The sequence below is a fragment of the Megascapheus bottae genome, chromosome 4 (genome assembly GCF_031878675.1).
Source record: "Megascapheus bottae isolate mThoBot1 chromosome 4, mThoBot2.hap1, whole genome shotgun sequence".
Taxonomy (NCBI): domain Eukaryota; kingdom Metazoa; phylum Chordata; class Mammalia; order Rodentia; family Geomyidae; genus Megascapheus; species Megascapheus bottae.
Window position 1 is genome coordinate 26,655,761 of NC_143512.1, and position 131,871 is coordinate 26,787,631.

The 131,871-nt window shown below is 38.4% G+C and overlaps 2 protein-coding genes and 1 long non-coding RNA gene across 7 annotated transcripts in view; 1 reads left to right on the forward strand and 2 right to left on the reverse strand.

Moving 5' to 3' along the window:
- Positions 1-2,375: 2,375 nt before the first annotated feature.
- Positions 2,376-91,092, reverse strand: Cast (calpastatin). Of its 5 annotated transcripts, none has more exons than XM_090331596.1 (33): positions 90,988-91,092; positions 80,851-80,913; positions 72,545-72,616; positions 54,076-54,135; positions 49,405-49,461; positions 48,730-48,786; positions 47,534-47,590; positions 46,556-46,669; positions 43,318-43,401; positions 39,766-39,834; positions 38,088-38,186; positions 34,350-34,430; positions 33,748-33,786; positions 33,214-33,306; positions 33,005-33,094; positions 31,877-31,978; positions 28,116-28,199; positions 27,024-27,071; positions 25,931-26,026; positions 23,950-24,042; positions 23,159-23,260; positions 20,521-20,622; positions 19,852-19,935; positions 17,474-17,524; positions 17,267-17,338; positions 13,308-13,406; positions 11,255-11,359; positions 9,552-9,644; positions 7,884-7,928; positions 7,380-7,469; positions 4,689-4,760; positions 3,681-3,744; positions 2,376-2,555 (listed from the first exon to the last, which is right to left on the reverse strand). In XM_090331596.1, exons 1-32 carry the CDS (start codon positions 91,060-91,062, stop codon positions 3,694-3,696), a joined length of 2,499 nt encoding a protein of 832 aa, XP_090187722.1. In that variant the 5' UTR covers positions 91,063-91,092; the 3' UTR covers positions 2,376-2,555; positions 3,681-3,693. The 5 variants fall into 5 exon arrangements, with proteins under 5 accessions (XP_090187722.1, XP_090187723.1, XP_090187724.1 ...); XM_090331597.1 differs by lacking the exon at positions 90,988-91,092 and adding an exon at positions 90,355-90,441; XM_090331598.1 differs by lacking the exon at positions 49,405-49,461.
- Positions 43,547-71,002, forward strand: LOC150064186 (uncharacterized). Its single transcript, XM_090331894.1, has 6 exons — positions 43,547-43,595; positions 67,961-67,987; positions 68,077-68,244; positions 68,446-69,057; positions 69,521-69,719; positions 70,937-71,002. The coding sequence occupies exons 3-6, from the start codon at positions 68,138-68,140 to the stop codon at positions 71,000-71,002; spliced, it is 984 nt and encodes a 327-aa protein (XP_090188020.1). The 5' UTR covers positions 43,547-43,595; positions 67,961-67,987; positions 68,077-68,137.
- A 30,377-nt stretch (positions 91,093-121,469) lies between the features above and the next one.
- The window catches only part of LOC150064187 (uncharacterized), a 14,170-nt gene continuing 3,768 nt past the window's right edge, over positions 121,470-131,871 (reverse strand). The window contains exons 2-4 of the long non-coding RNA XR_016535129.1: positions 131,064-131,274; positions 122,852-122,934; positions 121,470-121,545 (exon numbers count right to left, since the gene is read on the reverse strand). This is a non-coding gene — a long non-coding RNA (uncharacterized LOC150064187). The remainder of the gene's footprint in view (positions 121,546-122,851; positions 122,935-131,063; positions 131,275-131,871) is intronic.

Below are 131,871 nucleotides of genomic sequence, written 5' to 3' on the forward strand. Positions count from 1 at the left end.
AGGTCTTCGTGCATGCTAGGCAAGCACTCTACCACTAGGCCAAACTCCCAGACCCCAGAGTGACATTTTGAGTGTCAGTTTTTCTTTGCTGTGACAAAACAATTGGGAAAAAGTGTCACTGTTGTTGGCTAGTATGACGCTGCAGGAACAGGTGACGCAGGAGGCTGCTCTTCTCATGAGAGCTGGGAAAGAAAGAGCCAGAGCAGAAGAATCCTGGGACAAGATGTACCCTTTAAAATCCCACTTCCCCCTGTTCAGTTATGAAGTCATCAATTGGCTCCTTCACAGATAAAATTAGTGCCTCATGTTGCAGCCTCAAATCTGCCACCAACTAGGGATTGAACTTCAACGTATGTGCTTTTTTGTGGGGGAAGGGCAGGGAAGTATCTTATTGTTCAACTACAAAATTCTATTTTTATACCTATTGTATGGTTTGAGAATTAAATACAGAAACCAATTACCTAGAAATTCTTTCCCAGGCTACTTCACTTCCAATGGGGGGAAAAAACAACCAAGGCTTCAATGTAAAATATTTTGTTTTAATTGTACTTATATCTGTGAAACAAAGAGCAATTTTCAATTTTAGTCACCTATCTTCATTATTTCTTGAAAAGCCAATTTGTTAGACAATATAACCAGGTACAGAATAAACATTGTAATAAATGTGTGTTCTTTACTTCTAAGTGGATACTTGCAATTATTTTCTCCTGACCAGATTAAAAAATAAAAGGACTGATTTAAATCCTGCAACTTACTCAACTCATTGTGAGTTACTTGCAAACATCCAACCTTAAGAGATGGTTCTTATATAAAAAAGAAGCATATTCTAAGTATCTTAAATGATCTTTAATTTATTAAATCTCTGCATTTTTGTGTGTAGTTCACAAATACTTTGATTATCTGCATGAAAACTAATATTGCAGCCATACCTTTGCAAAAAGCTTGTCAATGTCAAAGGCTTCATTCCTTTAAAAAAAAAACATACAAAAAGGAGCCAACTACCTGTACTGTCTAAATGAGAAGATTAAATACATACTTAAAATCCTTCCAGAAAGATGAGTGTTTTGTTAGTGCCTTCAAAATAGAATGCCTGCCACTTCAATGCGATAGATTTAGCATTACAAGTCCGTATAATTTGAAATCCCATGTGCCTAATTTGCAATTTGTAGTATTTTAGAAATACTAACAAAACTTGATGCTCATTATAAGTAATACCATTTTTCTTATCTTTTCTCCCACTAGGCAGTATTGCTGATGTTACTATGTCTAGTGAAATTAAGTTCTAAGAAAAGCTTAAATTGATGCTAAGTAAGGCTGTACTTTCTGGAAAATTCCAAACCTGTCTGTATGTACCTAGCATCTTTTTTCCACATTCACACCCTGGAAATAAATGAAATTGTTTCTCCCAATTCCATCCATTATATCAGTGCAATGCTCATAACTATTTATACAGAATGATCTGAGAAACTATTCAAAGTTGTCAGATATCAGAGCCCAGTTCTCAAACTGTGAGAGGAAAAAGCACTTTAAATTTCAGGATACATATACATACACACACACACACACACACACACACACACACACACACACACACACACACACATTATCTCAAAGGCAGAAGTTGGTTTTTATATTTGGTAAACAACTTCCATAAAGCTGGATGAATACAGTTCAAAGACAAATGTGACAAATGGCTCTACACGAAAACTGTCTAGGATTTTATATAGAGAGAACAGAAACCACAGTTCAAAAAACATGGCAAACCAACAGAGTTCAAGCCATAAGAATACTCCAACAATTAAAGTTTCTTCTTCTTGAGGCTATCCAGTGCTTTTCTAGCCTGTAATTTGCTCTTCTAATTTAAATGGAGTCTATTTTGTCTGATTATACCATGCAAAAGTCTTACCCCTGGCAAAGAAGAACTCAAACAGAAAAGGGTGACTGGTGTTTTCTGTTTTTCTATTTTTTCTACATTATTATTATTATTATTATTAGAAGCCCAGAGAAGATATATGTCCAATGTACAATACTCTAGGTTTGACTTATGAACATGAACCCAAAGAAACATCAACTACAGTTCAAAAACTCAAGAAAAAAGGGATTCATAAGAAATCAGAATACTGACAAATATTTTAAGCCTTATTTTCCAAATGCTAAAAAATGCTAAGTGTAAACTGAAAATACTAATGAGATTTAATAGGCACTGTGTGTAATATGTGCAAAAGTTTGCAAAGTTTTCTTTCTGGCTTAAATTTTTTCTTTTGGAGGTGCTTTAAGAAACTATCAAATATACTTCTCTTACAAATATAAAGCTTCCATTCTCCCCTGATTAAAGGCAATTTGTAAAAAATTCAAAGTTTACCAACAATCAATAACACAGGTGAAACCGACAAATTCATTTTCTTTCTGGAAAAGAATAGCAAATCAACGTGTAAGATGTCAAAAGGCTTAAGAAAGACCACTGTCTAGAAGCCACCCAGAAAATTTGTCTATTGCTGAAATCTTTTGTTCTTCAAAGTCGTCATCCACCAGGTGAAGGTTTCATATCCGGACACCTTAAAAATTTCACATAAATCAGTCAATCAGATTTTCGTGCCACAGTACATAAAATTGGGTACCTAGCAAATGATAAGGATTTTCTGGAAGTATAGGAGTGATGTATTAATACAACTTTTACAATAAATTCTAGAAATTTTGAGCAATTCTAATCAGAATACCTCCTTTATAGGAAGTAGTAATAAGCGATGGGAATATGGAATCTGACTTAGCCTACATTCTGGTTTGTTTCAGGCTTTGGTCAGTACGTATTTTCATGCTTTTATGGCTAAAGGTAAAACCTCTCCTATGAAGAGTTATATAAGAACCATTTCTCAGTGTAGGTTCTCAGAGATTCATTCATTTTCTGGATTTTTTTTTTCAGTCAATATAAGTTGGAACTAAGTATAGTACTTTACTTTCCAGAACTGAGATATATAAGTGTGATCAATCTTTGTCTTGCAAAGGTTTTAAAAGTTGTCACCTTTCTAAGACTCTAGAGGATCTTTTCTCTCCCTCATCTACCACACATTGGTATTTTGGGTAGTATCAATTAAGGGAATATGTTAATCTTGCTTTGCCATAACAATCTGTAGTCAAACCCATCTGAATTTCAAAGATTCAACTAGCTTCAGATGATCATTTTCTTTTTTTCTTTGCTTGTTTGTTTTGCAAGTTCCAGGGCTAGAATTCAGGGCTTTTTGATTTTGCTTTGTTTGCATACTCATGGCTGACATTCTACAACTTCAGCCACACTTCTAATACAGCTTTATAGCTGTTTATTTTGGAAATGGAGTCTAATAGCCTTTTCTGCCTGGCTAACTTCTTATTGCAATCCTCCTATCTCGCTATGAATACAGGTATGTACCAAAGTACCCAGTTCAGTTGATGATTTTCTTCAAAGAGTCTGGCCTAAAATTTTAAAGGGCTTTTAATCAAATTAATATTTTTAAATATGCTAGGAACACAATCATCCTATTTAGTGCATTTCTGTTAATGACCTAAATATTGACTTTCCAATGTACACTTCATAGTAATAGCACGAAGAACGCATGAAATACTCAAGACATTCCTTTCATTTTTTTCCATAACAAGTTTGGTAGAAGGTACAGATGTCTTTGTTTAGAATTTAACAGTCACCTTACCTAATTGTAAACTTTAGCTTGTTTTTCCTTCATCATCTTCTGGCTTGGAAACTTCCTCTGTTTTCTACAAAGGGAACACACACACACATACACACACACAAAGCCATCAGTGAGCTCTTGGTTTTCTGGGCAGAATGTTCAAGTATTGATCTACCAGGGAAGGTTTATGAGGAAATGAGAGCCTTAGAATTTCTACTCTTGATCACACCTTGAGTAATTTTAACCGAAGCTCCAAATTAATGGCCAGTGCTGAGACAAATTGAATCCCATACCTTCCATTCCTCAGCATCTGCTCTGTAGAGGAAACATGAGAACTATGTACGGCTATAATGTGGACATTGAATGAGTCACAGGAAACATGTAAAAAAGGCATGGTCCCAGGATGGCACTGTTGGAGGGCACTGTGTGCCTCCAGGAGCTAGAGCATTATGGGAATGTCATTAGACCATTGGGACTGTACTCTCAAAGCAAATAGGAAACTGCTCTCTCTTATACTTCATTTTATGGTCCACAAGGTGAGCATTTTGCTCTGCCAGGCACTACTACTACAGCACTAATGTGCTGCCCAAGGCAATATAGCCATTCAGTTATAGGCTGGATCATCCAAATCTTTATAAATTAGATGCCCTGAGTATTTTATAGTAGTGGCAAAAACCTGACTAATACATGAGTCCCATTATTTATAAATCTGCCTCCCAGGTGCTGCCAAATGAACATACTGGACTACAGAATCTCTAACATCTTTCCTGATTTTTATATATTCCCTTCCATGCTTAAATACTGCACTCAGGGTAGGAACCATAGGCAACTGTCTATGTTAAAAACATGCAACATTTATTAAGATCTTTTAAATCCACAGTTACTTAGAAAATACATACACACATTACAATTTCAGTTTAGCAAGGTATGCTTAAAATCTTTCATGCTAAATAGCTGACAATCCATAGTAAATAAGCTACTTCCATAGAATTGCCAAGTTAATTTTAATATTGACTGCCCCATGGTTACCTGTGTGGAATCCTTTGCATTACCTCCATTCTTGGGAGTTTGGGAACTGGAGGTAGTCTTCTTGGTATTATCCTAAAGCAAAAAAAGTCATAAGGCTACTGCATCACAGTCCCGTCCCCAACAATTAAATACTGGCTGCAATCAAATTAATCTAGCCTATTCTTTGCAGTAGTTTGAAGATCACTAAAACCAGTGAATGTTATCATGATTTTTTTCATATATTTTTTATTGTAAATATCAGAAGGGTTACATTCACCAGATAGACGGCGCATTACTTCACAAACATTGATACCCTTTCTCATGTCTTGGCCCACATTTCCCTTCCCCCACCCCTCATCTGTTTTCCCCCCTTCCCTATCCTAGTTCAAATAACCAAATAAGCATATATACAATGTATCAGATAACAAGGTAAAATCCTGTAACAATATGAGATAACCAAAGGACAGAAAAAGAGATGAGAGATAACAGAGTACATTAAGGATAACAATCACTCATTTTCTGGCTTTTTGTTTCTATATCCTGGAGGTCCTTTCATTTAGTGTCATACTATGTGGCCTTATGTATCTAGGTTTTGCTCTATTGTAAGTCTCTGCTAGGAGAGTCCAAGGTTCCTTTGAGCCTATGTTCCTTTGAGTCTGGCTTTGTTGTCATGATTTCTTAAGCAACAGTACCCAAAAGTGCTTAAAACAGGTGGTAAAAGGATAAAAGAATGGAACTGATTTCACACAAACGTTATTGTCACCAAAATAGAGCTTTTCTGTTATCAAAAAGACAAGAGATACACCAAGTGCTGGAAAATATGTGAAAAAATTGAATCATAGTCCATTGCTGGTGAGAATGTCCACTGACACAGCTAATATGGCTCACCAGAGCTAAGGTGTGGAAAATAAATTAAACATCCGTAGATGGATAAATAGATAAAGGGTAATACTGAGATACCTGCTATTTGCCATAAGACAGGTATACTGGAGGATGTCATGCTAAGTGACATGTTCTAGACACAGAAAAATACTAAATGATCTTTGTTCAATACACAGAGACAAAGAATAAAACAGTCATTTCCACAGACAGGACAGGGGCCACAGGGAGGAAATGTAAATTAAAGGACACAATAGCTAATGAGTAGTTGAACAAGTCCAAAGATCGATTGTTCTGTATTATGAAGATTAAAGGTAGTAAAATTATATTCCACTAGACTTTTGTTAAATAAGTATTTTTAGCTACTATCTACAGGTATCCCATAGCTTTACATCACGAACCTTAACTATACGCACAAAAAATTAAAATTAAAAATCAACTTATAAAATGAGTTCAGACTTAGAAAAAAATCATATTAAGTGAAGTAAGCCAGACTCAAAGGAACATAGGCTCAATGGTTTCCCTCATCTTTCATAATCAGTAGAAACCTGGTCTCTACTAGCAGAGATTTACAATAGAACAAAACCTAGATACATAGGCCATATAGAATGATGCTAAATGAAAGGACCTCCAGGATATAGAAACAAAGCCATATAACGAGTGATTGTTGTCTTTAATGTACTATGCTATCTCTCATCTCTTTTGCTGTCCCTTGGTTATCTCATATTGTTACAGTATTTCACCTGGTTATCTGATATATTGTATATATGCTTTTGTTTATTTGAAGTCAGATAAGGAAGGGAGGAAAACAAGATGAGGGGTGGGGATAGGGGAAGGGAAATGGGGACCAAGACATGAGAAAGGGTATCAATGTTTGTGAAATAATGCACCTTCTATCTGGTGAATATAATGTAACCCTTCTATTAATTACAATAAAAATAAATGAAAAAAATGTGTTCAGAGAGCAGGAATGGGTCACATGGGAAAATTAAGTCCATTAGCTAAAGAAGGTTTTAATTAGCTGTATTCAGAAGTCAGTAATAGAAGGCTGAAATAGTCTAGAAAGTTCAGTCACCTAATATAGGTAACTCAATAACTGGGGCTATGCTTAACGCTGGACATAGTAGTAAAGTGGATCTGCCCAGTCCAGTCTGAAAAACCGTTGAATTCTGGTCCCACATTTCCTTCTATTTGATTTATGAGAGGGCATGTCTTGTTGAATTATGCGTCATTTATTCATTCTGAACGGTGTTTTGAGCACATTCTAAGATTCAGGTGTCTGTTATGGCTAAACTCAGAAGTCAAGACTTGCATGTAGCAGCTGCACAGATTAATGCACATAACACATGTAACAGACATGTAACCAGAGTTCAGGGAAGGTCTGGGAAGAGGCTAGGTGGCCTGGGGTGAAAGGAGGATAAGCAAGTCTTGATGCTAAGCTTAGATATGCTGGAATAATGAGGAGTTAACCAGTTAGGCAAGAGGAAAATAGGAAACTTCAGAAGTGACAGGAAAGGGTCTGGGGAATTAGGAACTCTCTCATTTAAATGAATAGAATCTGACAATCAATAACCATGGCTTTACAAAATTTGAAGCGACATAGAAACTAGTGATAAAACTATATCAAACATTATCTTATAGGCTAAGTGTAACTATATAGAACATACAGACAGAAAAAGACAAAGTAAGCATAAAATAATGTTTGTAGAGTCTTAGAATTATGATTTTTTCCTTTTCTTACGTTCTCTGTAGTATCATTGATTCTACAGTTAAAAATAACATATACGTATACACAGATACATGTACATACACATTACAAGGAAAGGTCAATACCTTTTCTGTGTTCTGTGCGGTTTTTGGAGCTGAACAGCTGTCCAGGTCTCCTGAGAGGGCATCGATGGGGTCTTGGTCAAGTTCAGGTTTCTGGGATATTGACAGATATAACCAACAGTGAGAAACACAAGGCAAAATACAAATAAGGCATTTCCTCACATCCCTGAAAAATAAAAGATATTAATAAGAAAAAAATTACCGACTTCCCCCACAACATAACATATTGTAGAGAAAAGAAAGCCATGGAAATTTGATATGTCATGATCTATCACAAATTTACTCTCATAGAAAACGTATCTATCTATCTATCTATCTATCTATCTATCTATCTATCTATCTCACAAAAGGCTTTTGTGAGGAATAGGTAAGGGGTATGTAAGAGAAAAATAGCACATATAAATTCTTACTGTATATTTTAGAATACAGTAAAACACAAGGCAGGCATTTGATAAATTTTACTTTCTTAATTAAACATTAATTGAAACACACTACTCTGGTATTTACCTTTACTTCCTTTGATTTCTTTGTAGATGGCTTGGCTGGTTTGTCCTTAAAAACATAAGTGAGATTATTTTGTTAAATACAGATCTTCAAAAAGATTTACTTAGGTATAATCAGTACTTAAAGAATCTATCATTCAATGATTTGATTTTGACATGATGGAGTACAGGTTGGCATATCTCATAAACCTGCATCCCAACCATTTCTCTAAGATTTCTTTGCCCTTCTACAACACTTCAGTAGCTTTGAGGAAATACAAAGAGACTAATCCTGGAAGGGACACATATTCTACTTAAGAACTTGAATTCATCAGATGGTTTAAAAATGACAGAATTTTTTTTGACACTTGACAGAATCAAGTTCTTAAACAGAATATGCTCCCAATGGTACAAAAACTCTTACGTTTACATATCATGTCTTGCTAAAGCTTATGATACTTCATTCTGATTTGAAGACAAGTTTCAAACAAGACTGTACACAGGGTTGACTCAATGGGAATTTTCCCATCTTCAAAAGCAAGGACATTAAATAATACATCTCCCACTGAGATGACATTATCAAAGCAGGGAGGAGTCTTGGGGGACGCAGAACTGCCTTCTCCAGGCATATTCAGCATAAGCAAGGAGAATCAATTCCTCTAACAGAAATCTGTGTGCACTGAAAGCAGACAGCTTTATTTCAGGTAGGAGGTATCTTCTCACCAGATGAAAAAGTATAGGAAAAGAGTAACTTGGTCTTCCTTGTTTTATCTGCTGAATGGAGAGAGGGGGGAAAACAGACCAGGTCCACCTATGAAAAGCTGCATATACAACAGTGTTAGAGATGAAAAGCCAGGGACTTCACGGAAGCTGAACAGAGCTTGAGATTGTGAAGATTTTGTCTGTCCGCATGCACAATAGTGCTGAGATGGTGCAGAAAAAAAGAATGGGAGCAGGCCATGGAGTTGGTCTGTTTATCTGTTCATCTGTTCTATATTCCAATGCTGCTCCTTAATAAAGACTGCTTCCTTCAGAATTCTATTAGAAATTGGCCATTTGGGGGAAGGGAGGATGCAAGACTTGGATTTGAACTCAGAACCTTCTGCCACTTGAGCTACACCTCTCACTCTTTTTGCTTATTTATTTTTACATGAGGTCTCATTTCCTTCCCCTAGGGCCAGCTTGGACTGAGCACTCCCAGCCGCCCATGTAGCTAGGATCATAGATACACATCAATATATTTAGTTTATTGACTGAGATGGAGTATTGCTAACTTATTTGTCTGGGCAGGCCTCAAAGAACAACTCTCTTAATCTCTGACCCTCAAGTTAGCTGGGATCATAGGCATGAAACCAATATACCCAATCTGCTTTGGTCAGTTTTACAGTACTTTCTTGAAAGAGACTTTAAAAAATTTCCATCTCTTGGAATCCTAGTAAGCATCAGAGAGTGACTGAATATTATTCAACTTGTTTATACCCCAGGGCCTTCACACATGAATCTCTAAAGATACTCACTTAAATATGAACACACTTCTAGTTTTCTTCTTACTTCTGGGGCTTCATTAAAAGCACCCAGTCATGACCAATTTTTTATGTTACATTAAGAGAGCAGCTTCTATTCATGTAAGATAGGATTTTAATTTAGAAAGCTTTGGAGAATAAACCAAATTTAGGCATGTTTCCCAGTTTACCTGTCCATCATTGTCCAGGAGATGTCTGTAGTCAGGTGGAATAGTGTCATCTCGTTCTCCGAGCTTGTCTCTGTGTTCCGCTTTAGCTTTCTCCTACAAACATTGAGCAGATATAATGACTCTTTGTTTCCTTTTTCATTTAGAAAATGAAGCATTCAGCATTTATTATAGGCAAAACATATGGTCTTTTTGTTTTTTTTTTAAGTGACAACAAAAAAACAGATAACAACAGTTGGTGAAAAAAAACGTAAACCCACAGGTTTCTGCACATCAGCTGGTAAGTTGGTATTTTAAGTTGAAATATAGGTCTAATTATCATCAGAAACCAAACTAATGGAAAAAAAATTCCCAGGGGTATGTAAAGGGTCTTTTGTTGGTGTTGTTTGTTTTAATTTCACTTTTCAAATTAAAAATAACAAGTTTACAACTTGGACTATTAGAGAGTGTGAGCGTGTTATGTGTGTGTGCCGATCCTGGGGCTTGAATTTAGGGAATGGGGCATTGTGCATGAGCTTGTTTAATGAAGGCTAGCACTGTACCTCTTGAGCCACAGCCCCACTTCTGCCTTTTTGGTAGTTAATTGGAGATTAGAGTTTCAGGGTCTTTCCTACTCTGCTGGATTTGAACCATGTTTCTCAGAATAGTCTCTTGAATAGCTAGGATGACAGGCACAAACCACCAGTGCCCAACTAAAGAGGACTATTTTTGAGTGGCCCTGGTAGAGCAGGACTGGAACAAATCCATATAGAAGTATCAACATTTGGGCAGAAGACAGAGAGGTGAGTAAAGTGCCGTCCCTCAGCACCCCACCTGGGAGGCTCTGCTAGGCTCTGTCACTGAAGCCACACTCCTCCCTGGCAGAGCACAGCTGAATTTTGATGCATGATTATGATTTTGCTTCAAATATAGACGAAGTTCACATCTATATTCATACACTAGCATCATTGTTGTTGGGATATTGTTATGGTGGATAAAACTGTCACTTCTTGGTTCCAAGCTATAATCAGAGGAACTGAATTAGATTATCGAATACTGTATATTATGCATGTGCAAGCATATACATATTGTACAGAATACACAGTGGCCTTCTAGACAACCCTCTGCATGGCATTGCTCTCCTAGTTTAAGTTTGAACTCGGATTCAACTACACCTGGGAAAGCAACTGCTAGTGAAACTTCTGCCACTTCATGGAGACAAGGGGCTCATGTTAAAAATGCACATGTGGGGGAAAGAGGCGGGGCAAAAAATGCACATGTGGGCCGGGAGTTTGGCCTAGTGGTTAAAGTGCTTCCTTAATGTGCATGAAGACCCGGGTTCGATTCCTCGGTACCACATACATAGAAAAAAGCTGGAAGTGGTGCTCAGGCCCTGAGCTCAAGCCCAGGACTGGCCAAAAAAAAAAAAAAATGCACAGGAGAAGTTCTTGTGGGAAGAAAGGTTGATAAAATACAGCTGTGGTTTTGCATCCAAGCAGTCTGTTCTCACAACTCGTATATTTGCTGTCATCAGCTCTGTGCCACAAACATAACCCTCAGTGAAGGAAAAAAAAAGAAATGGAACAGATCGTAGAGCAGAGCAAAGGATATGACTTATCCCTGAAGTCACTAACTCCAGCTGATATCAGAAGCATCTTTTCCTTTCCTATGGAGAATATTACATGCTATCAAAACATTAAATATTCACACATTCAAAACTCTTTTACCTTTACTTTATCTTCCATTGGTTTGTTATCATCAGGGTCAGGCAGTCTTTGCCCAAGACTGTCAGAAAGTTTATCCAAGGCATCATCAAGTTCTTTGTCACTCTGCTACAAATGCAAAATTTCTGAATTAGTCATTGGCAGATCAAAGTATCATAGAAGCCAGCCCAAGAACTCCTACCTTTCTAGAAATGGACCTGATGTTTAGAAGCAGACCTGGTGTAGACCAAGGGGGCTGACAAAATCAGAGAACTGAAGTGCTGGGAAGAAAGGGAGTGAGAACAAGCAGCTTTTCAGGACTGCTCTGTCCCCGACTGCGCTTGTCTCCCTTGTGAAAATTCTACCAGCTTAAGCAAACCTTAGGGACAGATCAGCGGCCACACCCCAGCAAGGGACCTTGAAGTCACCTAATGTGGTTTGAAAATCCAATTTTACCCATCACTTTCCTTCCACGTAGAAATTAAACATGGTTCACTTTGAAAACTGCAGAAGAATACTCAATGATGACAAATAGTTCCCACAAAGGACTCCACAACAGAGGATGGCCTTTAAATGCTTTGCTACACTAGCTTTGATATACTTCAGAAAGAAGAGCAGGAACAAATGCAGGTGGAAGGAGGCTGTAAAAACCACCACTGCCATGGCCATGACTGCCTGGAGCATAAAAGCCCGGGGACCATCTGGTATCTGTCACAAGGCTAAGAGGGCTCCTTGGCCACATTGGGGGATAAGGGTCCTCAAAGCACACCAGCTGCTAGATATCTCTATCTTTACTTTCAGAAAGCCTTTTAGGAAAGTATGTTACTCGAAAAGGTAAATTTACTCGAATTTTGACTGTGTAGTTAACTCGTTATATTGAATACTTGATATAAATTTTTTTCCCTTAGTTTTGGTAACTACCATAAGGAAACATTAGTCATAGATTCTTGCAAGGGAAACATGAAGGGAGAAAAGGCATGATGAAATCTCCTTGAGATTTGTGATGGGTATTGCTCCCTAGCACAGAGCCTCAGTCAGGGTAGGTGTGTAATTAAGGACTAAAACCCAAGTCAGAAGCCTGGATTGCTACTCTACTATTCTTTCTGTTGCATGGGGACTTTCATCATTGTGAATGTAAACACACACACATGCACAAGCATGCATGCACACACACACACACACACACACACACACGTGCACACACAGCACATATGTTGCCGGTTTTAAGTGTTTCACTAGAGTCGAGGGTGACAGTTGCTAATGCTCAAGTTCCCTATAGCCCTGTCACTGGATATTTTCAAATAATCTTGGCTGGCCCACCCGGATGAAAATCCATCAGAATCTGAGACTGCAGCATTATGTGAGCTGTTAAGCTACATCTAAAGGAGAGGAGGCAGGACTGACTTTGCTGAAGCAACCTCATTTAGCAAATGAGGCTCTGTTCTTAACCAGAGGAGATGGCATCTGAATTGTGGCAGCCCCTTTGGCTTCTGATGCACCACAGATAATGTACAGCCTTGCTCTGCAGAGATAATTCATCAAGGAAGTCTGGAAAAGTTTTGGCTATGCAACATTGTCTCAGAACAGGAAAATAGTTAAAACAGCATTGGTGCTGAGGTTTTCTTATTGCCAGTATGAAAATGACAAGTTCTTACTGGTACAACAGGAGGAAAATGTCATTCTATGATATATTTGTAAAAAATAATATTTATGAAACTCAACCACTGACAATTCCATAAAATAAATTCAAGGTTAAACAATGTAAATTATAGAATGTATGAGGGAAAGACATAGAGAAGAAAACCAATTAGGAGAAACTAAAGAGTTTTTCAAATGGAGTTATTAAAACATTTATTTAATCTACATTACCACCCTTGCAATTTTGGTGGTAAATTAATAAGCTCCTTGACTGTGACTAAAATATTTTCATTTATCATTTCACAGATACTTTCTGCCATCTCCTTTATCACCAATATAAGCACTTCCAAAACAGAAGGTGTCTGGTCTTTCTAATAATTTTCTCATGTCCTTTTTGTCATTATTGCTAGAAGAAATATTAATAAGACAAGTTGCTTACCGTGGTATTTGGGGGCGGAGCTGTAGCTTGGGTGGTAGAAGCTTGGCTTTGGGAAACCATTTCAGACATCACAGCAGAAAGTTTAGCTTCGTCCAATTTCTTTGGATGAAAATAATTTTCTCATTAATATGCTATATGTATGTAACACTATGCATACAATTTCACAACTTCACAGCTTTCAAGACAGCTCATGACATTTCATTTCCTTGATTCAAATCCACAGATAGTAAACACACTTTGTCCTGTTTATGTCTACAGTATCTTTTTATGTGACTGTGAGGTGTTCTTTAATATTTATTTCTCTAAATGTTGTTTCATAATCCAGTGACTTGCAGTTCTGTGGTTTGTTCATATATTTCCTATTGCAAATTCAGGCTGCCGAAGGTTATCAATTAGTTTGTAGTTAACTGCTCAAAATAAAGTCTACAGGGACAGCGTCTCATAATGTTGGTTATATTCCTCCAAACTGCTCTCTCAGAAATTGCTAAGCTCAACACTGCTGAAATCAGTGGACCGAGGATGTGTTTCTTGCTTTGGCTCTGCTGCCTAGATTATACTTTTATTATGTATTTTTAAGGAGGACTTCATTTATTGACAAACTTTAATATTATTTTATACCAGAAATTTTACTTGTACAGTAAGAACATACAGGTTTACCAAAAAAATGGCAGAGATCATCTTCAAATGTCATGCCTTCACTCACTTTTAGCAGACAATGAAGGAAGGTTTTCTTTTTATTTGTTTCTTGGTTCTGTTTTTAAATTTTTTTGCAAGTGTATTATCACTGCCTGTTTTGAAAATTTACATTTTCAATTTGAAAGCGGAAAGGGGTACACTGTAAATTATCTTCCTTGTAAATTTAAGAGGCTATCTTGAGAGTTACCTGGTCCATCATCATCACATATTTTTTTCAGTCATTCAATAGGCACACAATAATGTACTAATGTTGCATAAGTGTTGTAGTAGATGGAATGAGGTTTCAGCTGTATTATTTTTCTCAAAATTGTAATATATTATTCCAGAAATTTCCCGAACCAATGTTTTCTTCCCTAATTCTCTTCTAAATATTACAATTTGTCATTGACATTTATTTCCCACTTTTTGTAGTAAACTATGCTATCAGTTTCTTTTATGCTCAGTATTATAGCTCTTATTTATCATTATTTTGTACATATCCTAGTATTTAGTTAGGCTATCACTATGTAACATTTTTGCAACACTTTTGTTTTTCATATTGTTATATTTTAGATTTATTTTATTGAGTTATGGAAGGTATCTTATTGCTATTTCAATAAAACCAGTAAGCTCATGACATGAAGGAATCATCCTTATTTATATGGCATTGAACTTAAGATATAAAATGGTCTGTTACTGTGTACCTTCATTCTTTTTCACAGTGTTTATTATATAAGTCTAATATTTCATTTTAATTATAATCTGATGCCAGTAACATATGTATCAAAGAAAATGACATCTACAAACATACTACTAGAGTCATATATCTATAAATGCCTGCAAGTATTGTTTTGTTGTATCTGTCATTTCCTTTTGGATATAATGTTAATCATTCTGCTCATCACTGAGTAGAAATGGCCATATCAACTTTTTAGTTTTTGCTTATAAGTGGAAAGCTTCTAGGGGGCCGGAAGTTTGGCCTAGTGGTAGAGTGCTTGCCTAGCATGCATGAAGACTGGGGTTTGATTCCTCAGTACTACATACATAGAAAAAGCTAGAAATGGTGGTGTTGTAGGTTAAGCCTTGAGAAAGCCATAGGACAGTGCTCAGGCACTGAGTTCAAGCCCCAGGACTTGAGAGAAAAGCTTCTAGGTTGTTATCAGTTATGCTCTGAAGATGCCTGTCTTTAGGTAATTACTTTACCTAAAGACAGATAATTAATTTTAAAACTCACACTTGGTTTATTAAGTTTTACTTTCTATTACCATTAAAAAACCATGACAATAAATACATTCCATGAATACCACTATTGTTGCTTTTTAGAAATTTCAATTTCTAATGTTTTCATGAGTTTTCAAAGCAGTCTATTCTAAGTTTCTTTTTGCACTCAGCAGCATGAGGGTTATACCTTAAATCTTTTTAGTAGAATTTTTACTCAATTTTGTTATTATAGAACAAAACGCATCAAACATGGCATATAAAGTTGTCACTTTTATATATCTGAATATTATTTTTTCCAATTTATTTTTATTATAATTAATAGAAGGGTTACAGTTATATTAGTATATCTGAATATTATAAGCCAGTATATGATAACCTCCTCCCAAAGTTCTTGTGACTAACTCTCAAACTATTTTCTAATATGATCATTTGACTTTTATTACACAAATTACTCCTTTAAATAACTATACTTTGACATTAATGATTTTTTTTCTTTGCTAGACTGCCTATTTTTTGTTTTTTTGGTATAATTGCTTTATCTCAAACCTGCTTAGACATATTTGGGGTGTTTATGGGGGTACTCAATGTAATTATTTCCATATCTTTGAGTTACTAAGAGAAAGAACCTAGGTACAGAATAATAATTAAAAGGAGAAAGGGAAATAAGGACTGTTCTCCCATAATTGGCTTGCATGCACTGTGTTATTATAATCAGATTTTTTTCATATTCCTGAAATACTACCTTCTCTGCTTCTTCCAGTTTCTTTCATTTTTTTTTGCCAGTCCTGGGACTTGAATTCAGGACCTGGGCACTATCCTTGGGCTTTCTCAAGGCTAGCACTGTACCACTTGAGCCACAGCACCACTTCTGGCGTTTTCTGTGAATGTAGTACTGAGGTATGGAACTTAGTGCATGCTAGGTAAGAACTTTACCACTAGGATATCCTCCCGGCCCTGACTTCTTCCAGTTTCTAAGTAAGGTGTGGGTGCCTTTCTGTGAGATGTTCTGCTTATTAGAGGAGAATAAGAAGGTAATCGGATGGAGTTAAGGTGTGATATAATGTTTGGTTAGAAATATATATCTTAGACCGTTAGTAACACCTTTTTAAAGGGCTTAATGCTTCAGTATGAGCAAACACTTAAGGAAACATGGAGGAATCACTATTTCTTCTTATTCTATTTTCCATACGAGGTGTGCTGACTGACAACAATTCATTTAGTGGCTTAGGAACTGGATTTGCCAACCTAATTCTCATGTCTATAAGTTTGGAATGCTACAAGGCATATATTTACATGTAAAAAAAAGCCAGGAAAATTCTACAGTAGAGAAATCCACTGGTCATTACCCAACATTGTCTAGCTTTCTGACAACAGAATTCCTTTTGAAAAACGATGTTCTACCAGCCTTGAGCAAAGAAGCTAAGGGATGTTACAGTATTTTACCTTGTATACCTGATATATTATATAGATGTTTATTTGGTTATTTGAAATAGGATACGGAAGGGGGAAAAACAAGATGAGGGGCAGGGGTGGAGGGAGGGAAATGGGGACCAAAACATGAGAAAGGGTATCAATGTTTGTGAAGTAATGCACCTTCCATCTGGCAAATATAACGTAATCCTTCTATTAATTACAATAAAAAATATAAGAAAAAAGAAGCTAAGGGATAGTGCCTTGTACTGGCAATAAATAAATAAATTGACTTTAAAAAAGAAAAACGATATTCTTAATGAGTTTAAAGTTTCTTAGAGAGAAATTTAGAAAATGATTAAGTTATAGAAAAAATAGGTAGTTTGAGAAGTAATCTCCTCTTTTCATAATGGTACTTAATATTGCATGCTTAGCACGTTGGAAATACCCACAGGAATGATATTTGAGGGTGAAACACATTTTTGGTGGTTATACTGGAGCTGAGGTCAATATTTTTTATCTATCTGCCTATCTGTCTGTCTGTCTGTCTGTCTATCTGTCTATCTATGTTTTATTTTAGCTTCTTAGTTCAATTCTAAGTTACAAACTTCCATCTATTTCTGTCAAAAGTAAAGCAGCAGTTTTGGACTTACAAGAGAGGAAACGTCTGGAGAACCGTAGAAATCCTCGGACAATGCATTAACAAGGAAATCATCACTCATGGGCTGTAAGGAATGGGCAATATATCAAACAAACACCATCATGTATGTCATTGGTACATGCTTTCCTAAACAGAAGGCTAGCCCCTCCCAAAATTAACCATCAAGGATAAAGGAAACAGATACATTTGGTTTGCTTACTGGAGGCTCTTTCTTGGGATCATTTGGCAGGAGTGGTTTTCCGTCTTCATCCTATTTTTGGGTGAAAAACATGGCATTGAGTCATTTCATCCTTTATTCCCAATATGAAACCTGCACACATTACAAAGGACACAATAAAAAATAGTATGGCCTGGAGTGTGGCATAGAATGCTTGCCTGGGTTCAATTTCTTGGTACCACACACAGAGAAAAAGTCAGAAGTGGTGCTGTGGCTCAAGTGGTAGAACACTAGCCTTGAGAAAGGCTCACAGGCAGTGCTCAGGCCCTGAATTCAAACCCCAGGACTAGCAAAAAAAATAGCACTGATCCCGGAAAGCTGTTGTGGAGTGCTATATTATGAAACTCAGGGCTCAGATTCTATCAACTTTTAAATAGCTCTTAAGTGTCACTTTTCGAGGAGTAGGGGGGAAAAAAACCCATGAAAACATTTGAGCTCTTTAGTAAAAGAAGATCTAAAAAATAATTCTACTTATCCACACACATAAAATAATTACAATGGTTTGCCCTGGTGAGATTTCATTGCTTTTGTGTTTTTAAATTGTGAGATATGGTCAGGTGCTGATGGTTCAAACCTATAATTCTAGCTACAAGGAAGCTGAATTCTAAGGATCAAAGTTGAAATTCGAAGCCAGCCAAAGCAAGAAAGTCTGTGAGATTCTTATCTCTGATTAACCAGCAGAAAAACAGCAAGTGGTGGTGAGGCTCAAAGTGGTAGAGCACTAGCCTGGAGCACAGAAGGCTCAGGGACAGCACCCAGGCCCTGAGTTCAAGTCCTACTACAGCCAAAATTTAAAAAGTGAGATATATTGTTTTGTAGAGTATATGCTTTGTTCAAAAATAGTGCCAACTCTGGGTTGGGAATGCATGAAGCCCTGGGTTTGATTCTTTAGTGTCACATACACAGAAAAAGCCAGATGTGGCGCTGTGGTTCAGGTGACAGAGTGCTAGCCTTGAGCAAAAGAAGCTCAGATCAGTGCCTAGGCCTTCAGTTCAAGCCCCAGGACTGGCAAACAAAACAAAATAAAACTAAACTAAAAGACTACCAACTCTTAAACCTTTCCCATCTCTACTGAGTTCACATGCACTTTATGACACTCTCTTCAACTAGGAGCTTGCAAGAGCAGCCCAGGGCCTTTTCCTCACAGGTCTGTTAGTCATTCCTTAGCTATAAAGCCAGTAAATACCACCCCCCCCCAAGTGATACATGGGACCCTGGAGGGGTTTACCTTCAAGTTGAAATTCATCTATCATCACACCATACAGTGTAGCTTAAGGTCTGCTCTCAGAGAGCTGACCCTCACTGACCTCCCATGCCTGTTATGAGCTCAGTGATGAATAACTACAGAGTTTAAACAAGAGATCAAGCCATCACCTAGGAATGTTATACAACAAATGCTGTAGGTAACGAATAGTGTGTGAGGCAACTGGGAAGGAAGATGAAACTACTGAATACAGGGGTCAGGCAAAGCTAATCTCCGAAATGCTGCTACTGAAAGGAACCAACCTCCTGTGAGGAAGCGAGTTCACTGCAGCTGCCCAGCTTCCCCACAGGGATCACTGGAGACAGGCATGTGGCTCTAAGAATTTACAAAGCAATATACCAAAATAAGGCCAATAAGGCTACATAATAGAAATGCTGTAAATTTTTTTTTTTAGTTGCAATGTGAAGTGCAGAAAGGAAGTGAAATAAAAGTTCCAGATGCCCCAGTCAGGGCTAAGTGAAGAAGCTTCCCAGTTAAGTTGACTAAGGTATACAAATGAGGGAGGACTGTGAGTTTGATTGTTAAATGAAAGTTAGATGAATAGTCTTTTCAGGACTGGTCTGTTATGAAGATGGCTGACATTTGTTCATTTGTCCATGTAACTGTCCCTCACATGGGACTTGAATGTGACTGTACTTAAAAATAGATTTGTCACTGAGCTTTAACTCTGCCACGTGTGCTGTACAACGGTATTTTTGACACAATGGAAACAAGTCAATCTCTCACCTTACACAATGGTAAACTGGCTCTCACTTTTTCAAGTCATCCATAAGAGTTGCCAGGCTTTCCACATTGGAAAAGATTGTTTTGGTTTCAGTTTTCCTGTCTGTATTTCTGGCATTGTAACAAACTATGTGTTTGAAGGGAAAGTATTGGGTAGTACCCAGTTGATCTTTTCCTCTCAAGGAAAGGATGGAAAGGCCAATGATTGATAATATTTTAGCTTCCTGTTTAAGGTTTTTTTTTTTTAACATAGTATCTGTGGACTATGCTTCTGTGTTTGAGATACTACCACAGAATTTATATTCTGGCTTTTCTCCCACATTCAGTGGGAATTCAGTACCAACTAAAAAGGAAACTAGTCCAGTCTGATTACCATAATCTCTTCTAGTCTATAATCAGGAGGAATTGTTTCTTCTTTTTCACCAAGCTTTTCCTGGTCTTCTTCTTTGGCGCTCTCCTGAATAAAAGTCAATACCAAGACATGAGAAAGGGTATCAATGTTTGTGAAGTAATGCACCTTCTATCATGTGAATATAATGTAACCCTTCTATTAATTACATTAAAAATATATGAAAAAAGTCGTACCATTTACACTGTTAGTATGTCTTTTTCCTATAAAATGGAAACTGGAGTGGCTAAGCTGGAGGTAAATTACTCTATTATTGGGCTCGAACACACAGATGACCACAGGCTAACACTCCAGCACCTTTAGCACTGTTTTCAATTCTAGAAGCCTCAGGCACCATGTGAGAGCCTGGCCCATTAGCCTGTTAAGCTGTCAGGTTGGAAAGAGCACAGCAGGCATCTGCCACTTCTCTCTCACGTCCTCAGCAATGGGAATGCAGACAGATTAAGCAATGATTTAGAGAACCAGGGCATGTCCATGCTATCTACCTACACACTTTTGGCTTACTGAACAGGACATTCACAGAAAGTCAACTGATCATATTGTATAGAAAATATTTTAAGTGAATTTTGGGGGGGAGGGGACATGTCAATGGTAGTCATTTCTGAAGGCAGCGCCTGGACTACCACGCATTACCTTGACTTTATCCACTGTAGGTTTTCCATCTTCGGTATCTGCTTCTCTTTCCCCCAGGCTGTCAGCCAAAGCTTCCACCGCATCATTGGGTGCCATGTTCTTCTACAAGGACACATGTGAGCATATGAGGAGAATGTTTAGTCACTCCTTTGAAGACAGACCCTTATCAATTCAGATATGCACAATTCATTTCAGGTCTACATAAGAGTCACGTCTTATTACTTATATGTTAGCAATCAGAATTAGAATTAAAATTCATGCTTAGAAAACTTCAGAAGTTAAAAATAGCAAGTTTCTGATATAAAATGTTAAAGTGTATGCAACTTATGGATTTACTGAAGGGGGACAAAAAGAAGATGTAGCCAGAGTTTGGGTCAGAAAAAAGAAAGAAAGAACGAAAGAAAGAAAGAAAGAAAGAAAGAAAGAAAGAAAGAAAGAGAGAAAGAGAGAAAGAAAAGGAAAAACACCAGAAAGGTAAGCAAAGTTAGGGGAAAAGACAGGTCTCTGTGGAGATCAGTCTAAGTGGGCAGCGGAACAAAGATGCTTTCAGAGTCCAGGGGAGACACTTCCATCAGGGAACCCTGACAGTCTTAGGGGTGAGGCATGGCAATGTGTTTTTGCCTAGGCTTCCGAGAGAATCATAGGTCCAGTATATCATGCCCATGACCAACTTTCCTCAGGGCATAACAGAGACCTTCTACTTGGGGTCCAGTTGTTCCATGTCATGATCTCTGGTCACGCTGGTATATACAATGAACTGGGTAACAAAGAGAATGAATGATATGAGGGGGATTTTTTTTAATTTGGGGGCTAAAAAATAGGTCTACAGGGCCTGGAGTTTGGTCTAATGGTAAAGAGGGCCTTCCTACATTATATGAAGACCTGGGTTCAATTCCTAGGTACCAAAAACATAGAAAAAGCTGGAAATAGTGCTGTGGCTCAAATGGTAGAGTTCTGGCCTTGAGAAAGCTTAAGGACAGTGCTCAGGCCTTGAGTTCAAGCCCTAGGACTGGCAAAAATAGGTCTACTTTTGACTTTTCCAAGTCATGAGTCACAATTCACACATTAGTGACTCATATAAAAGAAAAAGAAATTGAATGACTCATGAACAGAACCAACTTTTGCTTTTAAATGACGAAGACAGAAAATAAAATGCATTACACATAATAGCGATAGGCATTTATTAAACTGTTTTCCACGGAGTTGGCACTGGATTGCAATAGCTAGGCTTTTCTATTATTTGTTGGTCAAACAAAAACTTGAAAACTATTAAATAGTCTCATCATGAAAATCTAATCATGGAACTTTCTAACCTCACATTGAAGAATTTTACTAAACAAAAATGGATTTGTTTTATAATCTTAGCATCATTGTAAATAATAAAACTGTTTTGTTAAACTGCTACAAAAAAGCAAGAATTATTCCTCCCAGAGGAAAGGGAGACCAAGTAAAAAGAGATTTGCTGCCACATAGTGGCCGAAGACTGCACAGATTTTCAGTCTCAGTGACAGCAACAAAATCCTTGCTATCTAATTTGTATGAGGTGACACTCATATATGAGTTGGTACCCAAATCTCACCCAAGAAATCTGCCACTTGATCTACTTCAGTACTCTACTCACATTTTACCTCTGTTTTCTCACAGAACCTTTGGAAATCACTGTTTCCCCAGCGTGGGGCCTTTGCCAACCTCTGGTTTAAGAAATGACTGAAAGAATTAAAGACCTATGAGAAGCAACGTTGAGAACTAAGGCATCCTGAAAGAGACTAAAGACTCCACATTCCATTTATATGATGCTTCCTGTTGTCTAATTTAAGAGTTATAGGTCCTTGAATTTCCTACATTTTCTTTTCATGTACACAGAACCACCCTACGCACACACTTCTCTGCCTCCTGCCAGATTCCCTTTACTCACTCATACTCATGCTTTCTCACATTCCACTACTATTCTTCCTGGCTCTAAGGATGTCACAAGGATGAGCTAACTACCTCAGTGACAGTAACCTTGGAAACTGTGGCCTGAGTTGGCAGAATACAGGCCCAAGAAAAGATGGCCAGGGAAAAGGAAAATTAGAGTATTTTTTCTGTCCACTGAAAATCTAGTGGTGAGCTCCACGGTCAGGGCAAAGGTGAAAAAGAACCAAATGAGTTCACTAAGGTCTTTCCTGACACGTACACTTGGCTTAGGAGGCCAGTGACTCAAGTTCTGATCACAAGCATTCCACCCTGAAAGGCTGGCTGTTTTCATTTTGACTACAGACACTAGGGTTGTTTCCAGTTCTGGTCATTGAATTCTTCCTAGATTCCCTTCTCCTCTCGTGTTCTTTAACATGGTGGTTTGTGACCTGGTGTTCAGGGTAAAGGTTGTTAAAGAGTACACTAAAGAAGGGGAAAAAAGTCCTAAACCAGCGGGATAGGGCACATCTGCAATCCCAGGACTCAAGAAGCCTGTTCAAGAGAATAAGTTTGAAACCATTCTTCATGGTGAGACCCTGCTGCCTCACAAAAAAGGGTATCTCGGAATATAGAGGGATCCTGGATTTACAAATGGCACAAAGCATTTTCTTGGCAGGAAGCAACTCTTCACAACACAATGGTAGTCATTTCTGAAGGCAGCGCCTGGACTACCACGCATTACCTTGACTTTATCCACTGTAGGTTTTCCATCTTCGGTATCTGCTTCTCTTTCCCCCAGGCTGTCAGCCAAAGCTTCCACCGCATCATTGGGTGCCATGTCCTTCTACAAGGACACATGTGAGCATATGAAGGGAGTGTTTAGTCACTCCTTTGAAGACAGACCCTTATCAATTCAGATATGCACAACTCGTTTCAGGTCTTATAAGAATCACGTCTTATTACTTATATGTTAGCAATTAGAATTAGAATTAAAATTCATGCTTAGAAAACTTCAGAAGTTAAAAATAGTAAGTTTCTGATATAAAATATTAAAGCGTATACAAGGTTTTGTTCAACTTCTTCAGAACCTCCTTTTGCTAACAATTAACTACAGACTCCAAATTCCAAGTCCTTTCCATTGCTGTGTAGGTCTATCTCACTTTGCTGGTCTCCCTGGACAATGGGACTAGTATTTCCATTTCTCAAGGTGACTCTGCCCGCTATCCTTAGAAAGCACAGAATCCATCCTTCCATACACGAGTTTTCTACATAGATAGTTCAGATTGCACACAAAGCTTAAGAGCTGGCCCGTATCTACAGTCAGCTTAATGAGTGATCAGGAAGCCATTTCCCTCATCTTTGCTATGGCACTCCAATGTTAGGTGGATGGTTCTTAGTTAACAAGAAGCCTCATTGTCACATTACTATACGATGATAATATACAGCAGAAAGTAATTGCCAGATAACAACAACAACAACAAGAACAGAACTTTCTCAGGCTACTGCTCAATGCAATGGAATAGAATTACTCACCAAGGATGTGGGCTTGGGTGGTGTTGACTGTATACTACACATAGAGGTCCGTGACACAGGCTCTACCACAGGAGCCGGGGTGGTAACAGATTTCTGAGAAAAGAAACAGGTGTTATGAATAACTTTGGAAATATATAATTAACAAAGCTGAAACACACAATGGATCAAGCAAAACACTGAGATGTAAGCTGTATGCATAATTCACTTGAATACGTAAGGAATGTTGGATAAAATATCCATTCTGTCATTTTAAAAGGCTTTGGCTGCCACCACCACAAAATATATATGCATATATATGTATATTTATGTAAATGTATACATATACACACACATGTACCAGCAGCCATGTAGCCATGTATACATCTGTATTACTCTTAATAAAGGATGGTGATTAAGAGAAAGAAAAGCAGAAAATCAAAACCACAATATTTTTAGGAGAGCCTTAAGAAGATGAGTAAGACTTTAAATTCTAGAGAACTGATTATTGCAGATAGAAGAGTCTGCATGTGAGCCATCATGGAAATAGAGGGGTGTTTGCTATTGAGTAATAAGGGACATGTAGGTGGGAAAGGAAACTGGAGCTAGAAAACTTTAGGAGAAACTTTTATTTCCTAGTCAGTGGGGTGCACTGGGCTGGAGCAGGGGAATGATGTGATTAGTAGCCCTCCTAGAAAGAACAGCTCCAGTGGACAGGAGGGATGAGTGGACAGGAAGGATGGGTAGACAGGAAGGATGGGTGGACAGGAGGGATGGGTGGACAGGAGGGATGGGTGGACAGGAGGGATGGGTGGACAGGAAGGATAGGTGGGAAGGGCTCTACAGAAAGGGCAATGAAATCCTGAGGTGAAAGCTGGCAGTGAATTAAAGAGGCAAATTACATAAACAGGAAAAGAAAAAGCATAGAAAAGAGTTTCTTGAAGGAATAATTAGGGGATTTACGTTGCAAGAACATCAGAGTTAGCTTTGGAAAAGAAAATACATCTAGGAAAATGCAAAACAGAACTTCCATGTTATATTATGGAGACAGAATGAGTTAAAAAAATCAGCTACTAAGGAAATGCAAATAAAAACAACCCTAAGATATCACTTTACCGCAAACAGAATGGCCAATATTCTGAACTCAGATACTGACAAATGCTGGTGGGGATGTGGAGAAAGAGGAACCCTACTGCACTGCTGGTGGGAATGTAAACTAGTTCAGCCACTCTAGAAGGCAGTTTGGAGGTTTCTCAAAAAAATAAAAATAGACCTTCCCTACAATGCAGCCATACCATTCCTGGGCATCTCCCCGAACATCATAACCTAGGATATGATAAGGACACCTGCTCAGCCATGTTCTTGGCTGCACTATTCACAATAACTAAGTGATGGAAACTACCCAAATGCCCTACTACAGATGAATGGATACAAAAAATGTGGTACATATGTACAAAGGAAATCTACATAGCCAATAGACAAGATAAAATAATGGTATTTGCTGGGAAGTGGATGAAACTAGAGCAAACCATGTTGAGTGAGATAAGTCAAGACCAAAGGAACTAAAGGCAAATGGTCTCCTTGATATGTGGCTATTAGATCCAAAGAGTACAAGAGTGATGACTCAATATTCGGGTACCCAAGGTTAATGACAAGGTCTTGGACATATAAACATAACTACATAGACATAAAAATCTATGATGGGATATATATTCTATAGACATGTTATATAGATTGATATGTATCTATGATATACAAACCCTCAGCTTAATTTTAATTATGTTCTAAAATCTATGTGCCAATGATTGCAGGTAGAGAAACATGACATTTGAAATATGATGTAAAAATCAGTGTTAATAAAATCTTTCAATAAAAATTTAAAATATAAGTAAGAACCTAAAAAATGAGCTATTCATGTTAAAATGGTTTTGATTTCACATACTTTAAGATTAAAAAATATATAAAAATCCCACAAGAGTAGAGATTTATAGTTTCAGAAACATACTTCTGTTTTTTCAGTTGGCTTAGATTGTTTTTCTTTGCTTTTAGACTGGTCAAAGTCTTCTGAAAGTTCATCAATGAGTTCTGATTCACTCCGGGGCTGTAACATAAGAAACACTGGATGTTATGAAGTGAATTTTTACTCTATAAAAATAATGATTTCACTGGGCAATATGTTTTTTCCAACAAATAGTAGAACATATATTGGGATCTAAAGCCAACATTAACTTCCATAGAGGATATTTTCACTTGTCAGTGGAAGATAAACATGTCAGGAAACAAAGAACTAAACATCTCAGCGCTACAAAGTGTTAATGGTTTGTTTCTATATTCTATATGTTATTCTGACACTCCCATTTCAGAAGATATTTTGTTCAAATAAAATTTCTTGTTCTCCACAGTGAAGCCCTTCTTTTCTGAATAAGTCAAGAAAACACATAAATCATGCACTGCCTCCTTCCACTTACAACAAAAAAGATTCTGGCAGTGACATTTCATTTAGAGCATATGGATATTTTGACTAATAAAAATGGCCTATGATAGACGTAATTCAGAATCTTCGTACCAGCAAGGACAACCTGAGATCTGAGTTGCAAACTTGCAATTTTCTAGCTATGTGACCTTGTGATACTTACATTAATTCTCTGTGTGTCTCACTGGAAAATAAGGAAAATGCTGTTGTCCTCATTCAGTGAAAACTCAGCATGAAAAGCATTTATGCATGTTGAGCATACAGAAAATGATTAATTCATGCTGTAATTGGCATTATGACAGGAAACCAGTTTCCTCAACTTGAGGCAATACAGTGTCATTAAAAGCATTTCTAGTATGAGGTGAGTGGGTCCAATATTAACATTATCTAATTTAGTACCACTGGTTCTTTATGTTCACTGAAAGTATCTTAGAAACTCAGAGCCTGGTAATAATTCCTAATGAAAATATCTCTAAAATGTAGGAATAGGCATTGGCCTATTCAGAAGTTCCATCCTCTATACTAAGTTGGCACATAAATCTCCACAGTGAGATCTGGCCTGTTTAGACTATTCAAATTTATGCTTTCCATTTCTTCTAAAGTACTAGAAGAATTATTTTCCAACCTTGGGTTTTTCTTCAGGCTCTGGCAATAGTGGTTTTCCATCTTCATCCTATAAATGAAATTGAAAATGCATTAAATAGGAAATTCTGCTTTTACATACCATTGAATTTGTTTCACAAAATTCCAGATGAGGTTTCCGTCTGTCCCTTATATTTGACTTAATTTATGTTTTAGATGTATTTTTTATTTTATATTAAATCAGAGCAAAGAACAGGTCAACTGATTAAATGGTCCCAAGTATGATGTCTATTTTTCACTAAAAGTAAATTAAAAGTATATTTACCACCTGTTAGGAATAAAAGAAGGGAAAAATAAAGTCGTTGTCAAGAAAAACATAATTAACAGAAGGATTTTTTTAAAGTCTCAACTCTCCATTATAAATAGGTGGATTACCATTTGCTAACTAATTGTGTATTTCCATCTACCTTCTAGAAACCCACGGGAGCTCTAATCCATATAGAAAGCAAAGCAAAAATGATCTTCAAATTACTCCGTCCCCTTTAAGATTACATATCTATTTTAAGCATTGCTATTAACTGAAACTTTTGGATCAGTAAGGTTTTGTTAGCAAAAAGGAATTGAATAAATTCAATAAGATTCATTATAATCTTTTCATACGTGTGAATAAGAAACTCTGACCATATTCCATGTCCTATAACCTCTGTTATTTACTCTTCCCTTTCTTCTTAGTTCACTTTCCTCTCTCTAAATAGTCAAATCTGTAGAATTTTTCTTTTTGTACTGGGGGCAGAACTCAGAACAGAGCCACTTTTCCCAGTCTCTTTGATCTTAACTTGCTTTTTGGATATGAGTCTCAAGGTGATTTTTTTCCCAGGGTGGCCTTGAACTGCAATTCTTGCCTTTTGGGATTATAGGCATGTACTGCCTACCATCCATAGTCTTTAATCAACAGGAATTTTAATATTATGATCACTTCACTTTGGAAGCAAGACAAACCATCCATAAAGGGGTTTAACTGCAGAAATCAGAGAAGAAAGGATTCAGGATTTTCACTGGGACAGGTGTTCTGAGTGGAAAGTATGATGCAAGGACAAGCGTGCTTGATACTGTGCAGTGCAGCAAAAAGTTTTACCGTGACTGCTTTTAATCTGAACTCAGGTGGGATCGTCTCATCATCCTCACCACACTTCTCTTGTTTCTCTTCTTTAGCTTTCGCCTGGTGGGAAGAGAAGAAGAGAAAAGAGCAGTTGAACAATGCCTATTAAAATGGATGGCACCACTTCCCCTGTGTGCTTTACAAGAATACCAAAGCATGGAGTCAAATGAGTCTTGAAGAGCTTTATAACCAACAAAGCACATGGCCATGACAGGCGGCCACAACCCAGACAGCATCGGGCAATTGGAGAACAGGAGTTCCAGGGGTGTGCTGTTCTGCTTTCAGGCTCTAAGAGCTTGGGGACACCATCCAGTCTCTGTTTTGCTTTCTTGAGCTGTATAATGTGGCTACTGATGTTCTTCCATGGCTCACTGATTTGCAAAGGTCACCAAAAAAAAGTAAGCAAAAGACCCTGAGAGGATGGTAAACTGAGTTTGGAAGTTAGTCATTATTTTTTTTGCCAGTCCTGGGGCTTGAGCTCAGGGCCTGAGCACTGTCCTTGGACTTTCTCAAGGCTAGAGCTCTACCACTTGAACCTCAGCACCACTTCCAGCTTTTTTCTATGTATGTGGTACCAAGGAATTGAACCCGGGTCTTCGTGCATGCTAGGCAAGCATTCTACCACTAGGCCAAACTCCCAGCCCCAGAAGTTAGTCATTTTAATAGTTTCCATCTGCCTTTCAGTAAGACAATTATCAGGAGGGGGAATACAAATAGTTCTACCCAACTCAGAAACAGAGAAGCAATTATCACAGGCACTGATTTATACATGCATAACTGCAGCGTCTGAAAAAGGACTCCCTGCCATAATACCAGAACATCCCTGGACTACTGAACCATAAACGACTAATGTATTTGAAATAAAAGTGTAGTTCTATAGTGGACCACTGGCTTCCAGGATATAGCATCAGTAATTTAGTCTACAAGTACTCCAGATTCCATAACATGTAATATGTAAATCTATACCGAGACACAATTCATAAAATAAGAGGATGGAGATTCATTGAAGCAAATTCCAATTCAACTCACCACTCCTATCTATACCTCAGTCTACGATTATAGTTCCTTAATGGTTAAGTCTTTGATTCATTTAAAAATATATTAAGCAATTTCAATGAATTAGATACTATATTCAGTGTTGAGTAACAATTTTATTTTCCTATAGACTAATTTTTACTAAAGGATGGAATGAATTATGCTTCTTTCAACATTTCTAGTTTCCTACAAAGGCACACTTATGGAGAAAGTTCTATGATTAGGTCTCTGGCTATCAAAGGGTACCTGTATGTTCAGACTGTTGTATTTAGGCTGCAGACAGTAGCAGGTGCACACTCTGCTAGGTCTTTTCCTTTTTGATCTTTATATATATATATACATATATAAATATATGTATATGTATATAAATGTTCACACTCTGGTTTATGCATAAGGCATTGGGAATAAAAAGGCTACACATTTGTAAAAAAGTCCTGCGTAAGGCAAAATGAAAGAGATTCGAAATGAGTAGTCACTATAGTTTAAGTAAAGATTTACTTTTGTGGTATTATGCATCCCATCCTAAGAACACTGAGTAGGTAGGGGATTTTTCTCTGGAGCATTCCCCGGTTTGCACGAAGCAATCTCTAGCAGAAGCATGCTGGAGTGGCAGGAGCCCTCCAGGATCACACAGACTTTCAGGAGCCTCAATCTTACCATTAGACTATTTGGGTAGTAAAAAATTAAAAAAAGTCACCCTCATGTACTATGACTTCAACTCATGGATTGAGTAAAAGATCTTCTACAAAAGTGGGAAAAACAATTATTTTGCCAGAATTGTAACCTACTTCTGCTCTAGGGTTTTCTAGAGAAAATCCCTATTTTCATATGTATGCCTAAACTACTTAGCCACACTTTATTTGACATTTTATATCTACTTAGCTGGTTTCAGTCAATCTAAGCTATATGTGATAGGATTTATATCCTAGTCAACTTTTCCCTCTGCACAGTTAGTTTTACTAATCAGTGAAATGCCTGAGGCAAAGTGACATTCACTGCTGGCTACCTAAGGGGCTCAGAGGATAGAATCATAACCTGTCCCCAGGCCTCTGCCAAGAACACCTTCTTGAGAAAAACAAGGTTCCTATCTGACTACTCTAAGTAATTCTTCAATCCTTAACCACAGCATCATTATCTGCTAATTTCCATGGTCTATCTCACAACAGTTGAGTCCAAGTTCCCTTTCTCCCCAGCACATTACTTGATCCTGGAGGATAGGGCGTCCTTCTCCTGCTCCTTTGTGTTCGTCATCCAAAAGCTTATTATGCCGCACTCTGCCCGGTGAACCCTCAAAGAAAGTTGAAGATAGAAATTGGCCCATCTTGGACCGGGGCCAACTCAGACTCTGAGAGGTCCAGGAAGTGAGAGAGATCCTTCAGAACTGGAAGTGACATCAGACAGAGGCATTGTGACAGAACACTTGCCAGCTCTCCTTCCCTAAGGTGCTAGGGTAGGCATGTCAAGGATTGCAGACTGCGTGTACATCTCCCCTTAGGATGACTCTCTCCCTTTTTCTTTTTTCCAGAGAAACATGTTGACAATTTCTACAAATTTATAACTTAATACAGTGATGCTCACTACCATGTAAAATGAATAACAAAGAAGTAGAAGTAAAAAGGAGAACACAATGATTTCTTTGTTGGCTGATCATCTAACACTGTTTTGATGCTCCATCACTGACATTTTGCTATACTAAAGAACAAAGTGAGAATGTTACTGAAAGGTTTTATTCCTGGTTGTTGACACACCAAAACTTCTCTCTTTTTTAAATGTGAAAGTAGCATAAAAATAGATGCTTATTCTAGTACTATTTATTATTGTATGTTTGAATTGTATGTTATCTAAAAGGTCTGCATTGTGATATGTCCATACATACACCCAGTGCACTTGAGTTACTACATGCACCCCTTTCCCGTGTTCCCAGTCTCCTCGTGAAGGGCTTGGCGGCTGGTGAGCTCTATCTCCTTTAGCTTCATCTCTAAATGTTCCAGAGCTCCAGTTTCTGAGCAATTGTGGCTTGGTTTTTTTTTTTGCCAGTCCTGGGCTTGGGCTCAGGGCTTGAGCACTGTCCTTGGACTTTCTCAAGGCTAGAGCTCTTCCACTTGAGCCTCACCACCACTTCCGGCTTTTTTCTATGTACGTGGTACCGAGGAATCGAACCTGAGTCCTCAGGCATGCTAGGCAAGCACTTTAACCACTAGGCCAAACTCCCGGCCCAAGTGTGGCTTGGTTTTTATTCTGACTTGAAACAAATTTTCAGCCTCTTTCCCCAGAGTTCTGTAAGAACTATCATGCTTCTATCTCCATCTACTTCCTAATAAAGGGAGGTACCCAGCACTCTTCTGAAAATAAGAATTAACGATTTCATAAAAGGAAACCTCATTCTTTCCCACTGCCTCTTGTTATCTTGTTTAGTCAGGTGCCATGTAATTTTTAACAAAGAAGATTAGTATCTTTGTAGAAATTAAAATCGTAGGCTTTTGTTTCTTAAAACACTCACATATTCCTCTTGGTTGCTAACTATCTAGTAATAAAATCAGAAATTAACTAGACTCTGAAAATAAGGTAGAATGAAGAGTAGTTCATTGCTGATCCCCAATAAAAATAAAAAATTCTATGCAAGAATTCTAAACATATGGTAGACATTCAGCTTTTCAAGCTGCAGATTAATACATTTTAAATATCAACCCCAAGGTCAATACCTCATCAACTTCCTTAAGAGAGCTGAGGTCGATCTCAGGGTCTGATTTCCGGGTACCCAGTGAAGCAGACAGAGCCTCAAGTGCTTGATCACTCATGGCATCCTGTTAAAAAAGAAAACCATGCATGAAAAAAGCGCTCAACTTAATCATCTGTTTGATTTTTGGTAAAATCCACATTTTTAAATACATAAGATAAATTGTGAATTAGGGAAGTACTTTAGGTAAACAATTTTATGTGAAAGTTAAGCAAAGGAGAAAAAGGAAAAAGAACTTACCAGTGAATAAAAACTGGGGCTAACACCTGTTCCTATAGTAACAATATCCTCTGGGAGGACATTTTGCCTTTCATTGAAAGTATAACTACAATAATAGTATTCTTATAAAGGAGTCTTATCAAAATCATAGCTACAAGAAAGTAAATATTCACTACCTTGTTTTTCTGAAACAGGGTCTCCAAAAACTGCAGAGTGACAGCCCTCTCCTTCAGCAAAACAGCTAAGCTCACGAAGCAGAGAACCTTGTGGCCCTTTTGCCTGCTCTGGAGGCAATGGCTCCTGGTTGTAGGAGTTTTCACTCTCGGGGTGTGGTGCTCATCACTGTTCCCACAGCCAGACAGATAAAAGTAAACTGCCATTCCAGCAGGGGAGGAGACAGAAGCAGGTCTGATAGCATTATCTAGACTATATATGCATGACACGTGCTCCCAGCTAGCCCAGGGCTGAAAGATCACTTTTCAGCATTTGTGAGAATTAGGTCATACCTGGTTGTGGTTTAAAAAAGGTGAATGGAAACAATTAGGACAATGACCCTTAAGAAACAAACGCCTTCTGGAAATCAAGCTTATGACGGCATGTTTCAAAAATGTAAGTCCTCTCTGCTTTCTGTTCTTCTGTGTGTTGTAATGGCGAGATGGTCTTGGATAACCATCAAGAACATTATGCTGAAAGCATTCTCAGGGGTATGCAGAAACATGAGACTTGCCTGATGATGATCAATGTAATGGCTTCTCTATTCCACACAGATCTAAGCTTTTTACCCTGGGTAATGTAATATTCCAGTTATCCTGAATATAACTAGCATGACTATCAGATGGTTCATGATTATTTTCAAAGAAGTCATTATCAATACCTCTTCCACCTTTCTTTTCTTTTCCTGGGGTGGAGCAGTACTTCTGATGACCCCAGCTGACTGAGCTTTTAAAACTTCTCCTGTAGATTTCTGAAAAAGAAAATATCACGATTAACATGTATAGATAAGGGAAGTTTATTTAGAATAACTCAAATTCAGAGGCAAGATAGTTTCTAGCAAGTTCTCTCCAGCAGTAATAATAGCAATACCTCTTTCTCGGTTTTCTTTCCTTCAGTAGTAGGAGAACTACAGGTGAAGTCAGATGACAAGGCATCTATAGCATCATCTGGCCCCAGAGATTTCTAAAAAAATAGAATAGGAAGAAGGTAACACTAGAAAGATGAGTAGTAAAAGAAAGAATTACAAATCAAAGGAAGAATTTACTTTTGCATTCCCTTGTTACCCAGGGAAATACTTGAGTGCAATAAATATCTATATTTGGAAGGGAATGGGCGCTCTGTAAAAATTATTTTTCTCTTTTCCTTTTCTAAAGGAAGTACATATAGGAAGTGCTCATTCTCTTGTCAGTAGCATTTATTCTTATCCTTCCAGTTTCCTTCCTTTCAAAACAATCTGAGACCATGAGCAAAAAGACAAACCCACCCACTTTCTATAAAAGGACAAAACATGTGATATAGAGATGAATTGAGTTGTGATCCCCACATATGGATTTGTTAGTCTTATTCCCCCAAAGATAGAAATAATATTGATTTACATCTTGGAAGATATCTAGGTAAACTCACCGGAGAGTCTGGAGGAGGCCCAGTGATCCCTTCCTTTTTCTAGAATGAAAATAATTTGATAAAGTTGAGAAGGCAAAAATCTATAATAGGCTAATGTATTCTCAGTATTATAAAGTGAATTGAGGGCCACTCCCTGTCCAAATTCCTATGTGATCCTCACTCTACTGCCTCAGGATGAGAATTTATTTGAAGATATGGTCTTCATTCTGGGAATAATGAAGTAAACACCCACCAGGATGGGTGCAAATCCAATATGACTAGGTTTCCTTATAAAAGGGGAAATATAGAACCAGAGAAACACATGAGGGGGATAATGTGAAGAGACTCAGGAGGAAGACAGCTATGAGAGGGCCTTCTCTCAGCAGCTCTCAGAAAGAACTAACCCTTATTGAGACCTCTATAGTGAACTTGCTGCTGTCTGCAGAACTATGAAATAAAATACCTTTCTACTAGTTAAGTCATCTAGTCTATATACTTTGTGAAGCAGCTCTACTAAACTAATATAAAACAGTGAGATTTTTAATGATAAAGTTTAAATTATGAAGACACTGATAAGAACAGATAATTCAAGATGAAAACAATAAAATAATTATTTCACTTACAGCTAAAAGTTCCCTATATTTTGGAGGAATTGTGATTTCTCTTTTACCCAGTTCTTCTATGTAGGTAGAAATCATTGGATCCTAAAAGAAAACCATAGAGACATATTATGTAATTAATCAGTTGGGAATACATGAAAACAAAGTACTATTCTATTATTTTGTAATTAATAGAAGGGTTATATTACATTTGCCAGAGGCATTACTTCACATACATTGATACCCTTTCTCATGACTTGGTCCTCATTTCCCTCCCCCCCACCCCCACTCTCATCTTGTTTTTCCCCCTTTCCTATCCAATTTCAAATAACCAAATATGCATATTCTATTATTAAGTATTAGAACTGCTGAGATACAATGTAAATCAGTAAAAGTTAAAACTGTACGCAACTCTGAGTTCTAAATTCACACAAACACCCATATTTGGTTGATTTAACTCAGGAAATGCTATAAAATTTTACAAATATTACGTTAAAGTTGAATTTTATATTAAAATGCATTTTGTGCTCAATACGTTATATTTGCATTCAAAACCAGTTAGTAACATAATAGATATCTGTATAAACCAATATAACTTTATTGGATTTATATTTTCTCTAATATAAAACTTAAAGAAAGTAAAAATCACTATTAGAGTATATGTCTCCTGTTTGGTTCTCTCTAAGCCCTGTACTTTAGGTTTACCATCTTTATCACATCAAGTTGAACATAATTTTATAAATAGGTATTCATAAGTAATATATAGAATTACTTTCAAATGTTATATAATGGCATGTGTTCCATTTTTATTCAAAATTATGATTTTTGTAATCTTTACCACTATAAAGCATTGTATAATATTCTCCCTTTTCTGGCTTTTAAAAATAATTTTACTGTTCTTGTTAAGGTATTATACAGAGGGGTTACCATTTCATAAATCAAGTAATGAACACATTTCTGTTTTTGGACAGTGTCACTACTTCCTTACTTTCCCCAAGTCCTCACCCCCCAGAGCTGCCAAAAGCTGCATAGGTTATTTTCCACACAGTGGGTGTATGCTTAAGAGCATGAAGTCATTTGTTTACCCTTCCTTCCTCCTTTTCTGTGCCCCTCGATACCCTCTCTGAAAGAAAAATAAAACCCAAAGCAAACACTACCACCTCCTCCACTATCACCACCACCACCACCACCACCATCACCAAACCTATGTTTCCATTTTCTGGAGTTAGTTTCAATAAATAGTATTTTTATTTATTTATTTTTTCCATATTTTTTTTACTGTAATTAGTAAAAGGGTTACATGATATTTGCCAGATAGAAGGTGCATTAATTCACATACATTGATACCCTTTCACATGTCTTGGTACCCATTTCCCTCCCCCCCCACCCCCCACCCGTCTTGGTTTTCCCCCCTTCCCTATAAAATTTCAAATATCCAAATACAAATAAATTCAATATATCAGATAACAAAGTGAGATAATAAATAGTATTTTTAATGTTTAGAGAAGTTACACCTTAGTGTTTCTTCCCTAAGGGTATCCTCCTTTAATATGACTGTGTGTGAATGCCTAGAGTCCTGTATAGGTTATCACGTCCAGTTAGATTTTAGATCTAGCTTCCACAGATGAGAGAAAACATGTGTCATTTGTCTCTGTGAGCATGACTTACTTCACTTACCATCATCTGTTACAGGCCCATGCATTTCCCTACATGTGACATAACCTTAGTCTTGATTTTTATTTGTCTTTTTATTGTAATTAATATAAGGGTTACATTATATTTGCCAGATAGAAAGTGTATTACTTCACAAACATTGCTACCCTTTTTCATGTTTTTGGGAAATGGGGACAAAAACATAACCTTATTCTTCTTAAGAGATGAGTAAAATTCCCGATTTTAATAATGCACTCATCTACTGTAGGCTATCTGTGCTGTTTTCATAAATGGGCTATTGTGAATAGTGCAGCAAGGAATATAGATATACTGTATCCTGACTTGTAGTGATCTGGGTAAGTGCCCACGAGTAGTTTGGCTGGGTCAGAGGGAAGTTTTATGTTTAGTTTTCTGAGGAATCTCCAAACTTCCTTCCAGAGTAGTTACAGTAGTTTACATTCTCACCAACAGCATCCACATACCCACCAGCATGTGCTACTGTTTACTGAAATCATGTCTTCCTAACCCTTTTGTTCCTTTCTCTCTTTTCTTCCTCCTCTTCTCTCTCTTTGCTTCCTCCTTGCCCTCTTTCTCCTTTTCTTCCTCCTTTCCTTCTTCCTCTTTGTACTAGGAATTCAAATCTGCCTAGTTTGCTTGCTCAACTGACATTATACTACTTAAGTCATACCTCTAGCCCTGTATTTTGGCTAGTTATTTTGGAGATGGAATCTTATGGGCTTATTTGCATGGGCTGGCTTCACATTACAACCCTATCCCAACCTCACAAGTAATTACAGGCTTACCAGTACCCATCTCATTTTGCCAGATTTTATCAATATTTGTACACATGGGCAAAATTCCCTCCCCCAAGAATCTCTCTGGCTCCCTCCAGGTATAGGTGAGCTGTCAAACTTTTACAATTTTGTAGCTCAAAAGCCATATAGGATGAGACTAAATGAAATGAACTCTAGGATATGGAACCAAGAGGTTTATCTTTATGATTGTTGTCCTTAATGTACTATGTGAAGTTATTTCTTTTCTCTTTTTTGTCCCTTTATGGTTTATGTCATGTTGCTTACTGTATCTGACTTTGTTACCTGGTATATTGTGTATACGTTTATTTGTTTATTTGAAATAGGGAAGGAGAAAAAACAAGATGATTGGGAGGGGATGGGGAGAGGGGAACAAAAACATGAGAAAGGGTATCAGAGTTCAAGATGTAAGGTTCCTGCTACCTCATAAAGGTAACTGTAACCCCTCTATGTGTTACCCTGACAATAAAATACAATTAAAAAAAACTTTTACAATTGTGCTGGTGCATGTGGTATGGCCCCATGTTGTAGTGCTACTTGCCCAATTATTTGGGAGATTTTCATTCTGTTTATTCATTAGCTAAACAAATTTTACCTAATTTTCTATAGAGTTATTCTTCTCTCTTTGTTTTTAATTTTTTAAGCTTACACATAATCCTTGGTTAAATCTCCTGAACTACTGTGACATATTTTCCTTTTTTGCCAGTCATGGGGCTTGAACTCAGGGCCTGAGCACTGCCCTTGGACTTTTCTCAAGGATAGAGTTCTACCACTTGAGCCATAGCACCACTTCCAGCTTTACTCTATGTATGTGGTACCGAGGAAACTGAACCGGGGCCTTTGTACATGCTAGGTAGGCACTTTACCACTAGACCAAACTCTCAACCTACTGACACCAAGAAACATTCTAATTGCTTTTTTATGAATTAGGAATAGGGATGAAGACAGAACATATCAAGAAATCAGACAAGTTCAAGAAAAAGGATGAGAAATAGCTAAAAATGAAAATAAGTTCAAGTGCACTGGGTTTATATCTCAAGGACAGAATACAACTCTTCTGACCAAATAGGCTGTATTTCAGTGGCAGGCTTAACAAAGACAGACACTAAATCAGTGTAATTTTATAGGTAGTATATAACAAACCTCTTCTTTTCCCAACACTGATTTTTAGTAGTTACTCATTATCAATACTGATACACATGTCACTTCTATGACATTCTCTTCCACTTCATGGTCATGGCCTTTTTTACTCTCCCACTGACTGCATAGGAATCTTTACAGATATCACATCACATACCGAAACAACTGGCCCAGTGTATGCTGTATTGTCTTCATTAGCTTCTTCTGGTTTCCCTAAAGTGTCTATCAAGTCATCCAAAGCAGCATCCATGCTTGACTAGAAATGAAAGAGAGCAGACACAAATTGTCAAACGTATTTCACTTTTGCCTTTTTGACCTACAAAAAAATCAAACACCATAAGCTTTCCAAATTCAAAAATGGTAAAAGTCAGAACTAACTCTATGACTGAGATTTTCAGAGTACAGATACTGGGTTGGAAATATAAAACACTACTATTAAGGTCATTTCAAACAAGTCCAATATCATTAAGTACCTGAACAAATAGATGAGCTGATTAAAACTGCCAATCCAGTAGACTCACAGTTAAAAAGAAAAAGAAATACATAAAATGGTGCCCATAACTCCTTAGCAATGTGGTATTTGGTATTTACTGTTTAACAATGGTCTTCTAGATTTTTACACTAACAATGTTTCCCCATCTCCAAATCTTTAAACAGCAACACTTCCAAATAGAATTTATATCAAAAATAATCTCAATATATTCTTTCATGGGAGGATGTGTCTACTTCCTTGTTTTCTATAAGACAGAAATTCATAAAAATGAATGCTAGTTATACGAACAGGCTGTTTTTCCTCTAGCAATATAGCTTAAAGTAATTGGTGAGAAGATGTCTTTACCTGATTGATGAGGTAAAGAATGACTCACTGTGAATAATAACCTTATTTTAAGGAGAATAAAAAAGAATCTAGGGGAAACCTCTTTACTAGTTAACTCAGACCAAAATTGAGTGCTTAACATCTTTCTTTGTCTTCTTAGGGCTGGGAGCATGTTCTGGTGGTAGAGTGCTCACCTAGCACGCACAAAGCCCTGGGTTCAATTCCCTGGAACCACATACACGGAAAAAGCCGGAAGTGGCATTGTTGCTCAAGTGGCAGAGCACTAGCCTTGAGCAAAAAGTGTCTAACGACAGTGCCCAGGCCCTGAGTTCAAGTCCCAGGACTAACAAAACAATAAAACAACTTTGCCTTCTTAAAGTACAACATCCCCACAATAACTTCAGAACTCATTTGATTATTAATATGATCAACAGGATTTACAGACTGTTAGCTTTACAGAATTTTGTTTTTAAGAATTCTTTAGTGATACATCAAGCTAAAGAAGGTATATTTTTTTTGTAGAAAAATTAGAATGTGGCTGGGCACTGATGGCTCATGTCTGTAATCCTAGCTACTCAGGAGACTGAGATCTGAGGATCTCAGTTCAAAGCCAGCCGAGGCAGGAAAGTTGTGAGACCCTTATCTCCAACTAACCATTAGAAAACTCCAAGTAGAGCAGTGGCTCAAAGTCATAGAGTGCTAGTCCTGAGCAAAAGAGCTCAGGGACAGCACCCAGGCCCTGAGTTCAAGCCCCACCACCAACCAAAATAAAATAAAGTAAAATTAGAATGTAAACTCCATGAGATGAAGCCAGAGTTTCAAAGCAGAGGGTTCTAATATAAAATGTTATAAACATAGCTATTAATATAACACCTTCAACCAGTCAGATCCCTTAAAGCAAAAAATAATTAAAATAACACTTTGAAATTATCCATCTCATATTGTTTCCGTGAAAACAAAAATCAGACTGAGATAAACACAGAGCATCCTTCCGGGATGCTTACTGCAATTTTCATACCTTTCCTGGCGGTTGATCTGGTTTGGAGCCAACAGGCACAGCTGCAGTTAATGACTTCTTTTCTTTTTTCTGATGAGAGAGTTTAGAAAGACATGAGAAAAACTGTTTTCATTTCCCTCAGTACTATGACATTTTAACGTGAATTCACTGTGATGTTATTGATCAAATACCGCACAACTGTTATACACTAGATAGTCTGATCTATCCGTTAGATCCTTCTATTCAAAACTGCTTAAATAATATTAATCCCATGAAGTGATAGGGAAAATAATTCTCAGAGGGATTAACTGTCTTTAGGAATAGAACTAAGCTAGCTTATGATTCAAACTCAAGACTTCCTGACTCTTGATTCTCCATGCTTTTCTGGAGCTCACTGTCAGTCTTTGCAATCCATAGGAATCCTTTCTGTAGGCTGCCACACTTGCTGCCATGGTTTAGAGCTTTGACTTGACACATCAGATCTACCATAGCCCTTGTTATCTTGCCTCTCTTAATTTCCCTGAAATGAGTTTCTCTCTCCATCACCATTGCTGCAGTTCATCTAGCAAAGGATGCCAGTAATTTTCCAATTTACAACCTCCATGATTTATCAGGACACTGAGTCTGAATTAGTTCTTGGGAGCATTCTTCTTTTGATTCTCACCTTTCACAGCTACCTTAACTCAACACCTCTCTCACCGTACTTCAGTATTTTATGCTTTATTCTCTGTCACCCCTGGCATCTCTTCACAAATTCTGCATGTCCCTGCCAAGTCCTGACAGTCCTGTCCAAAACCACTGTCTAGGGCCAGAGGCCAAACAATTCCAGGACTTGGCAGGAACTAAATAAGATGACATTGATGAGCTTAAGACAATGGGGATTGGGTCTCTTCTGAATGTATTCTTATTTTGTCAGCAGAGCACACATTTCCTGGGTTTAGATAGTGGTGGTTAACATGGCTGCCTGCAACCTCTCCTTCTGTCTCTTGGTTTCAGAGTTTGTAAAGTGAGGATAAAGAAAGTCTCTACTTAGCGGTTTTGAGAATCATGTAAATTAATGTGCATAACAATATGAAATCCAGTGTCTGTTACTTGGTAAGCACTACATAAGTACTTGCTATATAATTAATTGGTAAATAAATGATGGCTGTGGTGGCGATGTTAACTACTATACCAAGGTATGAGCCTGTAATCAAGCAAAGAAAATCTTTTCTAAGATTCAACTATTACCTTATACAGATACTCCTTTCTTGTTTGTCTTCTCTCCTTCCCTCCCTCCCCCTTTCTTCCCTTTCCTCATTTCTCCCTCTTTCCTTTTATCCCTCTCTCCCTCTTTATCTCTCCATCTCTCCTTCTGTCCTTGCCTTCCTTCCTTCCCTTCCCTCTTTTCTCCTACCTCCTCCACTCTTTCATCTGGAACAATATTTTAATGGCCTTGCTGCACATCTTTCCTTGGATCTGACTGACAGGTCAAAAGAAAACCTGTCCAAAATCAGACACATTTATTTTTCTCCCCAGTCAATTCCTCTCTGACTTCTATGTTTTAAAGGTAAAATCAGAGGCTCAGAAACAAGACTGATCCCAGGCATTCACTCTCAAGTGCTGATTCCACACTGATATGAACCTGACAGTGAGAGTCTCTTAAAATTTTGTGCCCTGGGCACTTCTTTTGCTTTACTTTTAGGTTACCAACCTAGTTCAAGATGACCCCAAAGCTCCAAATTAGCTTATAATTTGCTTTATCTTTGCCCATTTTTAGTTAGATTTTTCCATCCTACAGTGCCTCTTGTATAATTTTGCATTCTCTTATTCTGTTACAGTTCAAATTTAAGCTACCTAGAGCTTACCAGGTTGATTAAAAGAGCCCAACCCAACATGCTATTTTCCTATCTCTACAACATTCTTCACAGCAGCCTTAACCTGTCTTTCTGGTCTTAACAGCCCTACTACTCACCTCTCTGTGTTCCTCCACACTGGAACACACTCTGTCCAGAATGCAGGTTGCAATCTCACTTGTCCTTCCTAACTGAAGTGCCTAACCTAAATTCAAACCACTCTGTCAAAATAAGGCAAATAGTCCACCCATTCTGTAAAATCTTCCCATGTTGGGCAGAGTCTGGCCTAGTGATAGAGTGCTTGCCTAGCATGCATGAAGACGGGGCTTTGATTCCTTGGTATCACATACATAGAAAAAAGCAGAAGTGGTGCTGTGGCTCAAGTGACAAAGTGCTAGCCTTGAGAAAGCCCAAGGACAGTGCTAAGGCCATGAGCTGAAGACCAGGATCGGCAAAAAATTTAAAATCCTCTCCTCATATGGAGCCTCTTAATCTGCCTTGAACTATATAATCCTAAGCATTTATCTTCTCAACCCTAGAGGAGCCAGCCTATAGCTAACATGTCCTTCAGAGTGAAATACAGTGCTTTAAACTTGCAACATATCAAAATAAGAAGGTGGACTTGACCTTCAATTTAACAGGAAAAGAATCAGGGGCAAAATAAAACAAAATGGCTTGCTACAAGTTCTAACACAAGCCTCTCCTAAATACATCATCTTGCTTTCACCAATAAAACTGGGTAATCTAAATTTAACAAAAAACTTCCAATTTTGAATACATATTAAAGTGTATTCTAACATATCTAGTCCTTCCCCTTAAGCTTATTGGTTTTCAAATCATTCCTGGCACAAAAAACAAAACAGAAGTGTGTAACTATAGGGTCAGTGTGGGGGTCTCAAGGGAGTAAGCAAGTGACCTCTTGCAAGAAATGCTGTTTAAGCCGAGTAATTTTATTTACGTTGTTGGGATTTTTTGACAAATATTTTTCTTTCCTCTATAAGAGATCGACATGAGTTAAGACAAAAAAACATTGGGCCTTGCCTCCTAATACCTGGAAAAGGAGTGTTTTTAGGGTGATAGGCCCTAACTTTCTCTCCTACACTTTTCCTATTTTAAGAAGCAAGAACATAACACATGAACACTGCTTTGTTTGTCTTTCCATTTCCCTCTTATTGCTGTTTATACTGTGGACTTGTGGTTTTAAATTGCCCATGTGTCCTTCAAATGGATGGCTGGGCAGAAAGGCAGAGCACTTCTCATCTTACATCTGAAGTTCTTCAAAGGCTCCAAGGAAGCTGTACTCATTCCTGAGAGGGTTTGGCAGGTTCCCCTCTGGACATCTACCATATCAGCCCCTGTTGATGCTGTGAATGGGATTTACTAGCATCCACCTTGCTGCTGGGAATATACAAAGCTAGGAGTAACGCTTACTCAGATGCATATGGACATTTTATAGGCTTTACTTCATACCTGTGATGTGTCAATCAATACTAATTTCCTTGGTACTGATGCCAGACCTTTATATATTGTCAAGTGCTCAGTATATATTGATTATGTATATTTTCATATCAATTTTAGTATCTTCTTCATTTTACATCATTCAGATGTATTGTCTTTATTATAAAAAATTCACATGTAAACAGCATTTAATTGATACCACAGGTTATCTAAGCATATTTTTAAAAATAGAAACCTGGTAGGCACAGGGGTTCATGTTCTGCCTGCTCTGGGCACCTACCTTGTCATCTGCTTTGCCTCGTGCGGCAGACATACCAGCAACAATAGTTTCTCCCCCAGCAGAAACATGGTCTTGTGATTTCACCTGTGAGTGGGGATACAAGACGGACAGGATTAAGTATTTTTGGTCATTATGAAGATGATGAGTTTAAATGTCACTGGTAACCTACCAGTGACCTACAAATACATCATGGATGAAGAATGTTTCTTGTTCCAGGTACAGAGGGAGTGCCATGTGAAACTGGACTCAAAGCCTACAGAGTTCTGTAGGACATTCAGGTAAGTGGACAATACATTCCTGGTCTGTGTTTTGCTCTTTGGTAAAGCAGGACACAGAAGTCTTAGCTCCAGAAAACTGTTGCCTTGTGAGTTTTTTGGTTTTGGTTTTGGGGTTTTTTTTGCCAGTCCTGGGGCTTGTACTCAGGGCCTGAGCACTGTTGTTGGGCTTTCTCAAGTTGTGAGTTCATTTTGCCAGATATTATGATAAAAGAAATTTAGAAACCACAATTTGATACAAAAATATCCCAATTTTACTCGCTGGAAACTAATTTAAAATAATTTTAAACAGTACTTCAAGCCAAATATGTATGCATGTGACTTCATTTAACTGTTCAGATTAAACTTGTAACTTCTGAAATACAATATGCTATATGAAGCAGGCCTTGTTATTATCTTCCAAGTGCTTCAATGAAAGAGTCTTCTCATAGTTGTTTGTTCTTATATGCGATGATGGTCATTACCTATAAAATTACAGAGTCATTTTTTGATTTATTGGCACTATAAGTTCATCTCTTTTGTAACCAGATTCTAAAACTCCTTCAAGGTACATAGCACCTGATCTAGAAGAAATAATTTTATTGATAATGTTCAAAGAGTAAAACTTTTTTTCCTATGTAAAACTTGAATTCTTTGTATTTTACATTATTCATAAGCTTTGTAAATCAGTAAATCAGAATGACCATCCTTATTAGTGTGAATGTTAAAATGATTATGCATGCAATTGCCCAATGAAAACTGTTTTGTCTTTTTTAAACTTCAAGTCTTCCATTTAGAGAGGCATATAAAGCTGGCATGCTTGTAGTTCAAAATGACTAGAAGGTTCATTTGAGCCCAACAGTTCCAGATAAGCTTCTTCTGGGATACAGCTAGACTCCATTTCAAAAAACAAAGAGGGAAGAAAACCAATGGCACAGAGTGGAAGACACAGAAATAAACACACAGACCCCCAGCCATTTAATATATTCTATAAAAGTGCCCCAAGCACAGACTGGAAGAAAGCCTCTTCAACAAATGGTTCTAGCAAAACTGGATATCCCAATGGAGAAAACTGAAATTAAATCTTTATACCAGCAACAATTTAAAATGGATGAAATACCTCAATGTAAGACCTGTAATCATGAAACTATTACATTAAGTCTCCTGGGCAAAGGTAGGAATTTTTCTGAGTAAAGATCCAGAAGCATAGCAAATCAAAGAAAGACTTGACAAATGGAAATGCAGCAAACTAAAAAGTTTCTGCACAGCAAAGGACATAGCCAACATGCTAAAAAGACAGAAAGAGAAGTTTTTGCAAGGTACACATCAATGGCCAAATATCCAGAATACACAGATGACTAAAAAGTTACAACTTCAAACAATGAATAACCTAACTAGTAAATGGGTTAATGAGCTAAAGAGAGTCCTCTCAGAAGAAGTAAAAATGCTCCATAGACATATGAAGATAGGCTCAGCTTCTCTGGTCATAAAGAAAATGTAAATCAAAATACTGAGATTCTACCTCAACCCAGTAAGAATGGCCATTAATATCACAAATGGTAACAGATAAGAGATGATAAGAGATGCTGGCAAGGATGCAGCCAAACAGGAACAGTAATACACAATCAGTGGGAATGTAAACTTGTTCAACCATTCTGCAAAGCAGTGTGGAGATGCATCAAAAAATTAAACAAAGAACTAACTTATGAGCCAGCAATTACATTCCTGGGCATTTACCCAAAGATGACAAATCAGAATATAGAAAAGCCACTAGCACAAACATTTTTTATTAAAACACTATTCAACATAGCCAATGCATGAAATTAGCTTAGATACCCTATAATAGATAAATGGATAAAAATGTTGTATATACACAGCCATCTCATACATTTATAAAAGAAATGGAAAGACCTGGAAAAAATGATGTCAAATGAAGTAAGTCAGGCCCTGAGAGACAAAGGATGCATGTTTTCCCTTATGTGTAGAAGCTAGATTTAGTTTAAAAACTCTAAATAAATACATTGGGTGGTATACAAGTATACACAAATCTATTAACTGAAATATGGTAGATTCAAAAGAGAATTCAAAAAGTGTAATTCCTTAGAAAGGCAAAGTCAAAGTTCAGCAAAGCAAAACATCAGGAAGCAAGGACTCGAAAGGGGTGATATGGATCAAAGGGAAAGGGGTAGATAAATGAAGACGAGAAGAAGGGGAGAATGCAATCAAGAATTCAATGCATATACTACAAAATTAAAAAGAGTGAGAAAAGGGGTGGATAGGGAAGGTGTGGGTAGGGGAGGGGTCAATGAGAATGCTAAAAGAAGTTGCATTGATTGAGATACAGTGTATTTAACAACTGCATCATTAAACACCAACTCCTTTATGCAAAAATAAAGGAGGGAAGGAGAAAAAGAAGGAAGAAGGGCAGGGCTCTCATAATCCCCTATCCCAAATTTACACAGCTCAATTCAAAGGAGACATCAGAGTCTTGCCTTACAATTACAGTCATGGCTGGTCATTTCTGGATGGTGGGAGAAGGTGTACTGAACTCCTCTGGTGGACTTCTCAGACTTTACATAAGCTCAAACTCCTATGATACTATTTGTAAACCAAAATGAAGTAATAGCAACAAAATCTTGCAAAGAGCTGGGCACGGTGGCTCACGCCTGTAATCCTAGCTACTCAGAAGGCTGAGAGCTGAGGATCACAGCTTAGTCAGCCAGGATGCTAAAGTCCGTGAAACTCTTACCTCCAATTAACCACTGGAAAACCAGGAGTAGATTTGTGGCTCAAAGGGAAGGGAGGTAGCCTTGAGCTGAAGTGCTCAGGAACAGTGCCCAGGCTGAGAGCTCAAGCCTCACAACTAACGAAAAATCTTGCAGAGAAAATCATACACAGCATAATCCCATAGTTCAACTTGAATACAGAAATCATTTTTATAAGCTAATTAATGTCAACATTTTATGTCTGTCAGTCAGGTTTACCTTTGGTTCTTTTGATTTCTCTGATGTAAGTTTCTCATTTGATTTGGAAACCGCTTTTTCTTTATGAGCTTGATTTCTTCCTGCATCTGGTACATGCTTAGGGAGGCTTTTTGACTGAAAATACATAGACATGTATACACACATACACACACACACACACACACACACACACACACACACACACACATTGTTAATATAATGGGATGGTTTTGTTTGTTTGTAAGTTGTGGGGCTAGAACTCAGAGCCTGAGCTTTTCTGCTCAAGGCTAGAGCTCTATCACTGTGAGCCACAGCCCTACTTCTGTTTTTCTGGGGTTAACTGGAGAAGAGTCTAACAGATACTTTTACTTGCACTAACTTTGAACTGTAATTCTCAGATCTCAACCTCTGGAGTAGATAGGGGTACAGGCTTAAATCTGCTTGTTTTTGTTTTAGGGTAGTATTTAGAACCTTGAACTTGGTAGGTAAATACTACCACTTGTAACACTTGAGTCACATCCTTGTTCTCTGATGATTTTTTTTGTATTTTATTGTTGGGGTCATATGTAGAGGGGCTACAGTTACATTTGTCTGGTAGTGGGTATCAAAAATTGATACCACTTTTCATGTTTTTGTCCCACTTTCCCTCCCACCATGATGATATTTTTTAAACCTGATAATAATGTTTCGTTATAAAATACAAGCTATTCACAGCAACTGTGGTATTTATGACTGAGTTATGTTAATTGTATGATAAAAATATGATAAAATTTCACTCTAGAAAAAAGTATGAACTAATGTACATCTTTCCTCTACTCCCAAACCAACAAGAATCACTTAAGTTGCAAACACTATTACTACCACAGGATGGCACCATTTTAGCTTAAAAAATCATATTTAGCCATGCAGTTTGGAAATTAGTCTCAAATGTTGATTTTAACTTGCATGTTACCAAAAGATACAACTTTGAAATACCAATTCCTGGAGATAAATAGTTACCTCTGTGTGTTCTTTTGGCTTTCCCTCTTGGGACTTTTTCTCATGGACCACAGATGTCTGTGAATTTCAAAGTTTAAATCTCAATTACACTGGGATCTACTGTTTTTACATCGGCAAACTGATGATTAAAATTCCAATTAAACTACTATGTCTCAGGGAAAGTTTACTGAGACTGGGACCAGAGTAGACATGTGCTGTTTGGTCAACAACAGTCACCCTACCCCAATTCCAGTAGAGGAAATTACCAGAAGAGCAATGAAAAACTGAAAATTTCATCTAGAAAGTTGTTTCAAATACACATTTTTCTAAGTTACTATCTGCTTTCCACAACCCGAAGTTAAATTAGCAACTACAAGTCTGTCTACAGAAACAGCAAATGACCACTGTGATTAGAAAATTTGTTAAAAAAAATATTTCTGGAAGCATAAATTTTTAGTCTTTTTTCATAAGTACTTAAGAATAGTGTGCTTTCTTCAACTGATTTCCAAAGTTTTCCTTTTTGTTTGTTGTAAGTAGAGGGATCCTATCACCAGAGAATCAATTCTTTTGAAATGTGGTAGATAACCAAAAACACTTAGATATGGATAAAAGAGAACTCTCACCTAGGTGAGAGTCTCTTCACTAGTTTCACTCTGAAACCTACAACTTCGATCTCTAGGGACTACCAGGGTGCTTCCCATAAAATGAAAAAGTCCTACTTCTCCCTAAGCTCAACCTCACCACTACTTACAGTACTTTGCCTAAGTCATCACTACTTTCCAGGGAGAAATTGTGTGGTTTTATCTAAGTATTCACCTCAGTGCTTGAAAAAATAAAGTACAGGTCTTTATTAAAGACACAAATTTGTTGCAGTCCAGATACCCTGGGTTTTGGCTCCAACTGGAGGCTGAATGGCTTCTAGCCTGGAAAAGCCATGCCTCTACTTCTAGCTTTTTTTTTTTTTCTGATTAGTTGGAGTGTCTTGTATTTGTCTGCCCAAGCTTTGAATTGTATCCTCAGATTTCAGCCTCCCAATTACAGACAGGAGCTACCATTGCCTGGATTTAAAAGCTTTATATATACAAAGTTAACAAAAGTAGTTGATGCATCCCTTAACTACAGTATTAAGGTAGGAAATTGGTTATTCATTATCATGAAAATGTATCTGAATGAATGAATGAAAATGAACAACTCACATGGAAATTTAAATCATTTACCTTATTTGATTGTGACTTCTCAGGTAATTCTGACTTCTCAGGTTCTGTTTTTGCAACCTTAAAACAAAAGGAAGGGAAGGAGGGAGGGAGAGAGGGAAGGGAAATAAATTTTAAAATGGACATCAATTATCAAAATTATATTTTCTTTAAGTAAGCTCAAAATTACATATATTATACATGATTTATGTTTATGACACTTATCTTGGAATTATCTTTCAACTAACACTTAAACACACTAATATTCTTCTCTTAGTAATTATATGGCAGTTTATGTTTTGTTTCCTACAAGGTCTGTCAAAAATATGTAAGGATTCATTAATATTAACATCATAGCAAATACATAAGCAAATAAAGGTCTTCATCCTTCAAAGCCAAGTATTCCAGATTTCAAAGTCACTAACTTCACTTTTTTTTTAATCAAAGAAATACTCAGTATAAGTTTTCCCTTTTTAAAAGTGTGAAACAAATGGGGATGGTGACAGAATGGAAGGCACAGAAAGCAGTGCAGTTTTTAGTGGCAGAATGTGATTGATAAGTGGGTAGCTAAGCTTAGAGAAAGTCCATGGTGGAGTCAGGATCTTACAGAAGATTGTGACCTGCCATAATTAGCATATGCTGAGTGGCTTCAGTGACAGTTAGTAACAAGAGATGCCCTCGTGCAATGAACCACATCACCTGTTTTTTGTGTCTTTTCTTGTTAGGATGTAGTCCTTCCATCTGTTTGCTGCTTGCCTAATATAAGAGCACAGCCCCAAGTATAATGGTCAAGTAAGTACATTTATGCAAAGGGGTAACATGTTTATTATATCAAGAGCCATTCTATTTCTCTAATGCATCTTCTCCATGTATTGTATGTAATTCCAAGAAGACACAGGCATATAAATTGTAAGGAAGGTCATTAGCAAATATTTCAGTTGGGGTTTACATTATTTTCCGTGAAGGTTTCTATTAACAAATAAAAACAGGCTATCTGGGGGGGCACTTTGGGAGGGCTTGGGCTAACATGGGTTGGGGGATGATGATGGATTTGATGGAAGTAGTTTGTTTACCTGTCTGAAGACAGCATTGAAACTGCTAAAATTGGTTTAAGGAGGAAGGTTGGAGACTAAGGAGTGTGAGAAGGATGAGACTGATTGAGATGTATTTGTATATGAGTGGAAATGTCACAATAAATCTCCCCTTGTACAACTAATATATGAGAAGATACATCCACTTATAAAATTAACTTCTAATTATTTTCATTACTTTTCCTTCTCTGTGTAAAGGCGGCCTGAGAAATACTTTTTTTTTCTACATATATTTCTCCTAAGTGGTGACACTCAAACAAATAGTTGTAGGGATTGCCACAAGTGTTCTGAAATTCTGCCAACATAACCTTAAACATATTTGCAAACACTTGGTCTACCTGTCATAGTCCTACATGTAGAAATCTATATTTCTAAGAATGCTTTTCTTAAAAGAACTGGTTGTAATTTAGTATTGCTAAGTTAATTATGGAGTTTCAAACTACAGGCCCCTTGTGCAGAAATGTATAAAATCCCATTAAGAAATGTATTCACTATTGATATAGGAAGAATATGAAAATCAGGAATAAATATTGACTCATGCTTTATAAGCTTTTTTCAAAGTAAGAGATATAAACTAGGTCTAATATTTATTAGGAAATATTTATTTCCTCTTGGCTGCCTCATGGCACCAACACACATGTCTGTCTCTTAATATTATCTGATAAGTCTATAGTGAAATAATCCATTAATTTATCATATACTGGAGTCCTGAAGTTATACACTTCTTTACATAATAACCACTTGTTATACTAATAAGTATGCTATTTTAGGAACAAATCCAAGTTGATGATCAAAGAAATATTTTAGAGACTGAAAATCAGGGCCTGAGCATTGTCTTGTCCTTGGACTTTCTCAAGGCTAGAGCTCAACCACTTGAGCCACAGTACCACGTCTGGCTTTTTTTTTCTATGTATGTGGTACCAACGAGTTGAACCCGGGTCTTCGTGCATGCTAGGCAAGCACTCTACCCCTGGCCACTCAAAGGAATATTTTTCAGGAAATTTTCAGGGCTGGTGGTTGTGGCTCAAAGCAAAGAACACTTGTCTAGCAAGTGTGAGGCCTAGAATTTGAGCCCCCAGTACAGCCAAAATCAAGAATTTTTAAACTATAATCCCATCACAATACACCACTGTAAATGAATTTCTATATGTGCTATCCACCTATGCATATTTTGAGTTTATTCAAATAAAATTTGTTAAAAGCTTAACAAAGAAAATAAGCCAGTTGGTATTATATTGATGTGAGCCTAGAGCTTTGTAATTTTGTAATCAATGTTTTGCACAGAATTCTACATTCCAATAAAGAATATATAATCACTGACAAAAGTAATTTATAAAGTAATGTGCATTTAAATCACCCGCTGCTAAATTTATTTTGGGTAGTGGTGGTGCTGAACATAGAACATTAATAATAGCTAGTGATTATTAATCAAGTTGTCCATATCAGGACATCCTAAGCTTTACATGCATCAAACTCACCTCATACTTGCAATAATCGTATGAGACAGATACTATACTTATACCCATCTTGCTAATGAAAACTAAAGGGTAAAGAAGTTAAATAAACTCCTAATTACCTGTGACTGTGCTGTCACAGTCACCGTGTCATTGTGTCTCTTGTACTATCAGGTAATACATTCTGGGTATTGCTATGGGATAGGCGACTGCTCCATGTATGCTTGTTGTCTTCTAAAACAGTATATAGTAATGCACCTTTGCAATCCACAAACCAGAAAACCAAAGCATAGAAGGACTGTCTAATACCACACCTGGAAAAGAGTAAAGAATCCAAGCTGTATCTCCTGACTACAGGGGCTAAGCTTCATTCTGGTTAGTAATTGTTTGATCTTCTATCTTACACTCCACAGTGTGACTACCAATTCTAATGTTCCAGAGGCAAGAGACATAAAACACAGATGGGGACATCTCATCCCCTTCAGAGAGAAACTGGCTTATCTGAGGGACATAGAATATGACAAGTATTCCATGGAGATATTTCCTTAAATTAGCATTTTTTCTCTAAAAGTTCAAAGTATTTAGAGATAGAAACTTTAATTAGAGTCTATCTCACACACAGCTCTAAGAAGTAAGTAGTGTAACTATTTTGAGCTAAACGTCAGAAGCACATAAAGGAACAAGGTAACTAAAGAAGACAGTGTGACTGAAATATACTTCTGGGGGGGAAAAAAAAACCCTGAGGCCAAAAATGGCCCCAAGTCAGGCAATGGTGACAATTCGTCACCTGCCTCTTATTTTTTGTCTTTCCTGCTCTTTTTTTTTTTTTTTTGAAACCTTTGAGGATTCAGAGGCTGATATTTCCTGTCAGCGTTCAGAGGTGTTATGGGTGAAAGATTCCTGAATTTTCTTTCCAGCTCCTCGATCTCCTTTTGCTTGCTTGTCTTTCCCCACATTCACTGGACTATCAGGAATTCCTGTGATTTGATGTTTCATGAGGCCTAAAGTCTGCTGACACTTGCTCTAGAAAACGGGGTAACCTTGAAATAAGCATTGGCCCTTATGCAGAGACACAAGGGAATTAGAATCAGGCAACAGGGGAAAACGTGTATCAAAGGGGGAAAAAAGAAACTTTTCTTAAGTTTTCTTTTCTTATATTTTCATAGATTCCAAGTTTGTTGAGGATTGTTTCCTTTTGTATGTGTCTCCTTTAGTCATTAAAGACCATTTAAGGATCTAAATAGGTGTTGGTGACTTGGAGGCTGGGGATATGGCTCGGGGTAGGGGTGTGCTTATCTAATATGCATGGTATCTTGAGTCTGATCCCAACCACCACCAAAAATAATAGTTTTCACTTAATTTTTTAAACAAATAGTGAGAGTTAATAGATTATTCATATGTCATATGATATAAATTTTTAATGAAAAACAATTTAATGTACATGTCAAATATTAAAGAGCATAATATTAGAAGAAGCATTAATTTAAAAATAAAATAAATGCTAAATGATATTCACAAGAGTTTAGATTTTAAAAAATCACGTTTGGGGCCTGGGAATTTGGCCTAGGGGTAGAGTGCTTGCCTAGCATACACGAAGACCTGGGATTGATCCCTTGGTACCACATACATAGAAAAGGCTGGAAGAGGTGCTAAGGCTCAAGTGGTAGAGCTCTAGCCTTGAGAAAGTCCAAGGACAGTGCTCAGGCTCTGAGCTCAAGTCCAGGGCTGGCCAAAAAAAAATCCTGTTCCCAGGTATTTGTGATATATACTTTTAGATAAGGCTACAGGACCCCTGGTATATAAGCCACAGTGCTGCATCCTATACAACAGGAAATGACTATGACAGCACAGTAATGTAGAAGACAAAATGTTGAAACAAAGGACAAAGGGAAAACCAAGCAACAGGGATACTCGCAAGACAATATGATGGAAGTGAACTTTACAACTTGGGGGGGAGAAGATTTGGGAAAAGTTGGAAAAAAATGGAGGGACATTTGTCATAATCAGTAGAAACCTTGGGCTCTTCTAGCAGAGACTTACAACAGAACAAAACCTAGATACATAAGGCCATAGCTATATGAAAGGACCTCCAGGATATAGAACAAAAGCCATATAATGAGTGACTGATGTCCTTAATGTACTATGTTATCTCTCATCTCTTTTGCTGTCCCTTGGTTATCTCATATTGTTGCAGTATTTCACCTTGTTATCTGATATATTGCATATATGCGTATTTGGTTATGTGAAATAGGATAAGGAAGGGGGGAAAACAAGATGAGGGGGTGGGGTGGGGGAAGGGAAATGGGAACCAAGACATGAGAAAGGGCATCAATGTTTGTGAAATAATGCACCTTCTATCTGGTGACTATAATGTAACCCTTCTATTAATTACAATAAAAATATATGGAAAGAAAAAAAGAAAAAAATGGAGGGAATGGGTAATAATGTTTGACAAGAGATGTTCTCATTACCTTCCTTACGATGTAACTCCAACACCTCTGTATATTGCCTTCCCAACAAAACAAAATTAAACTTAAAAAAGAGAGAGAATGAATGAAAGAGAAAGAAAAGAAAAATCCAAGTGACTACTTTTTTTTCTATATATTCTCAAACTATGTAGACATTTGAAGAAAATCTTCAAGGTAAATACTAAAAGAAGAGTTAAATTTCTAAAGAGTCCCATCAATCAGAAAGAAAATGCTTATATCCATCCATAATGTAAGCTTCCTCAGATATACTGACTTAAAAATCATATTGACTTAAAAATCATGCTGCAAACAACAAAGTGGACAGCATCTAACTGGACTGTTAGAAGATCTGGGTACCTGGGTTTCTGATGTATTCATACTGGAAGTCTTGCCAGTTGCACCTGAGGAAGTTGATACCTGAAAAGATAAGAAGTAGGAAGTGAGACTTGATTTAACCTTCGATCTACATTATCTTTACTGACTTTAAACCACACTTTTGACCTTTGGTTCACTTCGGTTGTACGTAGTTTACAGCACCCCCACCCACAAAGCTCCAGTAAATGGCATTATTCAGTAGGTAATTGTCTTCCACTGATCAAAATGGGTTCAAATTTACCAAAGCACATTCACAAGTTACCTAATTTATCTGATTTTCAGTTTCCAATAATCATTTTTTTACGTAACAACTACCTTCAAAGTTTATTGTAAGAATTATTATATGGCACATAACTGCTTGGTAAATTGTATGACAACTACTGCTAGTATTATTTTTTAGAAAAAAACATGGACTTTGAACTCAATAGAATTTTACTAGATAGATAAAATGGGCCAAGTATATACTTTGTAGGTTTTAAAGTACTTACAATAATGCATTTAAATATCTGATACAATGTAACTATACATTAAATTACTATACATTATTAAAGAAATTATAAGGATCAAGGACATAATTTTGGAAATACACTTGGGTAGATGAGAATCAGTGCTGCCTTACCAGAAAGTAGAAGTCAGCTTGCAGAGGGACTTTTGCTACATTGTCTGTCTCATCTAGTCTCTTCCTTGAAGTACTCATTAAGGAATAGCAACATAAGTACTCAAGAAACACCTGTCTTAGGGGTGTATCAGGGTGGTAGTAGATTCATGAAAGCTGACCTCCTAAGCGATGGGTGACACCTGAGCCTGTGGAAACATGCCCAGTATTGAGTACTATTCTTGTACTTGGCTTGTATTACACTGGTTCGTATTAAATATGCTCATTTAAACCTCCTTACTGTTTGAGTCTGTTAGGCTTAAGAGCCCAGGAGTTCCATCTGGCATGCACTGCCTACTTGAGCAACCAGCTGCCAGTAAACAGCTGTTTTCTTGCCAGCAATGCCCAGGAAGCCTATAATTCAGACTTCGCTCTGACTCTAATGCCTGGGCTGAGTCAGAAGGCAGCATCCTCCCCTACCTTCTCCCATTTCCATTTCACTACCTCTTAGGGTCAGCATGAATCCACTGTATGTTTCCATCAGACCTCCAATTATCATCAACTACAGATAAAAGCTCAATACTTTGGCATTTTGACTTTTCATATATACTTACATACACTCTAGTTACAAATCAGGCATGCCCTCCCCAAAACGTGTGCATGCTCGCTCGCTCTCTCTCGCTCTCTCTCTCTCTCTCTCTCTCTCTCTCTCTCTCTCTCTCTCTCTCTCTCTCTCTCTCTCTCTCCCTCCCTCCCTCCCTCCCTCCCTCTCTCTCTCTCTCTTTCTCTCTCTCCCTCTCTCTCTGTAACAACATATGGGACAAAGAACTGAAAGATGTACACAGGTGGGGCCTGGAATTTGGCCTAGTGGTTAAAGTGCTTGCCTAGCATGCACAAAGACCCGGGTTCGATTCCTTGGTACCACATATATAGAAAAAGCCGGAAGTGGTGCTGAGGCTCAAGTGGTAGAGTTCTAGCCTTGAGAAAGTCCAGGGACAGTGCTCAGGCCCTGAGCTCAAGCCCAGGACTGGCAAAAAAAAAAAAAAGATGTACACAGGTAAATTTTCCCTCCCATTTAATAAGTGGAAAGATACATAAATATCCAACTTTTGTCTCTGATAATAAAATTTGTGGGGATTAGAGTGTTTCTAATTCTGTTTTGCTACAGTTAGGATTGGTAGTACAAAGTTCCACAGAAAATCAAAAAGCTCCACTTTGCTATACCTCAGTCTTCAATGATTCCCCTCAACCATGTACAACTACCCTAGGAAACAAACACTCTCCATGAAATTGCTTTTTAAAATAAAAATCTTTTGAAGGACACTTGTATACTTTTTAGCAACCAATTTTATTCATTTAATTTTTGTTCATTTATTTTTATCCTCACAACTGGGATGATTTAACCTGACTTATTACTTTATTAAGTGGTATCTTGGCTAAGTGCTGGAGGCTTATGTCCATAACCATAGCTACTAAGAGATTTGAGGACTCAGGTTCAAAGCCAGCCCATGTACACAAATCCTTTAGACTCTGACCTCCAATCAACTAGCAAAAAGTCAGAAGTAGAGCTGTAGATTAAGTAGTAGAGTGCCATCATGAACTTAAAAGCCAAGAGAGGGTGAGAGACTAAGTTTATACCCCAGTATTCACACTACCACCACCACCAACAACAAATGCTTGGAAGTGAGCCTCAAATCTTAAAAGATTTTCAAAGACCCACCGAAAAGATTAAAATCTGTACATGGACAAATTACAAATAGGCATAAAGTAGGTCAAAGTAGGAATTTAGCCAACACACATAGCCCCACCTATCCTAGAACAGCGTCTTCTATGAAAGATCCATCATTTCACTACAAAGCATGATGCATTTTGAAGTTGGAAGCTGGGAACTGGAAACAAGAGTAATGGCCTCACCTCATCATTAACCCACCCAACTCTGGAATTATGTAGTTTGTTTGATTTTTATTAAATAGGTGAAGACAAGTAAATTTTAAATATTTGTTAGTTTCCAATGCATATTTATTTTCAATTCTTTTATACTGTATAACTATTAAAAATAAAAGAAAACAAAAAGACTTTGAAGAGGAAGAACTTAAGCAATAACCTTACTATGAACTGACACCTAGGTTTTAAACAGATGCAGAAAACTGATTCTCATGTCTCGGGTTCATCACATGTCACTGACTCAAATGTTACTCCAGAACACAGTTTGTGCCAGGTAGTGTGGTGACACCAATAGGCATATCTCTGCCTTTGTGAAAGCTCTATCCTTACATTATCTCATGTTAGCTAAAACATCATTCTGACAATTGCTTGCAACAAAAGAAAATCATGGAGGCCATTTAGAAGTCAGAGTAGGGAAGCAGATCTAGTTCCAGAAACAGTTGTGCCAGGACCTGGTGCTAACAATACAACAGATTGTGTGTGGTGATTCAAGCACAAAGAGGCATCAACTAGGTAGGAAGCTGGAAAGAGTACACCATGCATGAGGATATCCTAAGCTATGTGTCTATGCAAGGATCTAGGCCTTCTGCTTTCCAAACCATTGCTCTCCTGTGTGCTGCTCATGGCTCATCTGCTCAGTCCTAAGAACATCAAAGGGGCTTCAAGGTTTCACAAATGACTATCAGTGCTTGTATAGCACAAAATACCTCTGTAGGACTAGCACTGACCTATAAGTCAGACTAAAGTTCTTTCTCTACCAAATGGCCTATGCACATTTCATAATATACAGCATCCTATCAGTCATTTATAAATTTGAATTAAGTTATGAATCACAGTAACTAGTAGAGAAAAAGGTACTTTCACAGACATCATTCTCCATCTACCCATTCAACAATTTTTATATAAAGAGCACTGAGAAAGAGGTTGGAGATCACAAATGAAGAAGATATGGCCCTGGCTTTGGAGGAGTTAGATCCAAGGAGATAAACCGATAGCATCTCAGCCTCACCCTGATCTGTCTCCTCATCCTCAGCTGGCAGTTTGAGGAAGTGCACACACAGAGTGCAACATCAAATGCATCGATGTCTTTTCTCCTCACAAAAGTCCTTGTTTCCTTCCTGTGAACCATAACTGGCAGCCTTCCTGTATCCTCCTACCTGCTACCTCGTAACCCTGCACACATCTGGGTCTGCCATTGTTTGTTGAGGGTTACTGAGAACATCAGGCTGAACATCTGTACACTCCTTTTTCCACTTGATAATCTACCTGCAGTTCCATGGTGAATCATTGAATCTACTTGTTGACAACTGCCACTCTTTATCTGGTTCTTTCTAGAAGCTTCTTTTACCTACTCCATTCTCTTTGGGTTCTTTAATAGTCAACCCCAAGCCTTGTTACCACTCTACCTTTTCCATTATATTATGGTTACCTAGAATATGGATTTATTCTCATTTTTTCCCGTGGGGCTTGAACTCAGGCCTGGGCGCTGTCCTCAAGCTCTTTTGCTCAAGCTAGTGCTTTCCATTACTTTGAGAAACAGCTTCAGTTCTGGATTTCTGGTGCTTAATTGGAGATAAGAGTTTCATGGACTTTCCTGCCCAGGCTGGCTTTGAACTGCAATTCTCAGATCTCAGTCTTCTGAGTAGCTAGGATTATAAGTGAGAGCCACCAGTGCCCAGGCAACTGTCCTCCTAAATTTAAGTATCATTTATTTTCAGAATAATTCTTTTTTTTTAGGGTCCACAAGAAGCAAAAGGGAAATTTATTTTTAATAAAAAATTTTAAAGCAAAATAATAATACTAAAAATTACTTGATACAAGAACATAGGCAAATATATAGCAATCAATACATATATTAAAAAGATTTCAAATAAACATCTTATCCCTCAAAACACTTCAAAAGTTATTTAAAACAAAGAATCCTAAAGCAATCCCTAAAATTATACATAAATATAACCTAACCTGAAGGCCTCCTCTTACCACTAACTCTAATATAACCCATACACACTCTACCCATCATCTTTAAACCCTATTCCTAAACCTATCCTTAATCTATCTCTAAATCTGATCCTTTTTTTTTTTGCCAGTCCTGGGGCTTGAACTCAAGGTCTGGGCATTGTCTTTGAACTTTCTCAAGGTTAGTGTTGTATCTCTTGAGTCACAGTATCACTTTCAGTTTTTTCTGTGTATGTGGTACTAAAGAATCAAATCCAGGACTTTGTGCATGCTAGGCAAGCACACTACCACTAGGCCATATTTCTAGCCTTCTAAATCTAACTTAAAACTATATGCCTGCTTTACTCCTAATCTAATCTTACCCATAAAACTAAAACTAAGTTTAAGTCACCTAAATCCTAAATATAAGCATATATCAGATGGTAGCACTAGTCCTTTTTCTATTTTTAACATTAACTCAATCACTAACACTAACACTACACTATCAACACCAAACCAAACCCTAACAGGAACTTACTACTTTCCCACTAAGCCTAACCTTAAACCTTAACAAAATTTTAAAGACAATAATAATCCTACCCTTAACATAGCTCTACCTCTAAGCCTATCGATATACCTAATGCTAAAGTTAACGTAACTTCAGAATAATTCTTAATCCCACCATCAGCAACTATGCTTTAATACTGGGCTAGGTGAAAAAGAGGATATTGAGAGGGCTGGTGACTCAAGTACTATAAGCTTCATTTTCTGGAAGCAGAGACCTAAGGATCTTGGCTTAAAGTCAACCTGGCAAATAAAAGTCTATAAAACTCTTATTTCCAATTAATGTGCAAAAAATATTGGAAATGGAGATATGACTCAAGAACCACTTGAGTGAAAAACCCAAGCAAGGGTTGGGGATATGGTTCAGTGGTAGAGTGCTTACATTTGCCCAGCAAGCATGAAGCCTTGGATTCGATTCCTCAGTACCTAAATAGAAAGTGGTGTTGTGGCTGAAGTGGTAGAGCTCTAGCCTTGAGCTCTAGCCTCAGAGCCTAGGCTTTAAGTTCAAGCCCCAGGACCAGAAAAACAAAACAAAAACAACAAGAACAACAAAAAGAAAAGAAAAAGCCAAGCAAGGGCTCAAGGTCTTGAGTTCAAGCCCTAGTACTGGTGCATGTGCATACACACACACACACACACACACACACACCCCAGAGAATAAAGAGAAATTCAGGCACATAGCTCTGCTTTAGCACACATTCCATTCTCTCATCAAAGGGCATTACACACTTGGTTATCACCTGGTCTGGACTGAAGGTAGAGAACTCACCCAAATATGAGTCACCTGGATTTGGGAGCCGTGCTGGTTTCAGCCTGTTTCACATTTTCCTTTCCTTTCATTTCTATTGCCACACCCAGTTCTGATCTAGTCACCCACAACTGGATTATAATAAGATCTTTCTAATAGCTTCTGCACTTTGTTCCTTCCACCTCCATCCCTACCCCAACTCTTCTCCTAATCCTTTCTGTGTACTAAAATAAACATGTATCATATTTCCACACTAATGGAAGGCCAACAATTTCCCATTCTATCCTGAAAAATGTCCCGTGCCTTCTGTCTGAGGTTTGGCTTCTTCATTATTTGAACTATTTATTCAACTACCTCTCTCACGATGATGTTACACAGTGACTGGCTTCCATTTCATCATCACCTCATTAGAAGACATTACACACTGATTAGAAATGGGAAAGGGGGCTCTAATCTTAATAAAATACATACTAAATAATATTTAATACATGCATAACCTCAAAAAAGTTAGTTGACTACTGTGTGCCTCAATTTCCTTATTGGTAAAATGGAAATCATAATAATTCTGTGTTTAACCATTTTGAGAATTATTTCCAGGGTGTTTTAAGATTGCTACCATATGTGAACCAATGCTAATTCTTGTTATTATCACCATCATCATCTCATTATCAGCCTTCCGTCTACCTCTGGGCTTTCACCTTGCCATTCCCACTGTCTAGGAAGTCTCTTACCTGTCTACATCTAACTTGTCCTTCTTTTGAAGATTTGCATCAACCATTTGTATTTGCCTAAACCCATTACCTTCTCAACTATTAGAAATTTGTACTTCTTGCTTTAATACTTCCTCATATCTTCTGCACTGGGGGTTATTAAGCTCTTTCCTAAATGTACAGCAGATCTTATCAGTGAAACTAAAAAGTTATCAACACATAGGACATTTCTGCTCCTTCCAGTATGTGTTGAGAAAATAGTAGTTAAAAATCCTCAAAAGTCACTGATGATTCAAATTTTGTTTCCATTCTTAACTATGAGTTAAACTTTTATTGAAACAGAGTGAAATTAAAATACAAACATGTATTTATTTTAACCTTTAAACAAGTACATAACTAATGTCATAAGACTGAAGTCTTGGTGGACTGGAAGAGCCATAATTTTCAGGGAAGGAAGATTAAATCTGATTAGCATCCAATTTCTCACTATAAATGCCTCCCACAGGGTCATTGTAAGAGTCAACTCAGATATCAAATCTTAGGAAAATTTGGGCAAATCATAAAACAAATGCTAAATATTTTTTAAATCGAGGAAATCTGTCAAATCAAGAACTCATTTTAACTATGTAAAATTTGCTCTATTAAAGGTATAAAGGAAAACCAAATAGTTTGCTTCCACATCACAACCAGGTTCTTATTTAATAACACATTATGAAAGAAAAAAATCATGGATGTATTTTCTTATAATACCTAGGAAAATAAAACAGAATGCGGGGAAGGCTCAGACCTGTCTAATTGCTTATCGTTCATTTGAACAAGTTATGAATAAGTAACTAAGGAGAATAATAGTCCAAATGTATTAGTTTTACTACATGATGATCAGAAATTTACCTGAAGTACAGGTCAGAAAATTGGTAAGAATAACGTACTTTAAACATTTAATCATTTATATCATCATTGTCATTCATCAAGAATTGAACACCTTTAAATAAACCACACAAAAAAGTATCAGGAGTCAAACAACTCATAGAAAATGAAAGTTCCTCATCTTCCCAGAAGGACATGCAACAATAGGCTGCTGATGAAAAACTTTGTAAGGAAAGTAGTGATAGATGAGCATCACTGATGGACCCTGTGAATCAGATTATGTACTTTTTTTGTAGTGATGGATTATTCAGCTCAGGAAATGAATATTTACGTGCTTAAGTTTGTCCATTGTGGGCCATGCTGTCACATCAAACATATCTTGCTGTAATGCCTTTAATTATTAAACATACTGGTGATGTGAATGAGACATGAAATAGAGTCATCTAATACAGTACAGTGTATGATGAGAGGTAAGCAACAGATCCACTACAAATGAACTGAGTCTTCTCTGTAAGGGAGAATATGACAGTGCTAGCAGACATAATTAATATACCCATGTGTACCTCAAAATAAAGTAAGAGTTTGGTTGTGAAAACATATAATATACAATGTAATAGGTGATCAGAACACAAAACCTCCATTTCTGAGGTTTAGAAGATGGTTCAATAAAGGTTCCTGCTCAATGGAGAGGTCAAAAATTACAGAATCCTCCATGTGTCCATGATATGTGCTTTACATATCTGGTTTCAGTTTATTGTTATAAAATTCTTTTTTTTCATATATTTTTATTGTAATTAATAGAAGGGTTACATGATATTTGCCAGACAGAGGTGCATTAATTCACATACATTGATACCCTTCCACCTGTCTTGGTCCCCATTTCCCTCCCCCCCACCCCCACCCCTCATAAAATTCTTGAATGTTAACATTACTATCTATCTGTATTTTACAAGAGAAAATTATGGCGCCTAGAAAGTTATGTAGCTTATCCAATAACATTAAACAGAAAGAAGTGATAGAGCTGTGATTGGAACACAAACATAATAACAATGTCCACAACACTTTGCTTTGACAAGTTAAAATCCTTTACAGAAAAATTAAAAACAAATTTAGAGTTCACAAAAAAATGAAGATGCATGGTGGATGTGGTTGGCATGCCAGCTGAGCAAAGAGGCACAGGTAGAACTTACAGTCAGGAAGGTCTTGATGATCTTCAGTTCAAAATACAACATACATAATGCTACCAAATAAGCAATCTTAAAATTACCTGGGGGGAAACAAGATTACAGCTTGGATAAGGATGTTGCACATTCATGATATACACTAAAAAGGACACCAGATTTCAGATAACAGAGTGCCTAAAACTCAACTTGCTCTGGGAGGTGGTGTATTCATAAAACTTTGGTCTCTGACCCAACATGTGGGCAGACCTCAAATAAACATTCAAACGTTGCCTGGAAACTATGACAATAGACACAGATGACGTCTGAACTAAATACAAGCTAGGAACTTTGTAGAACACCTGGCCACATATTGTGTCTGATAATGAGTTGTGACACTGCATCACCCCATACTCTTAGGAAAAGCCATGTAAATCATGAAGTCAAGCTTCCAGTTCTGTAAAGCAATTGCTTCATTTTTATTGCTTAACACAGTCTAGTTTTCCCATCTTTTTTGTGTCCCCCCTCAAGAGAATAGCAATAATCACTTTATAGACAGGAAGAAGCTCATACCACACTGCCAAGGTGAGTCATCAAAGAATTGAAAAGCACATTTTTTTCTCTCTCTGAAGTTCTGTTCATATTCAAGGAATCTAGGCCTCTTTTCTTGATACATGCAACAATTCCAAATATATCTGATCTTTGCCTGAAAGAAATCAGACTTGGAAATAACAGCATACTTTCTTCTTTTGCCCCACCCTCTAGCAAAGGGTCATCAGGAAAGGATTTACTTTAGCCTCTGAATTAATTCCAGAATGGCAGATCAGTCCTATGCTTAGCACAGCTTTGGGAAATTACATACTTATTTTGCTTATCTTTCTCCAAGAAGAAATGTAATGGATTTTACATTTTGGCATTTTATTTGGACTCAACTGCATTGTTGTTTACTCTCATAATCTATTCAAGAAAGAGTAATCTTTGTAGTAATAGTAAAAATTAAAATAAATCCTGACAGATTATAAACTAACCTAAATATAATGTCTGTTGTAGAATGGTTAATATATAGAATGAATATTGTGAGTCTGCTGAACAACCCCTTTAGAAGCCATTTAACTTGGCTGACACAGTGTATTCATCCCTTAGCTACAGACCTAAGAGAAGGTAAGAGAAACAAGAAACCATAATAGCTATTATGGGTACTTGTGCTATAAAACCAATTACCAGCCTCAATCTCTACAAAAATGACAGACTCAAAACTCATGAAGAAATCTTAAGACAGAGGAAGTTGAATGGAGGCTGAGAAATAACTCTCATATGTACCATTCCTGAAGTTTTTTTTGCTTTTTTTGCTAAATCATGTTCTTGATAAAAATGGTTAAATAAGAGACTAATAACAAGGTGTTATTCTTATCTAAGCTGACTTTAAACTGACCGATGTTAAAATGGAAAAAGAAAGAAATACATTCTGGAAAGTTACAAATATATATCAACAGCAAGCTAAATTCTTACAAATTTTAAAGAATCAGTGTTGTGGTAGTTGGTTAGGAGACTGACTCTGGATCCAGACCACTTGAATTTGAATCCAAGTTCTCATGTTTATTTGATTTTAAATACAAATTCCTGATATAGTTATTTGTATGAACCACCTATAAACCAGAGGATCTTGTATTATCCATCTATGGAAAGTAAAATCAGAACCAAATGGAGTCATGCAAACTGTGCGGCATACAGTTAAGTTATTTAAACGTTCTGGATCTCTGTCTCCTCATTCGTAAAAGTGTCGTAATACCTCTTTACCTTGTTGCATGATATATAACTCTAAAAGGAATAAATAAAAATGTATGTAAGTCATTTAACCTAGTCATTGCACCAGCCCTCTGGGAGCACAGCTGAAGAGGAAGAACACAGGTATATCACAGCTGGGAATTACAAACTTAATTCTTTGCTTGTTGAAGGCTGTAGGCCTCCTGTAGAGGCTGCCATAAAGCCAAGAGATGCAAAGTACTGATCACCCATAAACAAATGACTTGAAAATTGCTCACTTTCCCAGGATAATGGCAACTCTCTGGAATTGTGAGTCTAGGAAACACCATTATGAGAAAGGAAGTCCAAATCTGGCATACAGAATCAAATTTGTTCCATGCGGAACATAGACTCTGAGCCTAAGAATTTCTCTAATGAGATCTGAATGATTGGGGCCAGGAGTTTGGCCTAGCAGTAGAGTGCTTGCCTAGAATGCATGAAGACCCGGGTTTGATTCCTCAGTACCACATACACAGAAAAAGCTGGAAGTGATGCTGAGGCTCAAGTGGTAGAGCTCTAGCCTTGAGAAAGTCCAAGGACAGTGCTCAGGCCTTGAGCTCAAGGCCAGAAATGGCAAAAAAAATTTTTTGAATGATCTCATACAGAATCATATTTAAAGCTACCTGACAGAGGTAGGTCTGCAACATAGAACAGGAGAAACCATCTCTACTGAAGATGTTTCAAGCCACAGATTTTAAACTTCACTGGGAGAAAAATCCCTATAAGGAAGTCAGCAACTATACATACAGGATAAATTGCTCTTTGAAGGAAGGAACACACATACTGGTGAAAATGTGAACTACATGTATCTGACTAGACATTTAAGTGGCTGCTTAAAACAAAATTAAATTAAGTGGCTGCAGAGGACATGAATATAGAAGATCAAATAGAAAACATCAGGCAACATGAAAAAGGAGAATTCTGGAAGAGAAATTATCTGGCCTCCAGTTTCAGTTCCCTCCTTCAGACCCCACCCTGTGAATCAGATACATCTTTGTAAATAAAATATTATTTTAAAAATGTATGCCTACATCCATATAATCCCTTCCCCTTGATCTCACCATTATACACACTTCTGGAAAACTTGTGGGAGAGGTAAGATCAAATGAAGAGAATAGACAAATGAAAAAAGGAAAGGTGGGAGAATACAGCCATAATGATATACATGTGAATATATGTACATATGTGGATATATATATTTATATATGAAAATGGAACTAACAAAACTGAGGGGGTGGGTGAGGTTAGGAGAGATGGGGACAATAATGAATGGAATATACTCATGAACTGCAATGTGGTACTGAAACCCCTTTGTACAATCATGTAAAGATAATAAAAATAGTCGGGAGCCAGTGGCTCATGCCCGTAATCCTAGCTACTCAGGAGGCTGAGATATGAGGATTTCAGTTCAAAGCCAGCCCAGACACAAAAGTCCTGTGAGACTTGTATTTCCAATTAACCACCAGAAAACTGGAAGTGGTGCTGTGAGAATGATAGCCTTGAGCTGAAGAGCTCAGAGACAGTGCCCAGGTAGAGAGTTCAAGACTCATGACCAACCAGAAAAAAAATAAATAATTTTAGATCATGTCTGAAAGCATGCTAGGCACTGTTCTAGGCACTGTTTTAAACATACTGTTAGCAGAAGATTATACTAGGGTACTTGAAAATAGCTTTGAACTGTGATCCTCAGATCTCAGCCTCTAGAGTAGCTAGAATTACAGGTATGAGCCACTGCGCCTGGCTTTTAGAAAGTATTTTATAGAGAACTTTGAAATACTTTCCAAGAATAATACAATATAGTGAGAATTATTATTTTTTGAGACAAGTCCTTTCTATGTAACCCTGGTTGGTCTCAAACTCATGATCTCCTATCTCAGCCTCCTCAGTGCCAGGATTACAGGTGTGTACCACCATTCCTGACTCAATAGTATTTTGTTAATTTACAAAATGGGCACAATATGAGCATTTATAACTGCATGATTGCTATTACAGTATGTCAAATATGCAGTGTGCGCCAGATGTGGTGTCCTGGCATATAGCTACAAGTGTATAATAATAACTTATCTTGTTATCTATGTTGTTTTGCTAGAATCTGTTCCAGTCACTTTGTGGTAACTTACTATTATTATTAATATATTACTTACTATTATGAGCTATTTATTACATATTATTTATGCTTACTAATTATTGGTGTAGAAAATAGAATACTATATGGCATAGGCTAAACAATGCCAATTTGTTACTATTATGATTAGGCACAATCTTTACTCAAATTTCCAATGTCCAAATAAATAGATTTACTCAGAAACCATCATGTCTTTGGAGTGGTATAAAGTAACCCTGAAAGTCCATAAAAATAATTGGGAGCAATAGAACAATTCAAAATTGCTCCCCCAAATGTAAAGAGTACGCCTGTTGAGGAACGTCAGCTAATTAAATTGAGCTATATCTATTCACAGAGGGAAACAAAATACAACAAAGTGGTCTGTAATGATCCAATTCACTTTTCCAATACTCATATTATCAATTCAATACTTCATAAGGACTGTACAGCAAAGTATATTCTTCTCATGGAGTCAGGCAAATTAATGCTAAAACATATTTCAGACTCATACTTCAAAATGAGGGAAGTGTAAGCTTCTAAGATCGAAGAGACAAAGATCTCTATATACACATTGGTACATGGACTGAACTTTTTGCTTAAACAGGACAGATTAATTAAATCATTCATACTTTGAGGAGAAGTAAATAGCTCTAACTTAAGGGACTGTGATAACTTTAAGATATAACTGTTCTTATAAACTAAGAACATAAACGAAGACTGCCAGTTTAAGCAGTTAATTCAAATTAATTACCCGTTTTTCTAAAAGTTTTTTCTCTTTTTGTTTTATTCTTCCGAATGATTATTTGATGTGAGAACTTTTCATTTTTCATCATAGAAGAAACATTACTCTCGGCCAGTTCTACCAGAGAAAGATCAAGGAACTAAAATCCTCCACTTTATTCTATAGAACCAACTCCTTCACCCATTAGGTGTCTTCTTTTAAATCAAATAACTGCAATAGAGATATTATTTATATTTGAAAATGCAGTTTCATAAACACTGTCTCACAATTTGCAAAACACATGTGTTTGGGACACTAAAAATCCTGTTAGACACACATGTGCACATTTACACACATGAGCATACACACACATACAATCACAGATAAGCTCAAGAGCCTCGTGCTAGCCATCTATTCGAAATTCCTTACTTCAACTTAATCCTTAGTCATCTAAAACCCAGGCAGCACTCAGCACACAGCACTTCCCACACGACACCTTCAAGCAATTCCTTTGAGACACTTAGTGCCAAAAGTTGAATTCCCACCTACATACAATCAAAGCATCAGAAAAGAGGCTCTCTGTAGTTGAAATAAACGTCCCCTCTTTCAGTGGAGAAAGGCACTCCGTGTTGAGCTTCCCTGCAATGCAGAAAAATATCTTCCAGAGCTGCTGAATAAGGATCTGTCTCACTGATATAGGTTGCTGGTTTTTTCAGACTGACTGGACTCCAAGATCCCAGCCGGTAGGGAAGCTGCATAAACTTTCTACCCCATTTTCTCAAGTGATAAATTCGACAGTAATAAGCCTGTCCCTCTGCCGGTTCATAACCAGAGGATACTGGAGCTCTGACACGACGGAAGGTTAAATCTCCGGAAGACACTGTGTACGCTTGATGGAATCTATCAGCAATCTTACCCTACAGCCCTCTCTGGCTGTGTTCAAGGAACTGGATCTGAAACATGTTACCACACTTGCGCGGCCACACCCAGCATGTGTCAGGTATGCAGTGAGAGGTCAGGCACAGTGAGCTCACTCTCCAGAGCCAGGGGTCAGAGGGTGGGGTTAGGGCTGGGGAATGGGGAATCTGGGGGAAGGGGGATCCCTAAATCTAGAAACCAAGAAGTCAAGGCAGACCGACACGGTTGGCCGAGTTTCTTCTTTCGTCACACAAACCCTGCGTTTTCTAACTCTTCCTGTCAGTCACCAGACACACTTGGCCAGGTCAGCTGAAGAACCCAGCCGTCGGTGTTCTGCCCAGGAAAGGTGGACAAGAATCAACTCAGAAATCGTCTGGCGGGGATCCAGAGCACGGGGCCGAGCGCGCGTGTCCCCCAGGCTTGGGGGCTCCGGGGCACGGGTCCCAGGCCCGGGACTCAGGCCCAGGGCCCAGGTCCCAGTCGTCAAGGCTGGTGCAGCGCTGGCGCCAAGCCGAGGAAATCAGTACTCACTCCACGCCGCCGCTGGAGACCCGGGGACCCACAGAGCTCAGCGGCGCTTTCCGGATGTTTGCATTCCTCCCGGAGTCCGGCCCTCTGCGGTTTCAGCTCGGGAGACGCTGTGGAGCCAGCCCCGTGACGCGGCGGGGCGGGGCCCACCCCGCGGGCGGGGACTCGGGGTGCTCTCCACCCGCCCCCCCCCCACCCCTTACCCCAGCGCCCCGCCCGGAGCCCGGGACGCGCCGCGCAGCAGCGCTTCTTTCCGGGGAAAGGAGGAGGCTCGGCTCCACTTCCAGGGCCACTCGCTGTGCGCCAGCCCCGGGCCTGGGATCCCCTGGGCTGGTGATGCAGGCCGAGTGACCCTGTACCATACAAGGTCAGTGAGGACTTTTACCCACTGAAGGACGCCAGGGGTGGGAGTTCCACGAACACCCCCCCCAAAAAAAAAAACCAGTTCACTTGAAAATGTAAAGTTAATAAAGACTACCAGCAGGGATCCACACGTTTACAATTGTACAACGGATTGGGGTTTTTTTTTTTTCCTTTTAAATAGCAGTCTCATGGAATCAGAATTCTTCTCCGGTGCATGTCATTCGTTTATTATGTTTAAGAACTTGGAAATAAGAACAGATTTGAAGCTTGTGGATAACGTAAGAATTCATGAGTGTACTGCTATTGATAAATCTATGAATAAGTAATAGTAATAAGTAGTAAATAGTAAATAAATAGGGATAGAAGAAATCCAAATAAAATGTAGAATGGATGAGAGAATTAAAGAAAAGAGCTGTACGTTTTAAAGGGAATATGGAAAGCCAACTCTCCCAAAGTCTTAAATTAAGACTGGACTCAGAGCCTAGTAGTGGGTGGTGGGTGAGGCAGTCCCCTCCCCCTGTGAGTGAGGGAATCTTAGTGTTTGGGGAACAGCAGGACAGTGACAGGGTGCTGCATCCAGGCAAGACAGAGGTGACAGTGGGCATTGAAAGGCTGGACCCCATGGGCACAGCTTTGTCCTCCACACCCCACCAGCAGTCAAAGCAGGTGGGTCCCTGTCCCCACTCCCTCCCTAGGCGTTTTTCACAGCCACCTTATTTATTTTCCTTTTCCTTTTATACCTGTCCACTAAAACTGGTGAAATAAGAGGTCATCTAATTCTTCCAGTTCATAATTCTCACAAATTCTGCTCCAGTGATTCCTGATGCAAATGTAGCCTGGAATTGGTTTTTGGTTAATCTTTACTATTGTCTTTCCCCTTTGGGGAGAAGCTTTCAGCTCATCTAATTCTTCCTGATCATTTTTTCTTCTATGACGAAAATAGCACAGCTGACTTCTTGGGGTTACATCCAAATGGGGAGCAGCCCAGGGCTCCACAGTCCCCAGTATTAGGCAGCGGTTCCTTTCTGCAATAAAGGCAAGAACTCCTGTGCCCCTGAAGAGTTTAGATGAGGAGACACATGGTTACGAAATAAACCTTCCACAGGTACCAGTGTTTGATGCTAGAAATGATGGGTTCTGAGCTAGAGAACAGCAGGGCTTAGCTGGAGAAACTCATAGTTGCTCTGCACAGTTCCTGGGTATGAGTGGGTTCTTTCTGCTGTCCTCTCACTAATCCTTAAGAAGCCCCCTCCTTTGTCTTAAATTAGAGAAGAATCTAATCAAAACAAATAACTTTAACCAAAAAATTTTTAAATTTGTTTTCTGGTGCTAGGGATTGAACCAAGGCCTCAAGAATGCAAGGCAAGGGTTCTACTACTCAAGGCATGCCCACAGCCCCATCCAATACATCAGAATAGCATAAGATTCTATAGAGACATTCCTAATGCAGTAAGACATGTAACTGTCAAAACATTTCTAAGACAAACAGTGCATGTTTTCTCTTATATACAGAAGCCAAACTGGAACATGATAAATTATACAAGATTCTAGGCATTCACACACAGTAAGACCAAAGGAGGATATTTTCGGAAGAAGAAAGGTGCAATGCCTATGTGTATCTCATCATATACAATAATATTTACCGAAATGAACTCCAGGAAATGGAAACAAGATCCTCTATGCTTTAAAACAGCATGAAAAAAGGGATTCTACTTATAACTACTCACTGTATTAGAATTCTCATGATGCAGTCCTGCAATATGTGGGAAACATCCTATAGAAAATAGTTTTCATACAAAGCTTCAAACAGAATCTTTGTTCTTCAATACAGAACTTAACAAGTTTTCAGTAATAATAAAAATATCATTTATTTTAATTTTCAGGCTGAATGTATCCAGAATCAAGAATCCAAGGAGTCATTCTCCCTGCCATTTGCACCAGCCATTTAGTCACAACTTTTTCGCTGTTGTGGGAGAATACTGCTTTGCTTGCGTATTCTGTGGCAGTTGTACAAAAAGGTATCAAGTTAGGCCACGTGCCAGCACCTCTAGCTTTGCTCAATGAGGCCTAAAAATGTTCATTTTTAAAGAGCTATTTATACTGAGTCAGAGTCTTCTAATCTAGCATCAAATGAATAAATGAGTGCTTCTTCTGCAACTTTGTGAGACTTGAATACATGAGAAAAAATAAATTCTGGAAAATGTTATTCCAAAAACCAGTGAAGGAAAATGAATCAGAAAAACATGGCAAGAAGGAATAATAAGAGAGAGAGTAGTACAGGAAAGAAAGGATAGTATTTTTGAAAGCCAAGGAACAAATTTTGCAGGTTTGCTTTTTAAATTGTACAACAATGAAGAGCCAGCTAGAACACCTTCACTTTCCACTTTCCAGCTTCTACAACTTCCTGAGGAGAGAGGAATAAGTTCCAAATAACTGCCCACCTCAGAAAGATTGGGTGAAGCGTGCTGGCAAAGGCCTGGATGCTTAGGCCTTTCAAGAAAAACTTCAGTTTGGATTCCAACCACATGCTGAACCTACAACACTATATCACAGTAATTCTGGTGGAGGCTCACACCTGATTTCCTAGCAACTCACGAAGCTGAGATCTGAGGATCGAGTTCAAAGCCAGCTTGGACAGAAAAGTCCCCAAGAGACTATTATCTCCAATTAACCATTCAAAAGTAGGAAGTAGCTAGTTGTGGCTCAAGTGGTAGAGTGCTAGCTTTGAGCACAAACAGACTTGGGGACAGCACCCAGGTCCTGAGTTCAAGCTCCACTACTAGGGAAGAAGGAGAGGAGGGAAGGAGGGAGGAAGGGAGGGAGGGAAAGGGGGAAGGCAAAAAAAGGTTGCGAAATTTTGGTTTATTTATATTACAAGAATTGCTCAGTCATAAATTATGACTGCTTTGGGTGCCTTCAAAACTTTAGAGTGATTTGGAGTCAGGATTTATGGTACCCAGCATGGTCAAGAACATTGTTTAAATGAAAAACCTGGTTCAGGTCCTACCACCATCTTACTGGCTTTGTGACTTTAACCAGTCACTTCAGCTGTCTGAGCCCTGGGTTTCCTTAAATAAGAAGGAATATAAACAACAAAGCTATGAGGGGATTACATGGGAGAATTATATACAGCACTTAGCAGGAGCCTGGTGGGTTAACGCTCATAAAGAAGATTCGAATTATTTTCTGCAAGAGGTAGAGGATAGTATTGATCACAGTGGGTGTACTATTACCTATGGATATTTACCATAGTATCTATTAAATACCTGGTATTTGCAAGAAAGAATCATAACACAATGGTTTTGTTATGCATCTTAAATTATCCAAATAATAGAACACTACATCTTTTCCTCAAACACAGAAATGACATTTTGTTAAAAACTTTGGAGTGACTTATAACTCTTTCCTTTCCTCTGAAGCTCCACCCACTGACAACAGGCTGAGGGGTGAGAAGGGAACAGGATCACTTCTTACTCAGGCAAATGACTGACCTTGGTGCCTGAGGCTGCTCCACTGGCATGAGCTCTGGAGGGGTGACTGCTCCCAACGCCCAGTGTTTTTTTCTGGAAAACAAAAATATTATTTTAATGGTGTGAGAGAAGATGCCTTAACCACACAAATGCATATGTTGCTATCAATATACATATCTTCTCAAACAAAAATCAAAACAATATTTTAAACACATTCCTTTTTAAGTTGTTTCTATTCCTGCAGAGTATATAAATAGTGAAATGGAAAGGAAATTTGCATAAATCCCAGTTGTTCAATATTCAGAATTGTAAAATGCATTGTGATTTCCTGGCATTCATTTCTTCTGGAGACATCACTCACTTGCTGTGTGGTGGGGGAGGGGAGGAGTCCTGTTTTTCACAGTTCTACAGAACATGGGCAATGACACACTCATAATGGAGGGTGATTTAGCAGGGTATACCAAAGATGTAACCTTACATGTGAAAATTTACCCTGAGGAAATGACAAGAATAAAAGCCTTTTTTATTCACACATACTCATTAAATACTATAACATCAAAAGTAGATCACAATATATGAATAGTTATGCATCTTGGTTTTTGATGCGACAGGCAATCATTCTATTAGAACATCAGAATTAAATACACTAATAGGAAAACCCATTAGAACACTGTTCTGACTGTTCTGTGCGTATTAAGTACCATATATAATGACAATTAAATCTTCACATTTACTAATACGAACCCTCCACTATGGTTATAAAATGGGTTTTGTAAGTGAGGGACAGAGGTAGAATGCATATGCAATATGGGTGGCCCTGATTACAGCTAGTGAAAGACAAGAGGTCTGCTTCCAACTGTTCCATCATATATCTAGCCCCTCATAAAAGGAGTGGGAGGTAGGTCATGACTGAGTGACAGTTCATTAAATGGAAGCATTTATTATTCATATTTTAAAGAAAGGTAACTCAGAATTAAAAGTAGATGTTACATGATCCCTAACATATATGTGGGGTTATTTTCTATTGATGGGGTCAATAGATGTTTAAAAGGGCTCTTTCAAGTTTTCTTATATATTAACTGATAAAAAGAAAGTAAATGATAAAGAGAAAGTAAAACACATAGTTTCTGTATCAAAAAGGCCTGCCTGCCTAAATCCCTTACTTTTTTTTTTCCAGTCCTGGGCCTTGAACTCAGGGCCTGAGCACTGTCCCTGGGCTTTCTCAAGGTTAGAACTATACCACTTGAGCCACAGCACCACTTCTGGCTTTTTTCTATGTACATCGTACCGAGAAATCAAACCTGGGTCTTCATGCATGATAGGCAAGCACTTTACCACTAGGCCAGCCTCCCAGCCCTAAATCCCTTATCTGTGTTCCAAAGAAGCACACAATCAAGTCTGCATGGGAAGACTAACCATGGATGGTTGGCTATGCATTAGCTGGTTAGTGCTCTTTGTGCAGCAAGAAGTTTGTGTGTACAACTGAGAATGACTTGGCTTAACTCTTTAACATTTAGAAAATATTTAGCTAAACTAAAATTGCTTTATTTCTTTTAAAGATGTCTCCCATGGAAGTCTGAAGGGAAGTATTCATTTTCAAGGTAAATATTGTCCAATCTAACAAGAGAAATCAAAGTTAGCTTATTGTCCTCACAGCATAATAGCTATGTGTCCACAAGTTGACAGCTTTTTATAGTACTTCATGAAGATTATCGGAATAGCATGTCTTTATAAAGTGGAAATTTTTCAGAAATGACAAGCGAGGCCCTGAAGTAGAATAAACACACTCCCAAGTACATGGCATGACTATCAACCAAGGAAGCAAATTCTAGATGAATGAAACAGAAACAAGCGTTGCCAAAAAGGAATCATGTGGGCATGACGTGAGGAATGGTGAAAGGAGTACATAGCTTAAATAATATCCAGATTGCAAGCAAGGCCTTTTCATGATATGCGTATATTCACAAATAGTTTCAGATAAGCATAATGTATAAACAGACTCTTAGTAAAAGAAGGGAAGTCCAACATAAAGACAAGAATAGAGCGACAGGGTCATTCAACTCAATTTCACCATTAAACTTAAGCCTAAAGAGGTTAGATCATTTCCCAGCTGCCTGGAACACCTGTCCTTAGCATCTGGTCTCTTAAGGAAGGTCATATATCAGTACTGAGCTGAAGACTCTACTCAAGACAGTCACACCCACATGCCAGGCTCTGGCTCCTCTGGGAAGCCTGTAAATGTATTCTACTACATTAGCTGGAATCTGCCATGAGAATTTTTTTCTATTTGTATTATATAACAAATACTTGTTAGAAAACCCAAACACATACAGACTTCCACCAATTACTTCCAAAAACAATACAACTATTTGCATGCAGTTACTTTGCATTAGGTGATCTAGAGATGATTTAAACTACACCAGAAGATTTCAGTTGTATGGAAATGGTATATAACTTTATGTAAGGACTTGAGCATCAGTGAGTTTTTAGTATTTGTATAGGTTCCTGGAGCCAGCTCCTCACAAACACTGAAAGATGAGTATACACACACAACAAAGACATAACATAAGGACATGCACCGGGATGTAAATGATGACCACCTTCCTAAAAGCTACCCTTGTATAGGAGGGTTTTTTTAAAGGAAAAAGGTAAGTAATCAGGAAAATGGTCTGCTCATTCTGCTAAGACAATAAAAATGTCTCTTCTACTACACTCTTCTACTCTTATCTTCCATCCTTTAGTCATAAGCGTACATATATTTTTAAATCTTGAAATTTAAAAATTGACTCTGTAAGATCATGCCATTTTATGCTTTAAATTTCATTCTCTAGGGCCTTGTTAAACCCCTTCCTTCCCTACCCTCTGCTCTCCCCTCCCTTCCCACTCCCCTGTGGCCAGGTGTGTCAGTTAAGTACTTTAAATAGACTTGATTGCAGGTTTGGAAGAGCTCTTTGTTCCACTGTATTTAAAGATGCTCGTGTTAAATGTCTTCATGCTTCCTTTTTCTTGCTGTCTAGTCATTCTATCTTAGGCTTGTGAGTCCAGCACCATTTTGTCTTAAAATTGCCCTGTATAGGTGAAGAACTTGACAGGTCCATAATGTTTGTTTGTACAAACAAACACATTTTCCTAGGTTTTCGCCATACTCCATTCTCAGGCATTTGTATTACAAATGCAGCATTGACAAATGACAGCTTAGTTGCATCATTCTTAAAATTGTTGCAGATATAATATACAGAAGTCACCCCCCCAAAAGGTCAGATCTATTGACAATAGCAAAAAAGAGAGTTCTGAACTTCATACAATATATTGATGGTTCTTACTTAACTCTAAACGTATTTTCTTCTTGCTATAGCCTCTAAAATTATCCTCTGGGACTCTGTTATGCTTCTAAGTGAAACACAAGAAAATAATTGAGAAAAGAAGAGAAACTCCCAAGGATCCCAGAAACAGAGAAAGCAAATTCCCAATATGATTTGGGTTCAAAAGCCTTATCAGAACATTTTCATACATTTGGTGATAAGCAGTTAATCTTTTATAGGGCATGCTAACTTGAAAATGTATTACTACACCTCCAAAAATATGTATTTGTTTTGGTATGATTTGTTTTATTTTTGAGATAGCATGTTAATATGTTGCCTAGATTGGCCTTTAACTGGGATCATCCTATCTCCACCTCTAGAGTAGCTGGGATTACAAACAAGCCAGACTATATCTGGCTCAAACTTTCTTTTTTTAAAAGAAAATAATTTTTTTACCAAGGAATTGTACAGAAGGATTACAATTCTTCAAGTTAGGTAATGGGTACAATTTCTTCTTGAATAACGTCACCCCTTTCTTCATTCTCTCCCAGTTCCTCCCTTTTGTCCCTGCTCACAAATTGCATAGTTCCTTTTTCAACATCATATATATTGAATACCATGACTGCATTTGTTCACCCTTCCTCCCTCCATTTCTTTTTGCTATCCCTAAAAAGACAAAAACAAAACAAACAACCAAAACCAAAATGACATTTTTATTTTATGAAATTCATTTTGATAAATAGTATTTTAGATGTTCAAAGAAGTTAAGCCTTTGAGTTCCTCCACTAAGAGAATCTGTCATCTTTTAGTTGATTGTGTGTGAATATCTACATTAGGTTTTCTCTCTGAGCTTGGTTTACTTCACTTAACATGACCGGTCTAGGTCCATCCATTTCCCTGTGAATGACATAATATTATTCTTTCTAATAGACAAGTAAAGTTCCATTGTTATATATTCTATATTTGGTCTACTCATTTACTGTATGGCACTGGGGCTATTTCCATAACTTGGCTATTGTGAACAGCACAGCAGTGAGCATGACTGTGCAAATGTCTTTACCATAACCCGAGTTGTTATGTTTGGTGTAAATGACCTAGGGAAGTTCTACATTTAATTTTTTGAGAAACTTCCAAACTGCCATCCACAGTGATTGTACTAGTTTCCATTCCAACCTTCAGTGCAGTAGGGTTCCTTTTCTTGCCAGCATTTATTATTCAGATTCTCAATGTTGGCCAATATAACTGCGGCGAGATAGAATTTTAGTGTTATTTTGATTTAATGTTCCTTTATGGCCAGGGATGTTGATGACTAAAACTTTCCTAATCTCATTTCTTAGTCAGCAGAGTACTGATAAAAGAAGTTAGAAGAGTCAGAAAATCTACCTCCAGTAACTATGAGAAGAAAAGATGAAACTGATCATAGACGATGAGTAGGACAAACAACAAATCCATATTACACCTGGTTTTATAATCTTGAACATTCAGACTAAAATAATGTCTGATATAGGTCAGTTTTCTCTCTTCAATGCTTAGTTACACCTTGCATAAGTAATTAGAATCTTTGGGAACAGATTATTTTAGGAATAGATAGATGGATAGGGCCTTAGTACTGTCCTTGGACTTTCTTGAGGCTAGAGCTCTACCACTTGAGCCTCAGCACCACTTCCAGCTTTTTTCTATATATGTGGTACCAAGGAATCAAACCCAGGTCTTCGTGCATGCTAGAAATATATATTAATGACCAAAAGCCAACTCTTTTAACTTTGATGAAAAAAAGGCTTGGTGAGAGACCAAAACTCTGTGACACTCTTCCACAGCTTGATTCATGAATCATTCTTTGTTCAAATAAACGGTTGACTTTGTTTCATCAAAACCAATAATTCATAGATGAGAACAAGACAGATTGTTTCCTGTCTTCTTGCTGCTGGTTAAAACAAGCAGAGGAAAATAACGAAGCAAAAATAAAGCAAACAAAAACCCCTGATATTCCCAGCTCCTGCATAAGGGCAGAAATTGTAAATGTGAATTTTCCAGTGATGTTGTAAAACAACCTCATAATTGTTTCAATGGCTATTGACAAATGAAAAATCTCTTCTTCCTTTTGAGATAAATATTCAGCCTTCTCATTTCAAAAACGAAGTACAATCTACCTCTGTATACGCACACACCTTCGCCTCTACCCTGTTGGCATTTATAATATGGCTTCTTCACTGTTTTCCAAGTATTTTATCAATACAGAGATGAGTGGCTTTGTGATCTAGACACATAGTTAAATATCAAATGTAGTGTGGCAGAGACATGTAAAATTTGAATTTAATATTTTCTAAAGGAACAGTAGACCATTCTACCTACTTTTTATGATGTTTGCCTTTCAGAGGCATACTTTTTTTAAAAAATTCTATGATAAGAAATAACAGAAGTAGGCATGTTGTCTCAAGCCCATAATCCCAACAACTTGGAAGGTAGAAACTGAGGAACTACTTTGGATGTCAGCCCAGGTTGGGGAAAAGAAAAGGTTGATCACACTCCATGTCCATCAATGTCTGAGTACAATGGTACATGCCTACCTACCTGTTATCCCCAGCTATCACCAGGGCTGTGTATACTGATGGCCACCTCTCATCTCAGCCATGTAGAGAAGCACAAACAGGAGAGTATCTGTAGAAGCCAACACAGGCATAAAGCCAGGTTCTATCTCAAAAACGACCAATGCAGAAAGAGACTGCTAGAGTGGCTGAAGTGGTAGAGCACCTGCCTAAGCAAGCAAGAGGCCCTGAGCTCAAACCCCAATTCTGCCAAAAATAAAATAAAAATTTAAAACCCAGAAAAAGAAACAATTACAGACTAGGGGATAAAATCTACTAGAAAGCAAGAAAGGGAGGCAAATTCAATCAGGTTTGAAGGCCAGGACTTTCACATGACCCTTCAACAGCCAAGTAGGTCAGTGTTGATGTTCACCTAAGAACAGTGCATCATTCAGTACAAGGAGAAACTCAAGGGTATAAAGACATCCCATCAGAAAGTGGGGGGATTTGATTTTACTAGTATTTCCACAGATAGGATACCAGTGGCTCTGTTTCCTTTTTGTCTCCAAACCTGAATGACTGGTTGAACCAGGCCATCGCTGTCGTTTCATGGTACACTCCTATGAAAATATTGCCTTTCCCACCACAGCTTTTGACTGCCCTTCTTCTATATCTGTCATACTCGCCAGCCAAACAGTTAAAAGTCACCAATTCATCCAGGGGAAACACTTTAAAAACTGAGTTCTCAGACTCAATCTACAGCTTACAAAACTTTAAAAATTGAGGAAAGGGGAAGGGTTTGGAGGGATGGGGGAGAATGATAAAAGGGGTGACATTGATCGGAAGCATATTCATATAATATTTTGTCGAATGCAAATTCCTTTGTACAACTACTAAAAGATAATAAAATTAAAATGAGTTCTAGTTCTAAATTGTAGCTATCTGGGTTTCTTTTAAGAATCACTTAAAATTATTTTCATGATTTCCACTTACATTCTTGAATCAAATCTTTTTTTTTCATTTTTTTTATTGTAATTAGTAAAAGGGTTACATGATATTTGCCAGATAGAAGGGGCATTAATTCACATACATTGATACCCTTTCACATGTCTTGGTACCCATTTCCCTCCCCCCCCCACACCCCCACCCATCTTGGTTTTCCCCCCTTCCCTATCAAATTTCAAATAACCAAATACAAATAAATTCAATATATCAGATAACAAAGTGAGATACTATAACAATATGAGATGACCAAGGGACAGCAAAGGAGATGAGAGACAACATAGTACATTAAGGACAACAATCATTTGTTTCGATATCCTGGAGGTCCTTTCAATTAGCTTCATACTACATGGCCTTATGTATCAAGATTTTGCTCTATTGCAGATCTCTGCTAGTAGAGCCCAAGGTTTCTCCTGATTATGACGACTGAGGGAAACCATTGAGCCTAAGTTCCTTTGAGTCTGGCTTACTTCACTTAATATGATTTTTTCTAAGACTTTCCATTTCCTAACAAATGGGGCAATGTCGTTCTTTCTGACAGCAGCATAGAATTCCATTGTGTAGGAATACCACAACTTGTTGATCCACTCATCAACTGAGGGACATCTAGGTTGGTTCCATATCTTTGCTATGGTGAATAGTGCTGCAATGAACATTGTTGTGCTAGTAGATTTAGTATGCCCTTGTTTCTGGATGGTTGGGTAAATGCCAAGTAGTGGAATTGCTGTGTCATAGGGGAGCTCTATGTTTAGCCTTTTGAGGCACTGCCACACTGCTTTTCATAGTGGTTGAATGAGTTTGCACTCCCACCAACAGTGTAGTAGTGATCCCTCCTGGCCACATCCCCTCCAGCATCTGTTATTATTCGTTTTCCTGATCCTGGCCATTCTAACTGGAGTGAGGTGGAATCTTAGAGTTGTTTTGATTTGCATTTCTTTTATGACCAGAGATGTTGAGCATTTCTTCATGTGTCTATAGGCCATTTTTGTTTCTTCTTCAGAGAAGACTCTCTTTAAGTCTTTGGCCCATTTTTTAATGGGATGGATGTTACTTTGGAGATTAGTTTTGTAGTGATTCAATTTTTTGAGTTGTTGATATATTTTAGATATGAGGCCTTTGTCCATTGTTTGGTTGGTGAAGATCTTCTCCCACTCTGTAGGCTTCCTAATTAATTTACTAGCTATGTCCTTTGCCATACAAAAGCTCTGCAGTTTAATGCAGTCCCACTTATCCAGCCTTTCTCTGATTTGTTGTGATTCTTGGTCCTTATTAAGAAAGTTTTGACCTGTGCCAAGGAGGCCTACTGTATCTCCTATTCCTTCCTGTAAAGTTTTCAGTGTGTCAGCTTTTACCTCCAGGTCTTTGTCTTGAATCAACTCTTATCTAAGGCTAATGTCAGTATTCCCAGGACTCCTTACTACATCATTACTTAATAGTTCAAGAAAGAAGTCAGAACTTAAAGACAAGAGCCAATGATTCCCAATATTGTGTGAATTACCTCATCTGATCCTTTCTTTTCTCCTTGTTTGGAAGAAGGCCCACTGCTTTTTTCATTGACATGCTGTAAACATGAAAAAGAAAATATTTAATAGAGGGAGGTTATACAAGGTAATAGTGCCTCTAATCCAGAAGGACTACAGACACAAGCATGACAAATTAGCACCCCTTTAATTTTTCAGCTTAGAATACTAGCAATCACATATTGACAGGAGGTTTCAAAAACCAAGGTGGTGATGTAGGCACTCATTTGAGATCCTGGAAGTCAAGATGGTAATTAACCAGATGCAGCATTGATGGTAATCTCCTACAAAATGCTTCATAGATTTTGAAACCCAAATTACTAGTATGGGAGACAAGTGGTTCATCATGGAGATGAGATCTCTGAAAGACCATGTTGCTTCTGAAGCCAGACTTAAGCCTCAGCTCAGCATGGACACAGCTGTGCTCACCTCAGCATCCTTAGCCATCCACTATTTTCACCAGTTCTTGAAAGTCTCTAGAGTTATTCCATCAGAATATGCACCCATGCAAAAATGATAGCCACACATGCAATTTCTCCTGCTTATTTAGAATTGCATTGTGTGTAGGAACAGAATTATTACTACAAGGATGTTGGTGATGAATATATTTTCATATGGAACACAGAAGCTTTGAGAAGCATATTGCTCTTGTTTTGTGATCAAATGACCCACAAAGTTTACCGATGTTTTGAGAAATGAGAAGTATTTGTGTGCTCCTTAAAAGGTGAGACAAAAAGTATTTTTATTTCTTTCATATTATGAGAAAAGAGAGCCAAATATCAGCTCATTATTTAGTCTTCATCATTCACAGTGAAAGAAAATCATGAAGTACTGCTGTGTTCCCTAGAGAACAACACAGTATACATATGTAGAAAAAAATAAAATTAGGAAGAGTAATAATAGTAATAGTGATAATTTATATCATCCTATATGTTTTACAAGGCAATTTCATATAAATTCTTATTTGATATAAAAAAGCAGTTTGTTTGGTTTTGTAAATAAGAAAATAGAATAGTAGCAATTTGTTGTTCTTCAGAGACACACACAGTTCTAGTAAAAGGAAAAAGGTTACAAAGGAAGTTCTTTACTTCGGTTGTTTATAACATTAAATGGAAGTAGATAACACTACCTTTAATCTTATCAACAAATAGAATGGAAGGAAGGAGGGAGGGAGGGAGGGAGGGAGGAAGGAAGGAAGGAAGGAAGGAAAGAAGGAAGGAAGGAAGGAAGGAAGGAAGGAAGGAAGGAAGGAAGGAAGGAAGGAAGGAATTTTTTGTATAAACAACTAGTAACTTTCATGAGCTTAAAATTCTTCCCCAGAAGAAAACCCTCTCACAGATCAGTGGATGGAATTCATTAAACTCAACAAGGTTTCAATGCTTGATCAGTAGAACTCCAAGTTCAAATCCATGTATCATAATAATCAGTCAATCTAAAAGTTTTTTAAAAGCCAGGCACAGGTGGTTCAGGCTGAGATTTAAGAATCATGGTTTGAAGCCAGCCCAAGCAGAAAAACCCATAAAGACTCTTATCTTCAGTTATAGCTACCAAACAAACAACAACAACAACAACAAAAACAAACACCAGAAGTGGAGTTGTGGCTTACATGGTAGAAAGCTAACTTTGATTGGAAAAGGTAAAGGACAGCACCCAGTTCCTGAGTTCCAGCCCTAGTACCAGAATAAATATATAAATAAAAAGATACAAATAAGGAAAGAAAACCTTTGAGTATAATGCTTTAAAGTGAAAACAAAATGAACAAAACCTCACCGGAAAAAAAATCCCCTTATACTAGAACTTATATGCTTATGAAATCAATCAAATATCCAATGCTTAAGAGAAATGTGTCTTCATTATCAGCTGGAAATGAGGCCAGCAAGAGTAAGGTAGGATGTCAGTCTTAACTTCATGGGGAGAATAAATCCACAGAGAGGACAAAATGTGATGAGTAAATGTGGTAAGTATTCCAGGGGTTCCCAGCCAGAGGAAATCGCCAATAAGAGTATTTCCTTATCTTGTACTATGAAGAAATATTTTAAAAACCTGTTTTCACTCTTGAAATGAATACATCTTTGGTAACCACATCTGTCCTTGGTCAGATAAAGGTACAAATAAAATAAAAACAAAGTTCCATTCCTAACAGACAGAAAACAGTTCCTGTAATGTAAGTCTAGCTGCAAAAAGAATACAAAAGGTTGTATGCTTCTGAGATTGGGGGAAAAACTCTTTTAAGTATGAAATTTCTTTTAGGGGGAGACAGAAACATCTAAAATAAAGTTATGGTGGTGGTATCTGCCTGAGAAGACACTGAACTTAAGTGAGTCAACTATATGGTTTCCAAATCACATCCGAATAAAATCGAAGGTAATTCCAAATTTTCAACTTGGAGATAGGCCAGTGAGCTCAATATATACATATCCAGAGATAGCTGTGGCAGTATCTTGATCAGAAGCAGATAACTCTAGACTAGCTCTAGACCACTGCTGTAAATACTGGCAAAGAAGTGCTGGGGTAGAGGCGATACTGGGCATGGTTAGCAGTAGGCGCCATGTTTTGGCGTATGTCCTAGGCTCTAAGGAGATGGGAAATGCTGGTGCAGAGAGTTGGGGGTTAGATTTTATTTGACTAACCTAGGGCCTGGGCATGTAATTATTTTCTAAATTTCCCCACCTAATTCTAATATGGAGCTGGCTTTGGGAATCACTGGTTTTGAGGAAAGATTTTTGGACACCATGACAGTATAAGGAAACTTCTGCTCTTCATACTAGTCCACTGAGTATGTACCCATGGGGTCAGGCAGTCTAGGACAGCTCTGGCTCCGCCTTGGTAAACTGACAGCTCCATGAGGGAGTTCAGTGTTTGTGTGTGCATGGTTATTTCCTTCCTGTCCCCATTCCTGAGCTTTGCCCTGACAGTGGAGTATCTTATCTTCATATTTACACAGGTCTCTTTTTTCCTAGTAAAGCAAATAAATGAACACTCCATTGTATTTATACTTCTTGTTGATTAGTTACCTTATATATATCTTGCCTTCCCAACCAGATGGTTAACTACATTCTTAGTTTTTTAGATAAGGGGTGGAACTACAACAATCTTGATTAAATAACCATAGTTTTTAAAAAAAAGAAAAAAAGCCTTCTATAACTCAGTGGCAAAGCACTAACCTAACAAGTACAATGTAGTGGGTTCAATCTCAAGTACTGATAAAAGCAAATACAAAAAATAAAAATATTTAAAAAACAGTTGAAAAAAAATAAAGCTGTCTAAATATTGCCCCAAAAGTACTTTCCTAATCAGTAAACTAGATAAAAGAGAAAGGCTGAAAAAAATATGTAAAATGTACAAATTAATGCTCCCCCTCCCCATTGTTTCTTTTCTGCTTGTTAAAACTAGATTATTTGGCAGACAACAGCTAGACCAAGGTGCAGAGCTGCTCCTGCTTTTTGTTTTTTTGGCCAGTCCTGGGGTTTGAACTCAGGGCCTGATCACTGCCCTTGGGCTTTCCTCAAGGCTAGAGCTCTATCACTTGAGCCTGAGCACCACTTCCAGCTTTTATTTCTTTTTTCTATGTATGTGGTACCAAGGAATCGAACCCAGGTCGTCATGCATGCTAGGCAAGCACTCTAGCACTAGGCCAAACTTGAAGCCCCTGCTCCTACTTTTAAATAGTCTTCTTCTTAGGGCAGATTCTGGACCTATCACGTGCAGGTGATTCTTGCTATATCTCTGCTGTGTTGAGATCACAGGAGGTTAATTGTCTTAGTGGATGGCCTCAAGCTGGGTTTGGTCAAGTAGAGGCACTGGAAGGCAGGTTGGTAAGGAACTAGAGATATGAGCTTTTCCCCTACTCTCTCTGCTCTGGGGCCCCTTTAGAGTACATAGTAACTCCTGCAAGCCAAGCCAGATGTTGTTCTAATTTCTGTGATGTTGTTCTGTAGCTTCTTCTGTTCCTCAGCCTAGGAATGATTGGTAGCAGCTTCCTTTAATCTATGAGTTGCCTCATCCTTCCCTGTAACCTGGGCAACCAACTTTCTGCATTACACATTACTTTTGTCTTAAATACTCAGAATCCTTTTTCTGTCTCTGCTGACTGCCACAAACTCTAACAGGATAAAAAGAGAATGGGTTTGGAAGATTATGATACCTTGCGCAAATCATTTCATCTTTCAGTTTCTCCTTGTAAAATGGGACAAATGCCTATCCCAGGATAAGGCATATTTGTTGAAAGTTAAAAGAGGATGTTGGCCTAATGTCTACTCATTTGAAGAGTACTATCAGTTATTTCATTCTCTTCTTTTGCCCTGGTATCAATTTGATTATGGTGAACTGTTAAACAATGAAATGAATATGAGAAATCAGAAAATATCTCAAAACTTCATTTTCTAAGGCTATCAATGTTAGGAAAAAAGAATTTAATGCTTTTTAGTTGTTTAGATTTTTTAGTTTTGTTTTGGCAACATTGGGTTTTGAAGTCAAGGCACCTGCTTGCTAAGCACCTGACAAGTTTTGTTTTGTGCTTTGCTAAATAATAACTGTTTATTATATCAGCCTTACATCTTCAAATAACACCATATTACCCTTCCATATTATACTTACATGAGGGATAGAAAATTCATTTTCCCAATAATCTAAAGCAAGTTACAGGTTCAACAATAAAACTTCTGTGCTTTCTATTTTTGGAAGACTGAGGGGACTGACTACAGAGATTTGACAGATAAAATAAGGTAGTAACAACGCTCAGTGGGTGCCAGCTGATTTACATATGGAGAGCTCATTACATTCTTTTTTCTTCTTTCATGCATTTGTAAAAAAAAAATCCACAAAAAAGTTCGGGATTCCCTGATTTTGAGTATTTTGTCTTCCCAGAGCCACCCAAAGACAAAATTTTTACTATTCTAGTCTTTTTGTTTTTGTCAGTTGTGGGACTTGAACTCTGGGCCCGGGTGTTGTTCCTGAGCACTATCAGCTCAAGGCTACCACTCTACCCCCTGAGCCACAGCATCACTTCCAGTTTTCTTGTGGTTAATTGGAGATAACAGTCTCACAGACTTGGACTTTTTAATGCCCAGGCTGGTTTTGAACTGGGATTCTCAGATCTCGGCCTTCTAAGTAGCTAGTATCACAGGCGTGAGCAACCGTGCCCAGCTTACTGTTGTAGTTTTAATACTAAAAAATTTCAAACTCATGGAAAAAGGCTTCTGTGAGGGAAAAGGTTTATTTACTAAGAGAAAAAAAAAACATGTGTCTAGTATGAGCTAAGTGTCATTGGTATGTAATAAGGAAAGGCAAGAAATGAGGGCTGGGTAAGGTGGCACTTGTCTGTAATCTCATACATTCGGGAGGGGAAGTGAGGCAGATTGAGGGAAAAGTTACCCAGGATCCTTGCCAGGATCGTTTCTCTCATCTCTCTGTGACATATCTGCAGGAAGAATGATTTCTCTAAATTAAAGTGGATTTAATAAGAATGTCAATGGTTACTTTCTTGCAGCTAGGATGCTCCTATGGTCTTATACATAAGAAATGCAAGAGAAGGCCAGGCACAAGCCACCTATGCAGTTTTTGTGTCTTCAGTATTATACATAGAAAATGACATACTGCACAAGGACAGTAAGCAAGTGAGAGCATAATTATCCTTTATCACTTCACACCCGAGTCCTGTGACTTTTCTGGACCAAAGAAGCTCCAGACATTTTCAGAAGCCTCTGGCCATTGACCATTTTTCTTTCTGCATTGACTCCTGGTCATTGGATAAAGTTGCTCTTGCAATTTTCTTCATTAAAAGATACCTAGTATAGTTTGTTTCCTCTGTGGTCCTTTAAATTGTTCTGGTTGTTATAAAGATTTCTGGGGAAGTTCTCATATAAAAGAAAGTGAGAACAGGAGAAATTTCATTATTGCTTGAATACAATTTCCACCTTAAAAGTACATAAAAGGGGACAAGGTATGGATGGTGTGCTTGGAGATGTCTGGCAATGGCATCAAGATAACCCGGTTAGAACTAATTACCCACCAATCTGCTTTGGAATCTCAAATGACACCCTCTGTTTCCACCCCCATTGCAGGACATCATCCTTTAAAAAGTACTTGTATAATATAATTAAACTTCCTGAGAATTATCAAAACTGATGAAACACAGTATCTTCAGATGTCAATCTGAGTGTAAAAAGACTCAAAAATACAGTCAAAAAAACAACCTATTCAGAGATTGCAAGCCAGAAGGAGAAATATGTATTTCATTTCAGCCCTCCCGCTACCCTATGGAGGCCCTTTCTGCAAACACGAAACTTTGCTTTCTTTTTTCTAAAATTCCTTGCAGCAAGTAGTCTGTTCTGCTATGGAGAGCTTACAATATTCTTCCTAGGCTGGTTGGAATCATGGAGCCTCCTAAATGACTTAGTTTTTTGTCCATGCTGTCACTGGAGCTATGCGTCTAATTAAGGTAAGAAATACCTTTAATTAGCATGGGCTAATAGAATCAACTTCTGACTCAGAGATCTGATTACTATTCTAAGCCAAATTACTCTTACCTAATAGTGATTATCACTATTAGCTTTTTCAAATGTAGTTTTCCATATTTTGTATTTTGAATGTCATCACAAAATTCTTCAGAAAGCATTGTTAGCATGAAAACATACAATGCAATGTTTTACTGACTAACTCTATAGGTGACATGCTCTTAAATGAGCACATCTTTTAATTATCTTCTTTTTAAACTATCTTTTTTTCCTCTGTCTAAATTGGAAAGCTAGGAAACAGAATTTTTCAAAGTTAGGCTATTCACAGACTCAGAAAGTATTTGAAGGATCCAATAAAATATACTTTACTTATTTTTCTGCAGTCATGGGGCTTGAACTCTGGGTCTTTGCACTGTCCCTGACCTCCTTTTGCTCAAGGCTAGCACGCTATCTTTTGAGCCACAGAACCATTCCCAGTTTATTGAGATGAGAGTCTCACAGACTTTATTGCCCAGACTGGCTTCAAAACTAGATCCTCAAATCTCAGACACATGACTAGCTAGGATTACAGACACGAGCCACCAGCATTTGGCTTACAGATACTTCGGATGTAAAATTTACCAGAAGTACTCCAAGTTGCATATGCTCATATACAATCCATGGAAATTGATCCTGCAATCCTAGGATACAAAAGTCTGCAGGTGTGCAGGACCTTTACATCAACAACATAGTGTCTGCATATCACCTGTGTACATCCTCCCTCATACTGTAAATCATCCTTCAATTTCTTATGATGTAACAGTCAGAAAAATAGTTGTTATACTCTATTGATTGTGGGATAACATAAGGAAAAAAAACTTTGTTCACGTTCAGTGCCGACATAAAACTTGGTGTGTGTTTGTGTGTATACTTATGAGTATATGTTTGTGTGTGCACCCCTGTGTGCACACACCAGTACTGGAGTTTGAACTCAGAGTCTCTCTCACTCTCTTTACTTTTTTCACTTATGGCTAATGTTCTACCACTTGAGGTGCATTACCAGATTCAGCTCTTTGTTGGTTCACTGAAGGTAAGTATACATGGATTTGTCTGTCCTAGCAGGCTGTGAGCTTTGAACCTTAAATCTCAGCCTCCTGAATAACTAGTATTTATAGGAATGAGTCTGCAGTGCCTGACTAGACCCAACTTTTTGATATCTTTGATATGTTACTGTTGAATATGTCTATATATAAGGCTAGCCATACATAAATATATATGTGTGTGTGTATGTGTGTATCTATACACACAACAACAAACAAATTTATAAAATCCTGTCTCTATATATACATACAGTGCATTTCATATGTAAATATAGTAATGCATACAACACATGAAACATGCATATATGAATGTAGGTTTATCTATGTTATAAACTGGATCTGTACATTTCTGAAGTATTTCCAGGCAGACTTTGTAGAATCTCTGAAGAATTTGAAGCTATGTTGACAACTGCATGGTTTGTATCTGTATGTGAAAGTTTTACTCTCCAGTATTACAGACACTACTTATTTGTAGCTACTAAACACCCTGAAGTGTAAACTGAACTGAGATGTGCTCTTAAGTACAAACTACACGTAGGATTTTGAACAATCACATGAAAAAACTAACATAGGCCATCTAGAAAGTTAACACATTGATTCCGTGCTAAATATCTAGTCCATGCTAAATATGGAATAGGTTAACTAACATATAGTTTGCATTAATCTGTTTCTTTTTGCTTGTTATGTAATTTGTACAAAATATATAATTCCGTGTGTGGCTTGCTTCTTATTTCTATTGAGTAGCACTCATTTGAGGAAAATTACAGCTTGGTAATAGACATATGGCTGGTTTTAAGAGATTTTTACTAGCAAAATGGTTGTTTTCATAATAGTTACAAAAATGAACTCTAAGTTTGAGGAAAACAAATATCTTATGATATAGTATCATAACAGTGAGAAAGTAGAGATTTAAACTATTTTTCATAGCCTAGCCTAGCTCAATTTCCTTGAGAATCTTGAGTCTCATGCAGACTCTGAAACCCTACCATATATATTTGCAGATACTTTAAAAGCAAATACAATGAATGGCTTGCACAAAAGTAGATTCTCAACCAGTCATTGTCAGATAAGTAAAAATGTTCTCATTCCAACACAAAGATTTCCAGCTCAGAAGAGTGTCTGACTAATATACTGTTGCTCCTCGCAATACCACAAGCTAAAACTAATTCTTTTGAAAATTTCACCGTGTATAGATACTAAAATTTTCACCATATATGTATGCATATATATATCCACATATGCATATATAGTGAGGAGGGGGAGAGGTAAAGAAGGAGGAGGAAGGAGAGAGGGGCAAAATATATGGGTACTTTGGTGCTTCTTTCTTTTTGGAAAGCAATCTAATATTAAATCATGCTTCCTGGTTTCAAAACAAGTGCTAGCTTGACTGAGTATCACAAAAACGAACAGGCAGGCCTGACATTCACACACTTCACTAATGAAACGTGCTAATCTCCCAGCCAAAGTATTATAGTACAGAGCAGCGATAAATCGCTTTTGCGATCTCTCTCTCTCCTCTCAACAAACTATTTTGATCCCAGTTACTTCTGTTCCTTGGTGTTTTCTTCTAGACCTCACCCTTTCTCCTTTATATATAGAGATGGTAGTGGCCAACCACCTATAACTTTAAAACTTCGGGGCTGGAAAACCAAGTTGAACTCCAGGCTTTCCAGGCCGGTGGCGTCTGAGTTCATTCAGAAATCCGTTCCCGGGGGGCGGAATCCCTCCCGCCACACACGCACGTCCCCTCAATTTGCCAGCCGAGTGTGGTCTCGCCGCTTCTCCGGGGATGTCAACTCCGGGCTGGGTCTCCAGCCCCACCGGAGCCGACCTGGAAGGTCTGGGAGGAGGTTGCTCCCCATGCCCACCCCGGCCCTGCCCCACCTCCGAACAAACTTCCCCGCACTCCCTTCCCAGTCCTGCCTACGGCATCGCTGCCTCTATTTACCGTCTTGTACCACCAGCTTGCGAATGCCATGACGACCACCGGCTTGTTACGAGCCGCGAGGCGGAAGACCCAGCGCGGGGTGCTGTGTGGCCAATGTGGGGCTCACACTCAGTGCTCTGCCCCGAGCCCTAAGATCCCCATAGCTGTCAGGTGGGCGGGGCCAGAGGCTCCGCCCTCTTTGGGCCCCGCCCCCGCTGCCGCCTGGGCCCCGCCCCTCCCGCTGGCCCCGAAGCTAATTAGGGAAGGGCGTTCTCCCCGCAGCCGCGCCCTGTGGCCCCGACTTCCCTCGGAGATCGCGACCCCGGGGTGAAGGGCGCCTTCTCACTTTGGGGGTCCTGGGTGATCTTTATTCTCCTTCCAAGCTTGTGACGCCTCTCCTCAGCCACCTTTCTTCCCCTGCGCCCTCTAACTCCGCCGACGCCGCCCCCCGCCCCCCCGCCGTGGGGATCCCCACGCGCCTTCCGCCCTCTGCTGGATGAAGACCACCGAGCCGCGAGCGACCCTCGACCGGCCGGGGAGAGAGTTGTGGGGCCAGACAGAGCAGGCCCTGCCCCGCCCAGGGGAGGCAGCCCGTCCCTGCAGGAGAGGTTCCCCGCACTCCAGGCCCACCGCTCGGAACCGAGCGCCACTCACCTCCTGGGTGTGGCGGGCAGCCGCGGCGCGCCGGGGCCGCGGGGAGGCGGCGGGCTTCGGGCCGGGCTGGGACATGGCGAGGCCGCAGTGCGCTCAGCCTGCGGGAAGGCGAGCGGAGGCTGCGAAGGGAGGTCCGGGCGGGCCGGCGGGCGGGCTGGGAGCTCGGGGAGGGCGGGGGAGCAGAGCGCGAGGGCCCGGAGAACGCGGGGTGAGGCAGCTTTTCCGACCGGCCCCGTGCCTGCCCGCCCCGCTTCTCCCCCCCGGCCCCGCGGAGCCCTCCCCTTCCTGGCCTTCCCCGGCTGCAGCCTGGGGTAACACCCTCCGCCCGGATCCCCACCCGGGGACCTTTCTCGGAGCCCAGGACTGCTGGAGGTTTCGTGGGTCAGGAAGCCTGGGGCCCGGAGGTTGCAGGGTTCCTCGGGTTACTTTGCAGTGGTGCAGAGCTGGGCTTGGGCGTGGCCGGCACAACTTCTAACACCCCCCTACCCCCACCCCGGCAAGAATCTGGAGAATTAGACACCTTTTCTGCAATCTATGCAAGTTTAGTTGAGAGTTATGCACACAAATCTGGCCTAGCCTGGGCTGTCTAGATACGGAAACAACATTTAAAAAAAAAGTCTGTGTGTGCATGCGCTTGTGTAGATGTTACCATGCCTTTACTCTGTTGTTTTGGCAGCTTGGAAGTTCCAATTCCATCTGGAGAATTGTCCAGGTCCCAGATTGAAGCACTTAGATCTTTTGAAAAGTCTAGTGAATTTTGTTTCTCCCGTTTGGATTGCTTTTATCTTAAGCTCATCTTAAACCAACACTTCCGGGCTTGGGCTTAGAAGTGAACTTGAACAAGCCCCACGCCCATCTGGAGAGGCTGTCAGCCTGTTGATCTCCCTAGCAGATCAGATGCAACAGAAAAATCTGTTACCCTGCAATAATAGCATTTCGAATTGTTATCTGGAATCTTGGATCACTTACTGCACTGTTTCAGACAGTAAGAGAGAAGCCAAGTTATAGCGAAACATTTGCCTTGTTATAGTTAGGCAGAATGTTTCCCCTTATTTTTAGGAATTCTGACTCCCTTTCCTCAGTAATAAAAGAGTAACATCATTAATTGGGAGTTAGGAGAGTTAATTAAATTTCTCCTCAAAGTGGTCTGCTTACTGTTATTTTTTTTCTAGTATTTCAACAAATAGGTCTCAGTGCAGAGATACAGACATAAAAATGAAACAACTTAGATATAGAGAGGATAATTGTCCATTTAGGAAAAGTTGGTGGCATCAATTACATATAGTATGGAAGAAAATATGCCAGTACAAAGGGAAGGAATGTTTAATGGTTCTGACTAAACTACTACAGTAATTTAAAGACAAACAAAAAATTAAGCCTAAAAAGACAGTGCTGGACATGGTAGTTCATTCTTGTCGTCTTGGCTATGCAAAAGGCATTGGTGGCAGTCTGAGACTGGCCTGGAGGCTTTCTGAAAAAGAACCAAAAAGGGGTGGGGATGTGGCTTGAGTAGAGTTCTTACCTCTGAGTGGAAACTCCAGCACTACTCCAGCCCCCAAAAGTATAAAGGTGAATAGGGAAGCTGTTATTAGGTTCCACTCCTGGACCTTGAATAACTGACAGCCTCACTAACCCAGATTGAGGATTTTAGTTCCCTGAACTACATTGCTCTAATAATGATTCCCATTAACTTGGCATTATTAAATGTGAAGTAATTTTGAACAGAATATTTAAATAGTAAAGAAATCAGTTTTACATTTTGAGGACCTTCAATGTAAAGCATTATGATTGAAATAGTAAGTAGAGAGATTAAAGATTGAAAACAGACATTCTCAGTCTTTCACAGCTCATATGACATACACAAAATTATCTGAGATACTGAAAAACTTGTGAATAAGGAGCTATAGGAGGTTATGTCATTACAAACAAACACATCAGCTTACAAACAAAGATATGCTTACAAACAAATCATATCAGCAGAACTCTTGCTGAACTATTAGTGACTGACAAATAAGGATTGCAAAGTTGCAAAGTTTTTTTTTCCATTTTCTCTGTGATTGTCGCAGACCAGAATTTCAGTATCTATAAGAATTTACAGATAGATGATAGATAGATAGATAGATAGATAGATAGATAGATAGATAATACATATGATGGATGGAAATATGGAAGGAGAGATAATATATGGATAAATAGATGACAGATGGAAGGATGGATGGGTTAAAAGGATGGATAGATGGAAAGATAATGAATGGATAGGTAAGTAGCTAGATTGCTTTGTCACGTTAATGTCTGCAAAACATTAATGCTCACTATTTGGAAAGTTCTCCCTTCTCCTATGTTTGATCTGAGTTAGTTGAATCCCTTCCTGGCAATCTTCACAATTTCTTGTCAGTCAAACATGAATTTTATTTTATATATTAGCATCAGCATCAGTTGTTTGTCCAAGGCAGTTTCATGTTGACATGTCCATATATGCATGTGTTTTTTTTTTTTTTTTGCCAGTCCTGGGCGTAAGCTCAGGGCCTGAGTACTGTCCTTGGATTTTTTTCTCTCAAGGATAGAACTCTACCACTTGAGCCTCAGCACCACTTCTAGCTTTTTCTAAGTATGTGGTACCAAGGAATCGAACCCGGGTCTTTGTGCATGCTAGACAAGCACTCTACCACTAGGCCAAACTCCCGGCCCTATGCATGGTTCTTATCCCCACTCTGCCTTTCTAGACCTACCTCAGAAAGCTTCACTGTTCCATTTTCACAAGTACATAAAGTAGTTTAACATAAGAACCCTCTTTTAGCTTCTCCAGTCTCTCTTCTCCTTCCTATTCGTCCCCATACTCCAAGCAGGACATTTTAGTTTCCCAATATTCATTTCTGTTACAGTGTATTTGAATTTTTCAAAAGGTCTTCATCATGTTGTTTCTCAAATGCATAGACTATGCTTCTAATCATATTAACACATAGGTTTCCAACCCAGGTACTCCCTGTTACTCAGACTTCACTGAGTTTGGTTTTTCCATTTCTATTCATAGATGCAATGTATTTTGCTGTTGTTTATCTTGTAGCATTTCTGTCTCTCCTCTTAATCTCGTCAAGCATTCCCACAAACAGGTTCATATAGATATAGGTTAGATACAGACAGATACCACACACACACACACACACACACACACACACACACACACACATATATATATATATGTATTGGTAATCCTGTATATGTTTACATATATATATATATGTTTATGTTGATCTTTTAGATAGAGCATCTGAATATGAGGAAAAACAGAGGAAAAAATGCAAACATGCTTCTGAACCTGATTTGATTTCCAGTTTCATCCACTTTTCTGAAAATTTCATTCCTTTTTATGGCTGAATAATGTTTGATTGTGTATATAGCCCACATTTTCTTGACTCATTCATCAGTTGTAAGGGATCTGAATTATTTTCATAGTGTTCCTGTTGTGAGCAGTGCTGCACTGAACATGGATGAGCAAATACTTCTGTTCTATCCTGATCCACATTCTGTTGATAAATGCCCAAGAGTGATATTGCTAGGAACATATGGTAGTTCTAGTTGTGGTTTTCTTTATGCTTTTATCTTCTGATTCTGATTTTCATCAGCAATGTATTCCTCACCATTCCTCCCCAACATTTATTGGTGGTGGGATTCTTAATAGGTAATTTTGACTGGGTTGAGATGAAATGTCAGTGTTTTGATTGGCACTTCTTTGAGGAATATTCAGCATTTCTCCGTTTATTTATTGGCCATTTGAACTTCTTTCAAACATTGTCAGAAATGAGTCCTGAGCCAGGCTGGGCGGCTTGCACCTGTAATTCTAGCTACTTAGGAAGCTGAGATCTGAGGATCGTGATTCAAAGACAGCTTCAAGGGCTAGGGAGGTAGTCTTGAGCTGAAGAGCTTAGGGACAGTGCCCAGGCTCAGAGTTCAAGCCCCATGACCCACAAAAAAGATCCCTTTACCAGTGGTTTATGCCCGTAATCCTAGCTACTTAGGAAGCTGAAATCTGAGGATACTAGTTCAAAGGCAGCTTGGGCAGGTAAGTCTTTGAAACTCTTATTTCCAATTAATCACCAGAAAACTGGAAGTGGAGCTGTGGCTCAAAGTGGTAGTGTGTTAGCCTGGAGCTCAGGGAAAGATCCCAGACTCTAAGTCTAAGCTCTGCAACCAACAGAAAAAACAACAACAAAAAAGAACTGTCAGAAATGAGAAACCTTTCTACTCTTCCTCAATATAGGAATCTTTACATTTTACCTTCTCTTTATTTCTTGTAGTTCTGCTCAGAAACATTGTTTCTCATCAGCAAATGTATACAATGAGCAAAAGAAAGAATAGAATTCAGAGAGGAGAAGCCTGCAAAGCCTCAGAAGCAGCTGCAAGAGGCAGAGGGAGCTTATAAACAAGTAGATTTAAGAGGCCAAGAGGAGAAAGTGTTCTTTCTGATAGAAAGGGCCATTTCACAATATGGTCATAAAACAAAAAAATATAGCCCAAAGGTTGAGTCAATATCCATTTACTCTGTCAGCAGAGAGGCTTTTATGAAGACATTGGGCAAAGTTGAGAAAGAGGCAGAGGTAGAGCACTTTTCTGAGATATTCATAGTCTGCTGTTTACTTTTACAGCATCACACATCTCTGAAAGTAAATTTCCTCCAGAAAACCTGGTTGAGATCCAGTGCCCTACAATCTCACTGAGACATGTCACTATTTTCTTTCTTTCAGCCTAATTTGCTTCACTTTGTAATCACTCACTTTTCCCTGTATGAAGCAGGAAAAGAAAAATAAATCCTTAGACATAGGCAAAGGTTAATTAGCAAAATTAACAAAGCTCTAAGTCTCTTCCCCCTTCCCATTTTTGTTTTTGTTTCTGTTTTTTTTTTTTACATTTTAGCTTCATGCTTTGGACTGCTAAATTACCCAAAAGCATGGCTTCAGTGGTAATAAGGAGAAGAAGGTGTGCCTTCCTTGAAAACCATGTTTAGGCCCTGGGGTCCTTGTGGTGCTCCTCAGGTCCAACTAAGCTTGTGCATGGACACAGATGTGGTGAGAAGAGAGAAAGAACTGTGATGGTAGAATGGAGGGACAAAGGCAAAAGAACAGAAAGCAGAAAGTCATATTATATGAAGTTGTTTTTAATTTAATTTCTTCAACAAGGAGTTGTGTCATGCACATACCCATAGCTAGTCCCTCAGATTTTATGACTTGTCATTTAGGTCCAATTTACTCCAGATAATAAAACTCAAGTAGAATACATTCACAACCTTTTTTGACATGGCAAAATTTCTTGCTTTGTGTCTCTGTAGAACCAAAGAGACTGGGATGTTTAACCTTTTCAAAAATGAATGACTTTGAATAGACACCTGCAGAGGAGGGAAAGGAAAACATGAATAAAGTAACAGTAGGATGAAGATCCTCAGACAACCTTGCAGGGAATTATGATGAGATGGTGCTTTGGAGTTGTCCAGGATTGGAGTGGGGCAGAGAGCTGGACTTTTATGTGTGGGACAACCAGTCACTGGATATGCATGGGTTGGGGTAGAGGGCGTATAATTTTAAAAGATGGAAGTAACTTTCTTAGGTGAAGAAGTGGTCATCCACAAAAGGGGCTGACAAGTGAGTTATTTGTTCTGGTGCCACTCCCAGCAATGAGGGCAAGGCCTCTGGTATGAGGCCTGCTATGAGCAGGTATGATATCCACTACACTTCTCAGTGCCGTATAATGCCATAAAACTGCGTGATAGAATGGAGGAGGAAATAAACATTGTAAGAGCATGCTGTCACATTGCTACATAATAGGACATTAGAACTGAAAACATTACCCATTTAATTAAATTTCTCCCCCTTTTTGATAATATTTGCCTTCCAGAAGTCTCACAGAGGATAATTTGATTCATAGATCAACAGTGATGTTAATATTTCTACCTAGAGATATGGAAAAAACAGCTTCAAAACAGTGGGTTGCTAAACATGATTATGAATAAAAGATAAACAAAATTTTCTCTTTTTTCTGCTTTTGTCTCATAATACTAGAACAAAATAAACAATATCCCTATATGTCTTGCAGCAGACAAAGGTACATAACATACCTCCTGTTTACTAGAAAAAGCTACAAGTCCTCTCCCTCTCTTCTGATTTCCTTATTAATTTCCCTTACATTTGCAGCCTTCCATCCTCTGGGATTTGGGGTAGTGGGAAGAGCTTCACTCTCAAGAGTCAGTTCCATTTTCTGGGCCAGACACAAATACTGTGTGAATCATCCACCGCATTGTTTACACGGCTGACAGCTCTCCAGTGCCAGCAGAATCAAGTTGAGATAGCTCACTGTGGCCTCCAGAGCTGCAGAAACTGACCTGGGCATCCAGATTCAGTCCTGCTCTGTGCTCCAGCCAGGCCCTCCCACTTTTAGCTGGTGGAACACACTGGGATCTCCCCATTTCCTGTCTTTGCTCATGCCTCTTGCCTGGGATGCTCTCCCTTTATCCTTTATCAGCTTTCTCACATCTCTCTGCTCCACTTCTATAACGTCACCCTGTAGATCCCAACGTATTTTGTTAATGTGATTCAGTCCAGACTTCTAAGGCATTTGTTGTGCCAGTCACAACTGAAGGAAGCTTATTATTCAAATTGGCACAGCATAATTCCATGGAGGAAAATGTAGATTTCTTGTCAAGAAGCTTCTTTGCTTTGTAAAACTGTTTTGTTTTATTAAATTCATTTTGGATTAGATCACTCTGTGCTGTTATAGCCAGTAATTATTAATGATTGGGACAGTTTTCTGTTTAGCAGTGTGTATCTGCATACATATATATGTATGTTGTACAAATATGTACATATATGTATATGTGGACATATATATGTATAAGTTGGAGACATAATCCCATATCTCATCTAGAAGGCTGTCAAGAGAAATCATTAGATCAGGTCCGAATCAAAAGGACAACAATCATTATAACGAGAAGCTGGGGCACAGCCACACACACACACACACACACACACACACACACACACACACACACAGAAAGCTATGTGTAGGTTGTTATATTACTGAAGCCAAGGAATGTCCTGTAGTTAGGAGAGAGGCCTGGAGCCGATCACTTCCACACTCGTGCAAGGAGTGTGGTCCTGCTGACACCTTGCTTTTAGACATAGGGTCTCAATGATTGTCGAGTACTTTTTGTTGTTCTGAGACATCCAGTTTCTAGTTCTTTGTTACAGTGGAGCAAAGACATGTGTTTTGACACAAGTCAAAAAAGACCTCAGTTCAAAAGGAGTTCAAATTTTTTTCAAGGTTTTTGTTTTTTGTTTTTTTTCCAGTCGTGGGGCTTGAATTCTGGGTCTGGGAGTATCACTGAGCTCTTCAGCTCAAGGTTACCACCCTACCCCTTGAACCACAGCGCCACTTCTGGTTTTCTGGTAGTTAATTGGAGATAAGAGTCTTCTGGAATTTTAGTGCCCAGGCTGGCTTTGAACTGAGATCCTCAGATCTCAGCCTCCTGAGTAGCTAGGATTACAGGAATGAGCCACCGGACCTGGCTCAGGTTTTGTTTTTTCTTATATTTGGTAGTGCTTCTTGTGAACTCAAATTGTGATTTTGACATTTAGTGTAGAATAACAGCCTTTTCAGCATGTGTTTGGCTACATTGCTGCGAAGAAAGGCAATAATTGTCACATATATTCCCACTAGAATTCCCATATTTTCACTCCAGTTGCTTGCTTACAATGTCTTTCCCTCCTTTTTCTGAGGAACTATGTGATTTCCTTCCTTTCAAAACTAACCTCCAGAATGTGTCTAAAGACTCACCTTGGCTATGCCTTTCTGAGTACTGACTCTTTCAGAGCACAGCCCCTCAGCACCCACCATGAATGCTTTTGAGGTGTCATTTTTATACCCCCTTTCCTCTTCAGCCTGTGTATTTAGGCTTCAGAATTTGATTTAAAATTCTCTTTAAATGGTAACATCTTTGAAGAGAAGATTGTTTTCATATTACAAGAATATATTTATACCTAATGTATGTAATTGTTTTCTGCCCTGTCTGATACCTTTATCCTTGTGGCTTTACTACTTTCCTTTTTGTGTGGTTTCAGGATAGAGAAGGACCCAAAACATATGTTCAACCAGTATGTTAAATCAGAATTTCCCTATGATGTAGTTTTAAAAGTACAGCAGGATCACTTTACAGAAAGAGGATTCTCAGCCTCAGAGAACTTTCAGTACATTACCAAAGAGATCAGAACTAAGTGCCAGAGCTTTGAATTGAACTTATAGTTAACTGTGTCCAAAGCCCATGCCCTTTGCTAGAATCTTAACTTCAGTGAAATCTGGGTAGGGGCCAAAAAGCCACTGTCAGGTATGGTTTTAAGAAACCATATCAGCCAGGTTCTGGTGTCTCACGCCTGTAATCCTAACTATTCAGGAGACTGATATCTGAGGATAATGGTTCAAAACCAGACAAGGCAGGAAAATCTGTGAGACTCTTATCTTCAATTAGCCACCAAAAAAGCTGGAAGTGAAGCTGTTGATCATGTGTTAGAACATCAGCATTGAACAAACATAAAAGATCAGGAACAGCCCCAAGGCCATGAGTTCAAGCCTCAGAACTGGCAAAAAAAAAAAAAAAGAAAGAAAAGAAAGGAAAACAGGATTACTAAGTCAAGCAAGGTCTACCAACTCTAAGTTCCCTCCAACCTTGATTGTAATGTTTGCCCTTATTTGATAATTACAAATGATTTCTCATATGGGCTCTGTAATGAGACTATTCATGGTACAGGAGTAGCATACTTTAAAAGGAAATAGAGACTCAGTGGATCACACAGGGATCATTTTAAGCAAAGATAATGGATTTAATTTTATTTTAGCCTACATAATAAGCAGTGCTCAAATAGAACGCTGGTGGAGGAACATAAAACAGACCTGAGTAATCTACAGCCCCTAATTATAAATTTTGCCATAGATAAGATCAGCTTGTGCCACAGCCACAGAGAAGAAAGCTATGGTTAGGTGATTCCCCTGTGAAGTCTCTACTTATGCTGGGGAATCTTGATACACAACTATTCAGTTAAACCCACACAGGGGAATGAGATAGGTGTCCTTATTTGAGGTTCTCCTTGGAATGCATTATTTGTGCATGTGCTCATCTGGCCTATATTAAAATGACATCATGTAATAGATAAGATATACTAAGTGAAGAATCCTAGAAAAGAAAAGCTAGTGACAAACATGATGACTATGGAAACTACAACAGCAAGAGGCAGACTAAACTGCCACATACTTGGGAAGAGGTACTTTGGCTCAGGAACCGTGGTCTGTAGGGCAACAGGTTGGGAGGAGGAATTTGACAAGAGTAAGATACTCTTTCTCACCTCATGTGAAGAGATGGTTTGTCTCCAGCCTAGTGCTTCAGAAGCATCTCTCAGGAGACTCTGGGCTGCTCTTACCTCCATCATTATCTTCTCAGATCAAAGGCAATGTGTCCAGAGTTCAGTATTGTCTTATGTATATCCTCCCAGGCTTCAAGGAGATACTTACTTTGTGCCATCTTATCTTGTATCTCCAAGGTGATGTCAGACTTCCTGCGGAGGCTTTAGCTATGAGTAGATTTCAGGCCAGGCCAGACCTACTGCCTCAGAGCAAAGTCAGGCTCCGTCTTGAACTGAACTTAAGCAGACAGAGATGCATCATCACGAAATTATGTATGCTTCTGGTTCCCTGGTGCAGGCAGGAGATGACTGTGGATATGAGTGTGTGAGTGGAATAGAGGGGTAAAATAGACATGTCGTTTACAGAATTCTGGAACATCCAGAAAAGCAAGCAGTTAGAAGGGAACAAGGGGATTTCTAGAGGAAAAGTGGCTATTTGGAGATGAAGGGTTGTGAGCAGACTTATTTTCAGCTGTGGGACAGACACTTTATTCCTGAAAGAGCCAACATCTCCCTAAAGTAGGAGAACCACAGAACATTACGCTGATGGTCCAGGAAATGCCCATTAAGTCTGAGTTTAGAGTCAGTTAAATTATAGATGGAACATGACTGTCTTTAAAAATCTTTTCCTTTGTATCCCTTAGGATATTTTTTATTTTGTGCTTTCATTCAATATTTAGAAAACAGAGATAAATTTTATTTTCATTTTGTTAGGTATTGAACAAAAAGGATCTGAGAAACAGTAATAGCTGTCTTTAAATATTCAAAAGACCAGGAAGCATGTGTACACACAAAAACCCATTAGCCCTATTTAATATTCATATTTTATAATGGCAATTTCAATCTAATATTTATTGTTTTCCCTTAAAAATACTGCCATGTTTCCTTTTTTTTTTGCCAGTCCTGGGCTTGAGCTCAGGGCCTGAGCACTGTTCTTGGATTTTTCTCAATGCTAGAACTCTACCACTTGAGCCTCAGCACCACTTCTGGTTTTTTCTAAGTATGTGGTACCAAGGAATCGAACCCAGGTCTTCGCGCATGCTAGGCAAGCACTCTACCACTAGGCCAAACTCCTCACCCCATATTTCCCTTTTTGCGTTCTCTCATTTCACTTACCTTCTTCCACTTTTCTTTTCTCCTTTGTCTCTCATATTTCTTTATGATTTTCTTGTTTAAATTATCTAATTTTCCTTTTATTTTCTTTATTTCTACATATTCTTTTCTGCATTATTTCTTTAAGAAAATTGTTGTAGTTGCTATAGTTACTGCATTATTAGCCTCATAAACAAATAATTTTCTTTTCTTGAAGTCAGGTTTTAATCTGAGGGAAAAAAAGGAAAGGTTTGTCATCCCAAAAAAGCTTTCAGTGGTTTGAAGGAAGTATTATATTTCACAAATACATTTTAGTTAATTAAAAATTCACTGATACATGAGAATATAGTGACAGAAAGATGAATATAAGAAAACACAATGTAGAATCTGACTTAAGAATATTGCAATACATTTGCAAGTAGAAGCTAACTTGCATGCATGAACAGAAAACAATCCAAGACTGTTATAGATTTGGCTAAATTTGGTCAAAATTCAAATTATAGAAATTCCTGAAAGCCAGATCAAAGCATTTAGATTTTTCTGTTATTTTTATTGCACATATGTGTTTGTTGCAAAATAAGAAAACATATACTGAGAAAATGAATTCACGTGGATTTACTCCAAATACACTACACACAGTTTATTTCATATATATATATATATATATATATATATATATATATATATATATGTAGCTGTAGCTTTAGCTCTAAAATGTCTGTGCTAGTTTGTAAACACAATTCTTTTAGCATAGGTTCCTGACCATTTTTCCCCTCTATGTCAAGAAATAAGAAGCAGAAATACTTTAAGGTGTCTAAGAGATCGCAACAGAAAAGAAAAATGTTGGGCAGAGTCATGGACAAAGCCTCATGGCAGGTGAGCTTATGTTGAGAACTGGAAAATGTTCAGGTTGTAGGTAATTGGATAGAGGATGAAGAACATGGGGTAGGGGGTCTTCAGCAAAGGGGAACAGAGCTTGAGTTGTCCCAGTGAGGAGCAATCTCAACCAGGAGGGTGAGCTGGACTTCCTGGAGATGGTGGGAACACTATCTTCTGTGAGAACCAAACAGGAAGAAGTAGATTTGAAAGTGGGACTTACTGTTAAAAGAGCTTTACTCCATAAGGCAAATTGTCAGCAAAAAGAGCACTCAGTCCTAATAGAAAAACTGGGTTTTCATATGACGAAAGCTTTAGGGATGTGAGGGGAGCTGAGCTCAAGAAGAATAGTGCTAAGACTAAGAACTGGACTTACTTTTTCTTAACTGGCCTCTTGGTAGGCAATTAATAAGGCTGGCCTATTTTTCAAACTATAGTTAGGCTGCTATGAAATTTAGTAGGTTACCATCAAAGATTTGGAAAAGACATTAGAACAAAATCGAAGCTAAAAATGTAAGAATATCTGCCATTACTATTATCATTCTTACAGACCTATTTGTATGCAAGATTTTCAACCGTGGGTCAAGGAAAAACTATGAAATAGGTTCAATAATGCACCAGGAACATGCATTGTTTTTCTCATGTGTTCCAGACTGCAAAAAACTTTCAACAGGCAAGCACAGGAGTGACGTTAAAATAGTAAGTAAGTAATAGCTTTTAATTTTGTGTTGCTTTATGTTTGTTCCCATTTCATGTTTACTCAAAGGAAAACATACATACCTCATTTTTTGTTTGTGCTTAACCATAGATAATAAAGCTAAATATGATTTCATAAAATGTTATACTCTACTTATTCATATGAATTCCTAAGTGCTGCTTACAATGCAAAACAATTTTCTTATTGAGGGCTATGAGGTAGAAATGTTAGAAAAATTACCGAGACTTTAATCAAAAATAGTTTGCAAACTTCATGTATAGTCTGATTATCCTTTGAATTTGATTTTTTTTGTTAAGTGACAGAAAGGCCTACTTGTCTTCACTTGTATAACAGGAAAATTTTCTCTCTTTTTCTTTCATAATGGCTTTACCTAGTTTTCCTAATAAGGAAAGCCAAACATTTTGAGTATAGTGAAATATGGCCTAGCTTGGTCTCATCAACTCTGAATTATGGAAGACCTGTATGGACTGGTGGAGACTAAAGGAGCTGTGGCACTCTACTCAGAAAGAAGAGCCAGAGATGCCTGGCCTCTTTGAGCACTCCTTTCTAGAAATTAATGGATTCCTATCATCTGAGTTTGAAGTTTTAGATTATGCATGTGCTCAAACTGACTCTGAAAATCATATGCAAAAGGACACTTCTCAATGAAAGGAGCTCCAGTTTGCCTAGAATGGCAATGGCACATTGTTCTCCTGTGATAATATGAGCATGGCGTAGAAATGCAGGGTGGTGGTGGGGGGGACTGGTGGTATAGCACAGAAGTAAAGCACTTGCCCAGCATGTGCAAGGCTCTAGGTGCAATCCCCAGATCCCTGTAAATCAAAAAGGAAGAGTAAACCTACTGTTTATATTGTAAGAAGTAGTCGGCGGCAAGGATGAAGACGAACCTAAAAGTCAAACTAATGCCACATTTGCCATGCTCTGAAACATACACTTTTGCTCTTCATGATGTGTTAGATGTAACCAGACCTTCCACAGTGTTTTGTGGTTTGGGTGTGATAGTGGAAGTCTGTGGTGAGTCAGTTGATGACCAACGATATTATTTTTTCTTCACAGTGTAGAAATGTGGCTTGCTCAACAAGTCATCCCAGTCCAGTGTCTTGTATCTGCTGTGAGAAGTAGTTATTAAGCTTACCCTAGTGATGCACACCTGTAATTCTAGCTCTTGAGAGGCTGAGGCAGGAAGATCATGAGATCAAGACTAACTTGGGTTGCATGGTAAGGCCCTAACTTAAAAAATTAAAATGAAAGACATTCAGACACAAGACATCCTCAGAAGGGAAATAAGGGCTTGGCTAAGGAAATATTCGTTGCTGAAAGAACATTTAGAGTGGATGGGTAGCTGAATATGGATATAAGCAAGGATGAGATCATTACTTTGAAACTTCTGGGGTAAGAATATCATTTTTATTATGAAATGTGATTTCAACGAACTACCTTGTTCTAGTAAATTCTAGACAAAAGCATCAAAGAATTTATCTGGCTTTTTGTAAACTGAGACTCAAGTAGCTTGACAAACAGCTGCTAAAATTTTTGTGTAGACAATCAGCTCAATAAAATTTTGTTGATAAGTAGAAGAATAGAAGTTACAGGAAAGTAGTCAGGTTTCCAGAACGGAACTTTATTGGCAGAACAGTGATTGGGTGACTCATTTTCCTGCCTTCTAGTCAGAGGGGCTAAACAAAGCTATTTCAGGACAGAAACATCGCAAGACTTTGGGTCTGAAGTATTCATTGCTATGTTCTTCCAGGTGTATTTTCCTTCTTGCCCAACAAATGTTAGTGTCGTTTCAAATAATCAGCCATCCTCTCTGCATAAACTCAAACTTTTCAGCTGAATGTGTGTTTCCTTAGGAAATGGAAAAGGAACAGATTCTTGGGGGATAAACACATCACAGTGAATTCTGACTGTCAGCTTAATCAGGAATGTGTCCTGTATCTGAGCATTCTTAGTTTTCCATGAGATATAGCTCAGTCTCTGGTCTGGAAAATGTCTGGAATGCTGCCTGTAAATGAACCAACCTGCAGCAAGCATCTACAGGTCAGAAAACTTCTGACAACCTGAAATACAGTGAAGAATACTTAGCTAGGTTAGAGGAACTCTAGAGTTTTCACTAAATTTGACAAAAAATGGTAATTGCAACTTGATTGTGTAGCTAACATTGATTGTGGTTATCATACACATGATGGTATGATTAGTTCTTTAGTGCTTAGTGGTATGTTTCCTCACTCAGTCTTTCGATTCAGCCCAGGAGGTAGGTATTCAATGTCAACCATACACAGGAAATAGGTACTGGAACTGAAATTCAAAGTGACTGAGTAACTAGCTCTAGGATACACAGACAATAGAAGGAGGGCTGGGAACTGAACGCAGCTGCAAAGAAGTGCTATAGCACCAGTGTTCTCCCCACGTTTTCCACGGTGTTGAAATTACAAAGAAGATGGCATCCCAGCAAATGGGAAGCCATATTTATCAAGATGTTTGCTTGGCTCTACTTTTACTTTTATATGAGAATACTGCCTTAATTTTTTATTGTATGGTATTGTCGGAGTGATGTATAGAAGGTTTACAGTTACATTCATCAGATAGTGGATACATTACTTCTTGAAAATTGATACTCCTTCCCAAGTTTTTCTCCCATTTTCTGTCCTCCCACTGCTTCCCAGTCATCTGTCTTAATTGAACATAGCTATGCAAATTGCCATCATGATATTTTCTCAAAATTCAATTTTTATATTTCAGAATAATTTTAGTTTGACAGAGAAGTTGCTAATGACAGTAGATAGTTCCTATTTATGTTGTATGCAGTTACTCAACTATTAACATGCTGCATTCCCATGGTATATCTGTCAGGATCTACCAACACTGGCATGTTACTACAGACTAAATTCCATACTTTATCTTGATTTCTTTACTCTTTTCCTAATAACTTTTCTCTGTTCCAGAATCTCATCAAGGACACAATATTATACTCATAGGTTATATCTCATTGGGCTCCTCAGTTTCTTAGACATACCTTTGTTGGATAACCTTGTAAATGTTGAGAAATCCTGGTCAGGTATTTATTTATTTATTTATTTATTTATTTATTTATTTATTTATTTATTTAGTCCGTCATGGGTCTTGAACTCTGGGCCTGGGCATTGTCCCTGAGCTCTTCATCTCAAGGCCATCGCCCTACCCCTTGAGCCACAGCACTACTTCTGGCTTCTGGTGGTTAATTGGAGATGAGTGTTTATTTTGTCAGACTGTGAATTAGCCTTCCTAAGAAATTGTACTGTTTGAATTCTCCTCTGAATTGACCCTATTTCAGGTAATACTTGGTATACTTACGTATACTTGGATACCACCTTGAAGTTTACTTATATATTTATAAATATATAAATGGATCCTTTGTCTCCCTGGACCTGACTTGTTGCACATGACTCACTCCCCGTGCCTCCCCCCGGTTTTACCATTCCTTTGCAAATGATGTAATATTCTTCCTAATACATGAATAAAATCCCACTGTGTATATATACCACATTCATCCATTGTGGGGTGTCTAGGTGTATTCCATACCTTGGTTTTGGTGAATAGTGCTGCCAAGAAATGGTTGGCGGTACAGGTGTTATTACTGTAGCTTCATTTGTCATCTTTTGGATAAATGCCCAACAGTGGGATCACTGGACCAAGGGATAGTTCTATGTAGAATACATTCCTGCCAACAGTGTCTTTTGATTCCTTTTGCCCATGTCCATGCCAGCATCTATTGTTTTTTGTGTTCTTGGTGATAGACATGCTAACTGGATTGAAGTACAATTTCAGTGTTGTTTTCATTTGCATTTGCTTTATGGTCAGAAAAGTTGACTTCTCAAGTGACTATAGGTAGGCCATTTTTACTTATTCTTCTGGAAAGTACCTATTTATCTCAGCAGCCTATTTGGTAATTGGGTTATTGATTTTTTATTTTTTGCCAGTCCTGGGGCTTCAACTCAGGGCCTGGGCACTGTCCTTGGGCTTTCTCAAGGCTAGCGCTCTACCACTTGAGTCAGAGTACCACGTCCAGCTTTTTCTGTGTATTTGGTACTAAGGAATCTAACCCAAGGCTTCGTGCATGCTAGGCAAGCGCTCTACCACTACGCAAAACTCTTGGCTTGTTGATTCTTTAAGGGTTTAGTTTCTTAAGTTCTCTGTATATTTTACCTAATAAGCCTTTGTCTGATGTATAGCTAGCACAGATCTGTAGTCTATCTTTTCAGTTTGCTAACTGTGCTCTTTGTCATACAGGAAAATTTTCATTTGATGTAATCCTATTTATCAATTCTTTCCTTGATTTGCTGTGATTCTAGATCCTTACTCAGAAAGTTCCTGCCTGTGCCAAGGAGTTCTAATGCTTCTCCTAATCCTTCCTGGGATACTTTCTGGTTTTACTTTGATGTCTTGTTTTGAATTGGTTCTGGTGCAAAGTGATAGGGATTCAGTTTCAGTTTTGTGCATGTGGACATTCAGTTTTCCCAGCAACATTTATTAATTAATCCATTAATTAATTCATTCATTTATTTATTGCTAGTCCAGGGGCCTGAACTCAGGGCCTGAACACTTTCCTTGGGTTTTCTTAAGACTAGAGCTCTACCACTTGAGCTATAGCACCACTTACAGCTTTTTTCTGTGTATATGGTACCATGGAATTGAACCCAGGTCTTTGTGCATGCTAGGCAAGCACTCTACCACTCGGCCAAACTCTTAGCCCACCAGCAACATTTATTAAAAGAGGCTGTATTTCTTTCAGCCTATGTTTTTGGCTCCTCTATCAAATATTAGATGGTTGTAGACATGTGATTTATTTCTGAACCTTCTATTCTATACTATTAGTTCTTGGGATTGTTTTTGTGCCAGTACCAAGCTGTCCTCTGTAAATAAAATTAGCTTTACTTCTTCTTTCTCTGGTAGGATCCCCTTTATGTCTTTTTTTTTATGACTTACGGTGTTTGCTAAGAATTTCAGTACTATATTGAAGAGGAGTGGAGAAAGTAGACGTCTTTGTTCCTGATTTTAGAGGAAGTGGTTTTAGCTTTGCACCATTAAGTATAATGTTGGCTGTAGGTCTGTCATAAACAGCCTTTGTTATGCTGAGTAATGTTCCATGTATTTCTAGCTTCTCCAGCTTTTATCATAAATAGATGTGGGATCTATTTTTTAATTTTTATTGTAATGTATAGAGGGGTTACAGTTATATTCTCCAGATAGAAGGTGCATTACTTCTCACACATTGATATACCTTCTCATGTTTTTGTCCTCATTTACCTCTCCTCACCCCCTCCTAATCATCTTGTTTTCCCCCTTTCCTTTCCTATTTCAAATAAACATATATACACTATGCCAGGTAGCAAAGTCAGATACTGTAGCAATATGAGATTAACCAAAGGGCAACAAAAGAGAAGAGAAATAACATAGCACATTAAGAACAACAATCACTCAAGATAAAGCTCTTGTTTCTATATCCTGGAGATCCTTTCATTTAGCCTCATCCTATAGATATGGGATCTTATCAAAGGCTTTTGTTTTTGCATATGGTAAGGTGATCATTATTATCTTTCATTGATGTATTGTTTTTTATTTGTAGATTCATATATACATTAATCCCCTTCTATATTTCGGTTCACTGGATCTAGGGTTTAAAAAAAAATACGTAAGTAGTGATCTCTCACTTATCGCCTGAGTTTCGTTTCAGGTAGCCCCACGATAGGTGGGGCGAAGTAGCATTAATTAAGCTGCAATATAGTGAGGGATGACTACCTAACATTGCTAGTTTATATTACTATAGGTATCTCCATAAGTTTAGCTCTCTGTATGTATTATTTCTGTGTATGTGCATGTATTTTATACAAAGGAGCAGTATTGTTAACAGTGACTAAAAGGCCATATAGACTTCTACAAACAATAGCTAAGTTGATCATTGATAAAAATTCAGAGATGTGGAAGGGAATGCTGGTTCATTTCTGTGGTTGTATTTATGTGTACTGATCTAACTTCCTGCAACAATAGAATCTATATCCTGAATGTTGTCTTGATATCTGATTGCATCTCTATTGCCAGGATAGATTCTCCTCCTTTCTCTTACAAGACAAATGAACTTCCTTTGTTAATGGGAAGAAATGCCCAAAGGTCAGGTCTCTTCAAGGACCATGTTTCCTGCAGCTGAGAACAATCTACTTAAAGCAATGTACTGCCAAGAACCACCCCCCAAAGTGTATTATTCCTTGAATGAAGCTTTATACGTACTTAAAAATACAATGCATTCTTGGTGGGGACCATATTTCTCATCTATAGAGCACAGAGGGGCATATTATAGCCTAAATAAATTTTTTATCAGTAATAATGTACTCATTTTAAGACTCTCTGTAGTCATTAGAAATACAAAATTAAATAACAGCAAAATAAGTAACAATATAACAGTATATAGCAAAAGGGAGTGTATTCATTATCTGACCTATGTAACAGTAACCCCTTTGTTCATTACATTCACAATAAAATTTAAATTAAAAATAGTACGCAGCAGATTAAATAGTAGTTGTATGTTTTTGAACACTTATACACTTAGTAAAGTAATATATAAAATAATAATTCATGGTCACTGATTTAATCCATCACTTTTTCCCTATGAGGTTCTTTTGTGGTGTGTGTGTGTGTGTGTGTGTGTGTGTGTGTGTGTGTGTGTGTGTGTGGTTGCACTGGTTTGGGGCTTGAACTCAGAGTCTGGTGAGGGCCCTTTGTTAACCTAAATAAAATTTAAGGATAGCTTTTAGTGCTTGGCTACTTTGAGCACAGATTTAGGCTGGCCCTACAGTCTAAGCTTTATAATAAATCCTTTTCTGTTTATATATATGCAAAGACTTAAGGTAATTTATTTTTATATAATGAGTCTGGAAGAAAAGTACACGATTTGGCATTTGTCCACTGATGTTAGGTCTATTGATTTTGAGCAATACCGAAGCACAAGTCATGAAGTAGCTATCAGTAAAATGGAAAGGCTCTCGAGAAGACAGGAGCCTGCCTCCCAAGATGCACATATCTACAGAAGTCATGAAGTCTTCATTAACAGGCTTCCTCTCTTTGCCAATAATCTCCCTAGGCTTGTCTCTGCTGGAGAGAAGGAGACAAAACTAGAAAGAGCAGAAAGCATTTCAGTCATTTAAAAAATCATGTGCAATTTATTCAGTGTTTTATTCAAAAAGGAGTCATTGAAATGAGATAGATCTCATTTAATATTGCTGCTACTAAATATTTTGACTAATGAATTTAAGAGGCTCCTGCCAGGTGAGGGCTTCCTTACTGCTAATAATGGCCCAGAATAGGTTCACAGTGATAGGTTGTAAGAGAACGTGTTGCAGTTACAAGGTGTGTGGAGACAGAAACTTGAGCCCATTGATCGTAACTGAAGAGGAAACTTCAGCTTCTTGTCATGCTCTGACACAAAATGCTTCATATATTTGAGGAGATATAGGCAGAGGTCTAGGGTTTCAAAGGCTTTTCAGTGGAAGAGAAACAATTGGGGTGTAGGGCCCCAAAAGTCTACCGCTAGAAGTGCTTATGAACTGTAGAGCCCATAAACAAATCCAAAGCAGGGATGCAACTGCTCCTTGCCAAACCCAGTGCCCTGCTGAGAACTGCAACCAGTCAGGAGGAATGTGGCTTTGCACAACTGGTCCATCCAGGAGTGAAGACTTTCAAAAGTTTGCATTAAGATTTCTCGAGAAATAGCGGTGGCTCAGAGGTCTATCCATCTCTCTCCAGTGATCAGTTATACTTATTCTCTAACTGTGGACTCAGTTTAGAAGGCCAACCTTTGAATCACTGATTTATTTAGATGAAAAAGATAATACAAATTTTTATAAATTATGTGTTTTTATAGTAAACATTTCATTACATGGTAAAACACTGTTTTGTCAAAAAGGTTGAACTAGCATTTGCACGCTCTTCCTCCCCCCAGGCCTCCGACACACACACACACACACACACACACACACACACACACACACTGGGGCTTACATGTTCTTGCTTGGTTATTTCAAGCAAGTGCTCAAGGCTAGTGCTCTATCACTTGAGACATATCTCCACTTCTGGCCTTTTGCTAGTTAATAGGAGATAACAGTCTGAAACACTTTTCTTCCTGAGCTGGTTTTGAACTGGGATCCTCAGATCTCAGCCTTTTGAATAGCAAAGATTATAGGCATCAGACACTAGCACATGGCTGCACCAGTAATTACAATAATAAAATTCTATATTTGGAAGAAAGAATGCATTCTTTTATCTTGATTGCATTTGACTTTATATTGTTATTCTGGAGAGATATGTTCACTATAACTCTGAAAGGTCGAAATTATGGCAGCAATAAAATTTCTAATGCCAGGCCAATCTTCACCTGTTTTTCATGACATTAGGCACTAAAATTTCCTTCACTTACTGCCCCTACAAGAGGTCACCAGGGGAAATGATTTATGAAATACATTCCAAGAAGTTGCATTCATTTGCTGATAGACTGGAGTGATTGAAAATAAACACTAGAATGCAGAGAAACCGCATTCCAGAAAGGCATTATGAATTTGTGGTTGCATGGGGTGCCCTGGAGTTAAACTCTCTGAGTAGTTGGATGCATGTACTAGCTAAATCGATATGAGAAAGTTATCTGACCTCTCTGTGCCTCAATTTCTCAGTTGGGAAATGAGACCAATCCTGTGCCACTGACATGAAAATTGACTGAGAAAATGAACGCCAAGTGTTTTTGCTTCGCTAATGACACAATCACCAAACCACATTAGTAATAACATAACTGACACTGTTGACCTAGCACACAATTGGGTAAGTCTCACAGTTGCTATGTTGTTCTACTGATGATGCCCCAATGCTCAGGCCAAAACCCTTTTACAGTTGCAATAACAGCTTGGCACATGTGGAGAGCCATGGGAAATCCCAGAGGGCATGGGAAATCACAGAGATTGCTCTGATCTAGACTGATTCTGACTCTGCCATGGATCTCACTGAAGCTGAAGCCCCATGGGTGAGGCATTATGGGTAACACTGTTCAAGTCCATCAGTAACTAAATGGAGTAGAACTGATTCTCCCTTGCACACCAATGCATATGGCTTACAGCAGCCACATGTGAAGCTCTTTCCCCCAAGAGTCACAACTACATGGATTAGTTGTTCTTACAAATTTACAAATAATGGGCAATTTTCAATAAATATATATTTTCACTTAATATTTCTTTTTGACATTTTTCCTTTTACTTTTCTGTTTCCATTCTATCATACACAACAAACTAGTTTAATACTAAGGGATCAACGCAATGATTTAAGGAAAGCTGGAACACGTTGCTATATTGTATTTGTCTGTCCAAAATGGTAGCCATCGATGCCAAATGCCACTGATGGCACTTACTAGAGCACGCACTGAACACATTGAGCAACTAGAGACATCTTTGCATAGAAATGCTCGTATTTAAGTAGATTTTTAAGTCTAAAATGAAATAATTTTCCTTTAGTCCACTCCACAGACAAAGGGTCAAGGATCCTAACAACATACAGATTTCATTCTAGTTTAAAGTTATTGAGGGATAACAACAATACAATCAGTATTGGGGAAAACATTGTCACAAAGAAGATAAGTGGTAGCATTCAGGAATTGCTGGAAGTAGAAGGCTGTGTGGAAAGTGGTCAGGGAGAGTAAATACTGTCTACACACCTTTTTTTTGGGGGGGGGGAATCATGGGACTTGATCTCAACCTGGGCTCTGTCCCTGAGCTCTTCAGCTCAAGACTATCGCCCTACCCTTGAGCCAAGCCCCACTTCCCATTTTCTAGAGGTTAACTAGAGATAAAAGTCTTAGGTCCTTTTGTGCCTGGGCTGGATTTGAACCTTGATCCTCAGATCTTAGCCTCCTGAGTAGCTAGGATTACAGGCGTGAGTCACTTTTCCAGGCTACTCATCTTTTAAACATGTATGAAATGTCATAACAAAACCCAGTAATGTGGAGCATTAATATATATTAATAGAAAATAAAATCACACCAAAAAAGCAGTGTCTTAAAGACAAATGTTTTTGTGATGTTATTAGTATTTGTTCTGAGAGCCAAGATTGTGTCACATTTCTGCTTCAAATGTTTATAACAAAAAATAATCTCGGGCCGGGAGTTTGGCCGAGTGGTAGAGTGCTTGCTTAGTATGCAGGAAGACCTGGGTTTGATTCCTCAGTACCACATGCATAATAAAAGCCGGAAATGGTCCTGTGGCTCAGGTGGTAGAGCTCTAGCTCTGAGAAAGCCCAAGGGCAGTGCTCACACCCTGATTCAAGTCCCAGGATGGGCCAAAAAACAACAAAAAATTACCTCACAGAGAACTAACCTTCCTATCTCAAAAGAAAAAAATCATATGTAAAAATGACATATGATACATTGTAGACATCAAGGTTTTCCCCCAGATCCATGTGTTGCCATGGAAATAGACAACCAAAATGATTCCAGGACTTCTTATTTTTCTAAACTATCCTTGCACAAAGGAATAAAAAAACATAAAGACATCCTAGAAAGGTAAGGGAATGGTTGCTCAGTAAGTGATTTCCCCTGAGGAAATCCTTTGGGTTTGTTTTATTGGAACTTATTTTTGTCCTCCAGCTAATGTAGCATATCTTCGTAGCGATGATGGCATTCAGGAACAACAGATGGGCATAATAAATATCTGACCACCCCCAGCTACTGATTTCTTCCTTTGAGACTTTCCTATTAAAAAAAAATCCTTCTGGGGACATTATGTTACTGCCCATTTATTTAAGGACATTTAACAGGAAGTAAAAAGAAAATAGGAAAAATCTCTTGGAATCCTATCATTTAGTGGTAACTTTGAAGCAATTCTGACAAAGTTCCTTACAGGTCACTACACAAATATAATGACCATGTCTTTTGCTTGGTCAGTAATTTGCTCCCTTAGAGAACTGTTGGAAGAGTTAAATGAGAATATAAATGCAAAACTATCCATAGAGTATCTTCCTCAAGTGAAACCTGCATTATTACTCCTCCTCCTTCTCTTCCTCCTCTTTTTCTTTTCTTCTTCTTCTTCTTCTTCTTCTTCTTCTTCTTCTTCTTCTTCTTCTTCTTCTTCTATTATAATTGACATTTGAAAATATTAACTTGAGAGCATATACTTATGTACTATATTAGTAATAGTTTTAATAGTAACAGGTTGTTTTTAAACTGATATAAAATGTTTTAAATGCATGTTTCATATTCTATGGCTTATCAGCAAGATAAAAATCACAACAAATGACAGAAAAGAGTTAGTATTACAAAAATGACTAAGGTAAAGCTGAGTACTAGTGATTTGTGTCTATAATCTTATTTACGTAGGAGGCTGAGGATCACAGTTCAGATCTAGTGAGGGGGGGCAGGAAGTCTGTAAGACTCTTATCTCCAATTAATCACACATACAAAAAAGCTAGAAGTAGAGCTTTGGGTCGAATGGTAGAATGGTAGACTTCAGGAAACAATCTCAGAGACAGTGCTCAAGTTCTGAGTTTAAGCCCAGGACTGAGACACACACACCCCCACACACATACACACAATTACTGAGGTAGCCAGGAGTGGTTGTGCATGCCTCTAGGCTTAGTTACTTAGGCTGAGATAGGGGGATCCTTGGAGCAGCCTGAAGAACAGAGTGTCAGAAACAAAACAGTACTGAGGTACGTTGTTTATGACATAATGAAAAACAAGAGCGTCTCTTTGTGGTGGGAAAACAAGTTCTTTTCCTAAAGGTATCCCACTCAAAGAGACAGTTTGACATGATTGCTCTGAAGCCAGAAAACAGCTAGCAGTAATCCTTGTTTCAGCCTCTGAGATCGTGTGGCCTTTTGGTGTTATTGTCGCTATGGCCCTGAATCATCTCCTGGAGGATTCCACAGGGATGAGTCAGTAATGGTCATGGCCTGCACATTTCAAAGCACTTCTATGCTCCCTCGCTCTCTCTCCCTCTCTTTGTCTCCCTCTCTCTCCTTTTCTCTCTGTCTCCCCCCCACACACATACACACAGAAAAAAGGCCTTTCTATTCTTGTTTCTACATTTTAAAGGAGTATATATTATGTTTTACGTTGTGTCGAATGTCTTACTTAAATCTTTTTTCTTTCTAATTTACTTTATTAGATTTTTATCTGTTCTATAGGACACTAAATCTTTTCTCCTTCTACCCCCTGCCCCCACTTCCATCAACCAGACTAAATACTAGGGATGCTCTTTTAGATTTTGGATGTTAGTTGTACAGTTAATTCTCATTGTTATTTTTAGCTGACAAGATATCTTAGTTTATTGCCTGAACTTCTGAGATTAAAGCTGAACATTGGAGAGAATCGTTGGCCATAGATAAAGAATCAGAGCAGTGAATTTAGCGTTTGGCTTCATATTATGTACATTTTATGTGATTGATTCCTTTTTGGTCAGCTCAACTGAGAAATCCCAGCCTCTGGCCACAGCAACTGAGCTGATTGCTTGAATCCTTATTGGGCAGGCTAGAATTTGTCCTGTAAGATTTATTGTTTCCTTCAGTGATCAACACAGTATTACCAGTTCTAAGCCATGCGCTGAAGGCTCATTGGCCATTCCCTATTTCTGAGGTGACTAACAAATTTTGGAGAACTAGCTTCATTGTTCTTCAGAGGTTCTGGCTGCTTTTAGAAATGAATTCATAACACATTTGAACAGCCACTAGTAAGCTAAAAATAGAACCTCAAGAGAATATAAGAATCCTTAAATCCCCACATAAGCGAAAACCCAGGATTTTAAATCCTGTGACAGAACAACGCTTGGGAATCTGATGTAAAGATAAACAGTTAACGTCTGTATCCTTGCAGTATTACTACAATTCCCTTCATTTTTTTTTTATTGGCAGAACTCAGGGCCAGACAGTCCTGCAGCTACAGTGATGCTGCCAACATATTACCTATCAGCCAGTCACCAGAAGAACAAGTATCATCAGGGAAGGCTCCTGATTTGCTATATTCTCTCAACGTATGCTCCCTGTTTTCCTTAATATCCGAGCCTATGTTTTTCATATGGCCACAGACCACTCAGAGGAATCTATGTTCTCAGTGACCTTTTGCAACTAGTGATGATCATGGTCAGAATGAGAGTGAGGGAGAAGAGAAATTACCTGTCAGCTGGTAGCCCTGAACCACCAGAGAGAGCTTAGTTTTACTCTCCTAAGGACAGCAGCAATTATATACCATCAATCTACCCATTCCCTGTCTACCATATGCTGGGTATTTGACATGTATCGCCTTTTAAATAACCTTTACAAAACTCCTGAGACATATATGTTTTGTGTTCCTTTTACAGAAAAAGAAATCAAGGCTCAAGAGATTACGCAGTTTTTCAAAGTCACATAGACAATGAGGAAGAAATTGGGATTTACATAGGATGACCAGTTTTCCCAGCTTGGCCAGGATTGAAGGGGCTTCTGAGATGTAATACTTGTGGTGCTTGAACAGAAAGAAGAACACTAGGCAAATCAAGGCGACTGGTCAGCCAAATTTGACTACAAAGCTCTGTTATACAATCCTTAAGCCCCCCAGAAATGCAGAGCTCTGACTGACTTCCTAGGAAGGCTAAAGGGCTCTTCAGAGGTGGCTCTGACATCGAAAGATGCTCCATGCTCACTACACATGGGCTCCTTTCTACACATGGGCTCTGGAGTCCGCTTAGCAGGACTGTGTGAGTAGGATGGAAATTGTTCTGTCTTCTGTGCTAAGACCACTTCTCTCCCCACCACCCTCATCCTCTTAGCTAACATCCTTAAAGGACATCCCTGCATGTTGACAGGGATTCACTGTGCAGATGCTCTTCCTGCTGTCTGGCATTTTCTCTGGATATTCCTCTCTCTTTTATTAGACACCAAATGGAATAATTAACACTGCTACAACCTTTATACTTCCCCATTAAAATGCATTCCAAAAAGTTTGTTTTAAAATGATTCCTGCATAAAGATGTAAAAGGTACAAACTTAAGGTGAAAAGCAAAAGCCTTGCTCTGTGCCTACCTTATCTTGGCTACCAGTAGATGGTGCCAATGATATATATATTTTTAGGTATTTCCTATTTAAACTTAAATAATGGCAATCTGGAATCTCCATTTTAGATCTTACGATTTCTTGAAAAGCTGAAGTTCTACATGAACTTCCCTGAAGTTGTATACTTGTTGTATGCTTACTGTGTGAGTGTGTGTGTGTGTGTGTGTGTGTGTGTGTGTGTGTGAACCTTTTTATGGGAGAGGATGGTCAGCTTTCAGTCTATTCTCATAGAGTCTGAAACTAAACATTGGGCAGAATCATTGGTGTAAAATGAACAAGAATCAACTTGGAAGAATCAACTTGTTTTAAATAAAAAGGTCTTTGTTTTGCAAAGTGATTCACAGTAGCAAGTACCTCCCTGTCTTAGCCAAGAATGAAGCTGCGGCTGGCCTTGTCATTACAGAGAAATGAGGATGGGAACCCTAGCAGGTGTGGCCCAGAGGAAGTGTGGCTTAGGATTAAGGAGGCACCGCGCCCTGAGGTGTGGTGAGAAGGTAGGTCTCAGACTAAGAGAAAAAAGCCTTGGGGTTTGGAGTGCTAAAGACTTGCACTTTTTTTTCCCCCAGTATCTGAATGTCTGGCTCTATTTTTCATGTTTTCTTTCTCTCATAAACCATTTAGTATGCTCATAGTAAATAATGGGTCTGAAAGCTCACACATTAGAGTCTGGAAACCATATCCCCACTCCACATGATTCCTGATGCTGAAAACTTCCCCTGGTGTGGAAGGCGCCTGCCTCACTGCTAGCCCAGGGCTCAACTCTCATTGACTGTCACTTTCAAACTAAGACATCAGCATTTAGAACCACAGATGAGGATGTGACACTTTGTGGCTGAGGTGAATGTTGAATGGCCCTAATACAATCACTAAGTCTCAGCAATATGGAAGACCAGCTGGTTCATCCCCTATCCATTCCCAACCCACCCCCCTCTGCCCCGGCCCTGCTCAGGCTTATGCCAGTGACTAACTGAAGGTAACAGTGTATAATAAACTCATGATCACTTCTGATGATGCTGGAGTATTTCTTACCTCACCAAGCTGGAGAGGTGTGTGTGTGTATAGGAGGAGGTGGTAATTAAGAAGGGAATTCCTGTTTTTGTTTGTTTGTTTTTTCTTGTTTTACTTAAGAAATTTTCTTCAAATTAAAAAAAAAATTAAGAAGAGAGATAATTTGGTTTCGTTGTGGACCACCTGACTGAGAGCATTGTGGCGAAGCTCATGGTCTGCTGTCTTCCCGATTGGACTTTCCTGAACCTTTGGACTGGATTTCAGATCTCTCTATTGGAACAATGTTCCTTCTCCCACAGCAAATGAATCATTTCCTCTTCTCATCTCCTGCTAAGATTTTTCAAATCCTACCTCCTGGTTATATGACTAAATTAAATTCTCAACCATGAAAAGCCAATTTGAGGAAAGCATAAGTTTATTCATTTTTAAGCCTTTTGGTGGTCTGGGAATAAAGTTTATGGGCGCGATACCTGTCCCAGTTAAATATTTTTCATAAAATCCCATTGTCAGTACAAGCACTTTTGCGGGTGGGGTTGGAGCCACTTAACAAGGGGAGTATCTGCCTATAGCCAACATTTCTATAGTGGAGGCATTTAGGAAGGAATAATGAGCTTCTGCTGCCCCCTGGTGGAATTGTCAATGCTAATCATTGCTGATTAAGGGTCCCTTGCCAGTAAATGACATGGAGTAGTGGTTTTTGGCATTTCTTGGACAAGCAGCTCTGGTGATAGGGGCTCATTTACTGAATTATTTTGTAACGTGTTTACTTTTTTAAGTCATGTGATTTGAATTCAAGGCCTGGACGCTGTCCCTGAGCTCTTTTGCTCTAGGCTAGCGCTCTACCATGTCGAGACACAGCACCACTCCATGGTTTCTTTAGTTATAAAACAGGAATATAATATCCAACTAACAGTGTTATGAAGATTTAAACAGAAGATGTAGTTAATGTAAGGGCAATAATAAGCAATATAAAGTGTTTCATTTGAAATTTAATAAAAGATGCTCAATTATGAATAAGCCTAGAATTAATCAAAGTATATTCAAGAATCTTCCCTACTGAACAATGGGACTAAGGTGTATATTCTAATAGGATTCACTGATTATCTGTAGAGTTTGAGAGGAACTAAACCCCGTCCCCCTCTTCCAGTCCCCTAGGAGATAGTGCTTATTACTAATTGCTAGTGTTCTTACGTATCTTTGAATTGTCTCAAGTTGTTTCATTTTTTAAAAAGCTGTCACTGAAGGCGGTTATCCAAAGATAGAATATCTGGTGTACGGTGACAAATAAGGATCTAACTTTAGTTTAGCCAATTCTGCCAGCGCCATTTGTTGAAGAGGCTGTCATTCTTCTGTCTTTTATTTTTTTGATCCCTTATCAAAGTTTAGGTGGCCATAAGTCTGTGGATTCATTTCTGGGTCTTCAGTTCTGTTCCACTGGTCCTCAGGCCTGTTCTTGTGCCAGTACCAAGCTGTTCATTGTCGTCATCATTGTCGTCATCATCATCATCATCATCATCATCATCATCATCATCATCACTATGGCTTTGTAATAGAGTTTGAGATTTGTTATTGATATTCCTCCAGCACTATTTTTCCTGCTAAGGATTGCCTTTGCTATTTGGGGTCTCTTATTCCATATAAATTTTTGGATTGCTTCTTCTATTTCATTAAAGAATGATGCTGGGATACTGATGGGTATAGTATTGACATTTGTTCACAATGTTAATACTCCGAATCCAGGAGCATGGGCTGTTTTTCTGCTTCCTTAGATCTGCTTTAGTTTTCTCTGAAAACATTACAGGAAGGAATAGGAGAAACATAGGCTCTTGACACAAGTCAGAACTTTCTTAGTAAAGACCCAGGAACACAACAAGTCAAAGAAAGGTGAGTAAATTGGATTGTATTAAACTGCAGAGCTTCTGTATAACATACACTTAGAGCTCAAAAAACCCTAAATCCTCTTAAAGAAAATCCTCAAGAAACAACCAACCCAGTAATAAGTGGGCAAATCACTAAGAGAGACTTCTCTGAAGAGGAAATAAGAATGGACTATAGACACATGAAGAAATGCTCAACATCTCTGGCCATAAAAGAAATGCAAATCAAAATAACTTTGAGATTCTGCCTCACCTTAAGTTACAAGAGCCATTATCAAGAAATCTAATGACAACAGATGCTAGCAGGCATGTAGCCAAAAAATACTACCACACTGTTGGTGGGAGTATAAACTCATTCAAGCACTCTGGAAGACTGTATGGAGGTTTCACAAAAGACTAAATGTTTGTGTATATGTAAACCATACCATATGTTGATATTGTTTGGCACAGTAGCATGAAATGGAGTCTATTTATGATTTCCATTATGACCAGAGATGTGAAGCATTTCTGCCTGTGTCTACTGGCCATGCTTATTTCTTCTTCAGAGAAATCTCTTTAAATTTTTAGCCCCTTATCAATGGGGTTGTTTCTTTGAGAATTTGTTGTAGAGGGTTTAATTTTTTTAGTTCTAAGGATATTTTAGGTATGAGACCCTTCCTCATCTGAAGTACAGCTAGTGAAGATCTTCTCCCAATCTGTGGATTTTCCATTTATTGTGCAAGCTATGTCCTTGGCCATATGGAAACTCTGCAGTTTAAGGCAATCTCATTTATCCAGTCTTTCTTTGATTTGTTGGGTTTAGGGAACTTTACTTAGGACGTTTTCCCTGTGCCAAGGAGTCCTAATGCTTCCCCCTATCCCTTCCTGTAATATTTTCAGGAAAACTTGTCTTACTTTGAGGTCTTTGATCCATTTGGAGTTGATTCTGGTGCCTGGTGACATTCAAGGATCTAACTACACTTTTCTACACAAGTTAGCCAATTCTGTCAGCATCATTTCTTAAACAGTCTATCTTTCTTCCATCCTGTAATTCCTGGGAGTCTGTTGGCCTTGCAATGTCTCAGATCTCGTCCCAGACCTAGGGGATCATTGCCTGCATTTTCCAAGTCTTTAGTGATTTGTGTACATGTTGAGGTTTGAAAAGCAATGGTTTATCTCAAATCTCGTAGTGATCAACCTTTTTCTCTTCTTATTTCAAAATCCTGCAAGTATTCATTTCACCATTATAAGCTAAGAAATCCCAGGAAGTCATAATAATAGATAGTATTCAAAATGGTCCATAAAATTTTATCAGGTATGTCCAAGTGTTATAACTCTGATAACATAGATAAGGAAACAAAATTCTCACAGATTACTTACAAAAGGACACAGTAGCAAGCAGGAGGAGAGAATGTAAGCCCTTAACTCTTGTACTGGCTTCTTTTGCTGGGATGAGTATTACAGTCAGACTTAAACAACAGAACTAAGAAGAACAGCAAAGTAAACATCTGGAAAACAGGCTATGAATGACTGTTACATAGGAGAATAAGTACAAATTCAAATATATAATAGAACACATATCCATACACATATATGCTAGTATGTAACAATGCAATTTTATGTGCTGTCTGGGAAGAAGAGATGTTTAAGATGGAACAATAATAAGTGAAAAGTGTTATGGAGTTCACTTACTGCGAATCAGTTTTGTTGCTGAAGACATCTGCTTCAATAGTTTAATACAGTGGTTCTAAATTGCTAGCATGCTCACATGCATCTGGGAGCTTTAAACATGGAGTGCGTGTCCCAAATCCCCGAGGTTTCTCAGGCTGTAAGCCTGAGATGGGTAGCCAAGGATTTTGCCTTTATTAACACCTCTCCAATAAACATCCAGGATGCTAGTGCTGCTGGTGGCGACTACATCTTAAGAACAACTGTAACAGCATCATGTGCTAGAGTATGCATTCGTTCCTAGGGACTGGGTTTCAGCTTGTACACAAGTGGTACAGATTTCCCATGCGCAAAGAAAATACAGATAATTGGACACAACCGGGTGTTCCACATTTCAGGACGTCCTTGATGTAAAATTTTTCTCCTATTTTCTAAGGAAAATCATTGCTTAAACAAAACCATTGCTTATCAGAACCAGGAAGTAGATCTTTATGAGGCTGGGACCTGACTTAGTTTACTTTGCATGTGTGTTTTCTACGACTCTTCTCTGCCTCATCTTTTCTCCAGGCCTTTCCGTCTGCCCAAGATCTTCGTGTGGACTCTCATCCATTCCATTGATAGGCTCCCAGGCTGAGCGCCTTTATGGTGTCCTTAATCTTTACGATAACTCTGTAAGTAGGAATTATTCACAGAAGGATGAAAAATGAGACTCTGAGAAGTTAAATGATTTGGAAGCATTGCCAAGCCAGCAGATAGTGAAGTCAGATTCAAATCCATATATGTCTGTCTCCTAAGCTTGATCCCATTTCTCTGCTGTGGCCACACTGGGCCAATGGTTACCATGTTGGCTCACTCAGAGAGTGGGTCATTCTGATCACTGGCCCCACTCCCATACACTAACTCCAAGTCTCAAGAATGTCTCCTGGGTGGTGGTATTTTTCTTAAAGCTCCTCAGGTCATTTGAATATGCTACCAGGGATGAGAAGCACTGCTATGTGGGATCTGTGGGATCTAATTGGAGATTCAAAATATTGTACAGCTCATAAAAGTTTCTGGAATTGACGTGAAGGAATATAGAACCGATTTCATAGTTGATATTTGAATGTAATTTAAAAACTTACCAGTAGGAGTAGCTTTGTCTGAGACTTCTAAAATCTTGTACATGCAGTGGCCACGCTGTGCTAACAGGTAGGTAAATTGTCATCTGAAATACAAACATTTTTCCAACACAGTCATGTAACAGCAAAATTGGGGTTTCAAAGTATCCACACACAGCCCACCATTTAATTTAAATGGGCATGGTAATTAACCTTTCTACAACAGTTTCCTACTAATAAAATACCCATTCAGTTAGAGGGCCAGCTCTCAACACTATATTCTGTTTCTTTGGACTTATCACCCTTAGGAGCTTTCAGGTACATGATTCTGTGCATGAGAAATACCAAGTGTTTTTATTTCTCCTACTCTAGCTAAGAGTGAAGTGAACGAATCTAAACATTTTTTTTTGATTTTACACATTTATTTGAACCGTTAACCTCAGTTGTCTCTTAAGACATAATGGGGAAATTCTGCAAGAGCAAGAGAAAGAATCTATATTAGAAAATATGAGGGCTTTGAAATCAAGCAAAAACCAGGTTCAAATTTTGATAGCTTGCTATTTGCTATGTGAACCTGGGCAACGTGTCTTCTTACTCTTACCTTGAATGTGAGGCTGTTGCTGCCTATCTATGAAAGCTGTTATGAAGCTTTGCTTACACCATCAAAACGATAGGTAGGACTATACTAGCAAAGTGATAGAGGACTTACTTCAAGATTGAATAACTCCACCTGAATGCTTCCTTGAGTTTCATACTCAGTGATTTGGAAGTTGAAATGTGTTCTTAGTTTTCCCACTTAGTGTAGCATCACTGTCACCTAACTGCTTAGATGGAGGGACCTTGGGTTGACCCCAACCTCTCTTCTCTCTCCATAGAATATTGTTAGTTCTGTATCTTCCAAGTATCTCAAAACTATCGCTTTTCTGCTTTAGAAGCAGATAGTGCTTTAAAATTACCATATAACACTGAATTATATTATCTGTACACATGTTTATCTGCTCTCATCCCCAATTTCTAAGGTCTAATAGGCATCCCCTCTTTTTCCCTCCTTCCAAGGTGATGGAATACAGACATTGTAGAGAGTCAAGTGACCATCGTAGAGTGTGACCCTTGCAAGTATTTAGATTCTGCTCATCTTATCCCCTCTTATACTCTCAGTGCATAATATTTTAAAAGTGCTCCATAAATAGTACTTGAGTCAGTAAGTGAATAGAGGAATAAAGAGAAAAGGAAACTGCACTCTAGAGTAGTGTTTAATATTTCAAATGTAACCCTTATCATTATTCATAATTTTGTCCCCGATTGAATCCATTTTCAGCAGGACTGAGAGTTGCATTCTATCTCAGAGCAATGGAATATAAAGCCTGCTCCGATAGTGATGACGGTGTTGAATGCAAGGCAGCTAAGAACCAGTGCCCTGCCCGTTCTCACAGGCAGAAGAGCATGAATGGACACACATATACTTACACACACACAGAGTTAGTTGAACTGTAGCAAAATTCAAGAGGAGCTATTTTCAAAGACAATTAACTAGCATTTTGTAAGACCGCTTAGAAAGAAGTAAAAATCTCACTAGTAATATACTGTATAAAGATGCCAAATTTAATGTGGGTTAACAGCAACCATTACTGTAGAAATCTATATTTTCCGACTAACGATATTACAGGAAATCAAAATTTTAGTGGGATTCCTTTGGGAAAAAAGACAGTGTGGACTATAGAAGCATATCAACAAAATCTAGATTATGAAAGAAACAGTTCTGGTTGGGAGATGATCTCTATGGCCCAAAGGTCGTCTTTGGTTCTTCACTGGGGAGGAGCTTCATATTTTTTCTAGAAATTCACTCATCATATTGAATTGCAATGAGATGGCCATGGAGGGGTCAGCCTACAGAAAGTGGTTGGTGCAATGTCTTTTAGCACAGGGGACATTGGCTACCCTTTCCCCCTAGACAGCAGTTAGATGAGGACTCACTCTCTCTCTCTCTCTCTCTCTCTCTCTCTCTCTCTCTCTCTCTCTCTCTCTCTCTCTCCTTCCTTCATTATTTCTTTCTTTGCACTGTCCTTGGGCTTTCTCAAGGCTAGATCTCTACCACTTGAGCTACAACACCACTTCTGGCTTTATCTATGTATGTGGTACTGAGGAATTGAACCCCAGTCTTCCTGCATGCTAGGCAAGCACTCTACCCCTAGGCCATGCTTCTGGCCACATTCATTATTTAGATTGTCATTTAACACTTAGCATGTCTCGTTTTTCTTCTCAACCTAAAATAATACCTTACTCATATGCTAGCCTTAATTTGATTTGGCATATCTTGCTAATTTTTTTGTCAGTTATAGGGCTTGAACTCAGGAGCTGGGCATTTTTTCTGACCTTTTTTTCCCTCAAGGCTAAAGATTTACCACTTTGAGCCACAGTGCCACTTTGGGTTTTCTGGTGGTTAATTGAAGATAAGAGTTTCCTGGACTTTCATGCCTAGGCTAGCGTCAAACTGTGATCTACAGATCTCAGCTTCTTGAATACCTACGGTTACCAACATAAGCACCAGTGCCCGGCTTGTTATTCACTTTGAACAGACAAATTAGAGTGACGTTGATATTTTGGGGACTATGTCTGTGCTATAATATACTTCTTCCCAATTGTAGCTAACTCTCCTTTGCTGTAAGTTTGGTCATATGCTACAAGTCAGGTGCATCATATCCTTATTTCCTAGGGACTTGATCCATGAAGTTGTGCAAATTCAAATGTTCTTGGTACTTTCCCAGGGTTTCCAAAATGTGCAAAGGTAATAGAAATCTTCATTCTCATTTGGAATGCCATATGAAAGTTCAGAATACGTACAGTTACTCCATCTATTATTTATATACCTCAACTGCATTTTAACTGAATTTTCATTTTTTTTCTGGTTCTTTGACATAAGGCTCATTTCTTCTTGAAGGCCTTTGTATCAAAGTTTCTCACCTGGAAGGACCTCCCTACATGTTTTGTACTTGGTATATTTCTACTATTTGAGTCTCACTTTGCTAGTTTCTCAGAAGACTTTCCTGACTACATTATACAGAATGGTCTTATCCAATAAATGTGTTTAATTATCATGCTTATTTTCTTTAATAATTCATCTTAATATGTATTTATCTTATTTGTTGTTTTCAGTCTTCCTCAGTAAATGTAAGCTTTAGGAGAGCAGGATTCTTGTCTGACACTGCTTCATTCCAGCTCCTGCCATAGGGAAATTGTAGCAGACATTTGAAAATCGGTGAAATGTGAAATTGGAATGTCATTGCAATAACTACATGTGAATATGGTTGAGATAACCATGTAACACAAGAATATGTGTATTTTTCATATCAGACTATATTTCAATTGTTTCCTACCATCATTTATTTTCCCCCAAAGTCTGGGATTGGATCATACTTTTGAGTACTTTCAGGAATAGCCTATAGGGAATAGGATACTAGATGGAGTCCATTGATTAGAGTCAGTAAGTCAGAGGTATCAGCCTGTGACAAGCAGAGGCCCTCAGAAGCCACACCTAAGGATCCAACCCCTGAATTCAGAGGAGGCATAGAGGGGCCATAAGTTTGGCCTAGTGGTAGAGTGCTTGCCTAGCATGCATGAAGATCGGGGTTCAATTCCTCAGTACCACATACATAGAAAAAACCAGAAGTGACACTGTTGTTCAAGTGGTAGGGTTCTATCCTTGAGAAAGTCCAAGGAGAGCACTTAGGCCCTGAGCTCAAGGCCAGGACGGCAAACAACAACAACAACAACAACAACTAACAGAGGTGGCATAGAAGACTTTGGCTGAGTAGATCATTTACTGTTGTTTTTTGTTAGGACACTAGGTGGCAGCTGACTTTGCTCTGGGATAATTAACAGTCTAGTGAGCACTTCAATGCTGGGCTAACTTCCCTGTCAACATTAAATAATGCATGTATTTCAATCATTTGATGGGATAATGACAATTATGACAAAGCATTTGAATTTGTCTGTAAATAGTGGAATGTATTGTGAAACAATATTTTCAGATTTAAAAAAGAAATTTGTTATTCAGAAGCATTAAAATCAACAATAGCAACAACAAATAATCTAGTAGAAAGATTAATGTCAGCTCCAGGAGACCAGGTACCAGCAAGAGAGGGCTGGGGAGAGGGAGAGGGAGAGATACCAGAGAAAGAAGAGGAAGAGGGGGAGGGAGAGGGAGGGAAAGAAGCAAAGAGAGATTATTATATAATGAAGCTGAAATGACTACTTTCTCTGAAGTATTAGTTTTGTACCTTTGAGGTTCATAATCTAATCAGGTAAATAATTGATTGCAACTTCTCTTCTCAATTTAAAGAACCATTAGTGATATTAAAAAAAACCTTTCAAATATGAAGTGACCACATAATCTACTGTTTCTCTAGTAAACTCATAGGCACAGTTTTGGGAGTTGAAAGCCTTAATTTTTTCCCCCCAAGGTCTTAAAGTAATCAGTTAAGGGGCATATGCTAAAGCACATTCTTTAGATATTTTCTTCTATTAAAAAGTGAAATGTTCCTTACCCATGATTAAGTATAATAGCAAAATATGATAAACACAATAAACTCTAGAAAATGTAACCCCTTCTCATTTTGTTGTCTTTAAATAGTTGGAAGACAAGTATTAACTGTAGTAGAAGCAAGCAAGGAAATAAAAGCAAGGGAAGAAAGGAGGAGAGACTTCTACACTAAGAAGACCAAAGACAGAAAAAGGGAGAGGGAGGAAGGTATAAAGAGTTACAGGAGAGGAAGATAGATGGTAGAGGGGAGGAGGAAGTAGGTACACAAATGAGAAGAAGAGGAGCAATAAGACCAAACTCCAGAGAACAAGGAACAGAGAAAGATGTGTCATAGGCTTAGAGATGACTTCATTGTCCGGTAGCTTCTAAAATTTTCTGTAAATAATAAACATCCTCGAAAAGTGTCACAAAAGTTTCCATTCATATAGTTAGCATTCTCTGGAGAAAGAGAATTAAAAAAATACTTTCAATCAGTAATTTATTGAATCTGCAGATATCAAATTTATGGATAAGGATAGGATGATATCTATATATGAATATAGATATAAGAAATATACATCTATATGCATAGACAGTTAGAGAGGAGAATGGTAGGAGAGGAGGGAGCTAGAGATTCATTATAAGGAACTGGCTCGGGCCGGGAGTTTGGCCTAGTGGTTAAAGTGCTTGCCAGCATGCATGAAGACCCGGGTTCGATTCCTCGGTACCACATACATAGAAAAAAGCTGGAAGTGGTGCTGAGGCGCAAGTGGTAGAGCTCTAGCCTTGAGAAAGTCCAAGGACAGTGCTCAGGCCCTGAGCTCAAGCCCAGGACTGGCAAAAAAAACCAAAACCAACAACAGCAAAAAAAACAAATAAGGAACTGGCTCACATGATTTATGAAGACTGGTAAATCTGTAGTCGGAAGTCAAAGAACATCCATGGCATATTTCTAACTCTGAATTCAAAGACTTGAGCTGCAGTGGAGCACATGACACATTTCTGATCTGATAGCCATTAGGCTCAAGACCCAAGAAAAGCTAATGTTTTAGGCTGAGTAACAACTGGAAAAATCTCCTGACTCAATATTCCAACTCAAAGTATTCACTAAAAAGCTTTTATTTTCTTTTTTAAGCCAGAAGCAGGCTCAGTCTTCTTTTTTTGTTGTTCAAACCTTCCATCTAATTGACTGAGGTCACCCACATTAGTTTGCTTTTCTGAAATATTAATCCAGTCCAGAGATATTCTTATAGATACCCTTGAAATGTTTGATGAACTATCTGGGTATTTCATGACCCATACAAGTTAGCATGTAAAATGAACCATTTCAACTTCACATTTTCTCATAGAAAAAGCAAGGAAGGACAAAGGGCACTGGTTAATTGTTCAGCATGTAGACCTATAACCAAACTCACAGGCCATGGAGAGATGGACAGAAGAGCCAAACTATTGCATGTCTTCCCAAAGAAACCAAACCACATCCTAGAGGCAGGTCAGCTATGGGCGGAGCATGGAACCCGTTTTCCTCAGAGCTTGGATGACAGTCACTCTCCATCCTATCATAGCTAAGGCTGCATCCAGGCAGCTTCCTGACCTTTGAACAGACTGGGATGAAAAGAAATCTATGGAAGCATTTCCTAGGCATTGGGAAGAACAGGAAATTGACAGCAAAGACAGAGTGTGTTTTCCTTTAGGCTGACTGTAAGATCTCATTAGGCACAGGAGCTAGAGCCTATTTATAGAATAGCACTACAGTTTTGTTATGGCCAGGCATAAAATCTAACCGCTTCTCATCAAGCAGTTGGTACAAGTTCCTATTACAGTGGATGGGCATGCAGTCAGTCTCTGGGCAGAGAGCCACTGGGGAATACGAGGGCCAGGTTGACCTGGAGGAAAGGCAGAACTGGGGCTCAGTAAGCTTTAGGAAGCTACTATTCCCTTACACCTCTGTTCCCTGGACCCCTCTCTCCAGACAGTTGGTGGGGTGACTCAGCACTAGTGCTAAGCGACTTGATCCCCACTTTAGCCATCTGGAGGAATGGTGTTTACTTAACAGGATTACGAAGAGGCAGGGATAAAATAATATAGATAAATGTCCATGCACAGAGGAGACATTCAGCCATAATTTGGTAGAAAATAGGAAGAAAGAAGACAGTGGCCCCAACTGTTATTAGTTATATGAAAGTTAAATCACTTGATGGAAAGTTTATCTGGGGATAAGGATGTGAGCTGAGTGAGTCAGAGCAAACTAATGAAAGAATAGGATGTTGGAAGGTGTAGGATGCCTCTCAAGCTGTTGATGTTATTTGAAAGACATATATGATCAAATCTCTAGTAGATGGCAATTAGGTACTTTGCCCTATCTGAGACCAATTCCAGTTTGTATAGTGATTTCATGATAGGAAGCATCTAGGTATATATTTTATATATAAAAAGAATATATTTTCCCTTATACTTTTTCTTCTGCCAGTCCTGGGCCTGGGCACTGCCAGTTTTTGCTCAAAGCTAACATTCTGCCATTTGAGCCACAGTGCCACTTCCAGCTTTTTCTGTGTATGTGGTTCTGGGGAATTGAACCCAAGCTTCTGGCCCTCCATTATTCTTTCTGTAATTAGTATTTCACAAAGTGAATGAGGAAGTGGTTCTCATATGCAACCTAGTCTCTTTTTCTTTCTTAAAGCATATGGAAAAATTCCTGTGCAGATGGTAGCATTAAGAATGTCTAGAGAGCATATGAAAATGAAAAATTGTTCTAGATGTGGATATTGGGCCTAAGACTGTAATCTCTACTACTTGAGAAACAGAGATCGAAGGATCATGGCTTGAGGCCAGTTTGGCCTACATAGTTCTTGGGAGAACTGGGGCCTTGGCTCAGGTTACAGTGTGCATGTCAGACAGCTGTGAGGTCCCAAGTTCAAGTCTTCAATACCACAAGAGGAAAAAAAAAAGTGGTATTACTCCTTGTTTGCTGGTAGCTGTTGGCATATGCTTATAATCTTAGCTACTCAGGAGTCTGAAATATGGCAAATCATGGTTCAATGACAGGCAGGGCAGAGAAGTCTTTGGGACTCCACCTCCAAAATAATCAGCAAAAACTAGGGCTGGAAATGTGGCTCAAGTGGTAGAGCACTAGGGCACTTAGTCAAGTGTGAGGCACTGATTTCAAATTTCAGTACCACAAGTTAAAAAAAGGCTTCATCTCAAGTAGGATAGGGTTTGCTTATCATTCCCAGTGACAGGGAAAGATCGTACCCCAGGCATAAAGCAAGACTCTACTGCATATTGACAAATAACCAATGTAAAAAGGTGATAGAGACATGGACCAACTGGTAGAGCAAGTAGGAGACTGAGTTATCACCAGTACTGTCAAAATTTTTAAAAAAAGTATTGTCAAGTATTTTCCATAAGGCTTTCTGATATAGTCTTTATAGCAATGATGTATTTGATGTTACCAATTTGGAAATATAAAGATAGTGATTGTCACCATCTCTTATTGAATAACCGGGTATACATGGAAGAAGGGAAAGGTGACAGAGATTTTGTTCTCATCAAATACCCAGAAAAAGCCATGAGAATATCGGAAGAAGTTGACTGCAAGTCAGGAATATATCCCTTACCAGAAACCAGGCCCACCAGTCCCTTCATGCTGGTCGTTTGGTTCCCTGAACTCTGAGGATAAACGTGTTGCTCTTAAGTATTCCTCAACGTGGTACTTACTGTGTGCTAAGTTCAGATGAGAGTTTGCTCTTTATGGTTTATCTTGGGGGCACTCTGGTGTTATCCACGCTGAACAAGAAGCTGGCATCTTGAGGCAAGTTCCACCCTGTGCCAAGCTGTGTTTGTTCTTACTGGCAGAGCCATAGAAATCACAAGGAGCCCGACTGTTCATTCTGCTTTCTCATCACCTGCATGAGTTTCCCTGTTGCTGCTGTAACAAAGCACACAGTGACTCAGAACACCCCACATTTATTCCTTTATAACTTTGGAGGCCAGAAGTGGAAAAGGAAAGTCAGTTTGCCTAGGTGAACATTACAGATTTTTTCTGTTTTTCGTATCTGCCTGTTTATTGTAGTTGCTTCCACATCACTCAACTCTGCTTCCTCCCTCACACGACGTTCTCCGGCAACTCTTATTCTCCCTTGTCTCCTTCTTGTAACTACGAACATGGTTACATTGAGGTGAACACTGCAATCAATCTCCTCTTGATAGTTCCTTTCTCCATATAAGGAAAGACTCACAGGCTTTGTGTATTTGATGATGGATTGTAAGAAGAGACATTATTCAATCTATAGCACTACCCTTTATATCTTACACTCCCAGGTTCAGAACCTTTATAGAGATCGCCTCCATTTGCAGTTCTAATTACTTCCTCATAAGTGGGCTGAGACTTGTGAACCTATCAGGTTTATACTTCCTCCTTCAGAAAGCTTTCTTCCATTTTTTCAGCTTCCTTTCTTTGACTTTTCACAGTACTTGGAAAGAAACTCATCAATTGGTTCTTACATATCATGTAGAATTCACCTTT

Excerpts from the sequence above, each read along its gene's own strand:
- LOC150064186 (XM_090331894.1), top strand. The coding sequence starts at position 68,138 with ATGGAATCTATCAGCAATCTTACCCTACAGCCCTCTCTGGCTGTGTTC. Across the intron at positions 68,245-68,445 it reads CCACACCCAGCATGTGTCAG|TCACCAGACACACTTGGCCA; the intron begins GTATGCAGTGAG and ends TCTTCCTGTCAG. Across the intron at positions 69,058-69,520 it reads GTGACCCTGTACCATACAAG|ACTGGACTCAGAGCCTAGTA; the intron begins GTCAGTGAGGAC and ends TCTTAAATTAAG.
- Cast (XM_090331596.1), bottom strand. The coding sequence starts at position 91,062 with ATGTCCCAGCCCGGCCCGAAGCCCGCCGCCTCCCCGCGGCCCCGGCGC. Across the intron at positions 26,027-27,023 it reads AGCCTGAAGAAAAACCCAAG|CCCCGGAGTGAATCAGAACT; the intron begins GTTGGAAAATAA and ends CTTATGTTACAG. Across the intron at positions 17,339-17,473 it reads ATCCCAAGAAAGAGCCTCCA|CCCATGAGTGATGATTTCCT; the intron begins GTAAGCAAACCA and ends CATTCCTTACAG.